Here is a 144179-nt window from a genome sequence, read left to right as displayed (position 1 = left end):
GCAAAAATTTTTTTCTCTTACCGTTTAGATATTTGCTAGCCCTGTTGAGAACCTGTTAGATGAAAAACAACATATTAAGTGTAAGTCCAGATCAGGGAGGACTGTAGAAGATATGAAATGCATGCGAGATTTCTGACTTTCAGTTTATTCACAAAATCAGGGCCATGGAAATGGTCAAAAATTTCATGAAAACATTTACAAGGCTTGTAATAATAAGTTCTTTATTAAGATATTTAACAAATCCTGGTAAATTATTTTTTCACATTGTGCTTTACTTAGTATTTTTATGTACATACTCTCATTTGAACCTCAAGAAAGCGTGTGTGTGTGTCATTACTTCCATTCACGGCCGGCTTCCTGGGCACGTTACCTATGCAGTGGCTCAGCGCTACCTATGCAGTGGCTCAGAGTCCAAGCTCAGAAGGGCCCCAGGCTTGCATTAATGCTCTGATGTTGATGTCTTAGACTTTGTAATACTGTTTGAATAAAGGGCCCCACATTTTCATTTTGCACTGAACCTTATAAATTAGGTACCTGCTGTCAATTGCAAGCAGAATCACCTACCTACTTTTCAGGGTTTAGTGCAAAATGAAACTATAGGGCCCTTTATTCAAAGGACCAGAAGGAGAGGATCATATTCAAACTCATGGAATCAATTAACTGAACTGTCTAGAGAAGAAAAAAAAGATAGGTATTACTGGGTCTTGAATAACACTGTGGAAATAGATGTAATTTGGGTGACAAAGGGGAGGGGAACAGACTAATTCCAGGTAAAGCCTATGCTTTGTATCTGTAAGGGTACTAACTTTATAGAAGGGAACTAGAATCCATCCACAGTCAGGTCTATCTGTACCTGACAAAATCCTGACAAAAATCTCTCACAGAAATTTTAAAAGAAAAAGCATGAATTGGAACTAAGTCGGTCGCACCACAATAAGAGACCTATAGCCAATCAGATGCCATATCCTATTGTTAACAGCCAACCCTCGTTTGATTCACAGGCTCAGGGGCTGTGTCCTCAGTTTAGGGAAACTGTCTCTGTTGTTTCTGACACTGTTGAAACCAAGATACTCTGTGTATTTGCAAGGACCATGCACAACACATGGTCCTTGAAATCTGGCCTTCCAGAGTATTCCAGGCTCTCTCCCAACTATCATTCCTTATTGCATTCTTCCATTCATCTGTTTCTTTGGGTCACATATAGTTTGGAATTGAAATGTTCTAGATTAGGGGCTAGCAAACTATGGTTCAAGGGTGAGATCCAGTCCAGGACCGTTCTTGTATAGTCCTCAAGGTAAGAATAGTGTTGATATCTTTAAAGTGTTGCAAACAAAACAATATAAACAGTAAAAAAAGAATATGCAACAGAGAGAATGCTGCCAATATGTGTGGCCTGCAAATACTAAAATAGTAACTATCTTGACTTTTATAAAAAATGTTTGACCATGGTCTAAGTAAACTCAATCATTTTCAGACATGTCATATTTCTTCAGAGTCTTTTTCTGACCAAGAATAGTTATTAGGGGGACCTTAAAGGTAGCATTATTAAAATTTTAAGAGCTAGACTCACCATTAACAGGGCATGGTAGGCCTTAAAAACTCTGACAGGTTGGTTGCTTTGGTTTTGGATGGCACAGACTACATTAACCTCACCACAGAGCAAGATTCAATTCAAACTTGCACTCCTCTGTGACCTTGATTCAACCTTGGCAGACTCTGTCGAGTGTTAGTCTCAAGTGGAGGCAACTGTAAACAAAAGACTTGGTGGAACCCTCTGACTTAGTCCTATCTTCTCCCTTCCTCCTCTTTCTCTCTACAGGCAGTCTATTGTTGATGACCAAAAATAAGCACATTTTCTCATCACCCACCTCTGTTTTTTTTTTTCGTTTTCGTTTTCTTTTTTTTTTTTTGAGATGGAGTCTCGTTCTGTCAACCAGGCTGCAGTGCAGTGGCACAATCTTGGCTCACTGCAATCTCCGCCTTCTAGGTTCAAGTGATCCTCCTACCTCAGCCTTCCATGTAGCTGAGATTACAGGTGCGCACTACCACGCCTGGCTAATTTTTGTATTTTTAGTAGAGATGGGGTTTCACCATGTTGGTGAGGCTGATCTCCAACTCCTGACCTCAGGTGATCCACCCACCTCGGCCTCTCAAAGTGATGGGATTACAGGCGGTGAGCCAACGCACCTGGCCCACTCACCACTTCTATAGAGCTTTTGCTATAGGGTGTAAGTCTTCACCACACTGTGAGCCTTCGAGAAATGCAATCAGTGGAATTCCATGGCCCACACCCTAGATTCTGAGTCAGCGTAGGTGAATACAGTACAAACTTCCATGCTGGCAGCTGCAGTTCCTTTTTGCGCTTACCTGCTTAGTGACAATTTTTTTCCCAGGTGCAGAAGAAACTCATCAAACTCCTTATCCTGGCCATCAGCAAACCTTCTGCAGCTGCTTTTGTCGCTAACGGATGGGTTCTCAGCTATGGGTTGTTCTGTGTCCGCAGCCAAACCATCTTGGCCTGCCCCAACATTTTGGTGTAGAATATTAGAAAAATTGGCCCACAACATTGCAGCTAAAAAACACTAGCTGGAAACATGCCTATTTTCATCAGAGAATAGACTTTCACTCCAGTGCAAATAGATTTTTAAAATGATTTACTTCAATAAAAACCTGCATTCATTTTTTTCTGTCCTATTGCTTTTTAAGGTATAGATAGAAAAGCAAAGTAGAGATGTGGGCAATTTAGATTTGGATAGATAATGTAATTGAAAAGAGTCACGAAGGGAAATATGAACTATTAAGTAAAATGCTCTTAATATATTTTCTTTGTCCTTTTAAACTTGACTGAACCAAATGTTCCTTCTTTCTCTTTCTTTTTTCTGGACACTTAGGATGTTTTGTGCAAGAAATTTACTGAGAGATAAACTTGTATTAGTTCTTCCACTTTTCCTTTCCCTCACTGCAAAGTAGAAGACATGTCTTAATCACAGATGTTTATACAGTAGAAAACAGAAGCCACTTACAGCTAACATCTTTTTCCAGTCTTTTATAAAAACTTTATAAAAGTTCTGTCAACCAGGCTGCAGTGCAGTGGCACAATCTTGGCTCACTGCAATCTCCGCTTTCTAGGTTCAAGTGATCCTCCTACCTCAGCCTTCCATGTAGCTGAGATTACAGGTGCGCACTACCACGCCTGGCTAACAATTATGTTAGTGAGTGCCTTCAAGGGCAAGAAGAGAAAAGAAGTTTTCCAAAGGCTAAAGACATTAAAGGTTGTGGAAGTAAGAAAATAAGCCAGAGAGAATGGGATCCTTTAGACCTTGGTATCAATATTTCAGGGAGTAGGTAAGAGCTGACTGAAAGGAGATGGTTTTCTGGTGTTTCTAAGGATGTGGGAGTCTAGGTACACAGATTTTTATTTTCCTAGTAATTGTCTTTTCTCCAAACAGAGCATCAAAGCAGCAAAGGTATGTCCAAAGGTATCATGGAGACTGGTACAAAGGGCATCTCTATCAATGCTGTGGACGGATCATCAATGACCAGTGATCTTATGGATGGGCTGATTTCCATAAGCCTGAAGAATCTCTAGGAATGTTGTACAACTGTGGACAAAACAACCCCAATAATGGTTTGTATCACTTTTTCTGCCAGCTGATAGTATGGAACCCTCGAGGCAGAATGATTTTGAATTAAAAACAATGAATAAATAGAATTTCTTGAACATCTGACTTTGTAGACTATGTTCTGAGCTGGTCATGACTTTCCATTTATAGATGATCAGAATGAATAATTAAGGCTCTTGGAAGGATAAGGTTAATAACCCTTGTACACAGAAACCTCCTTCATGTTTCCATTGACTTTGGACTTTATTGTCAGTGATGGTTCATCTAGAAAGCTGCACTTTGGAGCCTTGTTCTTCCATGACCCTTTACTGTCAACCTCACAGCATTACTACTCCAGGCTGCAAAATCTTCTACATGAGGGATATATTGGAGAGAAGAGGGAAACAGCCTCCATCTGAATTGATGTTGTAGGTTGTGTAAAGGGAATGGGTTTCCCTTTTTCACACACCAGAATCAAAGAACTTCAGCCTACCTGGTTATAAAGTCTTTGCACTTTTGGTTAGCTGATGCTTCCACCAGCCCATCTAAGGTTTCACTTCGTCTAAATGCTGAATACAGAAACAAGCCTTGGCTGGAGAAATCCATCTGAGGTCACCCTGCCTGTCTCCCTGCCTCCAGGCAGATTAGCACCTAGACCTTGCAACTCACAAAAGTACTTTCTATTTTTAAACAGCTCCAAGAAACAGCATTATGTAACTTTACTTTGGTAACCCAGTTTAGTGTTTACCAAGTTGTCCTTATATCTAGAGTTAACAAAATCTAAAATAATAAGAATAATAATTAGAATAATAAAATTAAGTAAACAAAACAAATTGTTCTAACTCAAGCTCTGTTTTCTTTGTTGTTTTGTACTCTCACTCAAGTAGACAGCATATATTAAAAGTGTCCATTAGTCAACTTTAGACAGCTCATTCATGCATATATTCATTAATTTATTCACATTAACTCTATGTGTTCTAACATAACTTTCTGAAATTTTCTTTTGTATTCATTTTGTTTATTGTTCATTCTGTGTTTTCCTACTCCCATCCCTACTTCCACTGAATGGAAAGTCCCAGAAGACAGGGACATTATCAGCTTAGTTCATGGCTCTGTATCATATTGCCAGTTATCAATAGGGTTATGGCAGGTCTAAGGACCAAATATTTTTAAATGAGAGAAGAAATTGAATGGCAAGTCGATAAATGTTGCAAGCTTGATTAAGCATCTACTTCATACAAAGCATTTCTGGAGTACAAAGATGGGCTGCTGCAGCATCCCTAGGGAGAGGACATGTGCCAAAAGTTAAAGCATAATTTGGTATGTTCTAATAGAGACATATGTAAGGAGTTCATAAAAGATAAAATTGCAATAAATCTGTCTTGTTTAATTAATACTACTTTTCTCATAACATTGCTTTGAAACTCAGTCTCAACTTTTGCTTTGACACTCTGTCCCAATGTTTGTCAGTGAACCTGCCAATATAAGCCCCCAATCTATTAAGGAGCGACATGTTTCGACTTTGGGTACATAGTTTCTGGCAAGATTTCTGTGAAGGTTGTTCAGAAAGAAGAGGTTTCAACTGGGGCAGTGTGTACTAAGTCATCATCCCCTTTGAAAAGAGAAATGTATAGCTTGTCTACCAAACTACCAGGAAACCCACACCCCAGGAATGCCCCATGGGGTTTTTACTTCAAAATGATTCATAACACCTGAAGTGTATTTCATAAATCAGCCAATCCACAACTTAATCAAATGTTTATAAGCTCTATCCAGATCCTATTTAACTTGAAAAAGCTATATACTCCAAAATAATTTAGAACTTAAGTTCCAGGGTGGACTGCTAGTATTTTCTAGAATTGATAATACATGATTTTATAGCAGCTTGTACACTGGATAATATTAGGACACTGATGGGTTAAAAGAGGTTAGCATGTTATGCACACTGGAGCGATCTATGATAGTTGTTGCTTGGTTGGTATGACAGTAGCCCTAGTGAAAACTCACACCAACTTAAGGAAATGTTAAACATTCTCCCCAGGGGTGTATGAATGAGACATTCTAAAACATGGAAACTGTCAAGTTGCTTGTTGAGCATTCTGGTCACAGAGAGGCCTGGGCTATAGTCAGCATCCTGTTTCCACTAGAAGGATAAATCAATGATAGAATGTGAGTGCATATGCATCCCCCTAGAAAAGCAGAGGAATGGTGAAGGAAGCTAATCGCTTTTAATCTCTCTCTTACAGGAGGTTTTGTTTTAAGTCCCATTCCTTTAAATTATTTTCCTAAAGTAAAACCTTACAGTAGGCTTCTGATTCTTGCATTTTGAGTGGACCATTTCATTCACCACTTGTTTGAACATGTGCAAATAACAAAATAAGGAGGTATTTGCATTCTGACTCTGGATGTTTTCAAGTGGCCAGGAAAATAAATATCTTGCATGGCACTATGAAAAGTACAGAAAATATCCTTCTGTTTCTTTTGCACTTTATCAATGGCTACTCTTTAGCTGTTATGCTGTATGGTTATATGGACTTTCTGATAGTTTCTCTTTTTTGATATATGAATTCATGATTCAGATGCATTTAGGGTCACTGCATATCCCATCTCCTTTATCAAATGGTTTTCATGGACCAAGGCTATAAAGAGGAGATTTTTTAAAAGCATTTTTTTTTTTTTGTCAAAAACATTTTCTTCTATTGATTTTTTTATTCTTGCCCTGGCAAAAGAAATTTATTCACATATTTGGCTTATTTATAGCTTATTAACATGGTGTGCCACATAAAAATGATTTAAGGTTTCTACTTTATTTCAAACATTCTTTAACCCTGTTTCTAAAATATATCTATATGTAGTCCATTTCTTTATTCTAACTTTCCTCTTTCTTGGCCTCACTCCACAAATATCTGGACTCTTCAGGCCTCTTGGGCATTTCTCTTAGGAATCCTTCTGCCCTCTAAATTAAGTCATTATCCAAATTCTTGTCCCTTAATGCCCAAATGCACAACTGACTTCATAAGCATCATCTGTGGTTCTCACCTGGAATTTGTAAATCAGTGGGTTTGAGTAAGAACTTTGGAAACTTAATTGATATAGGTTCTACATGAGACAGAGACAAACACAGCCAAATTGGGAACCACTGCTTTTTTTTTTTTCTTGCAATCTTACTTGTTATCACAGTTTTCTTACAAATGACTTTCTTATTTTAGATTCCCAAAAGCATGCCTTCAAGCCTGGTTGCTCATCTGAGTTGCAACCTTCATTTCCAAGAGTGTGCTGGACCCATTCATATGACTATGCTACAATCCGTCAAAATAGTATATTATGTATATGTCATATATCAGATACTGTTCTACCCACTTTACACACATCATCTCATTTAATCACTATAATGACTCCATGAGGTAGATGTCATTAGTTAATCAGGAAACACTAACTCGGAGAGGCTGCATGATTCATCCTGCATTATACAATACATGAAGCCGGCTGACATCATGAATTTTTATTTTTCCATTAAGCAACACCATTATCGGATACAGATATGAAACTTATTCTGGGTTTTCCTCTTCTTCAAATTTTCCTCTTTTTCTAAATTCCATTTTTCTGTGCATATTCTTACAAGTTTTACAAGGTACGCTAGAAACACTATTATGGGCTAATAATCATGGTGTTAGCTCATGTAATCCTTCCAATAATATTATGAGTTAATAATATCACAGATGAGAAAATTAGACTCAAAGAGGTTATGTATCATTTCTGATACAATGAGGTAGGCTCTGGCTGGCAGAGCTGGGCTTTGCCTGAACTCTCAGCTAGTTTTATTCAATGATAATGTACACATAATAGAAACTAAGGGTTCTTCTAGTTATCCAATACAATAATGAGCAGGACCACAGAATGCAGTGCCGAGGGTACTACTATGGTCTAAATGTTTGTGTCTCTTCAAAATGTATACGTTGAAAACCTAGCCTCCAAGATAATGGTATTGAGATGTGGTAACTTTGGGTGGGTATGGATCATGAGGATAGAGCCCTCATAAATGGGTTAGCCCTAAAAGAGAGGCCTGAGAGGGGTCTTTCCATTCACCAGGCACTGAATCTGCTGGTGCCTTGTCTTGGATTTCTAGCCTCCAAAACTGTGAGAAATAACAGTGCTGTTGCAGCAAATACCTTAGAATGTAAATGTGGTTTTGGAACTGTGTAATGAGTAGATGGTGAAAGAGTTTTGAGGTGCATGCTAGGAAAACCCTGCATTACCAAGAACAGGCTATTAAGGGCTATTCTGGTGAAAGCTCAGAAGGAGAGGAGGACAGTTGTACAGAAAACTTCTTTTTAGAGATTACCTAGGTAAACAAACAGAATGTTGGTAGAAACACAGACAGTAAAACCATTCTGATGAGGTCTCAGGTAGAAATCAAGAACATGTTATTATGCAATGGAGGAAACGCCATCCCTGTTATAAAGTGGCAAAAAACATGGCTTGATTGTGCTTATGTTCTAGCATTTTGGGAAAGGTAGAGCTTTTCAGAGGTGAAACAATATTTAACTGGGAAATATCTAAGAAAAGCTTTGAAAGTTTGGCTTGGCTCCTTTGGACTGCTCATAGTAAAATGTGAGAAGAGAGAAATGACTTAAAGATGGAATTGTTAATCAGAAGGGAAGTAGAACTTAAAGACTCGGAACATTCTCATTTTATCCATATTGAAAAGAATGACAGCACGTGTTCAAGAAAGGACATAAAGGTTGTGGCCAAACAACCATCTGAGAAGGAGATAATAGGCCATCTAAACAGAAGTAAGTACCTATGGTCCAAGACAATAGAAGATTGACCCATTAAGGAATTCAAAATTCATTAGAGCTGCCCCTCCCATCACAGGTCCAAAGTGCAAGAGTCCCAGTGGGTGAAGGGCCACTGCAGAGAACCCCCATCAGGAAAATACCCAGCAAGAACATGTGGGTGTGGCCACCCCCAAAACCCCAGACCAGCAACACATGTGGTTGTGACCACCACCCAAAACCCCAGACCCCCACTCCAGGCACTAATTGTACGTACGATACTATGCTACAAAGTAGGAAATGGAGGAAAGGTCACCCTTGTTATAATGTGGGTAGCACAGTATCTGGCCTGCAATTAGAGCCTGGAGTGATCTTGGGGAATGGCCAGTGCACAGAGTCTTGGGGAGGCGGGGCCATCACAGAGAACCACTTTAAGGGGAGGGCCCAGGCAGAGTTGCCACAGGGGTGGGTCATTCAAAGCCATGGGAGCAGGACCAATGGGACCCCTGGAGGGTCTTGGCTAATCTGTGGGGCCACATTCCCAGTGTGCCCTTCCACATCACTGTATCCAGAAAGTGGCACTGCATGACAAGTGGGCCTAGAGAGTGGAGCATCAAGCCAAAGAAAATTATTCTCTAGCCTTGAAGTTTAATATATTTTATCCCGTTAGGTTTTGGACTTGTTTGGGATCTGCCACTCCTTTCTTCTTTCCCATGGAAAGTCCCATGGACTCTTTTGGAATGGAAATGTCTGTCCTATGCCTGTTCCATCATTGTATGTTGAAAGCACATAACTTGTCTTGGTTTTATAGGCTCACAGTTGGACAGCAATTTGCCTTAGAATGTATAGTAACTTGGGTCTCATCCATATCTGACTTAGGTGATATTTATATGAAACATTTATGCTTTAGACCTTTGAGTTGATGTTGGAATGAATTAATGCTTTGGGGGTTATTGGGCTGAATTAAAATAAAATGGAAATATTTTTCATATGAGAATAACATAAATTTAGAAGGAGCAGGCCCAAATGCTATAGTCTGAACGATTATGTCTTCCCAAAATTCCTATGTTGAAATTTTAGCCCCCAAGATGACGGTCGTAGCAGGTGAGAGCTTCGGGAGGGTATTAAGTCATGAGGGCAGAGCCACTATGAACAAGATTAATGTCCTTTAAAGAAGACACAGAGTGGCCTTGTCCCTTCTACCATATGAAGACACAGCATAAAGACAGCTGTATATGAATCAGGAAGCAGACCCTCACCAGATACCAAATCTACCAGTTGCTTGACCTTGGACTTCACAGCCTCCAGACCTGTGTGCAATAAAATGTTTGTTGTTTATAAGAATGTATATGGGTACGTTCTATGGTATTTTGTTATAACAGCCCAGACAGACTAAAACAGGAACCCTACCTAACTGTGAAGGAAAAGTGTTCAAAATAGCCTAATGCTTTTAAAAAATGAGTCGTCCACTTTTTAGGAGATCATGTCACACTGGGGAATTAAAATATAGCATAAAGATCATATATGTTGCAAGTAAAGCTTGGAGTCACAGAGAAAACGAGCACTTAAAGAGTTTCTCAGCAAACCAAATTTACTTTGCAGAAGGGTGCTTCTCACAGGTCTGGCTGCCACAAGAGCACACTGAACAAAGAAGGGAAGGGATTTTTATCCTTAATGCAGGAATGCATTTTTTAAGTTACTGGCAGGAAGAACAATTTTGGCGGGAAGGGCCATTGTGACGGGAGGGGTAATTTACAGAGTGGGTAGCAGATGTGGGCTCTGTAGATAAGAACTGGAGGGAGAGTTGTTTATTGAAACCAAGACATGGAGGCACAGAGAGCAAGGAAGTTTGGCCTTGAAAGTAGAGAACAAAGAACAAGGAAAGTAAACAAGCTAAACTTTTGAAGAGGAACTTCTTGTATCTGACACATAGCTTATTAGAACCCAAGAATATGTGATGACTGGGGAGTAGAAAATGAGCTGGAGAAATTATTCATGATTAACATTTCCTATTGTAATTATATAAGTAGTGACATAATCATTGCAATATTTTCCAAATAGAATTATCAAGAATGATATAAAATAAATAGTATTATCATAGCAGCCACTAATAATGACAGTTGGAATATTTTAATGAAGTTCCTGATTCTGTTTGTGTTTGACTAGAAGAAAAAAAATTGATGGAGATTAAGAGGTGATTATAGGTTAGTTAGAAGGTGAATAAATTAGTAATATAAATAATTTGTTTATAATGGTAGACTAAGGCTCATCCACATGTTCACTATGGAAAGAAATCAGGCTATTTTAAAAAGTGTTTTCAAGTACTAATTTTTCAAATGACTTTAAATTCTAAGCCATTGGTCAAATTGTCCAATACTTGGAATCTGACATTCCAAGACAAACATTTCTTTATTTTTTACTTTAAAAATCCCATGTTTACTTTTGTATAAATCTGGAATTATTCCAAAATGTTTTTTTTTAAATAGAAAGTCTCGTGTTTGGGACTTTTGGTTGATTATCTTCATCTGTAAAAAGACAAGGTGAAATAAGAAGAACCTTTTCTTCATTCTTCCTGTTTTTACATAAATCTGGAAATGGTATATTCCTGGGGAAATAGAATTTTTAAATCTCTGTAAACATAATCATTTAGTTTCATCCTTGATAATATTCTGGAATCTACTGATATTTTAAGCTGGTCAAGGGTTTTGTTGGTCAAGGTCGGAAGGAACTGACTTTGTTTAAAGAATAGGTAGGAGTAAAAGACACATGAAATTCTTCCAAAACAAGGAAAAGAATGTGTATCTGCCATATATATAGGTGCAGAATGTTCACTACCATATTAAAACAACCTATGAGAAAAGGAAAAAAAAGAAAATAAACACTAATAGTATTTGTTAATAGGTTGTGCCTTTCGTAAGGATAGAGGCCATGACTTATTTTTCTTTGCATTCTCAGCAGACAGCTCTACTTGGCAAATAAATACTAGATGGCCAAATATAGGTAAAATATTATTTTAAATACTAAGTGTTTTTATATTTTTTACTCAAAATTTATATAGGATATTTTAATATTTAACAAAGAATATTTAAAACACATATTTCCTACGGGTTTAATGTTACTAACATCAATCACCCAGTGAGGGGGCTTTTATTAGACACTTTGTCAGATGAAGGAGGAACAGAGAGATGTGGTAATTTAGTAAAACCCCACATGTAGTAACCGGAAAACCATGGGATGTCTCCTTTTAAAACTGCACTCTTTGCAAATTTGATTTTCAAGCAATTTTATTAGTTTTTTTTTTTTTGAAAAGACCCTTTCTCTGTTATCCCTGGCATCCTGGGGTCATATTGCTCAGTCTGAAGATTCCTCTAGTGACATGAAAGGGGAAAGAAATCCAAGCAAACTGTCATTGCTGGAGCCTTGTTACTGAAATTTCCAGTTGCACACTTCTTTGTCTGTCTCTCAGCACAACTTGCATCCTCCAACAACACTTTCTTCTTTACCACTCACGTTTTAATGGGCCTACCAACCCCCATCCTTAAACCCAAAAATGGCCTGAACTCATCATTTCCATTCACTAAACAAATACATACCAAAAATGTACTGAGCTCCCCAAATGAATCTTCTTTGGCTAGGACAGAATCAGGATAGGAGCATCATATTTTTCTCTACAGCCAAGGAGAAAGAGTTACTGCATCATCCCAGGCCAGAAGAGAGACAGATAACCTCTACCCAACAGTACCAAAACCATCCTGCCTGTTCCAAGATTAGACACAAAGGAATATGATAATACAGTTTTTAGTCAGTGTGATTCAACCAACCACATTCTGAAACCAAGTCCTGCTCACTTTTCTAATGTTCAAGAACAAAGCCTGCTGAGGTGTATGAAGTAAATATGAGAGCTCCTAAAGGCAGCATCTATCACTTTTTCTTACAAATGAGTTTGCCTGCTCTGGCATCAGTTCAGAATAATGTGCAGTTTGACCCTTAGAAATATTCCACAACAGATGCCAGCATGCCTCTCTTTGAAATAAATGAATCAGGGTCATGGAAGTTCCCCTAACTTGTAGTATAAAAGATCTATGAGAAAGCTAGAAATTGGAACTTCCTATAACATATATAGATATCTGCATGCTTTATATGCCAGTGTATCTGTAGAAATTACCTCCCACTCCCAGCATCATAGAGACCTTGTCACAAATGGTATTACTTGACTTTCTCAAGGCAAAATATATCCCTGTTTCCATCTGTTCTGTTACTCTTCCCTCTGACTTGTCCTAAGTTTCTTAAGCTACAATTATCTTCCCTAATTGCCTTGAAAGTAACAGGAGAAAGGTCAATTAGCACTATCTGTACAAGATAGGAAGGTGTTGTTTGGTTTCTATTCTCTGCATCCTCTTTTGATTTTCTAAATTTGTTTTGAGACTTAGCAGAGAACTAACTGATCACCTGGGCATAATTAGAACAATCTAATCAAATAATGAAGTGATCAGTTTTGTCTTATTTCACAAGGGCCACTTATTACCCGGGCAAAATATAATTGAGCATATTGCTAAATTTATCTAGCCCCCCCCCCCATTTTCTAAGTGTTTCCATTATTGTCATGGCTTGATTGTACTAATCTGAACAATACAAAATATTATCTTCCTATTGAGAACTGGCTTAGCAAGAATTCAAAGCAGGAATTCATAGGGACTCTGCCCACCTGATGCTTGGTACAATAGTTAACCTCCTATGTCTATTAAGGCCATGAATATACGGGAAAGGTGAGTGGGGCTAAAAAAATACACTGGGAGCTGCCAAGTGCTCCTGCATAACAAGAGGAAGTGATGCAGACAGACGTTAATACAAAGTAACATAATCAAATCCAATTTGATGCCAGATACTTCATAGAAAGTATAACAGATGGACCCAGGCCCACAAAGGGGGCCTCAGAAGTATTAAGACTTGGGTGGGATTCTCATATTGAGGTGTGCCACCTTCCAGAATGCAATGAATGTCTGTTGGACTGAATCAAAATTCCTGCACTCAATTATCTTCGGTTTCTATACATCCGGCTTCAAGCATATATCTCTCTACCTTTTATTTGCTTGAGTTTAGTTTTGTTTTTGCGAGTAGAGTTATTAAACCATAGATCAGAAGAATGCCTCTGCCTCAGTGCATGTATATTTGATAGTGTTTTCATGATTTCTTATTGATGTGGTGAGATCTTACAGCATGGAGAAGAATGCAGATGGGTAGATGAATTAATGTCACGTTGAATGAATTTATTGAAGTGTAGGAGAAGCAAAATTTTACTTCTACCCTCTTAGGGTTTTTGGGTGGGCCTAAGAATGAAACTGACATAATACAGATTAACAGGAAAAAAGCATGCAAATTATATAACATAAGCTTTATGTGACACAGGAGCCCTCATAAGGAAATGAAGACTCAAGGAAGTTGTACAATCTGAATTCTTTTGTATTAGGTTGAACAAAGAGGTAATTGTGGAAAAGTAACTAAATTATGTGAATAGGCTAAAGAAAGATAAGAATTACTTGGGCAAGGTCTGTTTGTACAGAATTCTCTCATCTACGACTCTTTTTTGAAGAATATTTCTTTTCTCCCAGTAGAGGGAGGGCATCTTTCACATGAAAGTTTTTATCTCTTGTTTTCAGATGGAAATAAGAGGGTAGATGAGAATGATTTTATTGCATCTGCTGTTTTTCAAGTGCCTTTAACTCAAATTAATTCTTATGTCAAAGGGGCATAGTGTGTAGGGTGGCATCTTCAGCCATCCTTCAAAATTAATGTTGATTACTCAGGTAGGGATAAAGGAGGCTTCTAGGTAACTTCCAGAGCTCTATCATAAGGCCTGTCTTGTTCAATATCACCTTTATGCAAAGCTCATCAAATGGGAATATAGCATGGATTGGGAGAGATACAAAGAGATTGGATGCAATAATTCAAAATACATCGTGTAAGCTGGGATGAATAAAACAAATACAATAACATGACATTTAATTAAGAAAGGATAAAAAGGGCAATACATGAAAATTTTGGAAAAGAGTAATAATAATCATAGTAGCTAGTACCAGCTAAGCAATGCAAAGGCAAATGTAAGACAAAGGTATTTGTTCCTGTAACACCATGAGGTCGGTATAGGGTTTATATTTCTACATTTTATGTGTCCTGTGCTAGCTGCAATTCTGTAGAAAATGACATGAAGAAAAATATTTTATTGACAGATGTAGAGTTTATGTGATTGTGTTTCAAATTAAAAACATACTTATCCAGAGCATCTTTATAAAACATTGTAATTGCCTAATCAAATCATTACTTAACCAAAAAAAAAAAGGCAGTTGTGTTTATTTTCCACTTACTTTAAAAAACTTGTTTGGGGCCAGGTGTGGTTGTGGCTCATGCCTGTAACGCCAGGCCTTTGGGAGCTGAGATAGGTAGATCATGTGAGCTTAGAAGTTAGAGACCAGCCTGGGCAACATGGCAAAACCCTATCTCTACAAAAAATAGAAAAATTAACCAGGCCTGCTTGTAGGCCCAGCTACTCAGGAGTCTGAGGTGGGAGATTACCTGAGCCCACGGAGATGGGGGTTGCAGTGAGCCATGACTGCACCACTTAACTCCAGCCTGGGTGAAAGAGTAAGACCCTGACTCAAAAAATATAATAGGCTGGGTGTGGTGGCTCACATCTATAATCCCGGCAGTTTGGGAGGCTGAGGTGACTGGATCACGAGGTCAAGATATTGAGACCGTCCTGGCCAACATGGTGAAACCCTGTCTCTACTAAAAATACAAAACTTAGCTGGGTGTGGTGCGCACCTGTAGTCCCAGCTGCTCGGGAGGCTGAGGAAGGAGAATCCTTTGAACCTGGGAGGCGGAGGCTGCAGTGAACTAAGATCATGCCACTGCACTCCAGCCTGGCAACAGAGTGAGACTCCATCTCAAAAAAAAATAATAATAATAAATAATAATAAAATAAATAAATAAACCTGTTTAGTTCAAAAACATCTGGTGTACTAAAAGATGTGCCTCATAAAATAAGTTTTTTGATGTTCTAAAGTAAAATAAAAAGTAGTTGACTTGAGGTCAACTTATTTAACAAATATAATTTTATGTAAGATGTGTGTGTGTGTGTGTGTGTGTGTGTGTGTGTTTACCTGAAACTCACTGGTCATTAAGAAATGTGAAATAAAATGTGTTCTCTAGAAACCAAGTAATGCTCACTCTTTTGGGGAGAGAAGCATCATTAGTGGATTTTGTTTGGGGAGACATTAATCTCTCTGCTTCTCAGTCACTAGTATAGAAATCACCAGTTGTTTTGAATTCAGTTCACTTTTTTTTATTACAGATGAAGTGGCCGGGGAGGTTTTCAGATCATCAACAAAACTAGCAAATTTCTTGCTTAAATATCTTTCCCTTTTTTTATTCATAAATGAAATAAATTCCCTAGGGGAAAATACTGGCTCTTCAGTCATAAATCATGTCTTTCTCTTCTAGGAGAAACTCTGTGTGAAGACGTAGCCAAATTTCACTCTGCATCCCCTGTGCTTACCAATGGTGGTGGTGACATTTTCTCCTGGAAAAAATTAAATTGACCTTCACCTAGCCCTTCAAAATGATGAGCTTGGCCTCTCAGCAACTGGTTGTTCTGGCAGAGCTCCATCCCTGAGATAAGGCGATGCATCACTGTGACATCCACAATGGGTTTTCAAAGAGCTGTCTTCCAAACTGTACAGCGTAGCTTTCCCTGCTGGCTGGAGCCTCTGAGTGTTTGTGGAGACATTCCAGACAGCAGCCTTTTGAGCAGGGGGCTGTTTACACAGGTGCCTTGTTGACTGAGACATGCTCTAAATTAAAGCTTTATTCCTCATTACAATAGAAGGTGCCAAAGAGCTGGATTTGTGAAGACAGACACATCCAGATGGCATGGGAAGCTCCAGTCCTCCCCATTTTGTTGGGCAAGCAGTGGGTGGACTCTGCATGTCTGAGCCACATCAGCAGATCAGACTAGGACTTGTCACAGAGATCCAGAGACTGTTTACTAAGGAAGCCACTTCCTTAGCTATGAATTACCATTGTTACAGCATCAAAGAGATGTGTCCTACCGCCCTGTTTCCCTTTAAATCTGTGGGGCTTGAAGGAATAGGAGCCCTGTGTTGGAGCCTTCTGTGCTATATCCAGCTCAACCACGCCCAGCCTAAGCACATTTTTGTGTGGAATAATGAGACCTCGGGGGAACCTGTGTAGTGCTTTTCTGCTTCTAGGTTTTTCCTCACAATAAATTCTGTTTTATATTTATACTCCATGGCGGTAGACTGTGTGTGCCTGTACCCACTGCACATTGTACAACAGCTTGTCTTCCAGATTTGTGGGCATTTTAAATTCATTTCACTGGTTGGCTTTGCTGGCCACCTGAAGATAAGCAATGGACACAAAAATCTCCCCAAATCCGTGGGATGCTGAGCAAGTAAAATCTACTTTAGTGTTTTCAACTTGAACACTCCTTCTTTTGATACTTCTTGAGTTCTTCCTCTTTTAAATAGACGATTGGCAGAAACGCGGTCAAATTAGACTTAGGATTGGTAGAGGACAAAGAAGGGAAGTTGGATGAAAAGAAATTGGTTCATCGGTATAAAATACAATTAGATAGAAAAAAATAAGTTCTAGTATTCAATAGTCTATTAGTGGAGTTATAGTTAACAATAGCTTATTTTATATTTCAAAACTGTCAGAGAATAATAATGTTCCCAACACAAAGAAAAGACAAATGTTTGAGGTGATAGATATCCAGATCACCTTAATTTGATCATTACACGATGTATATAGGTATCAAAATGTCACATGTACCCTCAAAATATGTACAACTGTTATATATCAATACAACTTAAAAAATAAATAAAAAGAAATAGGGAATTACCCTACTTCCTTTTCTTTACTCTCTAGCCTGGCCAAAGAATACAACATACACCTAGAAATCTGGTCCTATATTAATAAAATCAAAATCTTGACCAACAGCATTACTAATTGGGCACCATTCACTTCGTTTGTAACTATAACAAAAAATATTTATTTGTCTCTGCCCCTGTATTTTTTCTGCTATTCACAGTCGAGCCTCTCACATGTAATCATGCCTCCATTGGTACATGTCTGTTTCTGAAGCAGGTTTCAAACTAGTGATAGAAATTGATGACAAGCTAGGCAAGTTTGGAAAGACTACAGATAGTATCAACAGTGGAATGATAGCCAAAAATATGGATATTGTGGCTGGGAATTTAGGTTCTCTCTGCAGACATTTCATTTTTATTTATTCTGCAAATATGTAGGGAGTCTTATTATTTAAGATAAGATTTTTTTTTTTCCTTTTCACTTCTAACCCTCTGGTTGCAAAGATAGCTGTTGCTCTGTAAATCAACCCAGGATTATCTGCTTTCTTTGTCAGTTCATGAGTCTGAGACAAAATACTATCGTGTTAACTGAAGACAATACCAACAATTCATCTTAATTTTGTGTACTTAAAGTCAGCTTTCCAAAGGAAATTCACAGGAAAAGATACGTAGACAAACTATTATAGTTAAATATATGGAAAAAATTTATATATTTATCCAATTTCATTTCTTAAACATTTATTTTCTTTCCTAAGTAAGTTTTCTTTTGAAAAGTTTAGTGTTTGCACAATTAGCTGACCATTGGTTTCTGAATGGTTCTCCATATTTCTCCAACCTGAAAATAAGTGGACTATAAATATAGAAAGCCTTATTTTTCTTTACATCAAGTTTAGATGATAGAATCTAGCAAAAGTTAACTTTGTAGCTGATCCATGTTAGTTAATAAGTAATAAGACTGATATGGTCTCCTACAGATAAGACTTGTAAGTTTCAAGAAACTTAATGGAAGATGTTAAAAAAGAGGGAGAGAACAAAAACTGAGATAAACTTGGCAGCTAAATTTGAGTTTGGCTAAAGGTCACTGAAATGGAGAATATGTAAATTCTTGAATATTTTCCTGCTTATTCACATAATTTTTTGAATTAATTACAATTTAAATAATTAAGTATACTTGGATTAGATAAAGCACCTAATGCTTAAACATATATGCTGGGTCTGGTTTACAGTGTCAAATGTAACATGTTAGTAAGTAAAAGTGTGCATTTGAGAATCTTTGTATTAGCTTTGGAAACAATGGTAAACAGATGCACACAGAAAAGTTTCTCTCATTGTCTGTTTTTGCTGGGGTATTAAGTAGTCACTGGCTCTTTTTAAGCGATTTGTGTCTCATCCAGAGGGAATTACATTTGAAAGTGTTAATAGTCTCCATACATTTAAAATGACTACAGATGTTGGCTTGGGACTTCCCACAATATCTGGATTATATACTTGTATGATACATGCAATGATAAGTGACAATGTCTAAATGTTTACAACACTGCATTTTTTTTTTTTTTTTTTTGAGACCGAGTCTCGCTCTGTCGCCCCGGCTGGAGTGAGTGCAGTGGCGTAATCTCGGCTCACTGCAAACTCCGCCTCCCGGGTTCACGCCATTCTCCTGCCTCAGCCTACAGAGTAGTTGGGACGACAGACGCCCGCCACTATGCCCGGCTAATTTTCTTTTTTTTTTTTTTTTTTGTATTTTTAGTAGAGACGGTGTTTCACCGTGTTAGCCAGGATGGCCTCGATCTCCTGACCTCATGATCCGCCCACCTTGGCCTCCCAAAGTGCTGGGATTACAGGCGTGAGCCATCGCGCCCGGCCTACAGCACTGCATTTTATAAAGTATAGACAAACGCATTATATCATTGCAGCCGGATGAATCCTGCAATTTCAGGTATTGCCATTCCCCAATCTACAGAAGAATCACAAAACAATAAACAATGGAAACATAAACCCAGATCAAAAGTTCAGAGAAAATGGAATGACTAACATTTCACTTGTGACTTAATTAAAACTGGCAATACAATTATTATCACTTTTGGTGTGGCCACAGAATGCTAAATGTCACAGAGCTGGGTGTATAGTTAGCAGTTCCTTGCCCTGAGGAACTGCATCCTGCTCTAATTTCCCTCTGGGCATGAACTTTTTACATAATAATGCCTACACAGCCTTTGGTTTGCACTTATTATGTATGTCAAAAACTTTTCCATTATTTCATTCTTTTTCTGCAAAAATGAGATGTGACAACCTTTTGAATGCTTGGTACCCAGTTCAATGTGGTCAAACTGAAAATGAAATCTTTATCAGGCAAAATTGAGATCTGAGCCAATATCCATGGAATGTGAACTATACAGATAAATACTCTGAATAATTCAGACCTCAAATCCCTGACTATATGCATAAATGTTTTATTCCTTGTGAAAATTTTAAAATAATGATTTCTAATTTTTCATTTTCATAGTAAAAAGCATGGCTCAAGTAATAAGCTTATTTAACATTTTTTAGATTTAAAGTTAGCCTATAATTGCAATGCCCCTGTCCTTCAAACTATATGTACTGAGAAACTTTTTCAAACTCTTGGGGAAGACAGGTAAGAAAAATTCCCTAGTAAAAGTAGTAAGATTGCACATAGCATTATGAATAGTCACACCTATCCATTCATTCCTTGGGAAGTATGACTGCATGGTTTTATGTTTCTTTTTCCCTAACCTTTATTTTAAGTTCAGGAGTACACGTGCAGGTTTGTTAAATAGGTAAACTTGTGTCATGGGGGTTTGTTGTACAGATTATTTCATCACCCATGTATTAAGCCCAGTACTCACTGGTTATTTTTCCTGATCCTCTCTCTCCTCCCACCCTCCACCCTCTGATAGGCCCCAGTGTGTGCTGTTCCCCTCTATGTGTCCATGTGTTCTCATCTTTTAGCTCCCACTTATAAATGAGAATATGAGGTATTTGCATTTCTCCTCATGCATTAGTTTGCTAAGGATAACGGCCTCCAGCTCCTTCCATGTCCCTGCAGAGGAGGTGATCTTGTTCTTTTTATGGCTACATAGTATTCCATGGTATAATGTACCACATTTTCTTTATCTAGCCTATCACTGACAGGCATTTAGGCTGATTCCATGTCTTTGCTGTTGTGAATAGTGCTGCAGTGAACATACATGTGTGTGTGTCTTTATAACAGAATGATTTATATTTTGGGGGTATATACCCAGTAATGGGATTACTGGGTCGAATGGTATTTCTGTTTTTACATCTTTAAGGAATCTCCATCCTGTCTTACACAATGGTTGAACGAATTTACCCTCCCAACAGTGTATAAGCATTCTTTTTCCTTTGCAACCTGGCCAGCATCTGTTATTATCTGACTTTGTGACAACAGCCATTCTGACTGGTGTGAGAATGACTGCATCTTACGTATAAATCTCATTGCCTCTTTTATAGCCCACGACACATGGAGGGCATTCAATTGATGATATGTCTGGAGCTTAATTAATATTTATCAGTAAAGCCTCAGAATTCCTGGGAATCTGTACCCCATTCTCACCACTGGAATGATCACAGTAAGGATTTTCCCTACATAAAGAAGATTCATTTTATTTCTTCATTTAATAAAGTAAACACACACGTATGTACAACTGTGAAACCTAGACTAGAACCGGCCGCAACTGCAGGTGAGGCAGCTTCTCAAACCATATGCAGCAGGATTTTAAGGCACCTTCCCCCAGGCTATTAAAAAAAATATCTAACACCTTGGGGAAAACGTACTCATATTTAGACAAAAATAAAAACAATGCAGGAGATGGGTAGATGGGACTTGAACTTTTCTCATTTTTCATGGGAAGAGAAACATTCATGCTTTATAAGACTATATAAATCTCTAAAAGTCAGAAATGTCCTTAAAGTATTCCAAACTGCTCATCAAATCTCTGTAGAGAAAACCCCTGACACTTTTGATGGATATATTCTGAGACCTCTGCAATCATCACATTCAATAATGCCCCAAAGCACCTCATTTTACTCACCAAATACAATAAATTATGGCAGGAGAGAGCTATAAACAGTGGGAGGTCAACTACATTCAATGACTAGCCATGCATAAAATTCAAACCTAAGCCTCAGCCAGGCTGTAAAGGCCTTGCTTGACATGAACTTCCCAGTAGAGTACCTCCTGTGTATGTAAAACTGTGAATGTTAAACCCAGGATGGGGACAAGTCTACTAAGTTCACTTCTTCCCTTCCCCCAAGCAACTGTTATTTCTCCAGTTCCAGGGGCTGTTTATATTGTAATTCTTCAGCATTTAACACAGTTATTGGTATAGAGGAGACAAACAATACTTGCGTGTTGAACTGACTAGAGATAGCAATGGTTTTAAACAATAAATTCGAGCTTCTAATTCCATAAATATCGGCATACTTTTGAAATGTCCTAGGAAAATAAATCATTTTAGAATACTTTTTCTCATTAGTTTCACCAAAAGAAGCCTAACAGATAGAGAGAAGAGAATATGCATGCTTAGTAACTTCTTTTAGTTTGATTGGATGTTTTGTTTTATTGGGAGGAAAGAGGTACAGACTTTTTTTTAATGAGGAATTAGGTTTAAGAGTCTGCTTAAATTTGTTCATGTAAATTCCTATAAAAATTATAATCTACTTTATAATATATCCATGCTTGTTTTAATATAACAATTCTATTTTAAATTGTTTGCAAGTTAAATTATTTAGTAATCCCTCACACAAAAACATTTTTAATTATGATTGACCCTTTAGATGTATAGAAGATGTAAACTATTTCTACAGTGGGATGGACTCTCATGATATGATATCACTAATTATCTGGGGTAGAAGGTGCATGTCTACAAAATATTTTTTTTCAACTTTACTGAGGCATAATTGACAAATACAAATTTGACATGTTGAAAATATACAGTGTAATGATTTGACATAAGAATACAATGTGAAATGATTACCACAATCAAATAAATTAACATATCAATTCCTTCACATAGTGACCATTTGTGTGTGTGTGTGTGTGTGTGTGTGTGTGTGTGTGTGTGTGTGTAGGGGGTGTAAGGACACAAGCAACATTAAAAGTGCAGCATTCACAACTGAAATCTAGAGGAGTAATGGATGCCTTCAACCAAGATGTTGGCCATCAGCCCAGTCACTACATTAGGTAAGCACTGTGTTTGATTTGGCCATTGTGGTTGGCTGGCACACAGCTTTCCTATTTTAAGGGGCAATTGGTTTGAAAGGTCAATGTGACTAAGCCACTGTTGAGGCTAGACATAGTACAAGAGCTTAGCATCTACAGTCTGATGTTAACTTTTTACTTTTATGTTGCCTACCTGGTCCCTGTGAGTATTTAAGTTTGATATTTCTGGTTTAGAATCTCCCACCAATGAACACATTTCATACATATACTTTTATAGGCTGAAGTACGTTCACTGAGCTTTTCTAGGTAAGGCATTCCTCCTCATAACAGAGGATAGAACAAAATAAAAGATACAGTAGTGAGTATTTAAGTTTGAAATTTCTGGTTTAGAATCTCCCACCAATGAACACATTTCATACATATACTTTTATAGGCTGAAGTACGTTCACTGAGCTTTTCTAGGTAAGGCATTCCTCCTCATAACAGAGGATAGAACAAAATAAAAGATATAGGAGTTAAACAGCATATATGGTAGTGTTGGAACCAGCACAAGTTATAAATGCTGTCCAATAGCGCAGTATATAAGTGATAGCTAATAACAATGTTAGAAGGATCTTACAAGACTATACAACATAAATAACTTTTGTAATGTAAATTTATTTGCAACTTAAATTTAGGTAGCAGGAATTCAGGAAGAATATAAATAATCCAAAAGCAAAATAAATAATCCAAAATGAAAGGAAAATCTCATAATGGTGGAATGTTTGAGTTAGAGAAGTCAATGATGTGTTTAAAAATATTTTAAACATTTCAAAAACAAGTATTTCATGGAGTAGAATTTTGAGATATGAATGTTTGGATATGTGCTGGGTTAATACTTTTAGGAGCAATTAGCAGAAATTTAGTAAAAACTGAAATAAAAAAGATATACAGAGAGAATGTATTACCTCATGTAAATAAAAAAAATTCAGAGTTTTGCACTTTCAGGCATGGCTTGATCAAGAAACTAAGTCAATGTCATCAAAACCAGGCCTTGTTTCTACCAATCTCTTATCTGCTTTTCTCTCTATTGGTCTCATTCTTAAACATAATTTTTCCCCTCATGATGGTAAGATGGCTAGCAAAAGCTTCAAGGTTTACATTTCAAAACTCCAAGTTCAGGGATGAAGAAAGTAATCTCTCCTCCAAAAGTCTCACAATTGGTTTTGATAAGTTCTGATTGAATCTTTCACCCATTCCTAGAATAAACATTGAGACCCAAGGATGTGATGTTTTGATGGGCCAAGCCTGAGTCACATATGCACCCAGAAGCTGGTAGCAAAGTCAGCTGAGTTTGGTTACTACATTGGCTGAAAGATGAAGAAAATTAGTATCCCAAAGGGAATACTTCACACTATTAGTAGTAAAAGAAAAGAAGGAGGCTGGGCAGAAAAATAAAACAATATTCACTATCAGTATTAAATTTAAAAATTCTTCAATGTTAAGACAAGAAGTTATTATTTTGTTCCACCTTTAATAGTAATCAGGGAGAGGATAGGTACTATAATAAAATGTGAATTAAAGAGAATAAATCAAATAGCAACTGGAAGATTGAATCATAGTGGGATTCACTGGACATTTTCTTTGGCACTTTTTGTCACTTTCCACAAATAAAAGAAGATGGGAAATTACAGGGAATAAATACTGTATGAAAGGATATCATTGACATACCACTCCTGACAGGGCTAAGCTAAAGGTTATGGAGATAAGTAAGTCTGGGATAAAATATTATTAAACTACTTTGTCTTATTTGGTTTTGATTTAAAAGTATGCAGGAGAAATGATTTATCTTTTGTCCAGAAGTAATAAATCAAATAATTTTAATGGGATAAAAGAGGAAAAAAATGGGAGACTCAGAGGAATGAGACAGTTATTTGTCAAAATGTGAACTTAAGCAATAATTCTGAAAATTCTCTTTCCCCAGTCAACTGTTTTCATTATATACTGTTGGGTTGAAAAACAAGCAAATTTGTGTTGTTAAAAGTGGGCATGGCCAGGCACGGTGGCTCAAGCCTGTAATCCCAGCACTTTGGGAGGCCGAGACGGGCGGATCACGAGGTCAGGAGATCGAGACCATCCTGGCTAACACGGTGAAACCCCGTCTCTACTAAAAAATACAAAAAACTAGTCGGGCGCCGTGGCGGGCACCTGTAGTCCCAGCTACTCGGGAGGCTGAGGCAGGAGAATGGCGTAAACCCAGGAGGCGGAGCTTGCAGTGAGCTGAGATCTGGCCACTGCACTCCAGCCTGGGCGGCAGAGCGAGACTCCATCTCAAAAAAAAAAAAAAAGTGGGCATTATGAGAGCAGAAATTAATGGAGAGATAGAACAATAGTAGCAAGTAGAAAAGAAACTTAGCTTTGTACTCAAACAACTTCTTAAATGGAAAAGCTTAGAGGGAAATGGAAAAATAACTCTTGCCAACTTTATCTCTAACAGAGATTGACTATTTTTTCTTTGAGGTTCTTATCATGTAAGGAGCTCAGAAATACTTTCAATGCATGCGTTAATAAAAAAGGATGAGAAGCCACCCTAAGGAAAAAATAGGTACAAAAATACTGCTGAATGCTAAATTTCAGCACACTGTCTAGAGGACTTTAAGAATTTCTTATTACTCATAACTTCTAACTTACATTTTGAAGGCATGAATGACTTTTCCATGCACTGCATCTGCCTTAAACAAGTCTTTGATTCTATCACAGGTTTATGAATGCCCTGACGCTCCTGAGTTCTTTCATTATCTGCCGCAACTGAATATCAGCACAGAGAAGACTTAATATTCAAACATGACCCACTACTGGGAGAAAATATATTGTAGACTCAGAAATGTTGTGTTAATCTTTTATGGAAATATTGAGGTTTTTTTTTTTTTTTTTTTTTTTTGCTGCATTATCAAGTGTTAAACTTCTAGATGATGAAAAACATATTGACAATACTAATGGCTGAATCCTAATGCGTGTCAGCTGAAGTGATAACAGGAAAACCAAGAACCCAAAGTAGTGTCCCAGAGGCAAAAGGAAGCGATTGTTACCAAAGGAAAACACAGTCAAACAAGGTAAGTGTCCCAAGAAAACAACAAGAGTAGGGTGAGGGCAATAACCAACCACATGAAGGTCATTGGGTTTTGACAAAAGCAGTTTCAGTGGAGTTTAGGACAAAAGCTAGACTCTAACAAGATGAGGGTGAATGAAAGTGAAGAACTGGAGACATGTTTGTAGAGAGAACTAGTTCTAGAAGTTACACTTTAAATAAAATCTGGAGAAATAGGACAGATGCAGAAAAGACAGATGTGATCAAGGGAAGGATATATTTTGTTTTTGTTGATGTTTTGTCATTTATTATTGCCTTTTCTTGATGGAGGAGGTAAAAGCCTTTTGGATTTGGATGGAAATGATCCAGGAGATAGAGGGAAGGTTCAGAAGAGAGAAAAGATAACCAATGTAGGAAAGTGCTTGAAGTTGTAACAGGTGGAAGAAAAAAGGATGAACACAATGCAGGGAAAGTTTGAAGACTTTGTGGTGGAAAAATACAGGAGGAAATGGAAGATGCTTTGCTTTTCTCATTTAAAGAAAGGTGATAAGCTGTGTGTGAGGAATATAGAAGAGGGAAAAGAAAAAAGTTAATGATAGCTATATATCTTCAGATGGTAACATCCCTATAAATAAAAATAAGAAACCAAGATGGATTCTTGTAGAAAATATAATGATCTACCTCTTCATATATTTACTTGGCAGTGCCTGAGTGACTTCCAGGTAGAGCTAGCCAGTCAGCTTTAGAAATGAAATATGACATTGAAAGAGAATTATCAAGACTAGAAATCCAGGTTTGTGACTATCCAGGCAAAGATAATAGTTGAAGCCATAGCATTTGATGATACAGACAAAGAAGAACATAAGGAAAGAGTGGAAAAGGTGAGCAAGAACACAGCCTTGGGAAATGTCTATACTTAGGGAACAGAAGTAAAAATTTGACTCAAAGGAGACAGAACAGCAGGACCTTGAAAGCTAAGGGAAAGTTTCATCTAGAATAGTGACACAACAGGGGAACCACACAGCAAACCGCAAATTCTAAAGAAATGTAGAACAAGTAAAGTCCACTGGAGTTAGCAAGTGAAGGGTCAGTTCAAGAAAGATTTTTCAGTACACAGACAAAGCTAATATGCCCAGACTCTATGGATTAGGCAATAAATGAGAAGAATAACAACTGTAAACTTCTTTTGAAAAGTTTGGCCCTCAATGGAATGGAACAGTTAGCATAGCAGTTCGAGAAAAAAAGCAGAATCAAATAATTGTTAACTAATTGGAATGAAAAACTTTAGCATGTGTATAGGGTGAAGTGTCCAGTGGACAAAGATAACTTAAAAACACTAGTAACCTTAAAAACAAGATCATGCCATTTGCAACAATATGGGTGAACGTGGAGAACATCATGCTAAGTGAAACAAGCCAGGCCGAGAAAGGAAAATACTACATAGTCTCACTTATATATAGAATCTTAAAAAAATGAAAAGCTAATTACATAGAAAAGAGAATGAAATAGTCGTTATCAGGGCTGACAGGTGTCTACAGGGTAGGGGAGAAAAGAGAGATGTAGGTCAAAGGGTACAAAGCTGTGGAAATATAGGATAAATACATCTAAAGATCTAACGTACAACATAAGGATTATAATTATAATATTGTACACTGAAAATTTGCTAAGAGAGTAGCTTTTAGGGGCTCTTACCCCCCCCCACACACACACACAAACACAAGGGTAACTATGCAAGATGATAGATATGTTAGTGTATTTGACCATAGTCACAATTTTACTACATGTAATTATATCAAAACATCATGTTGGTTACCTGAATACTGACAATTTTTAAAAGGAGAAAACCCTAGGAAGAATGAGATCTTTGACAGACTGAAGCCTTCCTACCATTCCTACAAGACACGAGTTGGCTCCATCTTCACCTGCAATCTCATCTCATGGCCCTGCCCCCTCATTAGATGCCCCATTGATGCCCCTGAGCTCAAGTCAGTGTCAGATTCAGGATACAGTCCATGTTGTCCTTGGCCTGGATGGTCCTTACACCTTGAGTCTCATTTCAAATGTGCTCTTCTTCAAAAGATCTTTTCTGATCACACTCTCTGAAGCAGCCTGCCCAGAAATCATACTCCATCACAGTACCATGTATTTCCTTGATATAACTTATCAAAATAGGAAATATCCTGCTTTCTTCTTTGTTATCTCTAAGCTCCACATTGGGGAGGAAGCATCTACTTCATTGAGCAATATAATGTCCCTACTTGACATTCTAATATGCGATAAATCAATATTTATAAGATAAATAAAGGTAGAGAAATAAGAATTACGCAACACAGGAAGAAGTTCCCTTTAGAAACAAAGAGCAACATGTTCTATCCACGAGATGGCTGGTAATGAGTAAAGACAAAGTTTGCAATACAGAGGAACAATTTTGAAGTAACTCAATTTATTAAGGTATGAGGGAAGGTTATCTGCCAAAATAATACCCCCAGTATCACCACTGCACTAACATTTTGGGAGCACATATGATTTACTAGATATAATATTCAGGACTTTACGGCAGTATCCCACTTAATCCTCACAACAGAAGCCATAGTTAACCATATTTTACAAATAAGCAACTAAGACTCAGGGAGGAAAAGAAATATAGCTATGGTCACATAGTGGCGAAGAGGTCAAGTCAGGACTAAAATCCAGGCTTGCCCTAAATCTCACAATCTCTTTGTTGTTGGATTATCAGGTGTAAGGGACACCAGTTTGGACTCTGAGATGTAAGACAGTAGAAAACTTGGGCATAGCTGCACACGAGTGTGTATCTGGAGCCCAGTTAAGGTGAATGAGAGCTTTTGAGTGGCTCTTAGAGATTAGTACTATGTCACGTTAGTGAATCGGGGTTATGTTTCCCTGAATTCCCTTCTCTGCATAGTTCTGGCCACAAACAATTTGTTTAAGTTGGGAAGGGAAAGAAGAGCATCATCCTTATTCTTTGTCATCTGAAAGTCAGAGCAGGGTACCAGTTGTCCCAAGTTGTCCCTGACCTATGGCTCCTGTTGGTTTGGGAAGCTGCTGAGCCCTCATGCCCCTGCGCATGCTGAATTTCCTCCTCCACATTCTCCAAATCCTAAGTCACCAAATACTACCCCTGGGGCATCTACTCAGCATGGGACTTCTCCAGCCTTTCTGTCTCCTTCTCTAGCATCTCCAGCTCCTAGGCCAGTGCATATTTAGTTCTATGACACAGAAAACCAGCATTGCTTACAGGTGGCCTGGATCATCAAAGTTGGAGGGTTGGTGGTGCTTTGGGATGGCCATGGATTCCAGCCTCTCTCACTGGTTGGTTCCAGTTTGTTCATGCTCACTCCTGTTGTTTTTTTATTATCCCTTCCTCACCGACTGTCTACCATGCTGACTTCAGCATCAGCACAAGCACAGAAGTAACAGGCATAGCCGATCTCTTTAGCTAGCATCAAAGCCTCGTGAGAAATTTCTTATTATATATCACTCAGTGTTTTTTTTTCTAAAATTGAGCCCTCGGGGCAAAAGAGGCCTAATTCATGTAAGACAGTTGTGACTATGAAATGGGGCCCACTGACACTTGTGCTACTATCCAACAATTATTTAAAAACACAAAGCCAGACACAGTGGCTCAGGCCTGTAATCCCAGCACTTTGGCAGGCCAAGGCAGGTAGATCACCTGAGGTCAGGAGTTCGAGAACTGCCTGACCAACATGGTGAAACCCCATCTCTACTAAAAATACAAAATTAGCCAGGTGTGGTGGTGCACGCCTGTAATCCCAGCTACTTGGGAGGCTGAGGCAGGAGAATTGATGAACCTGGGAGGCGGAGGTTGCAGTGAGCCAAGATTGTGCCACTGCACTCCAACCTGGGCAAAAAAGAGCAAAACTCCATCTCAAAATAATAATAATAATAATAATAATAATAATAATACAAATAATAAATAAGTACACAGAAAAGTTCAGTGAGGGGATTGGAAATACAAATGTAGTTAAGGACAAGTGAGTTAAAGAATTCTGTATACATCTCTTTGTAGCCCTTTGGATGTGAGCTCCCTTGGGTATATGTATCACCTCTGAGAAGCCCACCCTGACTCTCTGAGCTATGTTAGGTGTTTCTGCTGCGGTCCATGTTAGGACCCTGTGCTCATCTTTATAGAAATCCTTATATGCTAAATTCAGGTTGCATACTTATTTTTCTGTTTCTGTATCTTACACATCATTCTTCTCTAGCACCTAGCTCAGTATGTCTGAAGGGAGTGAAGAAGTGATTTTTGTTTTATCCATTTCACAGTCCTTCCATATTACCTTGTAGAGTACTATGCACCTAGTAGGTACTCATACAGCTTTATAATAAATTAGACATATCCTGAAATTAAATCAACAATGAGATTTTGTTACATGTATTACAGCTGTTTGCTTTATATGTTATTACTTTCCACATGATACTCTGCTCACAGTACCCTTTTTAAAAGTCCTTGGTTATTTTATAAACTTTCTTCTTAAATATTTTCTGATTCTCATTGAACACCAAAATCAATTATGTGTAACTCATTTAATTAAGTTGGCAATGAAAATGAAGTGAATAAACAGCAGAAAAAAATAAATATGCTATCAAAACAGGTTTTACATTTATATTTTTACAAAGTAAATATAATAAACGTTGTATAGATAAAATGGAATGCATGGCAGGCAAGACATCTGCAAATTTCACTAGTGCATTAAGTAAAAATAGGATATCATTCATTATAGCAAACTAACTGTACTTATGTATATGCTATGTATATAATCACAGGAGTCCAAAGTGTGAAAATATTATAATTCTAGTTTAATTATATGAATTTACAACCACCTTATATGTGATTTTTCTAGTAGAATTAAACATAAACTAGTAGTCTAGGTGAGACTTCAATGCTATTCAGTTATCTTTCTACATAAATGTATAAAGTACATATCATCATGAATTTAACTACTTATTGTTAAATATGTAATATTTTATTTTGCATCCACATATTGAAAATTCATTGTTCACTCTTTTCCCCAATTTAAATCTAGATATCGCAAGTGATAAATTCTTAATATTGTGAGTAATCATATAACAAAAGGTGCAACTTGCGAGACTAGATTGAATTGACCTACTGAGGTAACTTGGAAGAAAAAACACCCGAAAATATGTAGATGGAAAAATACAAACACACACAGGAGAATATGGAGAATATATGCATGAATACATATATGATTTGCAGGATGGGGCCCAAAAAAAGCATCCAAATAAAACCTGACATCTATGTAGAGGGGACTGATAGAAACTTCTCGGGTTGGTTCCCTAGAGAATTACCTGCAGGTTTTCTGTGGCCTGCCTTTATGTAATTGGGGAAATAATTCCTTGCTCTGCCTGTAGAATTTGTTCCTAGTTGGTGACCTAAACATAGTGCTCTCCAAGTGGAGTACATTATTTTTCTGGAAAAGATCCACTGAGTCAGTAACGGATCTGTGGAGAGTCAAGTGAGCCAAAGTAATTCCAAACCTACAAAAGAGATTCAGAGAAAAAATAAAGGGAGCTCCAACCAGGAGCAAAGAAGTCTTTTTCCTATGAAAAAGACTTTCCATAGGAAAAAGACTTCTTAGTTGGGCAATTACAAGAATCTTCAATAGACCTGCCTACTGCAGAGTCAACGCCCATGAAGACAACCCTGCCAATGATTAGACTTTCTACTTACACAGAGAACACAGCAGCCTTTCCTTTTAGTAATGTAGTCTTTTAGCTAAATAGACCTCCATACCTGGAAAGAAAACTTCTACTAGTTATCCACAAAAATAGACATAAATAATAAGCCAAAAATTACAAACTATTTGAAGCATGAAATTGAAAGATGGTAATGAACACAGAGGACAACTACTGTAAGAAGAAATAGGTGCAATGAAAGAGACAGAAGACAATTTAAGATTGTAACTAGTGTCTTTAGTAGTATCAACATCATGTTGTCCACCTAAAAAACATAGACTAACATGAAATTAAAGAATTCAGAGACATAGAAATAGTTCTTGAAAATTAAATATATTGTTTGTAGGACATTTCTGCTTCCAATTATAATAACGTAGCTTGTAGCATTTTGATTTTCCCAATGAAAACTATGAAGGAAGTGATAAAGTATAGAAATGACTCTGAAAGCTCTGAAGAGCTGGTAAGGCAGCCAGCACATGGGGGTCAAACCCTGGAGAGAAGGGGCTGTCACTGAGTTGAGCCCAACTTTCTACACACTGCTTTTCTCTTTGGGGAATTTATGTTCTATGGCTGAAAAACAGAACAATGCACGTCTTTTAGGAGGCAAGAAATGATTTAATATTCTGCCAGGAACTCTTGGGCAAGGAGACAAAAAAGTAGCGTTTAGAGATATGAGGGTAACCAAGGACTTATTAAAGAGAGAAGAGGGCACAAAGAAGTTAGTCAAATACTGAACACATATTTTTATACTTGAGGCATTTGCTAATTTTTAAGCTGCACAGAGAAAGAAATTAAGAAATCATGTAGAGGCCAGGCGCAGTGGCTCACACCTGTAATCCCAGCACTTTGGGAGGACGAGATGGGTGGATCACGAGGTCGGGAGATTGAGACCACCCTGGCTAACACGGTGAAACCCTGTCTCTACTAAAAATACAAAAATTAGCCGGGTGTGGTGGCAGGCGCCTGTAGTCCCTGCTACTCGGGAGGCTGAGGCAGGAAAATGGCGTGAACCCGGGAGGCGGAGCTTGCAGTGAGTGGAGATCGCGCCACTGCACTCCAGCCTGGGCAACAGAGCGAGACTCTGTTTCAAAAAAAAAAAAGAAAGAAATCATGTAGAAAGTGGCCATGGTAGACTTTTTGGCAGTACCATAATATTGTTCAAAAAAAATTGTAATTCATTATCCACCAAAGAGGAGAATTCTAGTAAATATTCCAGACTCACATTTGTATTTTTAGTAGAGACGGGGTTTCACCGTGTTAGCCAGGATGGTCTCGATCTCCTGACCTCGTGATCCGCCCGTCTCGGCCTCCCAAAGTGCTGGGATTACAGGCTTGAGCCACCGCGCCCGGCCCAGACTCACATTTGTAACATCTAGAGGATTACATGCTCAGATTAAAAATAAGACTTACAAACACCGCCATACAGTTTAAAAATTTCCCAAGTCTTACTGGACTCAGGCAATCCATTCTCTTGCTGCCTTCTGGAGAATAAAGTGAATTCTCTCTCTTCAGGAAGAAAAACATTCATTCATATTCTTGATAATTTTAATACCCAATTCTGGCATTTAAGAAACACCAGGCATACTAACTGAATGAGTAAAAACATGCTTATGCTTATATTCACAAACGAATGAATGAATGGATAACATATATATGTATATATGCAGAAAGAGACAGCAAGAGTGAACACAAATAGAAATACAGATGATACAGATATTGTAGTGATCAGACTTTAATTAAAACTCACTGTCATTATTTCAAGAAAATGGATGAGGAAAATATAGGAATTCACTGAGAATTAAAAATCTGTATTAAAAAATCCAAGTGGAAACTAGAGAAATAAATCTCAAAATATCTGAAATTAATAGATCAATAAATTAGTTTAACAGCAGGTAGCTGAAAAAATAAGAACTAAAAATAAGTCATCAGAAAATATTCAGAACATGGAGAGCAGAAAAGACAGAAGATACATACATACAAGAATGTAAGAGATTTGATGAAGATATGATGAGATATGATGAAGATATTTAACATATTCATAATTTGAGTCTCAGAAATAGCAAAGGAAAAAGAATGGTAAAAGCAGTGCTTCATATAATGATGCCTATGATTTTCCAAAATAATGAAAGATATCAATCTGCGGATTCGAGAAGTGCTAGGATCCTAAACAAAATTTGCTTTCTAGGAATAGAAAGTAAGTGACAAATAGGTATGTCTAATATATTAGTACTGTTTAAAATTAAGGATAAAGATAAATTCTTCAGTAGAGGTAAAGAAAAACACACCTATTATCTTTTAAGAAGGAACATTAAGACTGAGTGTTGACATCTCAACATAAAAAAATAGAAGCCAGAGGATAATGAAACATAACCTTTAATTGAAAGCAAATACTTGCCATCCCAAGCACTCACATTCAGTGAAATAACATTTCCTAGGAAACAAAAACTTTGAAAACTCTTCTTTATTAATCATATTCCAAAGGGAAAAAAAAAAAGTATTTCAGGGAAAAGAAAACTGTTTTATAGAGAAAACTAGAAATAGAGGAAAGACTAAAAAAAAAATTGAAAAGATAATTATGTGAGTAAACCTAATTGCAAATTTACTCTACAAAATACTAATAATATCTACTGGAGTTTAAAATATATGTAGAATTACAATACATGAAGACAATAACAGAAACAGCAGAAGGATGATAAATGATAAATGGAATTATCTTTAAAATGAGCATTAGTTTATAGTAAAATACATTAATTCAAGAATGAATTTTTTAATATCTAGAAAGCCAATGAAAGAAGAGTAAGCAAATGTATAAGTATTAATAGAAGACAATGAAAAAAATAAAAACACTTCATACAAAAGAAGGCCAAAAAAAGAAAATAAATATTAAGGGACTGAAACTGAATATTATGTGTATATAATAGCCTAAATACTGCAAATAAAACACAGATTTTCTTACTAGAACAATAAAATCACAAAAACAAACTTTGTGCCTAAGAAAATATACATCTCAAGTATGAGGGCACAAGAGGCTAAGTAATAGAATCAGCAAGCTGATTTAGTTATATTAATATAAATCCAGTTAACCTTAAGGTCCAAAGCATTAGTAGAGATGAAAAAGCACATTTTATTCATTGTGTAATAGTGTATTTGTTTTCTATTATTGTATAACAAATTACCACAAATACAGCAGCTTAAAAGAATACACATATATTTTCTCACAGTTTCCATAGAGCAAGAGTCTGGAAATGGCTTAGCTGGGTTCTTTGCTCTGAGGTCCCACCACATTGCAATTAAGGTCTTGACTAAACTACATTCTCATTTCATCCATGAGACTGATGAAGGAAAATGATAGTTTTTGACTGTCTGGAAATGTTATTTTACTGAATATGGGTTTATGGGTTGATAGATATTGTATTCCATTGAAAGTGCCATTTTGTTGTCCTCTGGCTAGGTAAGAATCTACTCATCTAGATTGTTGACAGAATTTATTTCCTTGTGGCTGTATGACAGAAGGCTTGGCTTCCTACATGGTATTGGCTGGAGGTTGCCCTCAGGTCTTGCCTTCTTCATGAACAGTTGACAGCATGGTTGTTTGCTTCTTTAAGGCCAGCAAGAGAATTTTCCTGTTCAGCTAAAACAGATTCTTATAAAACAATGTAATCATGGGGTGTTATGGTGAATACTGAGTGTCAACCTGATTGGATTGAAGGATGCAATATTGATCCTGGGTGTGTCTGTGAGGGTGTTGCCAAAGGAGATTAACATTTGAGTCAATAAACTGGGAAAGGCAGACCCACCCTTAATTTAGGTGGGCACAATCTAATCAGCTGCCAGTGTGGCTAGAATATAAGCAGGAAGAAAAATGTGAAAAACAGAGACTGGTCTAACCTCCCAGCCTACATCTTTCTCCCGTGTTGGATGTTTCCTGCCCTCAAACACCAGACTCCCAGTTCTTCACTTTTGAGACTCGGACTGGCTCTCCTTGCTCCTCAAGCTTGCTGTCCCTATTGTGGGACCTTGTGATTGTGTAAGTTAACACTTAATAAACTCTCCTTTATACATATATAAATACGTGTATATGTGTGTATACATATGTGTGTGCGTGTGTGTGTGTGTGTGTATTAGTTCTGTCCCTCTAGGGAACGCTAATACAGGGTGACCATCTTCGCTGTATTTTTGGGCTAGAAGCAAGTCATGGGTTCCTCTTTGTCTTAGTTTGTTTTCTGATGTTCCAACAGAATACCCAAAACTGGGTCATTGATTAAAAAAAAAAGAAATGTATTCCTTACAATTCTGGAGGCTGGGAAGCCACCTCACCAAATCTGGTGAGGGGCTTCTTGCTGAACCCTCTACAGAGTTTCAAGGAGGTACAGGGCATCACATGGAAAGGGGGCTGAGTGTAGTAGCTCAGGTCTCTCTCCTCCTATAAAACCACTAATACCCCACCCTCATGAACTCACCGAATCCTAATTACCTCCCAAAGTTCCCACCTCTTAATACCGTTACAATGGGGATTAAGTTTCGACATGAGTTTCCGAGGGGACAAACATTCAAACATAGTACACCTCAAGAAGGGTGGATTATACAGGGTATCATGCTAAGGGGTGGATAAGGATATTTTTTCAAATGGATATGAATTGTTAAAATTAGACTTGCTGGCTTGTAAAATAATCCTCAAAGAATATAAAAGCATTGAAAATAAATAATGTCTCTGAATATTAAGTTAAATAATAATAACGTGCGATATTATTATAATGTGGAGAAGGTGATAAAAAGCGTAAGAGGGTAACGAGGACAAAGAGGCAGAGGGGAAAAGAAGTTCCCTAAATTCCTGAAAAAAGCACATGTCTAAAGAACAAGTGGATCACAGGAAAACAAAGTGTAAGTTAGAAAATATTTTGCACTGAATTATATTGAAAATGCAACATATCCAAGTTGTAAAATACAGGGAAAATCTTTCTTAAAGGGATATTTACCACTCTAAATTCATACATTATGGAGAAAAGGATGAATATTTATCATCTTAGTTTCCATCTTGAGAAAGTATAAAAAGAATAGTAAACAAACACATAGAAGGTGTAACAAAGGAAATAATAATGGTAAGGGTTGAAATTCATAAAATAGAAAACCATAATACAATAAAAAAACAGACAAAATTTTTTCGTGAAAAATAAAGTTCATTAACTACTAGTCAAAATTACCAAAAAAAGAGAAAAGACATGTGTATAAAAATGTATTGGTGTCATTTTCATTGAAATGGTTTCTAATTTTCTTTCCAAGTGCTGTTCAGTATTTTTCTTTTTAAGGAAAATGTGATCACTTTTATGTTATAAACTTGAATTTATAAAGTGCTGGTACATTATTTTTAATGATTTGAGTGCATGTTTAAAACCTCTAAGACTAGAGCATAGTCATAGCATTTCTTTTAAATTATGCACTAACATTATGCTCTATAACTTGTCTTCTGTCCAAGATCTCCTGGACATTGTAAGGGATTTAACCAAAATCTTTCTCTTCCATAATCTTATTCTGTGAAATAGAAGAATTTGTGTGCCTTAGATTTAGAAGTGTGTTATTTAATAGAGTGTACAGGGCTAAAAGAGTATTTAATATGTAGCTTTCCCCTATCTGTATTGAAATTGTAGAGTTGAGTTTCATTAAGAGTGTAATTGCAAATCTTGTCTATATAGGAAAATAGCTAAATGTCATTCTCCATCTCTTTGTTTTAGTTTACTGCTTCCATGTGCAATCCTAAGCATTCTTTGCTGGGGCAACTAAATATATATTTATTAGTGTCCTCCAGTCCAAATATAAGAAACTGTCATGTTTCATGGGAAAATAATTTTATAATCCATGTGAAGTGAAACTTTATCACACAAATAGTACACTTATTTTCTAAGCAAATACTTGATAGGTTATGCTACTCCAGTGTAGGTGGCCATTCCTAACTTCTTTGTGCCTGAAGATGGCCTTGATTCAAATGGTTTACATATTTAGCAGGTAAGAAATATGTTACAGTACCCCACCTTTAAGTTATTTATTAGCCCTAATTGTGCTTGGTTTCAGACAAAATTAACCCTTTTCTCCTAGGTATCTTTGAAGTGGCAGATAAGGGGAAACATCAGACTGGTATCAATGTTAGAGGATATTCTTATGTGTTCCTATTTTGTAGTTATCTATTCCATTTGACATAGTAGGAGGTACATTCTCTTTCTACTCTGATGCATGGAAAAGGATGTTTTCAGGCATTATCAACTGAGATAGGTGGGAAACCTCTCATTTGTGGCTTAGAGAACTATCATCATTTCAGAACTATGATGCTTTTCTTCTCAAAGCTCCTGTTAAGTATAGTAAACAGATTCATTCATGATAATTGTCGTTGACTATTGACCTGAAAAGACTAATGGGATGCCTTTTACTTCCCTAATTTTAAAAACTGGCGAGTGATGTCAAATCCATTAATTTATTTAAACATTTCTTAACCTTTGTTTTATAATCTGTTCTCAGGTTTATAACTGCATGTTTACCATCATTTGCAAAAAGTTACCAAAAATCCATAAATAAATATGGAACATATTCATAAGTACATACATTCTTTTGGTAAAATGATATTTTGACAGTTTAGGCTTCATTAATAGAACTGTTATCATTCTTTGTACTGCATTAATTGGTCACTGACTGGTCATCCAATTACTATTTTTGCTTTCAGTCCAAAATAGTTAGACCCTTGTATAGAGAAGTGGTATTTTGGTTTTTAATCGGATTTGGTTTCATCAGAAGCAGCAAGAATGGGCCTGATGTCTTTAAAAGCATAGCTGACAATGGTAGCTTCTCAAGTTGTGAAACAAAAATAAGACATAATGGAAAAATAAAAGAATATAGAGTCCTACGACAGGAATAAGTTTGTGGCAACTAAAAGATGCCCCAAGAATGACTTGGGGTTCTAATAATATTCTCTTTCCTGATCTGGGTGGTGGCTATATAAGTGTATGACTTTAACTTGATAAAAATATTTTGAGCTAGACACTAATTTTTTTTTACTTTATATATATATATATGTTATGCTTCAATAAAATTACTTAAAACTGTAATAAAATAAACAATGAATAAAGTAATAAAAATCATTATAATTGAAAAAAGTGACATATCAATCATTATTATATTGTTTTCAAATGTCCCAGTTGATTACTCTAAACTAACATAAACCTTTAAATTTAAAAAGTTAAATAAAATGAAAATGCCTAGAAAAATAGCAAATTTCCCCCCGTCCCACAATAAGAAATTGAAATCCTTTCAAGAAATTTAACTGACAATAAAATCACAAAAGTCATCACATCTGTAATCCCAGAACTTTGGGAGGCTGAGGTAGGCGGATCACGAGGTCAAGAGATATCGAGACCATCCTGGCCAACATGGTGAAACCCTGTCTCTACTAAAATTACAAAAACTAGCTGGATGTGGTGGTGCATGCCTGTAATCCCAGCTACTCGTGAGGCTGAGGCAGGAGACTCACTCAAACCTGGGAGGCAGAGGCTGCAGTGAGCCAAGATTGTGCCACCACACTCTAGCCTGGCAACAGAGTGAGACTTCATCTCAAAAAAAAAAAAAAAAAAAAAAAGTCATCAGGTCCAGGTTTATAGTGAAATTTTATGAAATCTCCAAAATTTGGTACATGCTTCAAAAAATAAGGAGGAAAAGCCAGCCCCTCTCTGATTTATTTTATTTGTCCAGGAACACTTTGAAAGCAAAATTAAACAATGAAAATAAACATATATATAGACAAAACTCACTTGTAAAGATTCAAGTAATTTTCTTTCTTTTTTTTTTTTTTTTTTTTTTTGAGACAAGGTCTCACTCTGTTGCCCAGGTTGAAGTGCAGTAGTGAGATTCAACCTCCTGGACTCAAGTGATCCTCCCACCTCAGCCTCCTGAGTAACTGGGACTACAAACAGGCCTGGCTAAATTTTCTATTTCTTGTAGTGACAGAGTTTTGCCATATTTTCCAGGCTGGTCTTGAACTCCTGGGATCAAGTGATCCTCCTGCCTTGGCATCCCAAAATGCTGGGATTAAAGGTGTGAGCCACTGTGCCCGGCCCTCAAGTAAATTTTAAAAATGTATTTGTGCTAAAGGAAGTCTAAAACCCTCATAACTGAAAAAAGTCAACTGGATATAAGACAAGATAAGTCAGTAAAAACGCCTAAACTAAAAATTTATCTAGAACCAATTCTAAGAATACTGAGAAATATTTTATCAATATTGAATATTGAACAATTTATTAATTCTAAGAATACTGAGAAAATTGTAGAATTTTTGGGAAGATAAAATGCAAGTTAACCTACAAAAGTAAATATATATCTTCAGGATTGAATGCCTATAAGAACATTAAGAAATATTATTATTCATCTAGAATTCAGTTCTTAGGTATACTGACAATCAAGTGTGAGGCTAAAATAAATGTATTTTTAGAAATTCAATCATTCAGGAAGTTTATCTTTTTAAAAATAATATTTGAGCCTCTAGTGAGAGGAATCCTGGAAAGAGTAGATAAATAAATATTCATACAATACCAAATATATATTTTTATATTCCAGGTTGTCAGCTTTACAGCAGATGTAGGGGGAAAAAAACAGTCTAAATTAGAAGGGGAAATCAGAAAGATTTCATCAGACAAATGAAAATATTAATATTCTAGCAGATCATATGTATGACTAGGTAGGCGTTTCTTCAACAAGATTAAATAAAATTGGAAGCCATTGTTAAAAACAACACGCATCACCAAACAAAAAAACAAAAATGAAACAGAAAACGCCAAGCAGTCATGGTCCTAAGATGAAACAAACCAAACTATTACATGACAGATTAAGAAGAGTCATTTCATACGTATTTTGTGTCTTAGGATCACTTTTCAATTTCTGCAGGTACTATTGTACTTCCTGTTAGGAGTAACATTCAAAAAACATTAATACTCTTGGCATTGCTAATGTACTTGAGTTTTTAGAATCAGCTTAGAGCAAAGTGTCAAATGATTATCTATAATTACAGAAGAGAGATAAGGACAAGTTTATCATTTCCTTGTTTCGGATGTCAGGAAGTTGACAGAAAGTGTTTAAATTTGAATCTTCAAGATAATTCGGCCAGGCACGGTGGCTCACGCCTGTAATCCCAACACTTCGGGAGGCTGAGGTCGGTGGATCACGAGGTCAGGAGATCCAGACCATCCTGGCTAACACTGTGAAACCCCCTCTCTACTAAAAGATACAAAAATTAGCCTGGCGTGGTGGCGGGCGCCTGTAGTCCCAGCTACTCCGGAGGCTGAGGCAGGAGAATGGCGGGAACCCGGGAGGCAGAGCTTGCAGTGAGCAGAGATGGTGCCACTGCACTCCAGCCTGGGTGACAGAGCGAGACTCCATCTCAAAAAACAAAAAAAGAAAAAAGAAAGAAAGAAAGAAAAAGAAATAATTCTAACTGTTGAAGTATAGTACTTATGCTTAGAAATAGAATAAACTACTAATAGCAATAACAAGAATAATAAAATAATAAATAATAGCAGTATGGATGAGAGAAGGGAGATGGGAAATAAGCTAAGTTTATTAAATCTCTTATCTTTTCCAGCAGAGCAATAGCATATGTTGAAAACTGAATACATCAAATGACCAGAAGTTTCTGTGTATTCTTTATTATCATAATAACCAGCATTGGAAATAAATGATCCTTTCTGGGGAATAGGAATGAAATGAGCTTGGGGGGAATATGTTACTTCTACTTTTGTAACCTTCAATATTGCTCACATCTCCTATTTTACACATCTCCAAATGAAGTTAATAAAAACAAATAAATAATTATAACCTGAATTTATCTACTTACTATTTTCCGCCTGATGTTTAAATACTCTCTATTTGAAGCACTAGCATACCTCTATTTAAATGAGTGACAGGTAACTATACACTTTCTGAGACAGACACAGAATTATATTTTTCTGTATGTCTGATAAAGGGTCTTCTTTTCCTTCTTTTCTTTTTTGCACAGTCATATCTTACTCTTCACATCTTCCACTTACAGTAAACTCCATGTTGTTAGCATCTTTCACATTTTCTGTTAGGCTCTGCCTCCCTGAATCTTTCCTTTTAGAATATTCATATTTTATTTCCAAGTGTGGGCATCTCTTATCATATTTTTTCCCTTTTTAGCTGAGGAAATTAAATACCAAATGGCTGAGACAGCAAAGCTTCAGTTTATTGGTTAATAGCTGTGACTCTCAAGTTAGACTGGTCTTGTTAAAATGCCAGCTCCGTTTACCTTGCTGAGCCCATTTCTTTACCAGCCTAAGTTCTAATTGATCCTAAATTGGTCCTAATTTTGCATGAGAGCTATCTCATAACTCTTGCTATGATGTTGTAAGGTAAATAGCTAATAGGTAAAGTATGTGTCTGAAATTGCAGAACTAATTAATCTTTTCCTTTGAATATTATATCCAATAAGATATAGAATATCATATATATTGGATATAAGATATAAATCAGATATATATATAATCCAATATGTATACTCAATATACTGGATAATATATTCAATAGGCATTTTTCATTATTTTTCCTAGAGGACATGGGTTCAACATTTGAAAACAATAATCATGACATATTGACTAACTACACAAGATGCTCAATGAATATGTCCCAAAAGAGAAAAACTCAATATTTCTTTGATCTACTTTCTACTTTCTTTTCCTGTGTTTCCTCTTTTCACCCCAGGCTTAGGGAAATGGAGGAAAGAACTGCTTTTTGTGCTTAGTCTGGTTTTCTTTTGAACAGACTCTATGGATCCAGGGGACTCTCTTTGCACTGGAAGGAACCTCAGAGGGTTCTCTAGGAAACTTCCTAGTTGATGGATGAGAAAGCTGAGGCTTTTCTCATCACAGGCCATCCACAAGACACCACTCAAAGCTGCCTTATCTACTCCCCATTTTCCATACTTACTTCAGCTTCTAATATAGCCACGGCCTAAAATATTAATTCAAATTATTAAAAAATAAAACAAAATGAGGACTTTTTGTAGCAAAAATTAACACAATTTGAATATGAATTTGTGGTTTTAATTTTTTACTCGCCCTTTTGAAAAACTGATGAAAGATCAAGATACCCTTCCTGCAGAAGAAACTCAAACACATATACATACAATTTTGCTTACAGTTTCAGGGAGTTTATGAAATCCTTTTAGCTCATCTCTAGACCTCAGCTTAAAAACCCATGACCTACAAATCTTCTAAAAGCAAGTCTTTGTGTGTATTCACGTTTAACACCTATTAGATAAAAACATCTAGTGCGGATGTTTTTATTTGTATTAAAATGAAGATAAATACTTTATTTATCTTGAATGGCACAAAGGGTTTTATAATATCTAGTTAATGGACAGAAACCTGAAGCTGGCTTGATCTAAGGGGAGAAGCACATTAGAAATGCATTGGTTGATGTGAATGGCCTTGTGGATCTCAACAGAAAAAACAGAATGGTGAATGCAAACTGTTTCGGCTTAATACTATCATGTACATTTTGGTCCCATGTATATCTCGGCCTTTTGGTCTCATTTATCTCAGTAGACTTAAAACATCCTTTTGCTCTCACGTGATAGCTTGTCAATAAATATTAAATAACTTGCAGACAGTTTTAGAAAAATGCCAATGAGATTCAGAAATGATAGTGAACTTTGTTCCCTACCTTAGAAATTTTGGAAAATTAAAGTAAAGCCAACTTGTTAGTGCTTCTTTTTTCTTTATCATTATTTTTAGTTTGATTGGTTTTAAAAGAGTCAGGGAAAACATAAATGTGTTCACAACATTTGGACAAAGTGTAACTTGTAGGTAGATTGTTAGAACTGTTGATTGGGGTTGTTGTGAGCCTGACTGATGGGAAGGGGGAGATGGGATGAATATTCCTTGATAGATGATAACTGAAGGATAAATGGTGTGTTTTAAGTATGATAAATTATTTTCAAAACTTTCCTTGGTTTCCTATAAAGATAGAATAGCTGAAAGTAGACAGATGAATTAAATGACTCTCTAACATTTTCATATTAGAGACCAAACCCGCTAACGGACTTATCATAGAGACAGGTCAAAAGAAAGCCATGTGTAATGCAATTTCACATTTTTGCAATGTGTAAATTTATATGCATATCAAAACATGGGCCTCATATGAAAATCTAGCAAGGTATGTCTGAAATTTATTGGTTTACCAACTATCCAAACAATAATCCTTTAGTAACTGTTCTTCAAGCATTTATTCATCTCATCTCAGTGAATGATGGTCAAGTAAATAACAAAATACTTTGTATTGATTACTTTTCCAAAGTACTTTTATTCCCATGATCCCATTTGATCTTCACAGCAATCCTACAGAGTTAGTAGTATAAGTTATATTATTCTTTCTAGAAATAGACTAGAAACGCTACCCTAGTTCATGCTGAAACATTCTAAAGATTCATTTCTTTGTGGTTTTAAGTTATATTAAATAGAATTATAAATTATTTCATAACACATTTATGTTTAAGGACAAAAGATGATTTTTAATATTTAAAATAGAACTAAATAAGATGTTTTAGTGAATATATTTATTTCAGGGAGAATGAAAAACAATTTTTGCTAGTTTTATTTCCAGGAAATGGAAACCTAAACACTACTTAGTAAATAGATTGCTTTACAGACTGAAATAGTACTAAGCATTAGAACAGGCATGCCAAATACTAGGCAGGCATGCTGACACTATATGTCCCTCATTCATGGCAGACATTCCTAATCAATCAAGGCACTCTTTTTCGCAGAGCTCAGATTTAGCCCTGGTCCTTTGCAATATAGGCAACCACCATGAGTGGATGAGTTTTTAAGTGAGATTAAACTAACTGGTCATTCCTTAACTAAAAGAAAGTTCAGTTCAGTTCTTATTTAGTATAAGCCACCTCCACCCTGGAGAGAAGAAAGTTTTCTTTTAGAAATTGACATAAGTAAGGATTTTGTAAATGCTGACATTATAATGAACGATGAAATTGACTAATTGACTAAAACAAAATAACCTACAGGGATTTTTTTCTTTGAGCGTGTGTTTTGTAACTGAAGTGCAGTGAGACAATGGAGCATAAACGTGGACAGAGAAGATAGGTTTGTGTTTGTCTGCATGTCTCGCCACCCTATTTGCATAAGGCATTTGTAATTACTATGAGGTTTCCATAACACACTAAGCAACTAACATTGGCTTAACAAGATATCTTTTCTTTGCTAGATTCAGTTGGAGGGCTATCACAAATACGTATTATGAAGGTGCTCAATTTTTGCCATAACAGAGAGATAAGGATAGAACAGCTGAAGGTAGACATATGAATTAAATGACTCTCTGATATATTCATATTAGGGACCAAACCTACCAAATGCAAACTGAATGCTGACACCTATTGTCACAAAACAAAGCAAAACAAAAAAGAACAGAAAAAAAAAGAAGAAAAGAAGAAAGGTAGCATCAGATCACATACTGAGATCTGTGAGTAGCAGATCACATACTTTTTCTTTTTCTCCAACAGCTTTAGTGATAATATTAGTGATAAGCTAGACAAAGGCTGTATTTTTATTGTACCCTTAAAAATGTCAAAGAAAAGTTTCTTGCTAACAAGTGCTTTTAAGCACATGTGAGAACCTTTCATAAAGTGGCTAATCTGATACACTAATTGGAAAAGACAACATGAAGTTTCAACACTTCAATTAATTTTGACATACAGTTAAATTGCTAAAATGTTAGTTATATGAAAAATAAAATATTTAGGCTGGGCATGAAGGCTCACGCCTGTAATCCCAGCACTTTGGGAGGCTGAGGCAGGTGGATCACCTGAGGTCAAGAGTTAAGAGATGAGCCTGGCCAAAATGGTGAAACTCAGTCTCTACTAAAAATACAAATATTAGCGGGGCGTTGTGGTGCGCACCTGTAATCTCAGCTACTCAGGAGGCTGAGACAGAAGAATCACTTGAACCCAGGAGGCGGAGGTTGTATCGAGCCAAGATAGAGCCACTGCACTCCAGCCTGTGTGACAAGAGTGAAACTCCGTCTCAAAAAAAAAAAAAAAAAAAAAAAAAGTCTTTAATGACAACTTTCTAGCAGGCAGATACATTTGTTGTATTTGTTTTCTCCTCCATCAGAGAATGCTCCATTACTCAAGGAGAGTGTTGAGCCTAGAAAGAACTCTAGATATTTTTGATTGATTAAAGTAATAATTAAAAAATTAATGATGAAATAATCTGTTATTTATTGGAAGTTGAAATGTGCAATGTAAATTAGTGCTCTGGGTTAATGGGAAGGGATTTTTTACTTTCTCTTCCACTGGGCTGTAGAGCTGTATTTTCTTGGGATATTATTAAAATATAAAACGCTGCATCTCCTGTCACAACAAGATGGATTATTGTAGGATTTACTTGTCGGGCTGTGAAATGACCCTCAGCATTAAGGCAGCCCAAGCGCTGATTTTCGAAGCGGCCTCATTGCCTTCAATGCAGGATGTGATGAATCGCTGCTTGATATGTCAGTGTTTTTTTTTTTTTTTTTTTTTTTTTTTGCCTAAAATGCTATTCTGTCTTTCAAAATGCACACATATACACACATGCTCAGAGAGTAATGTGTACAAGAAGGAATCTGATAAACATGGAGAGAACAAATGTGGGAAAATGACTACAATCAGATGACTATAGAAAAATTGCAAGTAAACTGGCAGGTTAGTGAAAGCAAAATCAAACTAAATGAAAACACACACAAGGAATCAGATGACCCACATTAAAAATTAAGTGTCACTCTTCCTAAATGTCTTCAATTCTAATCTTAGCTGTAGTTTCAGCTTGGCTTTTCTTGAAGGCACCTATATGAAAGTTAATTGTTAAACTTCTTCACAGCGACAACCAGATTTGTGCAGAAACACAAAAACTGTAACAACCTTCATTTTTGTTATTAGCAGCCTATAGCAAAATAAACAAAGAAACATCAGCTTTAAAAAAAAATTTTCAACCATGATACTGACTTCAAATGCATAAAGTAGGGATGGAGATGCTAATTTGTATGTGTGCCAGAATGTTATTTTCATTTACTATGGACACGTTAATTTATGAATGCCACATACAAATGTAGGTGTTTATTAGAGTCAGTTAGCAATGCATCCAAATATTTGTCATGATAGTTTTAACAAACATATGTTGGAACTGGACAGGAACTGTGAACAAAGACAGAAAGAAATAAGTGGGAGGAAAAGTGATAAGAATAATGGCCTCATTTGGGCGTGGTGGCTCACACCTGCAATCCCAGCAATGTGGGAGGTTGGGGTGGGCACATCACCTGAGGTCAGGAGTTCGAGACCAGCCTGGCCAACATGGCGGAACCCCGTCTCTACTAAAAGTACAAAAATTTGCTGGGTGTGGTGGTGTGCCTGTAATCCCAGCTACTTGGGAGACTGAGGTAGAGGAATCGCTTGAACCTGGGAGGCAGAGGTTGTAGTGAGCTGAGATTGCACCACTGCACTCCAGCCTGGGAGACAGAGCAAGACACCATCTCAAAAGAAAAAAAAAAAAAAAAAGGATAATGGCCTCAACAAATTAAAGAACTTTAAAGAATAACTCATAAGACTCCCTTACCTGGATCCAACCAGAAAGCTTGTTGAAAGGAATGGTGTGGTGTGGTGGAAAATGTCCTGGACCTTGGGCAAGTTGGTTTGGTTGCTAACTATTTAGAAATTATGTGACCATTCACAATTGCTTCTCTCATCCATTTTATAGGAATAGTTTAGGTTCAAGCAAAATAATATATAAGTAAGATACTTACAAGTGATAGGGCATATGACAAAAGTAAGAGATAAGAATACTGTGTAGTAGTAGGCCGGACACGGTGGCTCACGCCTGTAATCCCAGCACTTTGGGAGGCCGAGGCGGGTGGATCACCTGAGGTCAGGCGTTCAAGACCAGCCTGGCCGACATAGTGAAACCCTGTCTCTACTGAAATTACAAAAATTAGCTGGACGTGGTGGCATGCGGCTGTAGTACCAGCTACTTGGGAGGCTGAGGCAGGAGAATCACTTAAACCCGGGAGGCGGTGGTTGCAGTGAGCTAATAAGGTAGTGCCATTCCACTCCAGCCTGGGTGACAGAGAGAGAATGTCTCAAAAAAAAAAAAGAATAGTTTGTAACAGTTAAGAACATGAAGTCTGGGACCATTCTTTCTCATCCATTCTAAGCTCACACCATGTAAAAGTGATAAAGCTAGTTATTTAATCTCTCAATGCCTTAACTTTCTCATTTGTCATCTTTTTATGCAGATTATAATCAGTGCAAATAATGATTATATGAAATAATTCATGTAAAATGCAAAGAATCATATTTAGTAAAATAAGCATTCAATAAATCTTAGTTATTACTCATTTTGCTATATACTGCTAATAACTAGAGGTGATTACTTTTCTTTTTGTTTCTACACCAATCCAATCTTCTCTATGATAAACAGTGAAGGGGTTTGACAATTAACTTTCAAATGTGTGCTCTTTATAAAAGTCAACCAGATAATATAGCTAAGATTAGAATTAAGGACATTTAGAAAGAGTAGCACGAGATTTTTAACATGAATTATTTGACTCATTGTTCTCTTTCTTTTTTTGTAATATCTGTTTTGTTTGATTCTGATTTAACTAACATTCCAATTCACTTATTATCTTTTTGTCCTAGTTGAAGAAATATCTTACTGGGAAACACCATAACTGAGCTGCAATTATCTCAAATAGTGCAAAGAGAGTTATGATTGCGTCCTCGTCCTTTGTTTGGGCTTAGCAGGGAGACAGAGAAAAAGAAGATGAATGTACATGATGGAGAGCTTCAGATATGAGCCTATAATTGTGTTGTTTATCTGTATGTCCATGTCTTAGTCCATTTTGTGCTGCCATAGAAAAATATCTGAAACTAGGTAATTTATAAAGAACAGAAATGCATTAATATTATTCACAGTCTGAAGGCTAGGAAGTCCAAAATCAAGGTGCTAGCATCTAGTGTCTGGTGAAGGACTTGTTGCTGTGTCCTCACATAGCACAAGAGGGAGGGCAAGATAGTAAACTAGCAGAACATTACCTGAAGCTTTTTTAATAAGGGTCTTAATTTTGTTAACAAGGAAGAAGCTTTCATGACCGGATCACCTTTTAAAGGTCTCACCTCTTAATACTATCATACTGGCAACACCTGTATTTTGGAGGGGCCATATTCCAACCATAGCAGTTGCCTTCTTGGGAATTGCTCTCTCAGATCTGCCTTTAACAAGATTGACTTTACACTCTGGGTGTCTGCTATTGAAGCTTTAGGGAAGGACGGCAGATTGTGCCGGGGGGGGGGGTGGGGGGGGGGGCGGCGATGCGGGCGGGCGGGCAAGGAAGGTTGCCAGTCTTGGATAACAAGAACCCACATGCAGCCATAAATCTGATTTTGGCCTGCCACTTTGTGATCCAGTGATCCTGGAGTCACTTATGTAGAGTCAGCATTGTGCTCTATGGTGACAAGCACACATACTCGCAAACATACACACATGTGCACTCATACACAGCTGCGTGCACTCACACACTCACATACATGAGCACACATAGTCATATGGGCCTGGAGCTGATTCAGCAATAACTCCTTTCCATTCCATAAGATGGATTTGAATATTATGAAACAAATAAAATTAGTTTATCCCTGTTCTATTCTGATATTTTGATATTTATTTAGCTGTAAACGAGATAACCTCTGTATTCTAAAAAATCACTAGTATGTTGGGAAATTTTATATAAATATTGTCATTACATTTAAAGTTAATACTCTTTGATTTCCATTTTCTTTTTTTTTTTCACACGCAGTCCTATTCACCAGTGCCATACATCAGAGGTGCAGCACACTAAGCAGAAGAAATTAAGACACCTTCCTAAGGGAACAGTTTATAATAATGAGAGTCAGTGGGAATCTCAGTCAAGCCACTGTGGTTCAGAGAATAGCAGTGAAGGTATTCAGTGAATTTTTAAAAATCAAAGTGCTAAATAATTGTTTAAAGTTTCCATTTTCTCATGCAGTATAATCAGTGGACTGTGAATGATTGATTTATCAGTCTATCAGCAAGCCTCAGTTGTATCACAAATAGAGAAAGCCAAGCAGGAATAGAACTTTCTTACTCAAGCGTTCATGTATTTATACTTAAAAACAAGTGTTTTTTTCTTCTTCACATTTTACAGTTAGGTATTTTGAAAGGAGAATTGAAATAAAACATTCTTAAAATGTAAGGCGTATTAGACTTTGAGCTTACCCAGCCTGGTTCCAAAAGTTTTCCATTGGTTATAAAAAGCAGCAGATAAAATCGTGTTAGTTGATCAGTCCAAGTGCAGATATTTCTACTCTAGCTCTGAATTTAAAAGCATTCATTAAAGGCAAATATAGATTTAAAAAAAATTCAAGGATGTTATTCTTCTGTTTATAAGAGGTCATTTTCTCTTTATAAACTTACACTGAATAGTAAGAGTTAACATTTATTCAACACTTAGTAAATGCTGAGCGCTTTACATGCATTATCTCACTGAAATCCCTGTGAGAGAGAAACTGTTATCATCCTCATTTTACAGATCAGGAAAATAAAGCATATGGGTTTAAGTAACTAGCCAAACAGCTTATAAACCTTATAAAGCAGGATTTGAACACAGGTTCTCAGATGTCAGAACTCAAGCCCCTAACTATTATCCTATACTATCTCCTATCCCATAAATGAGTTTGCTTTTATTTATTTTAAAAAAATAAAATAAACTGGATTCTAAATTGTTGTGTCATGACACTGTTTCCTTCCTTTCTTCCTCTGTCCCTTCTTACCATCCCTTTTCCTCCCTTTCTTTCCATCTCCCATTCTAAAATCTTCCTTTCCTTCATTCCTTTTTCCTTTTCCCATTTCTTGTCTTCCTTCCTCCTTCCCTTTTCCTTTCCTTCCTTCATTCTCTGTTCTGCCTTCCTTCATCCTTCTCCTCCTCTCTCCCTCCCCTCCTTCATTTTATTCTTCTATCTTTTCCTTCCTTCCATTTTTCACTCTTCCTCTCTCTTCATTCTGCCTTCTCTCCTTTCCTAAACTTTTCCTCCCTTCTTTTACTGTTTTATTTCTTCTTTCCTTCCTTTGATTCATCCTTCTGTCTTTTCTTCTTTCTTGTCTTCCTTTCTTTTTTCCTACTTCCTTTACTTTTTCCCTCTCTCCTTTTCTTCTTTTTTCTTTTCTTTCCTCTTTCCTCTTTTTCTTGCTAGCAAAAGCAAGAGACTGTAGCAGAGAGAGCACAAGGGTATAATCTCTGAAATCAGATGGTCTAGTATTAAAATCAAGTCCAACCCTGAATAGTTGTGTGGTCTTGAACAAGCTCCTTAAACTCCGTAAGCAAGGTTTCTCCATTTAGAAAATGACATTATCACCTTACGTTGTAATGAAAATTGGCTAAGTCCATGCATATGAGCCCTTTATCACACTGCCTGGCACATGGGAAGTCCTCAGAATATTTCAGTGCTTATAGCACTCTCTGGATTTAGAACCTCGCTCAAAGATCAGAACAGACATGATGAGAATGGCGCAAACAACACACTCCTGTGGGAAAAGACAGAGATCTCAAAGGAAAGAAACATTTTTGAGAAAGTCTACACCTGAAATTTTGTTTCATGTTTAGATAAAATCTGATAAGAACAAAAAGAAACTTTACAAGTTACAAAGAAAAATAAGTTAAAATTTGGTAGACATTCAAGAAATTTCTGGTACCCAAAGTAAAACATCTTCCATATAGACTGTGATTTTTCATTATCCAAGCTCAACATCTTCCGAATTGGAAATGTTGTGAGGATGATATTACATAAAACAATAATCAAGAGAGTTCAAGTGACACATGCAAAAGTAATAGGCAGAGATATTACTTGAGCTGTGTAAAATTTGGCTGGATGCTTAAATAGGAAGACGAGGAGTTTCCAGGGAGCTAGGCTTTGACTGCTGATTGACTAATGTCTGCAATCTGTCTGCATCTTTCCGGAAACTCTACACCTATTTGTATTCCCTGAGAAAGGCATGTGAGTTTATTTCTATATCGTTTTGCTCATTCTGTTCTTTTCACTTTGAGAGATGTTCTCATTCCACAATATATAACTTCTTCATTTCTCAAATGACAGTTAAGATGTCCCCTTTCGCCGTATTACACTCCGTTCATACTTTCCCACTGCAGGAAGTTAGTCATTCTTTCATCTGTGTCCCCAGAAAATCCTATACCAATCCCTGTTGACTGTCTCCATGAATGAGAAAAGGATAAAAACTATTTTTCCCCATTTTTACTTCCCTAGTGCTTGACTGTCTGCTGAATAAATGAATCACAGGATGAATGAATGGAGAAATGAATGAAAGTAAGAGGATACAGAACACTAATTATGCCCAAAATTAAGTCCTAGATTCTCTATTCCATTTAGGACTCAAAATACCTAGTCTTATAGTTCTTTTTCCTATAGATGGGGATAAGGAGAATGGCAAGATCTCTAACGATTTTCAAGTCATTTCATTATCATTTTTCTTATATTCTCCTTAGAAGCTGACACTGCATGAGATTTAGGTACAGTCTACAAATAGAACATCTCCTTACAAAATAAAACTTGGCCCCTTCTAAGGACTTGATTCTTTAAAGCTATTGAAGACTTTTAAGAAAGATCAAGAATGTAGTACTATCTTACAAACATCCACGTATGGTCCTTAATGAAAACCTCTAAACTAATTCCATTTAAACTGTACAAATTCTATGTTGCCATACTCCCATAATGTGTTCTAAAATACAGCATTGTTAATGAGCATAAAGTATTTATCAGTCCACATAATTGTTTCACACAAGTATTATATTCCTCAGAAAATTCATATGTAGAAAACTAAATGAACTGAAACTTCATTGTCTTCACACCTGACATCAAAGTAATAAAATTCCCTGAGGTGGAGCAAAAAATCCCTGAATTGATCATAAGAGTTTGATTCTTCACTTTCATTGCTCAATTGTTTTCTCTAGGTCACCAAATACTATGGGTTATTAATATAAATTTGATTGGTAACAACAAAAAATCAGAAAATACTAGAGATTTATGTTTTTTCAAACATAGAGTCTCTCACACCTCTTAGTTTTCTAACATTTATTCTGTATTTATAGGTCTTTACATGTAAACCTGCTCTTGAACTCAAAATATATCATCCTTGGTTTACTTTTAGAAGATCATTGGAATCTGTGTCTGGCTGAGTAGCCATTTCTATATCAGTTAACAATTTAGCTATCGGTGTCTTTTTATTTGAAAACATTACCTTTTTCTTCAGTCAATTAAGTGTGGTCTAACACTTCTAACCCTAGTAATAAAGTTCACTCTGAACGCTGTGTAGGATATAAATAATATAAATGGCAAGTCTTCTTTCTGCCAGATTTTTTTTTTTTGATTAGTTGGAATCTAAGCTTATCATGCTTTCTTCTCTCTTACTGGATCTTTTTCCAGAGCCATCAGAATTGTCTTAGCTCTATGGTCTCCTGAGTTGCTAATTTCTCATCTCTGAAGTTTCTGCAGATCCAAAGTGTTTAGCCATTAAGTAATATATACTAGCTTCAGGAGCTTTTCTCCTTGGTTAGACTCATATTCTGCATGCAAACTGATGCTAAGGGCATTTGCTTGATTCATCAAACATAAATTCAGCATCCAAATGTCTTTTGGCCCTAGTTTCTCTACATAAGTAATTCTGCTTATGTCTTAATTGAAAATTAAAGTGGGTTTTCATGATTGGGTCTCATTTTTGAATGTAAAGGTTATTAAACAAGCTATTGAGTTCAAATCTATTTTTTTCCTCATAAGTGTGCCAATGAGAGGCCGATTTAGTGATTCCTTAAACAATCTATTTATTGATTTTGAAATAACATTGTAATATTCTGGAAATTTTAAGCCAGATTTTGAAAACTTAATTATAGAAATACATCCAAAATGTGCACGTGTGTGCGTGCTGTGTGTATGATAGTTCATTTTTAAAGAATTTTATATTTTGTTATTCTTGAACTTTTTTGCATATAGATTGATTTCCCATGAGCTCTTGTTAAAATGGCCTCAGTTTAATTTTTTGTGCTCTGCTCAAAATGGTATTAATGAAATGAATCAATGTCCAAAGTATGCTACACGGGAAGTTGGTGAGGTGATCCCAGAAATGAAATTAAGAGACCTAAATTTCAGTCTTAGTCAATATTTTGTGTTGTTTCTCATTAAAAGGAACGTATTTCAAAGATGAAAACTCTAGACCAGTTGTTCTTAAAGTGTAATCCAGCTCCCTGCGAGAGTCTCCAAGACACTTGCAGAAGGTCCAGGAGCTTGAGATTATTTTTATGATTGTACTAAGATGTTCTTTGCCTTCTTCACTCTCACCATCTCGTGAGTGTATAGTGGAAGGTGTATGTATAGAAAGAGAACATACGGAAGCTGCATAACTTGTGATGACATCATCACTGATACCTAAAGGAATATGTTTGTGTATTCTTGCATTTATTCTATTTAATTTCTAATGCAGAAGAGTTCCACTTCTGGCGTAGCAGTGTCAGTATTTCCTTCTACCTATTCTTCAGAGAAACTGGTGAAAATTATGAAACAACAACAATAAAACACCAGTTGAAGGCTTTGGGACTAGTTCTAAAGAAAAACAGCAAATGAAGAAATATCTGTTCAAGAAAATCTATGAAAATTCAATAAGAAAAGTATGAATCTGTGGTATCTGAACCAAGACTACTTCCCCCCTCCACCTTTCTACCCCCTCTATTCAGAGAAATGCAAACTTCACTCCTGACTGCTGCGACCAAAAACATAGGGCTCCCTTTCTTCACAGTCCTCATCCAGAGGGTTTTCTTCCTGAAAGGAGCAAGACTTCAGCATTTCTCATCCTACCTTCATGTGCCTGCTGCTGAGGCTAGGTCCCAGATTATTTTGAACAATTAGGGAATCCCTTTTTCTACCCTGTCTCCACCAATGGAATGGAGGCTCTATCTTGGACGCAGCAGTACTGAGAATATGGAAGCCCTGCTACCCCTTTTCCTTGGCTCCTGAGGCAATGATTCCATGTCAGGAGAGGCAAGTCAAGAAGACCTCAGGCTTTTGCATCCCCCGATCCCATCCTTACCGCCATCATTCACATTACTCAGTTCCGAAGTGCAAGTATTACTCAGAGAGAAACTTGTCATTGTCCTCACTCTTATATCCAGAGCCCTGACTCAGAGATTTTTGCCGGGAATGAGGAACAAGCCTTAAAACAGGTAGTTCCCAATCTCTTCCCGGAGGAACTGACTTTGAAACAGATTGTGGAGAAGTTTAAAAGTAGGGACACTCTCAAGAATGGTAGAGTTAAGTTAAAAGGCAAGTAAGAAGACATATGTGGACATAATATATGTACAGCCAACACAGTAGACCAGTTAGTTTGCAAGAGAGAACTGTGGAAGGAGACAGCTTGGAGAAACCCTCCTGGGAACAGAAAACAAAAATAAAAAACATTGAACGTAGAAACTACTTGAAGAAGCCGCAATTTGACTGGATTGGTTTGTAGAGGAATTTCTGCCCAGGACATTGTTGATAATAATAGAGCAATCCCAGACTGGTAATGGAGTTTAATAACTGTGTGTGTATAGGGAACACGGGAAGAGAGCCCTAGAAGTCCCAGTGTGGCCATGGCATACCCTAAGCTGCTCCCTGCTAGATTTTACTAAATTAATCTAGCCAGTCACTAAAGAAATAAACAAGCAAATAACAATAACTAGCTCTAGTTTGGGAAGAAGTGATATCCAGACTTGGTTGCTATAATATATTATCTAGAATGTTCAGCTTTCCACAAAAACTTACAAGGCATATGAAAAAATAGGAAAGTATGACTTATACCCGGGAAAAGAAGCGGGAAACAAACTGCCTGTGAGAATAACCAGATGTTAAGCTTAATAGAAACTATTTCAAAGTAGCCACTGTAAACATGTTCCTACAGATAAAGGAAAGCATGATCAAAGAAATAAAGGTATGAAAATGCTGTACCAAATAGAGAATGTTGTAACAGACACATATAAATTATTACTTTTTTTACAGGACCAAATGGAAATTCTGGAATTAAAAAGTGAAATAACTGAAATAAGAAATTCAATAGGGGGCTCAACAGTAGATATACAGGAGCAGAAGAAAGTATTAGTGAACCTGAAATCAGAGCAATTGAGATTATGCAAACCATAGTACAGAGAGGGGGGAAAAAAAATGAAGAAATAATGAAGGCCAGAAAGCAGTGGGAAAACATATTGAAAGTGATTAAAGAAAAACAGACAACCATGAATCCTACATCCAGTAAAACTATCTTTTAAAATTGAAGGGCAATACAAAAAGAGAGAGAGAGAGAAAGAATTTGCTCCCAGCACACCAGCCTTACAAAAATTATTTAAGAAATTTCTTCATCCTTAAACCAAGTGACCTCAGATAGTAATTTGAGTCTACATAAACAAAGAAAGAGCATTAAGTAAAGGTAATTATGTAATTATAAAATATACTATAAATGCATACTTTTATTTTTTCCTTAATTGACTTAAAAAGCAATTCTACAAATTATATATATATATATATATATATAAATATATAGAATGTAGTATATTGTTGGGCCTGTAACATATAGAAACGTAAAATGGGAAATACATTTGCTAATAATAGCACCAAGTAGGTGGGCAGAGTCAAAACTATAACAGGCTAATGAAATAATAACAGATTTACGGTAAAGTGATAATTATAAAAATGTATTGCTGGATTTGTAACATTAATGGGTGTAATATGTAAAATAATAATACCACAGAAAAGGAGAAAGCGCAATTGAGCTGTATAGAAATACTATTTCTGTAAATCACTGGAATTTAGCTAGTATAATTCGAAGTTTATTCTGATAAGTTGAGATGTATAGGGTAAACCTTAATCATTTAAAAATATATCCAAAAATACAGTAAAATATCATTATGAAAATTAATACCAAATATTAAAGATATTTAATATAAAACAGTAAAGGACGAATGCAGAAACAAAAAGGATATGACACACATAGAAAATAAAAAATAGGCCGGGCGCGGTGGCTCAGGCCTGTAATCCCATCACTTTGGGAGGCCGATGGGGGCGGACCACGAGGTCAGGAGATCGATACCATCCTGGCTAACACGGTGAAACCCGGTCTCTACTAAAAATACAAAAAAATTAGCTCGGCGTAGTGGCAGGCGCCTGTAGTCCCAGCTACTCAGGGGGCTGAGGCAGGAGAATGGCATCAACCCAGGAGGCGGAGCTTGCAGTGAGCCAAGATCTCCCCACTGTGTTTACTCCAGCCTGGGCGACAGACCGAGACTCGGTCTCAAAAAAACAAAAGAAAAGAAAAAATAAGATTATAGACATAAACCCAAACATATCAGTAATAACTTAAATGTGAGTGGATTACTGATCAAATAAAAATGCAGAGATTGTCAGATTGGACAAAAAAAAATATGATCCAACTACATGTTGTCTACAGGAGACAAACCTTAGCTTAAAATCCACAAATATATTGAAAGAGAAAGGAGGGGAAAAAAAATATGTAATACAAACAGAAAACACAAAAACACCAAAGTAGCTATGCTAGTATAAGTCAAAATAGTTTTTAAGACCAAAAAACAACTCACTAGAGATAAAGAGGGATGAAATCATGACAATTATAAACATACATGTACCTAATTACAGAGTATCAAAATACATGAAGCAAAACTGACAGATAGAAGAAATAGATAATTCAACAATAATATTTGGAGACTTCAAAACCCGTTGTCAATAGTGGATAAAGTAAATAGACAATTAAGACATAAAATACTGGAACAACACTATAATCCAACTAGACCTAATTGGCATCTATATGTTACAGTGGGTAGCCAGTCAGCTATGAGCAGGGCAGGGCAGGGCTCCCCGCCGCAATACACACACATCAGGAATGTCAGGCAAACATTAGGTGAGGATCAGGCAGTTGTTAACTGTCTCTCTAAAATAATTGGTCACAGCCAGTACCAGGGAAAGGCAGTCTCCTAATACATAGAAAACACCTGAAACTGGTGATCAGCAGCTTCCCAATAAAATCTCAGGAGTTGGGTGAGCAGTTTTCCAAAAAGATCTCAGGAGTTGATCTCAAGCATGCACATGCGGACAGCCCACCCCAAGGGAAGAATGCAGGGAGAAGGAACACAAGACCCCAGAAGTATGCCAACACATAAAACCCCAAGTCAAAAAAGGTCAAACCACACACTTGATCTCTCAAGTCATGCTCTTGGCCCTATTTCAAGTGTACTTTCCTTCTTTTCATTCCTGTTCTAAAGCTTTTTAATAAACTTTTGCTCCTGCTCTAAAACTTGCCTCCGTCTCTTCTTCTGCCTTATGCCCCCCAGTCAAATTCTTTCTTCTAAGGAGGTAAGACTTGAGGTTGCTGCAGACTCATATGGATTTGCTGCCATAACATATTGGACACTTCAATCCCAAAGAATAAAATATACAGTCAACCCTCCATATCTGTGGGTTCTGCATTAGCAGATTCAACTAATCACTGATCAAAAATGTTTTTTAAAAAGTATGGTTATATCTGTACTGAATATTTACAGACTTTTTCTTCCTGTCGTTACTTCCTAAACAATACAATATAGCAATTTATATAGCATTTATGTTGTATTCGCTATTATATGTAATCTAGAAATGATTTGAGGTATATATGAAGATGTGCATAGGTTATATGCAAATATAATATCATTTTATATAAGGGACTTGAGCATCAGCAGACATGGATATCTGCAGGGAGTCCTGAACCAATTTCCCCCAGATACTGAGGGATGATTGAACGTTATTTCCCAGTGCATATGGCATATCCAAGACAAACCATATGCTAGACCACAAAACAAACCTCAAAATATTTAAAATAATAGAAACAATACAAAGTATGTTCCCTGGCAGTAGAATAAAATTAGAAATCAACAATAGGAAAAAAATATGAAAATTCATAAATATGAGAAAATTAAACCACACACTCTTAAATAACAAATGGATGAAAGAATAAATCAAAAGGAAAATAAGAAAATACTTTGAGATGAATGAAAATGATGGTATAACATGGCAAAATATGATATGTAGCTAAAGCAGTGTTCATTGGAGGAATTTATAGCTATAAATGTCTTTTATAAGAAAAAGGAAAGATTTCAAATCAATAACCTAAGCTGCCACTTTACAGTACCGTAAAAAAAAGAGCCAACTAAACCTAAACAAGAGAAATAAAGGAAATAATAAAACAAAGTGGATGTTGATGAGATAGATAATAGAAAAACAATAAAGAAGATGAGTAAAACCAAAATCTGGTTATTTGAAAAACCAATAAAATTGACAAAGCTTTAGCTAGAATTATCAAGAAAAAAAGAGCAAGACTCAAATTGCTAGAATCTGAAATGAAAGGGGGGAACATTACTGCTATTTTTACAGAAATAAAATAGGATTATAAAGGAACACTGAACAACTGTACTTCAGTAAGATAACTTAGATGAAATAGACAAATTCCTAGTATGATAGATTACTGACACTGACTCAGAAGCCATAGACAATATGAATAAAATTAGCATTAGTGAGGAGATTGAATCAGCAGTCAAAAAACTACCCACAAAGAATAGCCCAAGCCCAGATGTCTTCATCACTGAACTCTATCAAAAATTTAAAGATAAATCAATACTGATTACCACAAATTTGTCTGAACAACAGAAGAGGAGGGGACATACTTGCTGACGATCATGAGCAGCTTTGGAAGAGTCTGACAGTCCCTGAAATAATTAATGACAGAGTTTTCATATGGCCCAACAATTACAATCCTAGGTACACAGCCAAGGTAATTCAAACATATCTACACAAAAGCTTATATACAAATGTTTACAGCAGTATTTAAAAACAACTCAAATGCCCATCAACAAGCAAATGGATAAACAAAAGGTGGTATATACATATAGTGGAATATTATTTAGCCATAAAATGACTGAAGTGCTGATACATGTTACAGGGTGAATAAACCTTGAAAACATAATGCTAAGTGAAAGAAGCCAGTCACCAAAAGACACATATTATACAATTCCCATCATGCGAAAACCCAGATTAGGGAAATCTACAGAGGCATAAATTAGATTAGTGGTTGCTTAGGGCTAGGAGTGAGGCGAAGGTGGTGGTGGTGATAAAGGGATACAGGGGTCATAGCTAAAGGATATGGGGTTTCTTTTTGAGATAATACAAATGTTCTAAAATTGACTAGGCTGTTGGTTTTCCATGTTGGTGAGGAAAAAAAAATGAATTTTACATCTTGTATTGGTGTATTGTTTGGTATGTGAATTACGTATCAATAAAGCTGCCAAAATTGCCTAATGCAGTCAATATTTACAGACATTATCTGTATAAGCAAAGGCCCTTCAGGGTCTTCAATAATTTTTAAGAATGGAAAGGGGTTCTGCAGGCAAAAAGTTTGAGAACTGCTGACCTAGTGAATCCCATAAGACTTGGCCTGAGTTCTGTGTAAAACTTGATCATCTCAAGTATTTAAGCTGGTATTGTTAGAAACATGAAGCAATGGCAATTAATACAAATAATTAGCAAAAGTAGAGGTTAAGTATATTACTTCTGCATATTTCAGGGAATATTGACAATACTGTAGTTCAATAGAGTTGAAAGTCACAGGTTCTGGAGCTGAATCTGCCATTAACAAACCCTCTGATTAAACAGAATGACTTTTCTTCCCTGAATTTCATTTTCCTCTTAAACAATAAGAAAACTGCACTTAAAGCCCTCTAATATCTTTTTCAGTTGTCAAGTACTAAAGAAATTATTGTTTTAAATTGACATGGACTTGGAAAATTAATATCTCCAGATTTTCCCTTAATCTCCATGTAACACACAAAGATCCAATATTAACTTTTTTGTTCTATGATTTATGTTTTAATTACTCATAATTGATCAATTTATTTTACATAATGAAGATAAAATTTCTAGCACTATATCCCACAAACTATTTTTGAATATAATTAAGTAAAAAGTTCATGGTAATTACAACTAAAATCTAATTTCAGTCACCAAAGAAGGAAAAATTCATATTCATTCAGAAAATAGTGACTCATCTCATGTTTTCTAAGCTGTTCATGTCAGATTAGGCCCTTCAAAATCAAGTGAAGGAACTTGCCTTTTATGCATGTAAAATGAAACTCTGGGTAGTTAAAAGAAAGCAGAACATGGCATATAATTATAGGGCTAATTCTAGAAAGGTTATGATAGAAATGTTTTCTGTTTATTTTGTGCTGATTTAAATGTGTTCATAATTTGAACTGTATTCATGAAATCATATCATTTATTCACCCCAACAACTTTTTAAAGCAGGCATAAAAAATGCTCTTTATCCATTATCAATAGCTGAAGATACACAGATTAAAGAAATAGCCTATGATGGATAAATAGTAGGTGAACACAAACTAGACTTGAGTTTCCTGAAATTAAGTTTTATTCTTTCTCTACCACCTCCGATACAGTCATCTTTGCTGCTAAAAATTAAATTTGTATACATTGTGTATATCTGAAATCATAGCTACTAGAGACTCTGCCATCAAGGACTTACATGCTTAATTAATGCACCCAAGATAAAGATGGTAGACTGAAGGTTTTGGGTTAAATGTATAATTTAGCAAACTGACTTGATTTATATTTACTCTTATGTTATAGGTTGAACTGTGTCTCCCAAAAGATGTTGAGGTCCTAACTCCCAGGACCTGGGAATGTGACCTTATTTGGAAATGAAGTCTTTGCAAATGATCAAATTTGGTTGAGGCCACTAGGGTGGGCCCTAATTCAATATGACTGGTCTTATACAAAGGGGAAATTTGGACACAGAGACAGAGTGACAGAGAGGCGGCAATGTAAACACACAGGGAGTACACAATCTACAAATGAAAGAATGCCGAAGGCCCCAAGGAGAGAGCAACGTGGAACAGATTCACCCTTAGAGCTCTCAGAAGGAACCAGCCTTGCACCTTGAGTTAAGACCTCTAGCCTCTAGAACTGTGAGACAATACATTTTTGTTGTTTAAGTCACTCTACAGTATCTTATTACTGCAGTTTCAGGAAACCAATGCCTCTTACTACTAATTTTTTCTTTAAAAAAAAACTTTGAGTCATTTTATCTTGTTTATAATGTCAAGAAAAGATAAATAATCTAGGTGACTTATACATACATTTATTTTTCTAGGTGCTTTCTCGATTCAACTTAAAGAACTATTGCAATATTAGTCATAAAAGCATAGTATAGGCCACTTAAGGATCACTAGTTTTTCTTTTAAAATAAATTTTGTGGTCAAAAGTATTTCGCAGAAGCTGAATTTCAGTGTAGACACTGATGTGTATTTGCATTTTTAAAGACTTCCATACGTCCGAACGTCAAATTATTTTGTTTATAATCTATACATCATGGAGGCTGGACGTAGTGGCTCATGCCTATAATCCCAGCACTTTGGGAGGCCGAGGCGAGTGGATCATAGGGTCAGGAGTTCAAGACAAGCCTGGGTTAAACCCCATCTCTACTAAAAATACAAAAATTAGCCGGGCTTGGTGGTGGGTGCCTGTAATCCCAACTACTTGGGAGGCTGAGGCAGAGAATTACTTGAACACAAGAGGCAGAGGTTGCAGTGAGCCGAGATCGTGCCACTGCACTCCAGCCTGGGTGACAGTGAGAAAAATAAAATAAAAATCTCAAAAAATAAAATAAAAATAAAAATAAAATAAAGTAAAATAAAATAAAATGTAAATCTATATATCATGGTTATTGCCCACTATTCTTACCACTCTTCCCCTTGCTAAAGTAGCAAGGCATTTTATTAATGGAACTTTGGCTGTCTTAGTTTTGGCCAAAATACCCAAGGGCAAGTACATCCACATCCTGAAGTGAGTTGCAAAACAAAACATGTGAGACCTGCCAGAGTCCAGTTTTGTCAACCTGCCTCTCAGCATTAGTGATCGTAGTCAAGACCCATGCAGGAGTGTGGGGTTAAGGACTTGAGACTTAAGTTTTCTTTGGAGTGGTTTACGGGAATGTTGAGAGCTTTCCCCCCTTTTGTGAAATAAGGCAGGGGAGATAAGTGCTTCCACAGCAATCAAAGGCTGATTAAAACTGCAACAGCCACTAGATCTCCTAATCGGATGTCGAACTATTAGAACTGACAAATGCTGAGAAGATAACCATGCCACTCTGAGATGTCCAAGCCTGAGTCAGTTCACAACTAGGAAAGGGAGGGAAGGCTAACTTTAAAATGCTAACTTGACTTTACTTAGAAGTTCCAATTATTGCACCAGGCTGGATCTTTTCGTGACTGAAATGAGACTGTTCTTGTGACTCAGAGAAACAGAAAAAGCTTTGGGTCCTGTCTAAGAGTTAAAATCAGGGACAATGAAAAGAATCACACAGAAATAACAGTTTGAAGAACTTGGGGAAAGACACGGTTTATGCCTGAAAACTAGAGAGTCCAGTTTGTTCCATAGATGATTGCCTTTGTGGAGGAAGTGTTGTTTTCTTAAACGGTATTTCATCATGGAAGGTACAGACTCCACCAGGCTGGATTTCTTTCAGTTTCTAAAATGCACCAAACTGCTTTAGGTCTCAGGGACGCTGCACATGTTCAGACTCTGCCTGGAGTGCTCCACCTTTTTCTCCTCTGCTCAGTTGTCTGGTCAGCCTCTACTTGGCCTTCCCTTCTCAACCTCACTCTCAGTCTCTCGGGGAAGACTTCAGAGATCCTGCCGTTTTCCCAATATATCTCAGATTATCATGTTATTCATGCTCATAGTGCTCCATGTATTTCCTTCCTAATATTTATCAGGTATTTATAGTTCTGTCCAAAAGTTTTTGAGGATATTTTATTCTAGGTACAATACACCAAGAGTAACTTGTTAAATAAGAAACATGCCAGGGTGGGGAACAGTGGCTCACGCCTGTAATCACAGCATTTTGGGAGGCCGAGGTGGGTAGATCACTTGAGGCCAGGAGTTGGAGACCAGCCTGGTCAACACAGTGAAATTCTGTCTCTACTAAAAATATAAAACTTAGCCTGGCTACTCAGGAGGCTGGGGCAGGAGAATCGCTTGAACCCAGAGGGCAGAAGTTGCAGTGAGCTGAGATTGTGCCACTGCACTCCAGCCTGGGTGACAGAATGAGACTCTGTCTCAAAAGAAACAAACAAACAAACATGCTAGTAGTTAATTGCTATTAATGCATATTAGCCCAGTCACTCTGTAATAAAGTTGTCATTGTCAATAAATGGGCTCTCATACACACTACTTGTTTATTAATGATGAGAAATTACATTTTGCAGTTGATTCTAGAACTGACCAAAATGTATTGATGTCACTACATATACATGAGAGGAGTCATAAGCATTTTTGTAAGAACCAGTCCAGGCTGAGATATCTGGCTTTCATAAGAACTGAGGCCAAGTGGCCAAATGAATGTTGCATGTTTGGTTGGGCTCTTCTCCACTAAAACCAGGATAGGGTAGTGATTCTCCATTGAATAGATCAGCTCAGATCATCTTTAATGCTATAGTATTTAGGAAGCAGAAGGAACTAAGCAAATGAGGAGGCCTCTGACTAAGCAGATTCACTGAGAGATATATGTTTTTCTGGCATGCAAGATTGTGTCCCTGAAATCACGTCTATCAAATGTCTCTCTTGATTCATTTCTATTGCAGACAAAAGATGGTGGGATAGAACAGGGATAGTGGTACACATGCAGTTTTGTTTTATTTGTTTGGGTTTACTATATTTTTTTTTTAGTAACTCTTTTTTCTCTCAAAAATACTCCATCAAATTTTTATAATAATTGTCTATCTTTTATTTGTCTTCTCCAACAGGATAAATTTCTGTCCTGGCTGGATTCTCATGTTTGTCTCATTCATTTCTATGTCACTGTGATGATTAATTTTATGTGTCAACTCAGGTAGGCTATGGTACCCAGTTCCTTTGTCAAACACAAGTCTAGATGTTGCTGTGAAAGCATTTTTTAGTTATGGTTAATATTTAACTCAGACTTTGAGTAAAGTAGATTACCCTCCATAATGTGGGCTGGCCTCATCCAATTAGTTGAAGGTCTTAAGAGAGAAGACTGAGATTCCCTGAAATGAAAGAAATTCTGTCTCCGGACTATCTTTAGACTTGACCTGTAACATCAACTCTTCTTTTGATCTATAGGCTACAACTTGCCCTACAGATTCAAACTTTCCAGCCCTCATAATCATAAGAGACAAAACCTTAAAACAACTTTCTTTCCCCCTTCATACATCTACTGTTGGTTCTGTTTCTCTGGAGAGCTCTGACTAATGCAGTTACCATATACAAGCCTAGCATAGAATTGGTAGCCTTGGAATGAGTAAATTACCCAAATGAATGGAACAGAGGGCCCACTTGGTTTTGATCATCCAGATTACTAAAGGAAAGCATTTTTAGATGACAAATTTGCTCTTCATCAATAATCCATAATCCATAAATAAGTCTACAACAAATTTGGATAACTAATGGTATTGTTTAGAATAGTTATGGTAGGATCTCACTTAGAAAAAGAAGAGTCTGGGCCGGGCGCAGTGGCTCATGCCTGTAATCCCAGCACTTTGGGAGGTTGATACAGATGGATCGCCTGAGCTCGGGAGTTCCAGAGCAGCCTGACCAACATGGAGAAACCCCGTCTCTACTAAAAATACAAAATTAGACAGATATGGTGCCTGTAATCCCAGCTACTCAGGAGGCTGAGGCAGAAGAATTGCTTGAACCTGGGAGGCGGAGGTTGTGGTGAGCTGAGATGGGGCCATTGCACTCCAGCCTGGGCAACGAGAGTGAAACTCCATCCACCCCCCGCTCCACAAAAAAAAATCTGTCTAAGGGACACTTTATCTACTCCTAGTATTCTACCAGAGACTGTGAATATCAAGATAGTACTTTAATGCTTCAAATTTGGCTGCTGTTAACATCTACTATAAGGATTTCTTCCTCTTCTTCATTGTTTTTCCTCTTTTATTGTTGAATACATATCTGCCTACCCCCCGACTCTAATATATAGCATACATTTATACTTTTTGCCCACAAGATAAAGGGTACAAAAGATGCACAGATTTGGGAATAGCAAATTTATCATGAAATGTCCTAAATCCTTAGGATACTTTTAGTTTGGCTTAGTTTCAAAGGGTAAATATGACTAAAAGTTGTTGTGTCAGAAGTTTGACACAGTTTAAAAACATCAACTTCAATACTTCTGAATACAAATATTGGTACGTTCCTATTTCATCTGCTGTCTGGATGGTTCTAAACTATATAACTTCCATGATTCTGTAAGTATAAAGTATAAACCATTTTAGGGTATAATTCCAGACACAGAAGGAGACTAAAAGAAAAAATACCATGATACCAGATATTCTCTAAATGGTGTGGCTAGCTACAGAAAAATGTACTAAAGTCAAGCATAGCCAAATAATATTTATTAGTACTGAATGAAAAGAAAATATCATATTCTAGTTTGTGACCTTTGAAACATAACAAAATAATAAAATAACAAAATAATAAAAATAAAAAGCACCTACCAATGAATATTTCCTCATTTACACATACTGTCTTATATAGGTAAGTGTTTTCTAAAATTAAGTTTTTTTAATTTCAAAGGTTGGAATTCCACTTGAGAAACCAGTGAAATAGGCTGACATGTCTTCTTTAGACTCTTCACAAATTGGATACAGTCTTTCCTTTATAATGGTATATTCGGTTTTTGGAAAAAGAAAAATGCTACCTAGCTTTAATCATACTGAATGAGAGCCATCTAGTAATTTTTTTAAGAAGTGATTTTTGTTTATAAAATAATGAGACTAGTTTTCTAAGATAGTGTCTGACCCACATGCATGGAATTCCTCATTAGAAATACTCAGTATCCCAAAGAATGAAATAATTATAATATTGATTTATAAGTTTGCTATATTTAGTGTACATAAAAATTATGAAGGGATGACCTTTAAACAATAACACTTTTCTCATTCTACATTTCTAAATATTTTCATAGTTAGTTCCTCTATTGTATTCTGACTTCAGTTCAGGGGAATACTGCTTTGTAAAACTTTTTTTGAGCCTAGAAGGTCTAATTTAACTTTTAGATACTGAAAACAGATGCTGAGAGTCGAGGAAGACACTTATCAGAAAGAGATGTAGACCTCTTCCCTTCCCATGTAGTTATAACTGCAGTGAAGTGTCCTAAACACTCAATTTATTTAATGAATAACTCTTATCTCAGCAATATTTCTTGCCCTAGAACTATGAATATGTCCAAAAGGCTTTATAATGTAACATCTTTTGGAGAGGTGAGAAATGATTCCTTTAACATGATTGGTAAAGATGAATTTTAGGACTCTATCCCCAGCATCATAAACCTTTCAGGAAATCTGATTGGAACTTTGATATAAGAGTATAATCTGATTCTAATAAATCCAGTCCTCAAAAGAGGGAACATATATAATCTCTGAAAGGAGATACTGCCCTTTCTGGGACTATTTGGCTTTTCAATCAAAGACAAAGCTCAAACAGACTTTTACTGGAAAACCTTTTTTTTTTTTTTTTTTTTTTAAATCCTGTCCACTATTTTGATTTTAAAACATTAACTGGTTTGCCATAGAGTAAACTGGAACAGCACATTGCCTTATAAGCTGGTGGTACAGTACTGAGTAATTAACTAGGAAGCATCCTACATACTTTTCTAAATTATCACTGACAATCCAAGCACAAATTTACATATAATTATGCAAAGTGATATTTAATTCTGCATCAAAAAATCAAAAAACTTGGTTAAAATTTATGCTTTGTAATTTATAACCAATGTGAGTTTAGGAGAATTTACATTTTTCTTCTGAGCATTAGTCTCCTTATCTGTATATAGGGATAATATGGTTATTCCAAAACAAGGTTTCTCATTCTTGGTGCTATTGACATTTTTGGCTTGATAGTTTCTTGGTTGTAGGGAGCTGTCCTGAACATTGTAGGATGATGAGTAACATCCCCGGCCTCTACCCACCAGATGCCAGTAGATTTCTTCCACAGTCGTGATGATAAAAAAAAAAAAAGTCTCTAGATTTTACTAACTATCCCTTGGGGAAACAATTGCCCCTGGTTAAGAACCACTGTTTTTTTTTGAGACGGAGTTTCAGCTTGGTGCCTAGGCTGAAGTGCAGTGGCACAATCTCGGCTCACTGCAACCTCCACCTCCCAGGTCCAAGCAATTCTCCTGCCTCAGCCTCCCAAATAGCTGGGATCATAGACACGTGTCACCACACTCATATATATATACACACACATATATACACACACACACACACACACACACACACACACACACACATATATATATATATATATATATTTTTTTTTTTTTTCAAGTAGAGATGGGGTTTCACCACATTGACCAGGTTGGTCTTGAACTGACCTCAAGTGATCTACCCACCTCACCCTCCCAAAGTGCTGGGATTATAGGCATGAGCCACCATGCCTGGCTGAGAACCACTACTCTAAAGAATTGTTGTGAAGGCTTATTTAAATGCCTACTCACCAGTCACAGTCACTGTGTACTAGGCCCTGAGAAAGCATGGTGAGCATATACAGACAGGCCTCTGCCATGGTGGGGGAAAAAAAAAAAAAACCTAGAGCCCAGGAAATTAAAGTTGGTAACAAAAACACAAACATCCTGTCCATGCTTGGCATACAATGCACACTCAGTAACAATTTGCTAAAACATTTGTGACTTCTGATAATAAAGCAGTGCACCTGGAATTTGCATAGTGATTTATTGTGTTAAACAGGTATTACTGGAGGCCATTGTTTTGGACTGAGTTTCTGCACTAGGTGCCAACAGATCAGACCAAACAAAAAGGAAGTCACGTATGCTAAATGACATACCATCAAACTGAAAATGTAAGGAAACTGATACATCCCCAAACAAACCAGTTTTTCCTGAAAACAGATTCCAGTCTGCTGGAGTCAGCATATTAAGGAATTCCCACTGCTTTAACCCTTATCAAAAAAGTTACCTAAAGTAACCTGATGTTAACCAAACAGCTATTCCCCTATTGTTCTGTTTCCTTGTTTCTACCCTTCAAAATTCCATGTTCTGTCATTGTCCAGTGGGAACTCTCATTCTATTTTGTAGGATGGAGGCTACTCCAATTCATAAATCATGAATAAAAGTCAATTAAATACATAGCTAAATTTGCTGTAATTTTGTCTTTTCACAATAGGGAAGGAAAAAATGAACTATGTTTAACAGGCTATTTGATGCCTACTGTTACATGAGGCCCAGTAACAAACACTAAATGAGGATGTACAGAATAGATGAAGAAATTTTTCCCTCATTCTGTAAGTAGCATATCATCTCCTAGGGCACTAAGGTAAGTACACAACTATTTATAATTCAAGGTAGCATGTGGTGAGTCCCACATGAGATCTTCAATCAAAGTGCCAAGATAGTTCAAAGGTAGAAGAACTGACATCTAGTTAGGGCAAAACAGGAAATGATAGCTACAAATTCAGAGACTCTTTACAGAATTATTTTTCCCTGAGTTGCAAGTGATAGTGCTCAGTTTTTCTTGTTTGGGTTTCAGGCCTTTCCCATTACACGAATTGCAGGCAAACTGCCTTTGAATCTTCCATAATTTCTAATCTAAAGTAATGAATGAAAGGCTATTTCAAAACATGAAATCAGGTTAACTTAAAATAGTTCATGTGATTTAAATATGTTCTGCTTTTCTCATATGGGAGAATAATTTACAAAATGAACTAGCTATAGATCATATTCCTGGAATAGATAAAAAATACATATTTTTTCATTTTACATACCTTTCCTTCATGGAACCACTTCTCCTTCCCCACATGTGGTTTATATGGAACTAATATTATGCCTGGGTTCACCAGTTAGATGTATCATCCCAGCCTGGTCCCTCAGAATATTCTACTTTCCTGACCTTGGTAGTGATAGAGGCAGGAGGCAGAGAAACACTAGACAGACAGGGGTACGTCCCTGGTGGGAACACTATCTTCAAGTCAAAGGTAGCCTGAAACCTGTAGCTCAAAGTGAGAACTTCTATTTCTGTTGGCCTGCTGTCTCCAAACTGGTCCTTTCTGAGTAATGCCATTTTACCAATCAAATGTTGACTTTTCCAAAACTACCTATGGCCCACCCTGACCCGCACCCTGAGTCTGCCTATGAAGACCCCAGACTCAGCTGGCAGAGGAGAGAAGTGGATATATATCAGGCCGAGGCAACTTGACTTTGGAGGAGACAAGCAGAGAGGTGACCTGACTTCAGGGTAGAGCGACCTGCCTTTCCCATCCCCATTCCAGCTCCCGTCTCTGCTGAGACCCCACTCTCATTGCTCAATAAAATTCTCTACATTCACCATCTTTCAATTCATTCATGTGACTTCTTTCTTGGGCACCAGACAAGAATTTGGGACTCACCAAGTGCAGGTGCCCAAAAAGGCTGTCATACTGGCCCTTTGCCCTTGCTGGCAGAGGGCAGCCACATCACAGGATGAAGCAAAGGGCCCACTGAGCTGATAACACACCACTATCTGTGGATCACAGCAGTAAGAGAGCACTGTAACACACCCTCTGGAGCCTTGGGGTCACAGGTACCCCCACCTGGATGCTGCTGTAGGGCCTGCATGGAGTTTACTCCTGCCACTCTAAAGCAGCACACTGGTTTCTGCACTGGCTCGCCTACACACTCCCTCCACAAGGGGTGGCGAGTGGCAGAGTCAAATAAATAGTTTGCTCCTACCAGCTCAGAAGTGCTCAGCCAGTTCCTGCACTTGTTTACCCACATGCTCCCTCCTGCGAGGGGTTGAGCATGGCATGCTAAGTAAACACGGCACCCCTGTCACGAGTACTGTGAAGGAGTCAAGAAAATATCCTGCATCAGTAGTGAGTTTAGAAGAGCATATAATCCCCAGGAAGGATACAGTGTAAGAGTTGACCCTGTGACATTTGCTAGAAGTTTCAGGGGAATTTTCCCCTTTTTCCTGGAGTCGGAATATGTGTCTGGAGAGGTCAGCTGGAAATAAAACCAACAGAGTAGAAAGCAGGGGAAAGAACCACAGAAAAATTAGCCTCCTAAAAATACACAGATGGTACACATCTTGGATCCAGCATTGCTTGAATGGAAATTACTCCTTTAACTGTCTAGTCATAGGAAGTAATACATTCCCATTTTGGTGTCACTTGAGTTTCTATATTTTGTAAGTGAAAGAGTTTCAATTAATAAATGTCCTAATTATACTAGACATTTGTGTAAGTAGGCCACTTTTCAACATAGTACAATGTCATGATTTTGATGAAATGCTAAATAAAAAAAATTAGAATGAATATCTAAGACACAATCTTTGTTGAATGAAAGAACAAGTGTCAATTGTAAATGAAAGGGTAAAAAGTAAATAAAATAAGCAACAAGCTTTTCAAGAATTTTAGATCGCAATGAACAGAAATCTTTGAAAGTCCATGCCCAGGAATACCACAAACAATGTAAGAATCACAGACATTTGTTTCCTCTGGTCTGTTCCTTTTAGACTGCACAGTTTAGTTAATAAATTTGCGTAACATTTTCTACATCCTGCATGATAATGATAATAACCCTTGAACTGAAATGACCACGTTAGCTCTTCCTTAGCTTTTCTCATTTAAGATTCTTCACAGGGAAAACAATCCTAGGACTTTTAGGAACCGATTTATCATTCTCTCTTACATGTCAATAGGTTATCCGTGCTGAAAAAGGTCTTTCGATTGTTCTTTTCATTTGAATTCAAATTAAGTCCAATAGCTTTTCCTGGTGATAGGCTACTTACAATTTCACTACAAATCTGCAAAATACAAACCATATATTTTGGAAATGTCTCTATTTTTACCTGCTGGCTTTACATGGTGAAAGGCCAAGAAATAGTCAAAAAATGCTGTCAAATCTCACCCTACCCTACATCCGTGGAATAGATTCAATTCTGATGACAACCAATCAATCATTTATGGAACTCTTACTGTTTTATGCTGGAGGATATGGCAAAATAGGGGGTTAAAAAAGACAGCATAATGCCTTGCTCCTGTCCTCAAAGGTATTGAAAGTAACTGAAAGAGCAGAATTTTAGATATGATTTGGTATTAGAATTGTCTGATTAATTGCATTTTGTTACAGCTGTATCTCAAAGCTAGTAACTGATGAGCATATTAAACATCAGAGAAACTGCCTTTCTCAAGTCTTGGAAGGAATAGTGAGTAATTTCTGCATTTGGCATTCAAAATGTTGCAATATAGTACAGCTAATTGAATAATGTAGAATGTTGCTTTTGTTTTTTTCCTCCATTCCCCTTTTACTGACATCCATTCATTTCTTTTATTTATTTAATGCATCCATTAAGCAGATAAGCATGTGAAATGTTCCAGACACTGTGATAGGTTCTGAAGATATAATCAAGAATAAGCCCAGAAAGTTGCATTCAGAGAGATACAATTTGACTGGGACAAAACCATAGACACAACTAATTATATTACAAAGTGTTATAGGCAACCACAGGGGGTGTATGACAGATGCACCTAACACTAATAACTTAGGTGTAACTGTCTAAGAAGAATGTTTATTCAGAGTCCAGAGCCAGGGAATCTAAGAATTGCCAACCCAAAGATTCACTCTTTATTTATGAAGAACATGTGAATCCCTGTCTCATTTCTTGGAGCACAGGACTTTCAAGGAACCAAGACCCTTTGTTCTGGGTTAAATGGAGATTGTTAAGTGGAGTGTGCTGAGTGAAAATGCTATAGAAACTGCATGCTTTTTGTGAATAGCAGCAATTCTCCTGTCCAGCCTGCTGCCACTGGACTACCACTGTATATAAGTCCTCACTAAACCCTATTTCTCATTGGCTGGCTCCAGGTCTCTTCTTCAGCTTCCTGAACATAGTGCCATCCCTATTGGAGTCAATAGGGGTCCGGCACAACAGAGGGGTATGCAAAAATGCCAAAGATGGAGCCACCAGTTCCACTGAAGATGGGGTGGTGGGGCAGAGGAAGAAGTGCCCCAAGTAAGGCATTAAAGAAGAATTTATATCTGTTAGGCTCTGAAATTTTAACAGATGTGTAGTGTGAATCATAACAGAAGTTCAGAAAAAAGAGAGGTCACAGCCTGCTGGATGGGTGAGACAGCATTTGAGCCAGCCTTCAAAGAGGAGTATAACGTAGGTCTGTAGAGACAGGATAAGGGGAATTTCGGGCAAGGAGATCAGAAGAGTCAGGAAAGAACAGGGCTTTTTAGAGGACTTCTGTTGGCCTGGCACATAGAGTTCATCAAGTAAAGCAGCAGAAGCTGAGAAGAAAGGGTGCAGCTAGTCTGTGAAGGGCATTCAATGTCTCTTGAAGGAGTCCTCAAGGGCCGTGGGGAGCTTTGAAAAGTTTTCAAGAAGTAGAGGGACGTGGGCAGATCTGTGTTTTACATTGATCACTTTAGCAACCTATGGAAAAATGTAGAAGTGAAATTTCAGTGGGAAGACAAGCCTGTTGAAATGTTCCACAAAAAAAAAGGCTGATGAGCACTTGGACTAGAGAGAAGGGGTTGAAAGGAAGAGATCCATTCAGGGGACATGATGATAGGAGGCTGGGACTTGGGGACTGACCAACTACAGCAAGGATGGAAAGTGCTCCAAGATTTCTAACTTTGGCAAATGCATGGACAATTCTGCATTCAGGAGAGATGGCGTACCATGCAGGAATTATCTTTGGGGGAGGTAAAAAGGAGCAGAAGAAGGCTGGTGCTCTGCCAATAGGACAAGCACAAAGGGACTCTATAGTGTACCTAGTTTAATTTTGCATCTCAGATAATTTGGACTGAAAATTCATGTTAATTTCATGTTTGGAAGAAAATTCATCTTCTCTCCTCTATTTTGCTATAGCATCTGCTCACACTACCTTAGTTATTGGGCTTTGTTTCAGACAACACCCCTCACTCATACCAAATTTGCACTCACTTAGGTTGCTTTAGAATGGATTTCAGAGTCCACAGAACACCCCCTGCATCTGACTCTATCCCCTTGCCCTCCCTTTCTCATACTTCCTTCCTCCCTTCTGGTAGTAAAACCAAAATGGATCCCTTCGTCGAGCACAGAAAAGTGTTAATACCTTCTGGTTCCCTGAGTATCTTAGCTTCTTGCCCAGCAAGTTTATTAATAATTTCTTCCTTTGCACAAATGTAGTTCTCTTCCAGAAAAAAGACTGTGGCATATAATTTTTTTTTTTCATCTGGTAGCTCATGAGGGTGATACAGGAAGGAACGGCGCCACTCAAAGTCATAATCTACAGACAGTTACACCTCTGAGAATCCCAAGCTCCATTTCTTAAAAAGCCTCATAAAGCTTTATGAGGCATTAAGTAGACTGATAGGTCAGAGGCATAAGTCTAGTTTTAACCATTTCAGGCTGTAGATGAAATGTGAAAAATTTTATGTTTTCAAAGGACTCCACTTTATTTTTTTTCTATTCTGTGATCAAATATATATTTTTTTACTACATCTGTATGCCTGTCTATTGATGTACTCAGGGGCTGAAAAGTGGTGTTAAGTTCCCATAACCAGCCTTTTTTTTTTTTTTTTTTTTTTTTTTTTTTTTTTTTTTTTTTGAGGCGGAGTCTTGCTCTGTCGCCCAGGCTGGAGTGCAGTGGCGCGATCTCCGCTCACTGCAAGCTCCGCCTCCTGGGTTCACGCCATTCTCCTGCCTCAGCCTCCCAAGTAGCTGGGACTACAGGCGCCCGCCACCTCGCCCGGCTAATTTTTTGTATTTTTAGTAGAGACGGGGTTTCACTGTGTTCGCCAGGATGGTCTCGATCTCCTGACCTTGTGATCCGCCCGTCTCGGCCTCCCAAAGTGCTGGGATTACAGGCTTGAGCCACCGCGCCCGGCCATAACCAGCCTTTAAACATCTATTGAAGGATAATACCCCAACCTATCTAGGGCTGTATGGTTTAACATGGTGGCCAATGGTCACATACGTGTTTTAAATTTAAATTAATGAAAGTGAAATGAAGTTTAAAGTTGAGTTCCTCAGTCACACTGGCGACATTTCAAATGCTCAGTTTCACACGTGGTGGGTGGCTACCATACTGGACATGCAGATAGGTAACATTTCCAAAGGCTCAAAAAGTTCTGGTCTAGGGCCTTGAACCCTTTTTGATTAGGTCATTTGGGTGTTATAAGGCATTTTATCCTTCAATGATATTAAAGCTAGAATAAACTGAATATTTATTATGTGTCAAGCAGGATTCTAAGCATTTTATACATATTAACTCCTTTAATTGTGGTAAGACGTGTTATAGATGGGGGTCATGGAAGCCATTTAACCATTTATACCACATGTTATCGCATTTTATAGATGGGGTCACAGAAGCCTAGAAAGATGAGATAACTTGAAATAGTGTTATTGAAGCCACAAAACATATAGATGTAAACAGGATGGGGGGTGCAGAATGATACAGCCTTGCAGAGTATAAGACAAGTCTGCTGTAGTTACAGAAATAGTCAGTGAAATTAGGCTGGCATCCAAATTGGTCTGTCTGAGGTAACCGATTTCCTTGATTCCATATTGTCCTCAAACTATTACTTAAGTCACGATGTTCTTACAGTCCCTTATGATATTAATAAGTGTTTCTCAGCAAAAGGGTTCCCTAGTTATGTTTGGGAAACACCAGATTAAACAAAGCACCTTAAAAATCTGCAGGACTCCACAGAGGCTTTGACATACTCATGATTATTGGGAATCTCCAAGACTAGAACAGATAACAATGACCCCGAAGTTTATTTGATCACAGCCTCCCTTTAAAATAGAACCTCTCTCACAAACTAGTGTTTTGGACGTATTCTCTATGAACACAAACATTCTGTGATAAGAAAAATGACAGTTGTTTTCATTCTCATTCCAATTACTGGGATGATTAAAAGTCAATCTTTATAAAGCAGTCTTTTTAGAATGAAAAAGAGGATGTCTTTGCCGCTTGGAGCAGTGCTTCTCAAACTTTAGCATACATATACATCCCCTGGTGAAATGCAGATTCTAATTCAGTAGGCTGGTGAATGTGCATTTCTAACAAACTGGACAGCGATGCCAACACCGTTTCATCCATGAACCACATGGGCGGTTTGGAGTGGAAGAGTTTAGAGCAGTGGTGAACAAAGTATAAAGGGCACACAGGCCCATCACCAGTTTTGATATGGGCCTCAAGCTACAAAGGGTTTTTACATTTTTAAGTGATTGGAAAAAAATCTAAAGAAAAATCATATCTTGTACCACAGGAAATTCATATTTCGGGGATCATAAATAGAATTTTATTGGAGCACAGGCATGCCCATTGATTTATCTATCATCTGTGGATGCTTTTGAGCAGAGTTGACTAGGTGAGACAAAGACCCTGCAGTGCAGCCTACAAAGCCTAAGATATTTCCTATCTGGCCCATGACAGAAAATGGTCTGCTGACCCCTGGGGAAGAATATAAACTCTGGAGCCATACTGCCTAGTTTCAAATCCTACTCTGCCTCTTACCAGTTAAGAGATGTTGAGCATGTGTATAACCTTTCTATGCCTCAGGGCTCCCTTCTCTGAAAGAGCAATAACAATAGTACCTACCTCATAAAGTTATTCTGTACATAAATATATAGATATATATATTAATATATATAATCACATAAGCTTATGTATGTTAGTCTGTATATATACATAAATCCTACATATAAATCCTATAGAGAGAGAAAGAATAGCACCTAAAACATCATTAAAAACTATAAATATTAGCTAAGAAACTCAGTACTTGATAAGATCAGTTCACTGATAACACGATGAAACTATTCTAATATTTATGGTAATACTTTGTTAGGATTATAGAGCTAGACACATTTTTCTCTGTCTCACTATACATGTTTAGGCATCATTTCATTCAAGTAAATATAATGAACAGAAGCTAAGAGTCCTATTTCACAATTTTGAGATGGTCCTTTAGTTCTGTAGTTTGGATAGTCTGATATCTCTCATTCGCTGAACTCTCAAAATTCAAAGTAGACTGTCAAATTCCTGAAAACTGGTTGGCCTGAAAGTACATGACCACTTATTTTATAATGTGATGCTCTTTACTAACCAAACTTGAAAAAGTCAACTGAGTCAAGAAAATTATACCTTCCAAAAAATATGACATAGCCCACAGCCTACCTGAGTACATTTTTCATCACTCACCTAAAATTTATACAGTTCCTTGCCCCCAACATCCTCAATAAGAAGATTTAAGATTATCTGATAACCAGCAAGTATTTATGGCCACCTGGAGGAGAACATAGAATTCCTCCTCCATTCCAGGACTGCCTGTGTGAAGCTACTTTAGGTCAAAGAGGTCATTAATCTATCTAGGGCTTAAATAAATGAGGATCATGCCTGAGGCCAAATATACCTGCAATATTTTACCATTTAATCACAAAAAGACTTTCACAGACAAGAAAATTATTCTAGAGTATGAGGTTTTATGGTCTACTCATCTAATCCCAAAGTGAGAAGCAGAGTGTTGACATATTCATTATGATATAGAAAAGACCTATTTTTATAAACTGGACACACAATTTGCACCTTTGTAACACATTTGTGTTTGTATTTTAAGTGTCAGAATGTTATTTAACTATCCTAGCTGATTAAACTATTCTATATTTTATGACTTTTTATAATTTTTTTATTATAAGATATTTGATACTGAGTCTTTGAGCAGACACACAACTCCCAATATTAATACTGTGTATTAGTCAGGGTTCTCCAGACAGAGAAAACCAGCAGGATATATGAAAGCAGATTTATTAGGGGGAACATGCTCACAGGAGGATTGCAGAGGAAGAGAATTTCCACAATAGGCCAACTGCAAGCTGAGAAACCAGAAAAGTTAGCAGCATGGCTCAAAGCCAGCAGCATGACTCATTCCAAGCCTGAAGACTCGGGGAAGTCAACAGTGCAGCTCCCATTTACGCCCCAGAGTCCTGGAGGCTGCTAGTGCCAATCCCAAGGTCAAAAAGCTGAAGAGCTTGGAGCCTGATGTCCAGGGGCAACAGGAGAAAAAGTGTCCTGCTTTGGAAGGAAGACAGCACAGAGTGCCAAATCCTCCTTCTTCTACCCGCTTGTTCCATCTGTCCCCAGCTAATTGGATGGTGACTGCCTACACTGAGGGCAGGTCATCCTCTCTCAATTCACTGACTCACAAGTCAATCTCCTCTGGAAACACCCCCACAGACACATCCAGGAACAATGCATCAAGAGCCATGTAGGCATCCCTCAATCCAGTCAAGTTGACACCTAAAGTTAACCATCACTTATTTTCTTTATAAAATAAAATTATTTTATGATGTGCTGCCTAATAATTGATTACATGAAAATAAGGCAATTCCTACCTTGAACAAAAATTAAGTTTTTAAGTGAACTGTAAGATTCTCCATAGACAAATATAAGAATATAGTTGACTGGTCACAGAGCACATTGGAGAAATATGAAGAAAATATGCTGAATATGAAAAATATCTTCTCCCCTCTAATTTTTTATTCATTTGAATCAACATGGCATACCAAGCTCATAAAAAGTCCATGATGTGGGGGTACCTACTTGAAATATACAAATAACATAAAATAGGAAAAAGCAAAAGAGATGTTTTTGAGGCATGTACTTAGCTGCAGGTGATTTAAACAAATTATCAGTATCCTGAACAACAAGCCAATATATTTATATGGTAAAATCATTTAGATGTGACAGAAATTACTCTCAATTATCTAGTCTATATGAAAGCACAGTACTACGAAACATCTCAGACCTTTAATTATGCTTGTTGACACTAAAACTGCAACTGCTTGTTCTGTCATGGAGACTGCAGGGAGAAGCAAACGAACAGATGGACAGAAATTTCTATTCTGTGCTCTACTGGCTGCTGTTCAGTGAATGGTAGTACGCTAATAAAGTGCTCAGAGGACTTCTGCCTCCATCTGCTCTTAATAAAAATAAATGAGGCTCTGAAGAAAGCAGAAGCTTTTGGAGTTCTTTGTGGAACCCTTTGATAGTGCAAAAGCAAGTGGATGGGTTGCTCTAAGATGGCCCCTTGCAGGTTGTGACAGCACCACTATCTTGGTGGTCCTTGTCTCCTATTCCCAGGTCTCTGAGTAGCACTCTTCTTTTTCCTGGCTATTTATCACGAGAAATTATCATGCTTGGACAACCTTAATTGCCTCTCAGGCCCATTGTTCCATGACAAGTCATGAAATTAGATTAGTGCTGCTCAGTTTAGTGAGCAGGGACTTTATGATTCTCTTATGTTTGGTGAAATAAATGTTTATGAAGCTCCTCTTATAGTCCATGAATGTGAAGCACATGTCATTAATAGTGATCGTCTTGTGCCTCTGGTACAAGATTCTGATTGCAGAACCCACTCCCCCCCACTTCCATCCCAGGTAGAAACCAGACAGAGAGAGAAAGGTAAGAAATGGAAATTTCCCCATGGCACCAGGTCAGAAATGTAGGGCAGCAGATACAAACTTCCTTCTTCAGAAGAAAGTCTGGAATTGCCATTATATACAGTGTATGAGTCTCCTTAAGTTTTAACAAACAAGTGGGAAAATACAATTGGAGTAAAAAGCATTTCTCCAAATTAAAATGGTGAAAGTCCTCATGCCAGAGTATTTTGGGAAATTTCTGTTTTAGAGCTGCTGCTTTCAAATGTTCTATGTCCCAGGAGCCATCCTTGGAGGTTAATGAATAGTTTCAAAGATGCTTTAATGGGGATACAAACATAGCAACTTCTGCTATTCATCAGGGATAATAATCCCTCGATTAGCATTTGCATCTTTCCATTCTGGAAGAAAAAGTACAAAATTAGTATAAAAGCAGAATAAATGGATAGAAGTTACAGGAAGATAGTTTTCAACTCAATATGTGGAAGAACTTTTCAGATTTTCTCAAAAATGCATGAGGTGGTAAGTTCCCTTCATTAGTGGTAATCAAATATACAGTCAACATTCACTTGTAGGGAAGTTATAAAGGAGTCCATGTCTTTTGTGGCCTTTCCAACACAAGATTGTTTGAATTCCATATTAAAATACATATCTCTCTCTTTGCCCCTAACACATGCACACATACAGAAGTGGATTGATAAGCTCTTCAAAATTGGAATGTGGTAAAAACAAAGCCTGAATTAACTGTGCTAGTTGGTGTCTCAGTAAATTGGGACAATATCAACTCTGAGTTTGGGCTCCAATTACATTCAGAGGACAAGAAATAACAAGCAGTCCTTCGTGGCTAGGAAGCTATGTGGTCCTCCTTGTCCATTCATGCAGTAAGCATGCATTCAGGCCCACAATGTGTGATGCACTAGGAAAGGTACTGGGTATACAGATGTGAATAAATACTCAATTTCTTATTCTGTCAATCAATCAATCAATCTATCTGTCTATCTACTTATGTTTCTATGCAGTCAATTCTCTGTGGTCTCTCAGTGGTCTTATTACATCTGCCTCTGCAGCATCTGTTCATATCTACATCTATGTACCAATAGCTGGAGCTGTGGAATCTGAAATAGGATAGTCAACACACAGAGGAATCCCTATCTTACTACCTGACATAAGTCATCCTAAAGCCAAAGCTGACTTGCGGGGGAAAAAAAACAACTTGAGATAGTCCAAGAGAAATACAGTGTTCCCTGAGGGTAACAGATGTGGAGTTCACGCCTCCTCTGCACATGTGGAGTGACACATTAATGTTTACACCATTGTAAGTAGTGTTCTTGGTCATAGCTAACAATTCTGACAGAATTGATGGAGTACAAATAAATTTTTGTAGCTGGCTTTCATTTTTTATCATGCAGAGAAGAAACAACTGAGGACTGAAAAGCAGTGGGAAATAGTACCCTCATATTTTGATGTGTTCCAGTATGACCTTTACCGTGTGCAGAAGAGAGGGAATTGAGAAAAACGAGGAACTGTAGGCAAGCAAGTGGAAAATTGCAGAGTTCCAGTACAAAGTGGTAATTGGAAAGAATTCTAGCAAAAGAGAAAATGCAGCATTCCCCCACCCCCCAGTTACCAAAGGAGATTTTCACACTTTCTCCCTTTTTTGTTGTCCTTTGTAGGAAGGCAAACAGAAAGAAGATGAGATAGAGAAAAAGGGAGTAGGGAGTGAGAAGGAAGATGGAAGACAGAGGGAAGCAGTGAAGATACTTAAAAGTAGACAGAGCCTCCCTAAACCCCTGTCTTTTAAATTTTCCATTCAGCCTAAAATCCCTTAGTCACCTGGCAGTTATGTAACCCCCAATCCCCAAATCCCAGGAACCTCCAAATTACCATTGGGGGAGGCTTGGGATTAGATGCTGAGGACAGAGGATTAGTGTCACACTCAGGGGTAGGTTTGTATACCAACTTGTTCCCAGCAGGAACCCAGATTCATAGGACCTATGCCTCCTTGTAAGGAGCAAAGAAACCTTACCTGACTTTCGAAATAAACCAGTTGCAGGGCTTACTGGATTCATAACACAAAGAAACAAAATTTGTTTTATATTCAATGATTCTGGGCCACTCTATTACTATGTAGATGTGTTAGTTTCAAACACAGAAGCCAGTATATAAAAACTTATATTTTATATGATTACAACCCAGGTGTGTGTTTTATCTTATGATGCTTTCAAAATATAGACTAATTTCTCTTGCAAGGAATATAATAATTAAAAAGCTTCTGCATCATATACTAATCATTTAAAAAGTAAAAAGGAATTAAGCTCCAACTCTTTCATGTCTCAAATATGTTATCTTGAGTAGGTCATCTAGTTTTCCAATATCTGAGATTTTTCATACACAAAATGAGGATAATGCTAACTCCCTCTGGAAATGAAAGAGATTATGATGACCCATTAACAGGAATCTAAAATATATTTTGCCAAATCATACTAAAGTAGTTAAAAGCTTGGGTTTAGAAGCCAAGTCATAATGTGGAATAACTAGTAATGTATTTAATCTCCCTAGGTTAGTTTCTTTATCTCTAAAAAGGAGATCAATAGCACCTAAGTTACAGAGTTATTGTGAAGATTAGATGAGGCAAATCCCAGAAATGCCCAGCGCAATCCTACCTTGACATAAAAAACTTAATGAATGGACATAATCACTGATGAGATTCTCTGAGTTAAGCTCTCCTGTTAATTTCAGTTAACTTTTATTATGCTTAAACAAAAGTTAGAAATACTTGGAAAAAAATCAATCCCCAGAAACATTTATGATAACATGTTTCCTACATCATGGATATATGTAATTGAAATAGCTGAGATAGCAAAGCACAAAAATTGAAAATACATTCTTGGCAGGCTTTGAGTTAGGGCCTAATTATAAGTTCTCAATATGGCACCAAGGCCTGGAAGGAAGATGAAGAAAAAGAAGCTCTGCATTTGCTTGATAGTAGACTTCTCTTTCAAAATCCCTCAGCCATCCCAAAGCTTGTATTCATTTGTAAATAGTTAAATATTAGTATATAGGAAAGGCTTAATCCCGGTAAAGTTTGGCGTTTCAGAAATCATCCAGCTGTAAAGAATCCAACAAAGGTGACATGTTGATTACTTTCCCATTATGCTACAAAACAAAAAATAAAGTATGTTATTTAACGAATATTCTTTGAACTAAATACAGATTCATTCTCATTTGCTGATGCATAATGATTGGGTGATGCACTAGATTTTCTACCTTAAGTCCACAGGGATTATCTGCATCATTAGATCATCAGAATCTAGACACACACAAACGTATTTCCTACATATATGTTTCTTAAGGAAATACTTGGCTATGAACTCAGAATTAATTAGAGAAGACTGTTTATTAATGATAGCTAAGAAAATGCAATTTTCATTCAGTCATTTGACATCATCAGTAGATATCACACATTAATATTTAAGAATATTAGCGGCCGGGCGCGGTGGCTCAAGCCTGTAATCCCAGCACTTTGGGAGGCCGAGACGGGCGGATCACAAGGTCAGGAGATTGAGACCACCCTGGCTAATACGGTGAAACCCCGTCTCTACTAAAGAATACAAAAAAAAAAAAAAAACTAGCCGGGCGACGAGGCGGGCGCCTGTAGTCCCAGCGACTTGGGAGGCTGAGGCAGGAGAACGGCATGAACCTGGGAGGCGGAGCTTGCAGTGAGCTGAGATCTGGCCACCGCACTCCAGCCTGGGCGACAGAGCCATACTCCGTCTCAAAAAAAAAAAAAAAAAAAAAAAAAAAAAAAAAAAAAAAAAAAGAATATTAGCTTGGGCCGGGCGCGGTGGCTCAAGCCTGTAATCCCAGCACTTTGGGAAGCCGAGACGGGCGGAGCACGAGGTCAGGAGATTGAGACCATCCTGGCTAATACGGTGAAACCCCGTCTGTACTAAAAATTACAAAAAACTAGCCGGGCGAGGTGGCGGGCGCCTGTAGTCCCAGCTACTCGGGAGGCTGAGGCAGGAGAATGGCCTAAACCTGGGGGACAGAGCTTGCAGTGAGCTGAGATCTGGCCACTGCACTCCAGCCTGGGTGACAGAGCGAGACTCTGTCTCAAAAAAAAAAAAAAAAAAAAAAGAATATTAGCTTGAAACTTTAAAAGACATGAGCCGAGACCCAGGTTTTTGAACTAGCTGCATAAACCTAGTCAAGTCATGTAAAATCTAAATCTCATGTATCTTCTAACATGAGAATGATAAAACTCACATCATAGGGTTGTTGTGAATATCAGAGTAAATTATATAAGCCATATGCCCAGTACAGCCCTGGCACAGAGAAACCAATTAGTGAACAATCACTACAATTCTTAATATCTCTTGCCAATGAAAACATTATTTCTCCAGCTTGGCTTTTAAAAAAAATGTGTAATATAAACAAATACATAAGAACTGTAAGACCACTTTTCCCTTTATGATTTCATATCACATTGTATACATTCTGACTACCTAAAAGAATTGTGAAGGTGACTATCTGCCTTAGGTCAGAGCAAAATAAATGGATGAAGATTACATGTTAAGCATGTGAATGGATGTTAAGAGGTCTACAAGACAACATGAGAGAGGAATACAGAGAGAAGGACAAACTCTTCCACTTTTACATAAATGGGATTGAGAGATCACATCTCAGAACGTGTAGGACGAGAAACCACTGATGTGAGATGACATGGCTATTGCTTTTCGTTGAGAATTTTCTCAGGGTAGAGGTTGGGCTTCACGTAGGCATTTCCCCTTTTTATAGTTGAAGAAAACCCTGTCTCCTTTCAACAACTAATCACCATTCATCGATTCTGGGATCTACCAAAGGCACAGAGGGCATCAATTTCTAAAGATCTTTCTTGGTTAGAAGAAGAAGCTCTAACAATATTGGCTAAAAAAAAAAAAAATAATTTATGATGAACAAAGCAATGTTTGAATAGCACATGAGTCCTAATCAAATATACATTACAAGAAATCCACTGAAATGAACAGGCCCTTTTGTAAGAAGCTTAAATAATGTAATTTGGAATGTATGGGACTAAGAGCTGACCCATGTAAATGTGGAACTACAGGTTATACAGTTTAGCTCTGTGTCCCCGCCCAAATATCATCCTGAATTGTAATCCCCACATGTCAGTGGAGGGGCCTGATGGGAAGTGATTGGATCACGGGGGCTGACTTCTCCTTTCCTGTTCTCATGACAGTGAATGAGTTCTCAAGAGATCTAGTTGTTTGAAAGGGTGTGGCACTTCCTGCTTCACCCTCTCTCTCTCTCCTGCCACTATGTAAGATATGCCTTGCTTCCCCTTCGCCTTCCTCCATGATTGCAAGTTTCCTGAGGCCTCCCCAGCCATGTGGAACTGTGAATCAATTAAACCTCAGGTAGTTCTTTACAGCCATGTGAAAATGGACTAATACGACAAGCAATAAAATTATGAAAAAAAAAATACATAAGACAACAAAATAAAATGATGACAAAAATGACAGGATTCTCTATCATTTTGACCTGCAACATGGAGAGGACAATTTAACACCCACACCCACAACCAGTTCTAACCATGAAACAAGAGCTTTGCAAGACAGGGATTTCTGTGTGTTAGTCTCAAGTCCTCTGGCTATTCCTAGCTGTTCCTGATTACAGCTTGATGTTGTTTTACAGGTCACTGCTACTTTAAGTACAGATCCATCAATCAGTTGTTACTGGTCTTTGTCAAGAAGAAGCACCAATGAGAAGACACACTAGCTATATTACTAAGGATGCTACTCAGTTCAACTGACATTTTTTTCTGATGAAGGAAGGAATGCACTGATTTATATTTTGTCCTAATTTCTTATTTGGTGTGGAGCAGTAATGATTAAGGGAACCACATTTTGAGTCGCAATGCACTAGGTTATTTTGGCAGAAGTCAGAGAAGAAAGTAATGTAGATTTTGAGTAAATGTTCCAGAAAATAATGAAGATTTCAGGAATGGTAGAAACCAGACAGTAAGGAATAGAACAAGTTTAACTTTTAGCCTCTTTTTACCCTCAAAAAATGCAATTCAAAAAGAATCTGCCACTAAAAGCACAAACACAGAAATTATATACTGATTATTTACTACTACATGCCAGGTACTATGGTAGGCAACATATATGTAGAATTTGTTTGGGAAACATACCCATTTGTCCCCAGATAAAATAGAGATCCAGGGAATGTGCTTTGGAAAACGCTGGCTAACATCTTATGTTTTGGATAATCTTGATTTCTTTAAATAAAATGAATCACACCATCTTCCACCCTCTTCACTGTTCCATGTCTTTCCTATTCCAACATTCAAATTCCTACAATTCATTTGTTCACCAAAAGACTTATGGACGAATGAGTGTGTGCCAGGTTCATTGCGTGCTAAGCACTGCATATATAAAAAATGGATGAGTTATCACTACTCTCAATGAATGCAAAATTTAGTAGGAAATGTCCATTCATGAAAGACAAGTTCATTTAAAAACCAGTCCCTTTGAAGATGTGATTGATCTGAATATACTTTTATATATTAGAATCCTTTAATTAGCAATGACAGAAACATACAAGTTAAGCAAAAAGGACATCCATTGGTTTATAAAATTCATTGGCCACTGGTGGTCTAGCCTTAGTTAGGGCAGAACTCAATGATACAAACAATGTCCTCAAAGCAATTTTTCTCTTCACATTTCTTATTTTTCTTTTCTTTTTTTTTGAGACAAAGTTTCACTCTTGTCACTCAGGCTAGAGTGCAATGACACGATCTTAGCTCACTGCAACCTCTGCCTCCCAGGTTCAAGCGATTCTCCTGGCTCAGCCTCCTGAGTAGCTGAGATTACAGGTGCCTGCCACCACATCTGACTAATTTTTGTATTTTTAGTAGAGACAGGGTTTCACCTTGTTGACCAGGCTGGTCTCAAATTCCTGACCTCAAGTGATCCGCCCACTTTGGCCTCCCAAAGTGCTGGGATTACAGGCATAAGCCACCATGCCCAGCATACATTCCTTATTTCTAATTGGCTTATTTCTCCAACAGTTTTTTTTTTTTTTTTTTTAAACAGTTCTATAAAATGAATGCTAGATACCTATGCTCCCGACATGCAACTCCAACCATAAAGGGACTTTCTTTGTCCTAGAGTTCATATGCAATCTCAGGAAAGGATCTAATTAGACTTGTTTGGTTCATAAGCCCATCTCTGTTTCGTCACTGTGGATGGGGATGTAGGGACTCTCACGGGTCAACCTAAGTTGTATGTACACTCATTTGGTAGCAGAGTGTGAAGAGGGGAGAGTGAGAATTAGGAATAGAGATGAAAATTAGCAGTAACACCAGAAACATGAAATTGTTTACTCCTTGAAGTCACCAGAGAAGGGGAAACTATACTTCATGGATTTAATTTATTTATTTAAGTTTATTAAAATAAGTGGGATTTTATTTACCATTTATTATTTTGGGAAAATAATAAATTATTATTATTGTATATAAAATACACAGGCATGTATTCTTGGATATCTTATTTGTTGCAAAATTATATTTAACATTATACATATTAGCATTCCAAGGAGTTTATGTTAAATGGTTACCAATCTAACCCAGTCTTCTCCATTCATAGATAAATAAGTGAACTAAGGCCCTTCAGAATATATATTTTTCAATACCTTTTAGCATCTCAGAAATTGCATTTTACAATTGATACTGTGCCACGGTTTCTTGGTATTTTTCTTTTCTAGCGGCAAATAAAATAATGACACATCTACATGCAATGATATCTTTGGCAAGATAAAAGTCACTAAATATCTTGCCCAAGTTCCCACTAAGAGCACAGCTAAGTGACGGAGCCTGTGGTTTGTGACATGGGATTTGTGACCTCCATCCAGTGCTTCTTCCATCTTAACACTGTGGCAAACAACGCCATTCCATTGGATATATACTTATTGACAGAAGCTAGGTTCTTCCTAAAAGCAAATGCTAAGAGTATTGTAAGGCCTGCAATCCCATGCCTTAGACCTGACAGCTATAGGTATGTTTTTGTTCTTAGAGGTTGTAAGTGACGTGAATTTTTTAAAAAAACAAAAAAACAAAAAACCCACTATTCACTGACTACCATTGTACCTACTTGAATTCTCAAGAATACATCCTAATGCCTTCCACTGGCAACTTCCTTGTACTCTTTTAGCCAATTTATTTTGGAAACTACTGCATTTTCTTCTCCAGAAATGATTAACTGCTTAAATATAATGCTGTTGTGTTCTGTACTGTTGACTGTCAGTATAATCTTTTGTACCTTTTGACAAGTTTTGAAGGGAGCCTCAATTTGGGTATTATAAATCCAAATGGATCCAATCAATATCTAAATTGCTGAAGTGACAAATGAACATAGAAACTTGTTTGTGAATCAACATGATAATTAATGACAATCAATGGGACACTTCAGTCAAGTAAATCTCAAGAGTATAGCTTTTACTAATAAGCATTTGTCAAATTGTATTGCTTAGTAAACTAACTTGCTTTAGGGAGTTATTAGCAACCCAGTTTTAACAAAAACCATTGTCAAAAGAAAGCAAACATAAAATATAGCTTCCCAGGAATTCAAGGAAATGGTGCCTATGCTTCGAAGGCATAACTACAGAATTACTGACAGAACCATTAATTCATGTCCATTCTTCATACATAACATTTATCAGCTCAGGGGAAAAAATAATCCCTTTGCCTTGCTCTTTTTTGTTACCAAAAACACTCTAAATACCAGCATTACAGGTTTTGCAATATGCATCTTTATAGCCTACAGAGTTTAGAATTAGGAACATAAAAATAGTTTGAAACTAAGATGGTACAGAAACAAACTGCATGTGATAAAATGAATTGACTCTAATTGGATTTAATTAAAAATCAGCAACACACTGAAGAGAAATTATCCATGAATTATTTACGATTTTTTTTATCATGAAAGATACTCATGTTTTTTTAAGTCATCTATTTTGTTTCTAATGGATATTCATCATAAGAATGAATTCTAGCTATTTGATCAAAGTCTCTTTTTGAATTTTTTTTCACATTTATGATAGATTTTCCAGTTAGTACTTTAAGGAATAATTTGTTTTTCATACCCCAATCCTGTTAGCACAGGATTTTAAATTTGAATAATTTGATTTAATAAAATGTATCTTGACTAATATTAGACATCAGGAAAAAACTCTCTGAGTCCAAATGTACTTTCAAACTTTTTACAAAGCAAAGCAGTGACTGGCAGTTACTATCCTAATTATCAAAAGCAATAAAAGTTTCCTTTTGGTTCCACCTGTTATCTATCCAAGAGTTTGTATTTTTCATGCAAAATACCAATTTAGTTATTATGCTTAAGTCGCCCTATATATAAAATAAACATACTCTCAAGAGCGAAATATTTGACAGGAATTCTGGTCACAAGATGGAATGTTGGCTACAGGTCAGAGAGTTCACATACAGAATAGTTTTCCAAGTTTACAATAACCCATAGAACTTAATAATTTTATCCTATTTAGAAATAAAGCTCAATAAAGTAAGTAACCAATTTAAAAACAAACACAAACTAAAAAGCAGTAAAGTAACCATTTAAAAACATATACAGCTAAAAAGAGCTTTCATCAAATTTTCTGTAAGCCATCATGAGGTTCAAGGGAGTAACACTGTTCCTTGCCCAGGTTCTAAACCCTTTGAGAAATAAGAAAAAAGCATCAAAATAATCTATATGGATTAAACTATTGCTAGAGAAGCCGGTCTGTATGTGCAGGCAAATGACATCCTGCTCAATGATAAAAACATGTGATACTTACAAGCAGCATACCCACAAGAAAAAAGAAAGAAGGGACCAGGATATGCATGCCTGCTTTCTCCATTCAAGGTCACCATTCAGATAGGTATCATTGCTCCATCTCTAGGGCACAATATGCGAGAGTGCAAAGCAAGGCCAGGAGTTTTATGTTAATGGAACACTTAACAGGAAGAAACTAGGAGAACTGGGGAGAAAGCATGTTAGATACTGTGTTAAGCTTTTACAGGCATTCTCTAACGCAATCCTCACCAAAGCTCCATGAGGTGCTATTAATATTATCTCCATGTATACATCAGAAAAAGAAGGTTTAGAGAGGTTAAATAATTTTCCCCAGATCATTCTGCTAGAAAACAATTAAGTTAGAATTTCAGTTAAGTATCCAAAGTAGTATCCAAAGCCTGAGCCTTTAAGTAGTATACACAAGTGGTATCCATCCTTCCACATATCATTATGTATGTAATCAATACTCTAGAATATAGACGAATGTGAAAATAAATTCTCTCATATTTGAATATTCATAGCATGATGACTAATGGCAGGGTGCTGAACACAACATCCCAAAGTCTCCTAACTTGGCACACTGAGTATTTTTGAGCTGAAGAAGATGAGAGGGCCACAGAAGCAAGGTCCCTATGACCTTCTCCCACCTCCTGTCACCCACCCTTATCAGTCTCCTAAATCAAGTCCACAGAAACTAGAATTCCTGTCCCCCCAAAGCAAGCAATAAAACCTAGAATTGTCACTTTCTGACTTTTCTTTGTGAAGTGTAAGAGTGGAAAAGTATGGTACATGTCCTTAGCCATCATAGGGGGCACAGCAGACACTTGTAGCAAGACAGGTTAACAGAAAAAAAATTAACAAATGTATGCAATCGAAATTTTACATGACTCAGGAGATCAGAACTAAAGACTCAAAACTGCAGGAAAACTGTCTATTTATATGCTTGGGTTACATGAAGAATGGACGGCTCTGTAGAACTGTGATTGGACAAAAGTATGATTTACTGGTGATAAAAAGACTGAGGGAAAACCCAGCAGGGCCTGTCTGCTTGGATTATTCTTGGCCTCTCTGTGCAGCCTTATTTCCTCCTATGTACAAGGCAGGACCCCTTTGGAATGAGGATCTTAAAAAAAAAAAAAAAGGGAGAATATTAGAGAATGACTTTTCTGGGTTTTATGGCTTGCTTTGGGGAAGAAGAGTTCTAGTTTCTATGAACTACCTTGGGGGAGAATTCTGTTTTCTACTAATCACTTTAGGAAGAGAAAGATGAGCAGGAGGACAGAAGAAATTCACAAAGGCTTTGCTTTTGATGTCCTTCCCATCTCCTTCAGTTCAAAGCACTCAGCATGCAAGGTGCCAAACTTCGGGATATCATGTTTTGAGCCAGAAAGAAGCATGGTCATAATGGAATTTGGTGATCTATCTAGCCCTGAAAGTAGACTTGCCTAAGAGTTCTTTCTTCTTTTGGCTTCACATTTATTATTAATCTTGGCTCATACTCTGAAAAGTAGATTTAAACTTGTAGAAAATGAACACATTGAAAATAATTTTTATCTAAGAGAAAATAAAATTATTTTTTCTAGCAGAAAGGCAAATAAAATATTTGAATGGTTAAATTGGAGAAGTGGCCTTAAAATACCAAGTTAGAGATTGGTTAGTAGCTTCTGACTGGTGAAATTTAAGTTTTGTTTCTCTAGGATCTGACTGCTAACACCGAGTTGGGTTTGGTTGGTTTATGTAAGAACGCACAGTGTCAGAGCCACCTGAGTCTAATTAGGAGGCCATTAGCCTCCCAATTCTCTTAAAAGCACCTATTTTTACAGTCATAGTTTAGCATTCTGTCTTTCATTAATTCTTAATGCTTTGGTTCTCTTTGTCAGATGTGTTTGAACCAGAGTGACTCCATCTTGAATAGGGCTGGGTAAAGTAAGGCAGAGACCTACTGGGCTGCATTCCAAGGAGGTTAGGCATTCTTAGTCACAGGATGAGATAGGAGGTCAGCAAAACGTACAGATCACAAAGACATTGCTGATAAAAGTACATGGTAAACAAACCGGATAAAACCCACCAAAACCAAGATGGTGATGGAAGTGACCTCTGGTTATCCTCACTACTCATTATATGCTAATTATAATACATTAGCATGCTAAAAGACACTCCCACAAAAATGCCAGGACAGTTTACAAATGCCATGGCAATGTCAGCAAATTATCCTATATGGTCTAAAATGAGGAGGGACCTTCAGTTCCAGGAATTGCCCACTCCTTTCCTGGAAAATTCATGAATAATCCACCCATTTTTTAGCATATAATCAAGAAATAACCATAAAAATAGCCAACCAGCAAAACATGGGGCTGCTCTGCCTATGGAGTAGTTATTCTTTATTCCTTTACTTTCTTAATAAACTTGCTGACACTTTATGGACTTGCCCTGAATTCCTTCTTGTGTGAGGTCCAAGAACTCTCTCTTGGATCTGGAACGGGACCCCTTTCCAGTAACATCTTGAATCCCCATTGGAGCTAGCTTTATCATTCTACTGGTTCCTCTTTTAATGAGTTTTAAAATCTTTAACAAGTACATTATATCTGTATAAGAACTATGTGTTTCAATTTCTTGAAAATTATACATTGCCATTATTTAACTTTCTGAGTATCGGTTTCCTTATTTATAAAGTAGGAATGGTAATAACTTCTTTAGATTATCTGAGATTATCCAATGAGATAAGTCACTGATCCAGTTGTAGGTGTTACACAACAAAATGTTCCCAGAACAAACTGAGGGTCAGGCTGCTTATTCTTGTGGCCCAATAACAAGATGCAGATGAATGGGGAGGAAGAGAGTTTTTATTTCTCTAACCAGTTACAGGGAGAAGGCCTGGAAAATATTGCCAGACCAACTAAAAATTATAAAGTCTTCCAGAGCTTATATACCTTCTGATATGGTTTGGCTGTTTCCCCACTCAAATCTCATCTTGAGTTGTAACTCCCACAATTCCCAGTGTTGTGGGAGAAACCTGGTGGGAGGTGATTGAATTATGGGGGCGGGTCATTCCTGGGCTGTTCTCTCATAGTGAATGACTCTCACGAGATGTGATGGTTTTAAGAATGGGAGTTTCCCTACACAAGCTCTCTCTTTGCCTGCTGCCACCCATGTAAGACATGACTTGCTTTTCCTTGCCTTCCACCTTGTGAGCTCCCCCACCAGACACATGTAACCATAAGTCCATTTAACCTCTTTCTTTTGTAAACTGCCCAGTCTTACGTATGTCTCTATCAGCAGCATGAAAATGGACTAATAGAGTAAATTGGTACCAGGAGTAAGGTGCTGCTGAAAAGATACCCAATAATGCAGAAGTGACTTTGTAACTGGGTAAGAGGCAGAGATTGGAATAGTTTGGGGGGCTCAGAAGAGGATAGGAAAATGTGGGAAAGTTTAGAACTTTCTAGAGACTTGTTGAATGGCTTTGCCCAAAATGCTGATAGCAACATGGAAAATAAAGTCCAGGCTGAAGTGGTCTCAGATGGAAATGAGGAACTTGTTGGGAACTAGAGCAAAGGTGACTCTTGTTATGTGTTAGCAAAGATAATGGTGGCATTTTGCTCCTGCCTTAGAGATTTATGTAACTTTGAACTTGAGAAGGGAAGATTTAGGGTCTGGCAGAAGAAATTTCTAAGCAGTAAAGCATTCAAGAGGTGACTTGGGTGCTGTTAAAGGCATTCAGTTTTATAACGGAAGCAGTACATAAAAGGATGGAAAATTTGCAGCTTGACAATGCAATAGAAAAGAAAATCCCATTTTCTAAGGAAAAATTCAAACCAACTGTAGAAATTTGCATAAATAGTGAGGAACTGAATGTTAATCCCCAAGGCAATAGGAAAAACGTCTCCCAGGCATGTCAGAGGCCTTCCCAGCAGGCCCTCCCATCACAGGCTCAGATACATAGAAAGAAAAAATGGATTCATGGGCTGGGCCCAGGATTCTCATGCTGTGTGCAGTCTAGGGACTTGGTGCCTTGCATCTAAGCCACTTCAGCCATGACTAAAAGGAGCCAAGGTACAGCTCACGCCATGGCTTCAGAGGGTGCAAGCCCCAACCCTTGGCAGCTTCCACATAGTGTTGAGCCTGTGGGTACACAGTAGTCAAGAACTGAGGTTTGGGAACCTCCTTCTAGGTTTCAAATGATGAATGGAAATGCCTGGATGTCCAGGAAGAAGTTTGCTGCAGGGGCAGGGCTCTCATGGAGAATTTGTCAGGGCAATGCAGAAGGGAAATATGTGGTCTGAGCCCTCACACAGTCCCTACTGGGGCACTGCCTAGTGGAGTTGTCAGAAAAGGGCCACTGTTCTCCAGACAGCAGAATGGGAGATCCACCAACAACTTGAACTGTGTGCCTGGAAAAAACAGACACTCAGCACCAGCCTGTGAAAGCAGCCAGGAGGGAGGCTGTACTCTGCAAAGTCACAGGGGTGGAGCTGCCCAAGATGATAGGAACCCACCTCTTGCATCAGTGTGACCCGGATGTGAGACACGGAGTGAAAGGAGATCATTTTGGAGCTTTAGGATTTGACAGCCCTGCTAGATTTCAGACTTGCATGGGGCCTGTAGCCACTGCTTTGGTGAATTTATTCCATTTGGAATGGCTGTATTTACCCATTTCGTACACCTCCATTGTACCTAGGAAGTAACTGATTTGCTTTTGATTTTACAGGCTCATAGGCAGAAGGTCCTTGCCTAGTCTCAGATGAGACTTTGACTGTGTACTTTTAAGTTAATGCTGAAATGAGTTAAGAGTTTCGAGAACTGTTGGGAAGGCATGATTGGTTTTGAAATGTGTTAAGAGGTTTGGGAGGGGTCAAGGGTGGAATGATATAGTTTGGCTATGTCCCCGCCTAAATCTCATCTGGAATTGTAACTCCCACAATTCTGACATGTTGTAGGAGGAACCCAGTGGGAGGTGATTGAATTATGGGGGTGGGTCTTTCCCATGCTGTTCTCCTGATAGTGAATGAGTCTCATGAGATCTGATAGTTTTAAAAATGGGAGTTTTGGCCAGATGTGGTGGCTCATGTTTGTAATCCCAGCACTTTGGGAGGCTGAGGCAGGTGGATCACTTGAGGTCAGGAGTTTGAGACCACCCTGGCTAACATGGTGAAACCCTGTCTCCACTAAAAACACAAAAATTAGCCACACATGGTGGTGGGTGCCTGTAATCCCAGCTACTCAGGAGACCGAGGCAGGAGAATTGCTTGAACCTGGGAGGCAGAGGTTGCAGTGAGCTGAGATCATACCATTGCACTCCAGCCTGGGTAACAGAGACTCAGTCTCAAAAAAAAAAAAAAAAAAAAAAGAGGCAGGGAGGGAGTTTCCCTGCACAAACTGGCTGCTGCCATCCATGTAAGACAAAACTTGCTCCTCTTTGCCTTCCACCATGTTTGTGAGCCCCCCTGCCCCGCAGCCATGTGGAACCATTAAACCTTTTTCTTTTGTAAATTGCCCAGTTTTGGGTATGTTTTTATCAGCAGTGTTAAAAACAGACTAATACACCTTCTAAATTATTTGTCTATGTGTAAGTATGTATTGATCAAAAGACATACGTGATTAACTTCTTTTAATCTGTAACTAAGATCTGAGTCCTGAAGACCTTTCTCTGGAATCTCTGTAAATTTATTTAATCTGAATGGGTCCAGGTCCTAGGATCACTACTTTTATCTTGTCTCCTCCTAAGTCATAGAGGTTTGCGGAGTTCCTTCAGACCTCCAATAAACTTGTTTGTAGAGGCCTGGGGAGTTTCTTCAGACCCCCAATAATCCTAAATGGGTCTTCTTAAGAATTCCTTCATAATCTAGTCATACTTCAAGGCCCAGGAAATGCCTACGCCACACTCTTGGTGTGCTTTTGTTATATTCCAGCCTTTGTATAAAGTCACTGGCTCTTTCAGCTTTGCATATTTAACTCAAACATTCAGTGCTGAAATAGTTGTTATGAAGTCCTGTGTTAGTGAGAACTGGCCTGCCACAACAACATAAATTATAATATTATAGGCAAAAATAATGATTATTGTTGTAGTTGTTGCTGTTGATTTTGTTATCTTTCCAGTGGGAATTTGCAATATACCAAAAATGTGTTCAGACAGATTTCAAATGCTCTGTAGTAAAAGATCGTTTAAAAATAAAATCTACCACATCTTTGAAAGGCGATTTTGTACAACATAATACAAAGGAATTAATAAGAAAATGCAATAAGAACCAAGACAAACAGGTTATTTTTTATTAAAATTATTAGTTATAAAATTACTGTTAATTTGCTTAATGTCTCTAAACCTTTAGTGTCAAATTTGTAACTTCTCTTGGCATAGACCACTAACAAATAACATGGGACTGGCACTGGTTCACAGACTTCACCAAATAACAAAGACGCAGTGTTCCTAAAGAAAAAATAATTAGCTTTATAGCGTTAACCTCTATCTGCTGCAAACACTGACTCAGTGTGATGGCATCATTATATTTTCTCTGAATTTCAGTACTGGCGGGGACAGGGACTTTGGAAGCCTATGATGAGTGAAGTTAGCTCACATATCAGCAGCAACATACTCTTTAGTTTGAAACTACAAAGAAAGAGTAAAAAGGAAGATGGCTTACATATGTGAAAGCAAAGATAAACAGTTTTGCTCTTTTAAAGTCATACAGGTCTGAATGACAAGCACACCTCTTTCCCCTGGAGGATAAAGCCCTTGAAAGCCACAAAAGCTTGCAAGAGCAAATGTAAAATTTTTCCTGTTTTATATTCTCCTTTCAACTTTGAATCTTAAGGGGACATTTATCTTGAGCCACTTTCTGCTTGCACTGCTTTCTTTGTCATGCAAATGCTACACTGGCCGGCTTTACCTTTTCTTAATTAGTGGTAGGAGAGCAAAGTTTTCATCCATTCTAATGCTACTAGCTTGTCATTCATTTTTTGTTCATTTCTTTCTAAGGAGAAAATTTTCCTCCTTTAGGCAAAGTTTTTAGTTAATATGTTAATAGTCACCAGTCTTTAAACTTGCTGTGATGGTATACTGGGTTTGTGAAAAAAGAAGTTTTGCTCCTCAGAAAAGACCTGAATTTTGGTTAGAATAATTCATAGGCTTCTTCCTAGTTTTCCTTAGTCCTTCTAGCATGCAAGTTAGTAAATGTCTGCGGCACCAATCTCCATGTTCTGATTCTGTGTCCCAGTGAGGGTCTACACTGGGAACTGCCTGCTGGCCTGTGGGGAATCGTTCTCTTTCCTCTGTTTTCATCCTATCATTGACCTGACTGAGATACCAGAGATCGTCAAACTCTCAGGCTGCAGTTATGGAAACACTTCTCTCATTTGGGGTTAGTGTCTGATTTAGCACTAACATTGTATCTCTCCATGTCAGATCAAACGATTGTCCTAATCCTTGTAAAACATCAATATAGCCATCAGGGTTATCTGAGAATTTACCTAGGTCTATTTTAAGTTGCTTTAAGTCTGAGAGAGAAAAAGGTACACGCACTCTGGCTGGGCCGAATTCTCCTCCTCCTACTGCTTGGAGGGGGCATAATTGGGGAATATTGGCACTCTTTAGTTTATTGTTTACCCCTTTATCTATCTCCTTTTGGACCATTTGGGTTGAAGGGGGGTCCTTATTAGTTGGGGAAGGAGTCGGGGGACGCTGACGTAGGGAGATAGACTCTGAGGGCTTCCCGTAGGGCATAAATCACACTTTTTACATAATTGCGAGTTGTCTCTTAATGAAAATAAAGTTTGAATACATGGCACTTCACTCCATTTGCCTTTTCTACAAAAAAGGTCTAGCTGTAAGATGGTGTTAAAATTTATACTTCCCTCAGGAGGCCAGGTTTCTCTCCTTTGAAGAGGATATCATGGCCAGGTGGTACTGCAGAAGAATATAAGTCTTTTCTTTCTTAAGTGTCTGAGGGCCAAATTGGTCCCAATTCTCCAGAATACATCTTAGGGGTGTTTTTGCCTTGTGGGGAACATTTCCCATCTGAAGAAAGAACATAGGGATGCCAGCACCCCTAGTCATTTTCCGATGAGCATTAGTCCTAGAGCATCCTCTATGGTCCTAATGCTTATTCCTTTCCAGAGTGTGCAACTACCCATGGACCTCTGCTTATTGGATTAGTTCCACTCACCGATGTAGCAGTCCTGCACCTGTTTTCCCGCCTCTCTTGACCACAAAGAAAGGAGTCCGGGCTGCTGGATTTTAGTGGTCCTTTATCAGCATGCCCAACATTGCCTTTGTGCTCAGGGGTGAGTTCCTTTCCAGGGTGCGTAACCACCCATGGACCTCTGCTTATCGGATTAGTTACACTCACGGATGTAGCAGTCCTGCACCTGTTTTCCCGCCTTGACCACAAAGAAAGGAGTCTGGGCTGCTGGATTCTAGTGATCCTTTACCAGAGTGCCAACGTTGCCTTTGTGCTCAGGGGCGAGTCCTAGAGCTGGGCTGGGTTCCTGAGTATTTCATAACAACCCAGCTGCCCCATCAAGATGCATTCCCATAAACAACGGTTCTTATGCAAATTCATTTCAGAGAGGGTGTAGCGAAACTTTTGAGTCAGGATTGAGATAGTCTTTTGATTCTGTAAGTACTTTAAGGCTTGCCTGAGTGCAAACAGCTTGCACGTTTGAGGAGACCAAATTATTAGGCAATTTTTCTAAGTCTGCTTCCACAAGAGTCTCCCTATCAATTACTGAATACCCATTGTAGTTTTTTCCTGAATCACCTGGGAAGAGCCATTTATCGTCCTGCCTGTCCTGAAGGGAGATCCTCCTAGGTGTGGTTGGACCTTTGTATGGTAATTAAGATTTAAATCCCCTGTTAGGAAATTTGCTGGGTTAAGGGGATTATCAGTGGTTGGAGTTACATTACCCTTTTCTAACAGAATAGCCCCATATTTTAAGATTTTTGAGTTAGTAAGCTACCTTTTTGCTTTTTTTGACTTAGAATAATTCTGAATTGGTGAGGTGTGCTCACAATGAGGTTTCCTCTAAAAGTTACTTTTCTACTTTTAGCAAAGCAGTTGCCACTACGAACTGAATGCATTTGGGCCATCCGCTGGTTACTGGGTTAAGGATTTTTGATAGCAAAGCTATGGGTTGTCAGTGGCCTCAGTGCTTTCAGGCTACGCCCTTATCTACACTGACAACAAAGTAGCAATGGACTGTTACAGGGTCATGGACAAGACCTTCAATTATCAATTACAGGTTTTAAATTTACCCTGGCTTTTAAAGGAATAGGGCACTTTTTTTTTTTTTTTTTTTTTTTTTTTTTTTACTATTTCTTTCTTTTTCTCTTTGACTCCGACTCTCTCTCTCTCTCTCCGTGTCTCTCTCTTAGCCATTACAAACTTGAGGCCTTGGCAATTGGGGCCCTGACAAGGGTGGTGGGGAATGGGTCTCACATGTCAAGAGCTGTATTCCTAAATCAGGAGTGACACCGGGGATAAGCCTCCCTGGGTTACAGCCCAGGTGCCTAAGGACACAGCATAGAGCTTCCTCAGATCCCTTTGGAGATACAACTTGCTAGAGGAAATGAAAGTCTGAACAATTAGTACCTAGGAGGCAGGGATCAGAGAGAGTAGATTCAGAGGTAAGGAGAATTTGGGGGGCTACACTTTCAAGAAAGTCGTGGTCGGGATGCAGGAGGTATGGGTCAGAAGAAAAGGTAGGGGCGCACGCATGGGCCACTGTTGAGTAGAGGCTTCTAGCTGCGCCATGATCTCAACCGCTACTGCCTGGAGTTCGGAATGACAGCTTTCTGCCTCTAGTGGGCCCTCAGCTTCCCCAAGAAAACTGAAAGTGGAAGTTGGCTCCAGGCAGACCAATGTCCCCACCCCAGAAGGGTTGGGGGTTGTTAGAAAGCCCTTCCTCAGATAGACTCACACCTGAGTCTTAAGTCCTGCAGCCATGCTAATCGTTTTTAACTGGCCGACAGGTGCCGGGTATTTTCCTCCAATTCTAAGGAACGATAGGACAGAATAGCAAATGAAAGTGGTCCAATATTACTCACCGCTTTGGAGATTCCCCTCACGGTTGCCAAATGTTACCAGGGGGTCCTTGCTCACAGAGCTCCCAAGATGGCAGCGGGACACTTCCAAGATGGTGGTGGGCTGCTTCCAAGATGGTGGCAAGCCTCGTGTTCTCTGACCTGGAGTTCTTGGCCTCACGGATTCCAAGGAATGGAATCTTGGGCCATGCGGTGAGTGTTATAGCTCTATTAGAAGCCATGAGCCATGGAAGAAAACCGTGGAACCCAGTGACTAGTGTTCAGCTAGATTAGGACGAATCCAGGCACTCAGCCTCGCAGGAACAACGGCAAGCCTTTAGCCCAATTGGGAGCGGCAATGGGCGCCTCGATGGATCAGAAGCACAGCAGACACCCTGCCGGATCCGGAGGGATGGAAGTCAGCAGCGGGTCTGCCACGGTGGAAAACAGCAGTTGTGGAGGGGGAGCGAAAGCTCAGCTCCAGCAGTAACAAACGTGGACCCGAATAGTGAAGTTGCAAGATTTAATAGAGTGAAAACAGAGCTCCCATACAGAGACGGGACCCAAAGCGGGTTGCTTTTGCCGGCTGGAATGCCTGGGTTTATATCCCGATCCTTGTCCCTCCCGCTGTGCTCTCAGGCAATAGATGATTAGCTATTTCTTTACCTCCTGTTTTTGCCTAATTAGCATTTTAGTGAGCTCTCTTTACTATCTGATTAGTCAGATGTGAGCTAAGTTGCAAGCCCCGTGTTTAAAGGTGGAAGTGGTCACCTTCCCAGCTAGGCTTAGGGATTCTTAGTCGGCCTAGGAAATCCAGCTAGTCCTGTCTCTCGTAACCATGCCGTAAAGACTTCTATGATAAAACATCTGACCAATCTGAGCCAAATAGCAGAGTTTGGGGTCACCCTGCTGAACAGTCCTTATCTAAGCTTGCTGTATTCAGTTGAATTATTGTACTTTGTGTTGCACGGACAAAAGTCCTCTACTTTCCAATCAGATGAGCTCATTTGCATACATACATAACAACAAAAAATATATATATAAAATAAACTGAACAGTACCGTGCCAAAGAAGTTGAGATGACTTGCAGAGCACGGAACACAGGTGTCTGAACTTTTTAGCAGCTTAGGCTAGTTTCCCCAGTGAAAAAGAAATGTCAGCTGAAATTGATACAATGAACAGTTCATTAGGTGAAGCTGGTTCTGCCATACAAATGACTTCCAAACCTAACTAAGAAATGTTGTCTTTGCTCCTGGATTTCAGCTCTACTTGGTGAATTCCCTGCAAGACTTTCCTTTCAGTACGTTAAACTCCTAAGTCCAAAATGAGCCATCAGAAACGAAATGTAACTCCCACCTTGCTCTCCCCTTATCATCATACCTCTTTAGATCACTTACAGAGCCAGGTCCCAAAGTTGGCTTCACACTGCAGTCACCTGAGAAGCTTTTAATATTTTTAATATCCTGGTTACTCTCCATACTGATTAAATCAGAATATCTGAGGGTGACCAAACATCTGTAGTGTTCAAAGAGCATCAAGTGATTACAACATGCAGCAACATTTAGGAACCATTGACTATGTCTATGATGTAAGTAAAAATACTCATATGGGCATTAAAGTACTACACCTGGCAACTCTTAGTTATCTTTGAAGACCTATCCCCTAAACAACCTATATACCAGATAAATTGTGCTTTTCACGTTTTTTGAAGATGCCTGATGACATTGTGATGGTTAAGCTGATTTATCCATGTAAGGTAGGCTCTCCTATCATTTGCAACTATTGGCATTCTGTCTCTAAGGATTACTTTCTCCAGAAAGATTCCTCAAGGTCTAAATGAGACTCTTCCCTCTAGAAACCTCACAGAGTGGTTTGCATTTCCTTTAGAGATGTATATTGTCTTTAATTCAGTGTAACAGTTTTCCATTCAACACACACCTGTTGAGTACTTCTTGCCTGTCACTAAGCTAACCATTACAGGAAATCACAATTACTATGACTTCAAGAAGCATATGGTCATCCCAGGTTACAAACTCAGGCCTTGGATCCTTCTTGTCTTTATTTACTCTGCAATACTGAGTCCAATGCCTCTTTGAAGTAGACATTAAATAAATATTTCTTGACATTAAGAAAAATGCTAAAACTCTAAATTTAAAGAAGGTAATGTTTCACAGTGAGAGCATGGATATTGTTCTTCAAGAGGAAAATAATAATTTTCATCAGCAAAGTAAAATGTGATATGTAAGCCTGAAGACTGGTAACCTCCGTTTTGGGATTCTACGAAAATATTTCAGGATCTCTTAGTAAATAAATACTTTGCCTTCGGAGCCAATACACCCATTACCCTCCTAATATCTGATATAAAACATAAGATATGTTCAGTTATTCATTAACTTATTCAGCTAACAATTATTAAGGATGTGCTCTCTTTCAGATAGTAACTAAGCTAGAAACAGTGGTGAGATATAGTAGTCATTAGGAAGTTACTCTTGCATTTATTTGTTTCAACCAGTATTTATTGAGTACTTACTATGTGCCAGGTGCTATTCTAGGCACTGAGGATACTGCAATAAACGAATGCTGAACTGATATTGCAATGAGTGAAACAGACCAAAATACTAATTTTGAGATAGGATTACAAGTTACTTTTGAACCGTACCAGAAGTATTTTTTTCTAATTTAATCGCAACCAATTGGAAAGTGTAATGATATTAATTAAATTTAAATTTACTAACTCCTCCTGATGCTATTAATAATTCTAGATTTGAATTCTACATAAGGGAGGGTAAGCAAAGGAAAACTCAAGAATAGCTTCATGAACCACTCATTGTTCTTCCATTTTCAAATGAGCAATGCGCACGCATGCCTTGTACATAAGAATATGATTCCCCAGGCAGTGCATTCTGTGCCCCTTCAGGCAGAAACAATCTATTTCTTTGGATGTTCCTCATCTGTCAAGTCAAAGGCAGAAAATGAGAAGACGACTTGCAAAAATACCAAGTCAGCAAGTTTTCTAAATTTTCTGTTATTCTTCTGCTGGAAGCAAAACATATTTCAGCACTGTCCAGAGACTATCTGAACAGTTGGATTCCATGATGTTTGAGGTCCTTTCTGTATTAAAAGTCCAGGACTTATATTTGTTATTACAGAGTATTTTATATCATGCATTATTATTGTTATTATTCATCTATGGGATAAATATTAGCTACTAGGAGGCTTTCAGCAAAAAGCAAAAGAAAATCCAGCTAAAAATATCTTAATAAATAAGAAAAATCAGTATTTCAGAAAGGAGATCACAGACAGTTGTGAAGGCTGGACAATTCAGCAGGTCAGCCATAACACAACTTCTGACCTACCTTCTGACCTCTTTGCCCAAATGTGCACTCAGTAACTATGGTCATCAGTCATCTGCAGTGGCTCCAGGTATCACACAATGACATTCAACTGCAGGAAGAACAAAGAATGTACCACCTCTTAAAGTTCCTCTTTAAGAGTGAAGACCACTTTCCTGGACATCCTGAACCCATATTCCCTCTTTTGTTTTGGCCAGAAGGGAACCATGAGTCCATGTTTAAGTCAGTCACTGGCAGAGGAATGAAATTACCAGGATTGGTTTAGAGTGTGAATTAAGAGACAGCCCTAAGACTTATAATTCCTGGAAAGCTGACTTCAGTATACCTTTTAGGTATTAGCAAAAATATGGGAAAATCTCTTCCTAGGTAGGCAACATTACCTTCAATTGAATAACATGTTAGAAGATAGGTATAGATACAACATTGGCCATTCCTCTCAAGAGAACTGGCTTTCAGGGTTGGCAGCAACCCCTTGGATGGGGTTGGGGCGGGCAGTAAAAAAATACTGAAACCTGGCCCCTCAGGGATTCTGATTTAAGAAAGCTGGACCACAGACCAGACATCAGAATTTCCTTTTTTTTTTTTTTTTGAGATGGAGTCTTGCTCTGTTGCCCAGGCTGGAGTGCAGTGGTGCCATCTTGGCTCACTGCAATCTCTGCCTCCCAGGTTAAAGCAATTTTCCTATCTCAGCCTCCCGAGTAGTTGGGATTACAGGCACCTGCCACCATGCCTGGCTAATTTTTGTATTTTTAGGAGAGACGGGATTTCACCACATTGGTCAGGCTGGTCTCAAACTCCTGACCTCAGGTGATCCACACACCTCGACCTCTCAAAATGCTGGGATTACAGGCATGAGCCACCTTGCCCAGCTGGACTCAGGATTTCTAAAAGCTTCCAGGTGATTCCAACATAAGCAGCATTGGCGAAGCACTGCCCCATAGCATTTCTAACATTTTATTGATAATGCAATACTGAAGGTCTGGGGACCACTCTTGTAACTGTAAGGCCCTAATACTGTGGGCTTCCAACTCCATGGTTCCATCATAGCAATTACTATAGTATATATAATTAGGCTGGTACATGGCTGACTTCTCATCTGAATATGAGCATTTTACAAAGAACTGGAAAACTGCCCACCCCACAGTAGGTATTTCATATTCATTGAATTCACATTGTTGAATATTACAGAGAGCTTGTTTCTGAGTGGTCATGTGTGGCAGATGGACTACATTAGAAAATGTAACTTTGAGGCTCACAGATGAGAAACTCTAGAATAGCTAATTTAATTTGACTGCCTGAAGGTATTTGGTGGGGGACAATTGGCTAAGTTTAGAGACTGTGGTATTATTTGCAAGGCCAATGTTAGTGTTCACATGCAGGTCTTACCTTGGCTTTGAAGACAGGCTGCCAAAAGTGATTAGGTGAGAGCTAACAGAGTCAAATCTGGACACTGACAGCTGCCTCTTCTCCCTCTGGCACTTTTGCAGAAGATAACTTTTTTATCTTAATTTTTATGTTTGAAGGCATAGTGCTAGTCTGTGTGAAACCCAGGAGGGCCAATGAAAAGCTATCTTACATTAGGATGGCCATGATAGTCCTTGTCTAGCTAAAAAGAGCAAGTCTCGGCTTTTAAGCATAAGGAATCAGCTCCTTTTTGCACAAAAGCATAAAATTGTAGTCCAAAGCACAGAGAAGCCAAGGAGAATGCAGCCATTAGAGACACCTGTGAGTGGCAGTGAATTATTCTCCTACACTACAAATGCTAATCATCCAAAAAAGCTGGATCCTCGCTGCTTGCCTTTTTCTTGCTCATAGCAATGTCATAAAGAATGGGATATCCATATAATTCATTCTCACAGGAGTGTCAAGGGATGAGATACTGTCCTAATATATAATATTGCCACCTGTACAATAGGCTGGTCCTGAACAGCACTCAGCCGACATAAACAAATCTTGAAGCAGGCTGTGTGCAGAAATGCATAAACACTTGAATGTACAAATGTCTCCAGTTCTATGGTTCTCATTTCAAGCTGTGTTTGTCTTGGTCACTGGAGACTTTTTTTTAAGTTTCACTTTCAAATCCTTCTGGGCCAAAACTGAGCAAAAGTGAAATGACAATTAAACCACAAAATAATATTCATTAAAAACATTTTTTTTTTAGATACAGAGATCTCACCATGTTGCCCAGGCTGGACTTGAACTTTTAGGCTCAAGTGATAATCCAGCCTCAGCCTCCCAAGGAGCTGGGACTGCAGGTGTGCACTGCTGAACCATCCTCAAAAATGTTTATTTTTAATGGTGAGATATTTTCCAAGGGTAACTGATATAATTTATCAGCCCTGACTCCTGTGAAACCAGCAAGCCTGCTCTTCTTTGAAGACCTGGAGTGATTCTCCATCCATGGCTCTACTTTAGTCCATTGCTCACTCTATTGTCTTTCCTGGACTGTAGCTGCCCCTTCATCTACCTGCATTTTGTATGGTGCGTTGATGAGTAGAGGTCAAAGTGCAGCAGTACAGACTAGAGAGAAATATGGCCAGAGAGGCTGTAGAACAGAGCATTTAAAGACATTATTGTTGGAGTCATTCTTTCTGGATTCAATATGAAGTTTTAATCCCCATTAGCTGTGTTACTTAAACTTTCTATGGCCCAGTTTTCCTATGTTTAAAATGTGCCTAATACTGGTGCCTATTGCAGAGGGCTTTGCATATTAAAATACCTATGAAGCTTTTTTTAAAGACCAAATGTTTTTAGTCAAAAAATGTCAAGTATTTTTAAAAATCTCGTTTATTCCCCTGTGCAATATTTCACTCAGATCAAATCAGCAGGAGACATACATGCTGCTCAAAACACAGCTCCAAAGAGGATCCGGAAGGCATACTGTACAGAACCACTTTCATGTCTATTCTATACATGCAGTCAGCAATATCTCTCAACCATGGAGCCCAGTACATGCAAAGTTTTTAAAAGATGCCTGGTACATAGGAAATGGTACAAAGCATTAAAATTTTTTATACCATGTTTACTTCTGGGTGGTAGGATTTGGTGATTAACTTTTTTATCTTCTTTTTACTCTTTTTTTGCTCTTTCCAGTGAAAAAATGAATTGATATTATTTTTACAATATGAAAAAAATTACATATAAAAAAATTATCCGGCCGGGCGCGGTGGCTCAAGCCTGTAATCCCAGCACTTTGGGAGGCCGAGACGGGCGGATCACGAGGTCAGGAGATCGAGACCATCCTGGCTAACATGGTGAAACCCCGTCTCTACTAAAAAATACAAAAAACTAGCCGGGTGACGTGGCGGGCGCCTGTAGTCCCAGCTGCTTGGGAGGCTGAGGCAGGAGAATGGTGTAAACCCAGGAGGCGGAGCTTGCAGTGAGCTGAGACCTGGCCACTGCACTCCAGCCTGGGCGGCAGAGCGAGACTCTGTCTCAAAAAATAAATAAATAAATAAAAATTATCCATATCAGTTAGCTATTGTTACCTAACAAACTGCCCCACAATTCAGTGACTTTTAAAAATCAGGTATTATCATAGCTTATGGATGTGTGGATCAACTAATCAGCAAAACACACTCATGCATCTGTTTTGAGCAGCATGTGGGTTGGCTGAGGGTTCTGCTTGAGCCTTGGCTGAGTTGTGGGACAGCTCTGCTCCACATGTTTCTAATTCTTCTCTGGACCAGTGGAACAGCCCGGGCATGTTCTCCTTATAGCAATGGCAGAACCACAAGAGAACAAATACATGCAAAAACCCTGGAAGCCTAGGCTCAGATGTGGTACAAAGTTCCCCTCATACTATTGTTCCAATCAAGTCAAACAGTTGAAATCAGAGTCAGAAGCTGGGGATACATATCTTGCCTTTTATGTGGCAGAAACTACAAAGAAATATAGCAAAGGTCATAGAGATTATGTATATGGGAGAGAGGAAAATTGGAATGGGGACCATTAATAATATCTATACCACTTTCTTTCTGTGCTCTAAGAACTGTTCCAGTTTAATACTCACATATCACAGTGACAAGAATAATGATTTCTGAAGACAAACACACCTGGCTTCCAATCCTAACTCAAATATTTACTAACTATGTGACCTCAGCAAGTTGCTTCTCCTTTCAGAATCTGTTTCCTATTTGTAAAGGGGAGATAAAAGTAGTCCTAGAATAATTAAATGTTTAATAATTAAATTAGACAATCAATATAAATCTCTTAGCATACCCCACGCATCATAGCACTGAAATATTGGTTGATGATCTTAGTGTTGTTTAACATCGTCATCTTCCATAAATGCTGTCATAAGCTTGTCATACAGAAGTGATCTCTCTCTGCTGAAGTCCTTTACTCCCATAATCACCTCTACTGGTCATTTGATGTACATCACATACAACTTGGTACTGTGGGTACTGTGGTCATGTATGGGCCTTTCTTACTGTACTGTAAACTAGATGGGGATGGACACATTTTCTGTATCTTTGCATTCTAAAATACTCTGCTAGTCTTCACCGCCGTTGGAATACCAAGAATAGCTTATATTTTTACAGTTCTTTGTAGTTGATACAGTGTTTTCTAATTTGATTTTCTTGTTGTAAGGTAGCAGGGACAGAGTTCATAGATAAGAAAACTGAGGCTTAGAGACTTTGAAACTTGCCTGAGATCACATGATATGTGACATAAACTTCACTCAATTTCTTATCTTTGACTTTTATCTAGTTAACTTTTATTATAGTTACCTAATATATATTTAGTGCAGAGAAAAAATGAGGTAAAGTCAACAACTATGCCAAAAGAAATTTTCAATAGTCAACACAAAAGAGTGTCATAAAATCCAACCTGGGGTGAATTATCCTGATTATTTTTTTCTGAGAGTATGTTAAAAAGAAAATAAGAAAAACAACTATCTTATTTGTTTTTTTTCCTGCTTTTCCTTTTTTTTAACCTTATGCATAAATCACATAATGTACACATGTTTTTATAAAAAGTGAAGTGATGGTGTTGTGCCTAAAGGCTACAGTTGTCAACTCAGAATAGAAATGCAGGATGTATTTTATAAATGCTGTTTAAATTAAAGGTGTTGTATATTTAAAGCACACAATCGTACAACCTAAGGTAGGGAGAGGAGAGAGGAAAGCAAAAGCTTAAGCTCCAAATCTGAAAGGTTAGCACCTCATTCAGAGTCATTTTTTTTTATCATCAAGGGGTTGAAATGTTCTCTCTCCAGAGAGTGAATAATGTTCCTGGTGGGGAGTTTCCTTATTTCCTTCCAGTGACTTCATGTTTACAACAGCATTCACTGTTAGCTACACATATGTAGCTAAACACATATGTGTCCAACTGCTTGTTCCTGGCTACAGAACTATTCTGAACTATACACATTCCCTCAAAAATATTTGTATTTATGCTTGGGGTATGTGATTGACATCTGCAGAAGCCTAAACGTTAAGAGTTTAAACTCAGTAAAAGTGTTTCTATGTTTATAAATATTAGCATAAACAAGAATCACTCTGATAATTAATTTAAAAAATAATGAAAATATTTGAATAGATGTATTTCTGTGTTTAAGGACCTGTTCAGTGGGGCAATGTCTACATGAATAAAATGAATTAACAAGTTAAATATGTATCCTCTTTTATACACACATGCCAAAAAGCTGATAAAACTTCCATTTAGTTCCAGAATTCCAGAAAGAAAGAGAAATAGAAAGTGTAGAGGACTACGTGCTTGCAAACGAGACATTCCCGATAAGTCCTCCTCTTGCAAACGAAGCAGGGCGTTCCCGATAAGTCCTGCTCTTGCAAACGAAGCAGGGCGTTCCTTCCTTGCAAACAGGGAGGACAAAAGAGCCAGCTGCAAACAGCAGACCCTGGGGGCTTGTTTATGTGTAAACATCTTGAAAATCCAGAAAGTCAGGGAAAGGTCAGAAAAACAACAATGTGTCTTGTGACTTGGTAACATTCCACAAACGACTGTATAAAATAAAGCGGAGCGTGTCATTCGGCGCAGCCGCCATGTTTGTCTTGTCTTGTGTGTTCATTCCTTTGTTTAGGAAACACGCGGACCCCAACAGAAAGGGGTAAAATTCTGTTACCAAAACATCAGGGGTTTGACGTAGGTTCTGCTGCTCACGGCACAGAATGCCAATGACTGAGACACCAAGTATTGCCAAGGGAGAAGGATTTAATCAGGTGCTGCAGCTGAGGAATTGGAAGTTCAGTCTCAAATCTATCTCCTGCCACTACTAAAGCTAGGGCCTTATATAGCAGGGGAGAACTGTAACAATGGGTAAGAAAGCAGGAACTAGGGAGGGACAAGGAAGCAATCATGAGAATGAGGGGTCCTGTCTGGTGCAGTGATCTGGTGAGTTTCCCTTCTTTGATACATTTTTGAGAGGCTTGAAGGTTCTTTCCTGAGGAAGGAGTTCGGATAAAACAAATATAAGTTTCAACCTTTAAGACCAGAAAGGTTCATTTCTATGTTTATCAAAATGACACTCTATGGGACTTTTGGGTAGGTTTCAATTCTTTATAGCTAATAATCTAACTTATGAAATAGCATCCCCTTTTAGATTATGAATCACTCTTACACCAAACGAAGAGCCATCTTCCTTTTTTTCCAAGGGAGCTTTACTATGCTTGATTAGGGGAGCACCGCAGAAAATTACTGAAGAAACCTAAGCATGGTACAGACTAAACTCTACAATCTTAATCTAGGTCCTTGCTCAGTATCATGGATGATCCTGGCTGACAATTACCCAATTTTCTTTCTGTGAAGTTACCTGGTCTTTCCCCTGTAGGAGAGACTGCCAACCTATAGGCCACAAATTCCTGGTGGCTTATGGAGTTATGGCATGTAGCTGGTGAATCCATTTGCATACCAAGTAAGATCTGTCAGAAAAATAAGGTGTATATTCTGCTTACACAAATCTATTTTAATGATAATTAAAATTTTCTTTTATGATAAATAATTATTTTCAAAGGTTATCTATGAAACTATTTGATATTATAAAGTGATCTGGATGTTGTAGTCCAAAAGTTTGAAAGAAAATTGCCCCAGGACTCACTACCTCTTGCTTTAACCAACTTATAATCTATGCAGAACTGAGTTAGAGTAATGGTCCTGCATTGCCAAGTGAGTTGGGTTCTATGTTTCTTAATCAAATGATTGTATCCTACAATCATATTTTTCCTCGGCTTTTTTCAGCAAAGAATTCCTTTTTTCCCCAGCAAAGGAGTAGTAGGAGCTTGCTACTTACCACATTATCCCAGTGGTATCTTGAAATTTTAATAATGTGGCCTCAGGGGTGAAGAAATTTCATAATACACTTCATTCATCTTCAAAAGCACTTTTCACTTATATAATTTTCAATACTCAAAACTTGACAATTTTCATACGATATTACATTAGTTGAAGAACAGAGATATCTATTTCACCCTTTAAAATTTTATTGGGCATTTATTGTTATATAGAATTGCTCATAAGTTTTTTCAGACTTCCCAAATTTATTATGCTCTAGACACATGTAAAGCAGTATTTTCTTGGCATGTTTGTCAAGAGATTTTGTAAAGCTATGTAACAGATAGTACTTTTATCAAAGCAAAAAATTAACATTTATCCAAAACCCCACCATGAATTAATAATTTTCCTTGAAACTTGTAGGTGATGATGGCTATAAACTCGGGGATTATATAGAAATACCTAATAATGGTAACGACAACAATAATAGTAACTACCATTTATTGAGAAACTATTATGTTCCCAACAGTATATTAATAACATAACCATCATTATCTAACCTAATCCTTATGAGTATAATGAGATTTATGTTGTTAATATTATCATTCCTCTGATGGTTAATCTTATGTGCCAACTTGGCTAGGCGGTGATGCTCAAATGTTTGGTCAACTAATCTAAATGTTACTGTGAGAGGATTGTTTTGATGTGATTAACATTTAAATAAGTACACTTTGAGTAAGCAAATTACCCTTCATTATGTGAATGCATATCATCCAATCAGTTGAGAAGCCCCCTCCCCCAAGAAAGAGGTAATTCTGCTTCTGACTGTCTTTGGACTGAAGCTGAGGCATTAACTCTTCCTGAGTCTCCAGTCTGCTGGCCAGCTCTGCAAATTTTGAACTTGTCACCTTTGACAATTGCCAACCACATGAGACAATTTCTTAAAATAAATATCCCTCTCTCTACAAATGTACATCTTATTGGTTCTGCTTCTCTGGAGAACTCAGATATAATCTCCATTTTGTACATGTTTTACTAAGACGCTAAAGCTAAAAATGTCAGCAAGGACATCCAACCAGTGAGTGGCAGACCCAAGATTTGCACAGATCTCTTAGACTCCACAGGCTGGTGTCTCTATGCTGCCTCCCAGCACGAATCTAATTGCAAGTGACTACAAAGTCCTTGGAACTCTTCTTCTTCCACTTAAAGCTAAGGAGACTGAGGAGAGTTGGGGTTACCCAGAACAAGAATGACTTTAGGAACAGTAATGATTTTAGGTTTTTATGATTGCTAAGTTTTGAGATCATCTTTGGATGTTCACTTTACTAACATCTCCAGGATTTTATATAGGACAGGTCAGCTATTCAAAGGGGAAGTCACACAGATCACTATCCCATAAGAATAACTCTTGACCTTTCAAAAAAAGTTTTACTCCTCCAAAAGTTCTAAGAGGATTAAGTCTATTTGCCAAAATTATGCATAGACAATATTTTTAACGCTTTAAGCTTGGACATAATTGAGTTGTCTAAGATTGCACTGCATTTCCTTCTACTGCCTGGATACCTCTGGTGATTTTTGCTAATCAGTCTATGACTTTTGGATTAACTAAATGGTTTAGACAAAAAGTTGTATAAAATAAGAGGAAGAAACTATAATTACAACTTAAATAAGCAATTTCCAAAACTTACATGCCACTTATGCCACTTCCTCCCTATGGACACAGCTGGATGATTTCAGCATATGAAATAGAAGCCATCTTTGTAACAATTTGTATATACTACAGGTGTTATTCAAAGAGGACTTCCTAGATATGTTAAAAAATGGTATATTTCTGACTGCTCACTATAAAAAAGACTGTAGGCTATTCTTTCTCATTGTAGTAAAAAAGTTTTAAAATAATAATTTTATCTGTCAAAGAAGAACTGCTTATGTGGCATGAACAAGAACGAAAAGTTCAATGACCCAGTGAAGCATTTGGTCTACTTGCCTTCAAGTAATTAATCAGATTGATGTATTCCCCTTGAAATAATTAGTTAATAAGTTGCTCAAATTAAACTCTTGTACTGATGTTGCAAATGAACCTTTCTGGCATAGAAGTGAAGACTGTCCAAATGATGGATTCTTCACTTTCAAGCAAGTACTTTCTGAAATTTTAAAGCAGAAAAAGGAAAGTGACAACTTCAGAAACATTTAAAAGTAGCTACATCTGATCATTTTGAAAGTTCTGTAGTCACATAACAAATTATACATCTTTCACGTCTCCCAAAGCACTACTGGAGATAAAGATATTCTATATCTATTTTAGATTCAGAAAAATAAATCAAAAAGATGATTTCTAAATAACAGATAGTTGTTTCCCCACTGTTTAAATTAAAAGTGAAGAAAACATAATCTTTCATCTTCTAGATTTTTATAGAATACAAATACATACAGATAAAAATGTTTTAGTATAAAATACCTTTTACAAAGTTATTTATTCTAAAACATGGCAATGTTTTTGTCGTGCTGACTTTTTTTACATAGCAAATGTAAAAATGTAATATATAAAACAGTGTAATTTTTGAATAAATATTTCTTTGTAGTTGTAGGACAAAGTAATTGCTACAATGAAGCTTTTTATAAATTGTCAGTTTATGTAATAAACATGAAAGATATTTTCTCATTTTATTTAATTGTACAGGAAAACATTTTTCCTTAGGGCAAACAATGACATTTTCTATAGTTTTCAAGTTCTAAATTTACACGTGCATTAAAGGAGAATAAAAACAACAACCATGTTTTTCAGAGGACACAGCTCTGTTAATATATCTATTATATAATAATAGTAATTATAACAATATCATGAAGTTAACTTTTATTAAGTGGTAAGTAGGCAGTGTTCTAAATGCTACATATACATTAATACAAGAGTTCTATGAAGTAGCTTCTTTTTAAAAAATTAATAGCATTTAATAAAATTCTGTTAAAAACTTTGTTTCACAGAACAGTTTGTAAACAGAAAAATTGAGATCGTAGAACGAGTTCCCATATACCAACCCCCACATTCACTTTACTATTAACATCTTGCATTAATGCGGTGTGTTTGTTAAAACTAATGGGTTAATAATGATCCATCATTATACACTAAAACTTGTGGTTTACACTAAGGCTCACTTTTTGTGTTGTGTAGTTTTATGGGTTTTGACAAAGGCATAATGCTATGTTTGCACATTGCAGAGCCACATAGAATCATGTAATTGTTCTAAAAATTCCCTATGCTTCACCCACTAATTCCCCCTCCCATAAACTCCTAGCACCAATGATCTTGTAAATATCTCTGCAGTACTGCCTTTTCTATAGTCATATTGTTGGAATAATATGGCATGTAGTCTTCTCAGACTGGCTTCTTTTACTTAAAAATATACATTTACGGTTTCTCCATATCTTTTTGTCACTTAATATCTCATTTCCTTTTTATCTGAATATTCATTTTATGACTATAACACAATTTCTTTATATATTAACTATTAAAGCACATCTTTGGTTGCAAAGAGGTCTGGGTGATTGTGAATGGAACTTCTATAAATACTTACGTTCAAGTTCATGTATAGACATAAAATTTCACCTCAACTGAGTAAATACTGGGATTATAATTACTGAATTGTGTGGTAATACTCTATCTTTGTAAGAAACTAACAAACTGTCTTTGAAAGTGCTTGTACTGGCCGGGCGCGGTGGCTCAAGCCTGTAATCCCAGCACTTTGGGAGGCCCAGACGGGCGGATCACGAGGTCAGGAGATCAAAACCATCCTGGCTAACACGGTGAAACCCCGTCTCTACTAAAAAATACAAAAAACTAGCCGGGCGAGGTGGTGGGCACCTGTAGTCCCGGCTACTCGGGAGGCTGAGGCAGGAGAATGGCGGGAACCCGGGAGGCGGAGCTTGCAGTGAGCTGAGACCCGGCCACTGCACTCCAGCCTGGGCGGCAGAGCCAGACTCCGTCTCAAAAAAAAAAAAAAAAAAAAGAAAGTGCTTGTACTAGTTTGCCTTCAGCCTGGCAATGAATGAAGGTTCTGGTTTCTCTATATTTTTACCAGAATTTGGTAACGTCATTAAAAAATTAGTCATTCTATCGGGTGTGCGGTGATGATGTTAGCTCATCGTTTGAATTTTAAATTCCCTAATAATATCTGATTTTAATATATTTCCACATGCTTATTTGGTTTCTGTATATCTTCAGTGAGATCTGATCTTCTAAAATAGGGTTTCTTTCTTGTCAAGTTTTAAGGGTTCTTTATATATTTTGGATATAAGTCTTTTATTGGATACATGTTTTGCAAATTTTTTTTCAGTCTGTGTCCAGTCCTTTTGTGTTTTTAGTGTGTCATTTGCAAAGCAGTTTTTAATATTAATGAAGTTCAATTTATCAATTTTTCATTCATGGATAATGCTTTTCTGTTGTATCAAAAAACTCATCACCAAACCTAAAGTCACCTAGATTTTCTACGTTATCCTCTTAACAGTTTAATAATTTTACATTTTACATTTAGGTCTAGGATCCATTTTCAGTTAGGTCTCAGATCTCTCACACGCATCTGTGTGAAGAGACCACCAAACAAGCTTTGTGTGAGCAATAAAGCTTTTTAATCATCTGAGTGCAGGCGGGCTGAGTCCGAAGAAGAGAGTCAGAGAAGGGAGATAGGGGTGGGGCCATTTTATAGGATTTGGGTGAGTAGTGGAAAATTACAGTCAAAGGGAGTTTTTCTCTTACAGGCAGGGGCAGGGGGGTCACAAGGTGCTCAGTGGGGGAGGTTTTGAGCCAGGAGAAGAAATTTCACAAGGTTAATCGCTCAGTTAAGGTGGGACAGGAACAAGTCACAATGGTGGAATGTCATTCTTTAGTTACTTCAGGCCATCTGGATGTACACATGTAGGCTTGGGTCCAGAGGCCTGACAAGATCCATTTACATTAGATCTTGGATCCATTTTTGCGAAAGATATAAGGATCACGTCTGGATTCATATTGTTTTAGCATATGGTTGCGCAATTATTCTAGCGCTGTTTATTAAAAAACTGTCTTTTCTGGCCTGGTGCAGTGGCTCACACCTGTAATCCCAGCACTTTGGGAGGCTAAGGCAGGTGGATCACCTGAGGTCGGCAGTTCGAGACCAGCCTGACCAGAAACCTTGTCTCTACTAAAAATACAAAAATTGGCTGTGCATGGCAGTGAGTGCTTGTAATCCCAGCTACATGGGAGACTGAGGCAGGAGAATCGCTTGAACCCAGGAGGCAGAGGATGCAGTGAACAAAGATCACGCCATTGTACTCCAGCCTGGGCAACAAGAGCAAAACTCTGTCTAAAAAAAAAAAACAGAAAAAAAACCCTGTCTTTTCTTTATTGATTTATCGCTCCTTTGTGAAAGATAAGATGAATCTCTCTACATATATATATATGTGTGTGTGTGTGTGTGTATATATATATGTTCTCTATCCTGTTCCATTGGTTTGTCCCTCACCAGTGTGGTGCAGTTTGATTATTGTAGTTTTACAGAAAAATGAGTCAAGTAGTGTCAGTCTTCTGATTTTTTTTCTTCTTCTGTATTGTGTATTTTTTTTCCTTCCGTATTGTGTTGGCTATTCTGAATCCTTTGCCTTTCATTTACACTTTGGAATCAGTGTTTCTACAAAATAATCTGCTAGAATTTTGTTGGCAATTGGTATTGAGTGGAAATTATAGATCAAATTGAGAAGGAGTGCCATCTCAAAAATATTGAGTCTTCCTATCCATGAACAGGCCATATTTATTTAGATCTTTGACCTTTTTTAAAAACGAGGGTTTTATAGTGTTCCTCATAGATCTTGCACATATTTTATTATATTACACCTAAGTATTTAATTTTTTAGTGCTAATGCAAATGATACTGTTTTAATTTTGAGTTTCAATTATTCATTGCTGGTGTGTAGGAATGCAATTGATTTTTAAATACGAACACAAATCTTGAAACCTTTTTATAATCACTTATTAGTTCCAGGAGGTTTTTGTTCGTTTGTTTGTTTGGTTTTTCAATGTTTGAAGCTTTCTGAAGAGACAAACGTGTCATCTGTGAAAAAAGACAGTTTCGTTTCTTCTTTCTTGATCTGTATGTCATTAATTCCTTTTGTCTTGTTGTACTAACTAGGACTTATGGTATGATGTAGAATTGGGAGTGGTGAGAGAGGACATACTTGCCTTCTTCCTTATACTAAAGAAAAGCATCCAATTCTCACTATTAAGTATGTTAGCTGTAAGTTTTTTCTAGATTTTCTTTATCAAGTTGTGATAATTCCCTACTGTTGTTAATTTTCTAAAAATTTTTTTATCATGAATAGGTGTTAGATTTGTCAAATTTTTTGACAATTAATATAATTTTTCTTCTTTACTATTGTGTCCAGAATTTATTCCTTCCAGTGGGTTCTTGGACTCGCTGACTTCAAGAATGAAGCCGCAGACCCTCACGGTGAGTGTTACAGCTCCTAAAGATGGTGTGTCTGGAGTTTGTTACTTCAGATGTTCAGATGTATCCAGAGTTTCTTCCTTCCAGTGGGTTTGTGGTCTCGCTGAATTTCAGGAGTGAAGCCACAGACTTTTGCAGTGAGTGTTACAGTTCTTAAAGGTGGTGTATCTGGAGTTGTTTGTTCCTCCCAGTGGGTTAGTGGTCTCACTGACTTCAGGAATGAAACTGCAGACCCTCACAGTGAGTGTAACAGCTCATTAAGGTAGTGCAGACCCGAGGAGTGAGCAGTAGCAAGATTTATTGTGAAGAGCAAAAGAACAAATCTTCCACAGCATGGAAGAGGACCCTAGCGGGTTGCTGCTGCTGGCTGGGGTGGCCAGCTTTTATTCCCTTATTTTAGTCCCCACCCACATCCTGCTGATTGGTCCATTTTACAGAGTGCTGATTGGTGCATTTACAAAACTTTAGCTAGACACAGAGTGCTGATTGGTGCATTTTTACAAAGTGCTGTTTGGTGAGTTTACAATACTTTAGCTAGACAGAGTGCTGATTGCTGCATTTTTACAGAGTGCTGAGTGCTGCATTTACAATTCTTTAGTTAGACACAGAGTGCTGATTGGTCATTTACAATTCTTTAGCTAGACACAGAGTGCTGATTGGTGCATTTTTACAGAGTGCTGATTGGTGCATTTACAATCCTTTAGTTAGACACAGAGTGTGGATTGCTGCAGTTTTACAGAGTGCTGAGTGGTGCATTTACAATCCTTTAGCTAGACACAGAGTGTTGATTGGTGCATTTACAATCCTTTAGCTAGACACAGAGTGCCGATCAGTGCATTTACAATACTTTACCTAGACAAAGAGTGCTGATTGGTGCGTTTACAATCTTCTAGCTAGACAGGAAAGTTCTTCAAGTCCCCACTCGACCCATGAAGTCCAGCTGGCTTCACCTCTCAGTATGTTGATGCGATGAATTACATTAATTGACTTGCAAATGTTGAACCATTTTTGCATGCCTGAAATAAATTTCTCTTGGTCATGGTGTAGAATTATTTTTATACACCATTGAATATAACTGCTAACAAATTTTGAAGATTTTTTGCATCTCTGTTCATGAAGGATATTGGTATGCAATTTTCTTTTCTTGTAAGGTCTTTACGTAGTTTAGGCATTAGAGGAATGTACCTTCATAGAATGATTTAGGAAGTATTCCCTCTGATCCTATCTTCTAAAAAACGTGGAGAGAGTTGGTATCATTATTTTTTCTGACATGTTTGATAGAATTTACCAGTGAAACCATCTAGACCAGATGCTCTTTTGGGGGAAAGGTTGTTTTCTGCTGATGCAATTTCTTTAATAAATATAGGCCTCTTCAGGAAATCTATTTTTTGTGTGTATCATAGTTTTTGTCTTTCAGGAAACTGGCCTATTTAATGTAAGTTATATTTGCAGGCATACAGTAGCTTATAATATTTCTTTTTTAATCAATTTAATCATTTAATGTTTATTAGATCAGTAGTGATGACCTCCCATTCATTTTTAAGACTATTAATGTTCTGTCTCTCTCTCTCTCCTTCCTTTTCTTCCTCTTCCTTCCTGCCCACCCCTACTCTGGATTAGGGTTTTTAAATTTTATTGATCTTTGCAAAAAACAAAATTTTCAAAAAATTTTATTAATTTTTCTATTGATTCCTTGTTTTCAATTTAATTGATTTCTACTCTAATTTTAGTAGGTATTTTCTTCTGCTTGCTTTGGTCCTAGTTTCCTAACATGAAAGTTTAGGTTATTGATTTTAGTATTTCTTCTTTGCTAATATATGTATTGAATGCTATAAATTTGCCTCTAAGTGCTGCTTTTTCTGTACCTCACAGATTTTGATAAATAGTATTTTTATTTTTATTTAATTAACAATATCTCTTTTTAATTTGTCTTGCAAATTATTTGTTCCATGTGTTATTTTAAAGTGTATTGTTGAACCAAAAATTATATTGGATTTTTCAACTAGTTTAATTTTACTGTGGTCTTTCTAAAAACATACTTGTAAAATTTCTATCCTTTTAAATTTGTTAAGATGTATTTTATGATGCAGAATGTTGTCTATTTTGGTGAATATGTGAACTTCAGAAGAATATGTATTCTGCTCTTATTGGGTAAAATACTCTATAAACATCAATTAGATACACTTTATTTATATTTATTGTTCAGTTCGACTATGTTCTTACTGATTTTCCACCTTTTGGAATTCTCAGTTACTGACAGATATGTATTGAACTCTTCAGCAATAATACTGAATTTGTCTATTTCTTTTTGTAGTCCCAGCAGCTTTTTTTTTTTTTTTTTTTTTTTTTGAGACGGAGTCTCGCTCTGTCACCCAGGCTGGTGTGCAGTGGCCAGATCTCAGCTCACTGCAAGCTCCGCCTCCCGGGTTCACGCCATTCTCCTGCCTCAGCCTCCCGAGTAGCTGGGACTATAGGCGCCCGCCACCTCGCCTGGCTAGTTTTTTGTATTTTTTAGTAGAGACGGGGTTTCACCGGGTTAGCCAGGATGGTCTGGATCTCCTGACCTCATGATCCGCCCGCCTCGGCCTCCCAAAGTGCTGGGATTACAGGCTTGAGCCACCACGCCCGGCCCCCAGCAGCTTTTTGCTTTACATATTTTGACACTCTGTTGTTAGGTGCATATACATTAGGGATTGTTTTGTCTTATTAGAGAATAAACTTCTTTATTATTATGCAATGCCTCTCATTATCCTTGATGGTTTTCCTTGCTCTGAAGCCTGTAATGCCTGAAATTAATATAGCTACTCCAGTTTTCCTTTGATTAGTGTTAACATGACTTATCTTGTCATCCCTTTACTTTTAATGTATCTGTGTTTTATGCTAAACTAGATTTCTTCTAGATAATATATCATTGGTCTTATGTTTTTACTTTTTTTTAATCTACTTTGACTTTCTCTGTCTTTCATTTGGTGTTTTTAGCCCATTCACATTTAAAGTGATTATTGATATAGTTACATAAATATCTACCATGCTTGTATCTGTTTTTTATCTATTACACTTATTTCATGTTGTTGCTATTTTATAACTATTCCTCTTTTTTCTGCCTTCTCGCTTCATAAACTTTTGTGAAATTATCTTAGCAACATCTGCAGACTTTTTCGTTGTTTTTAGTGGATGCCCTAGATTTTTACAGATACATTTAAAACCAATCTAAGTCCACTTTCAAATAATACTATACCACTTCATAGGTAGTACATGTACTTTATAACATAGTATTCTCAAATTTCCTCTCCCATTTCTCATACTATCACTGTAATGCATTCTTCTTATATATATGGTATAATCCCCCAAAACATTCTTGCTATTTTTACCTAGAATAAGCAGTCATGTATTAGCTCAATTAAGAAAAACAACATAAAAGATATCATTCTACCTTCACTTATTCCTTCTCCACTGTTCTTCCTTTTTAAAATGCAGATCCTATTTTATGACAACACTATATTTTTCTCTGAACTACTTTTTTTGAAAAACATTTTTTTGCAATGCAGGTCTACTGGCAGCACATTTTCTTAATTTTTGTGAGTCTGAAGCAGTCTCTATTTCTCATTTACTTTTGAAGCATAATTTCACTATATGTAGAATTCTAGTTTGTTGATTTTCTTTCTTTCAACTCTGTAGATATTTCACTTCATTTTCTTCTTGCCTGCATTATTACTGGTGAGAAGGCCAGTGTAATTTTTATCCACTTCTTCTATAGGTAAAGCTTTTTGTTTTGTTTCTCAATTATTATTTCTTAATTCTTTTAAGACTTTTGTATCATTTTGTGCAATTTGAATATAATATGCCTACATATAGATGTTTTGGTATTTATTCTGATTGGTGTTCTCTGAGCTTCCTGGATGTAATTGTGGGTTGTTATCTGTAATTATTTTTGAATAATACTCAACCACTATTACTGCTCGTACTCCTGTTCCTTTCTGTTTTTTCTTTCTGGTATTATCATTATGTGTATATTACAACTTTTTATTTTTTCATAGGTCTCAGATACTATCTTTTATTCTTTTCATTTTTTCTTATTTCATTTTGATTTGTAGAGTTTATATTGACATATCTTCAAGTTCACTGATTCTGTTTTGGCCATGCCCACTCTATTGACCAGCCATCAAAGGCATTCTTTATTCCTGTTACAGGGTTTTGGGTTTCTAGCATTTCTTTTTGATACTTTCTTAGAGTTTTCATCTTTCTGCCTACATTAGTTACCTGTCCTAGTGTGCTGTCTACTTTCTATTAGAACCCTTAACATATTAACCATAGTTATTTTAAAATCTCTGTCTAATTTCAAAATCATTACCATGTTTGAGTCTGGTTCTGATGTTTGCTTTGTCTATTCAGACTGTGTTTTTTGTTATTGTTGTTTGTTTATTTATTTTTTGAGACAGAGTCTTACACTGTCACCCAGGCTGGAGTACAAGTGGCATGATCCCGGCTCACTGCAAGCTCTGCCTCCCGGGTTCACACCATTCTCCTGCCTCAGTCTCCCAACTAGCTGGGACTAAAGGCACCCACCACCACACCCAGCTAATTTTTTGTATTTTTAGTTGAGATGGGGTTTCACTGTGTTAGCCAGGATGGTCTCGATCTCCTGACCTCGTAATCCACCTGCCTTGGCCTCCCAAAGTGCTGGTATTACAGGCGTGAGCCACCATGCCCTGCCCAGAGTGTTTTTTTTTTTTTTTTTTTTTTGAGACGGAGTCTCGCTCTGTCGCCCAGGCTGGAGTGCAGTGGCCGGGTCTCAGCTCACTGCAAGCTCCGCCTCCCGGGTTCACGCCATTCTCCTGCCTCAGCCTCCCGAGTAGCTGGGACTACAGGCGCCCACCACCTCGCCCGGCTAGTTTTTTTTTTTTTTGTATTTTTAGTAGAGACGGGGTTTCACCATGTTAGCCAGGATGGTCTCGATCTCCTGACCTCGTGATCCGCCCGTCTCGGCCTCCCAAAGTGCTGGGATTACAGGCTTGAGCCACCGCGCCCGGCCCAGAGTGTTTTTTTAAATTATTTTTTGCCTTTTATCATTACTTGTAATTCTTTATTTAAGACTATATATGATGTATCAAGTAATAGGAACTGAAGCAATTGGGCATTTTGTTTGAAGTTTTATTTTAATCTGGTTAACAGGAGTTAGGGCATATTTAATATTTCCTATAGCTGTAGGTGCCAGCGGCTTCAGGTTCCTTATTGTTTTCACCCCTGTTCTTTTTATTATCCTTAATAATTTCTTCTTTTTTGTGTTTTTGGGGTTAAATTTTTAATGTATACATAATATTTGTACATATTTGGGGGCATGTGTGACATTTTGATATGTGCATACAATGTGAAATTATTAAATGAGAGTATTTAGGAAATTCATCCCCTCAAACATTTACCATTTATCTGTGTTAAGAACATTTCAAAACTTTTCTAGCTCTTTTGAAAAACACAATATATAGCCATTAGCGCTGGTCACCCCATTCCACTATCCAACACTAGAACCTATTCCTTCTAACTGTATATGTGTACCCAATAACCAATCTCTCTTTACTCCTTACCACACTCCCTGCATCCTTTCCAACCTTTAATAACTATGATACTACTCTTTACCTCCATGAGATAAATATTTTTAGCTCCTACATTTAAGTAAGAACATAGATTTTTGTCTTTTTGTGCCTGGCTTATTTTGCTTAATATAATAACCTCCAATTTCATCCACATTGCTGCAAATGACAAGATTTCATTATTTAGGACTGAATAGAATTCCATTGTGTTTGTATATGTGTGTGTGTGTGTATATATATATATATAAATAAAACATTTTCTTTATTCTTTAATCCATTGATGGACACTTAGATTAATTCCTTATTTTGGCTACTTTGAATAGTGCTTCAATAGATGGGGTGCAGGCATTTCTCTGATATATAGATTTTTTTTTTCCCTTGGCATAAATACCAAGTAGTGAGATTGCTGGATCATATGGTAATTCTATTTTTAGTTTTTTGAGAAACCTCTTTATATATATATATATATATGTATATATATATATATACACACATATATATATATACATATATATATATACACACATATATATATATACATATATATATATACACACACATATATATATATATATATATATAAAATAGCTGTTTAGTTTATGTTCACATGGGCAGTGTGAAAGAGTTGCCCTTTCTCCATATCTTTGCCAGTATTTGTTATTTTTCGTCATTTTATTTGATATATTTTGTGATTCTATCTAGGGTAAGATGATAGCTCATTGTGGTTTTGATTTGCATTCCTTAAAGATTACTGATGTTGAGGATTTTTTCATATATCTGTTTGTCATTTTTATGCCTTCTTTTGAGAAATGTCTGTTAAAATCCTTTGCCCACTTTTTAACAGGATTATTTATTTTATTGCTGTTGAGTTGTTTTGAGTTCCTTGTATAGTCTGGTTGTTTGTCCCTGGTCAGATGAAGAGTTGGCAAACATTTTCTCACATTCAATAGGTTGTCTTCTCACTCTGTTGATTGTTTCCATTGCCGTGCAAAAGCTTTTTAGTTTAATATGGTTCCCTTTTTTTGGACTATTCTTTCAAGGTTTGGGTTGTAAAATGTTTGCCTAGATCAATGTCCTGGAACATTTCTTTGGTGTTTTCTTCTAGTAGTTTTATAGCTTCAGGTCTTACATTTAAATCTTTCATTTTGAGTTTATTTTTTATGGTGAGCAATAGGTATCCAGTTTCATTCTTCTACATGTGGATATCCAATTTTCCCAACACCGTTTATTGAAGAGAATGTCCTCAAAAACCAATTGGCTGTAAGTACATGAAATTTTTCTGGTTCTCTATTTTATTTCATTGATCTATGTGCTTGTTTTTATACCATTACCATGCGGTTTTGGTTATGATAGCCTTGTAGTATATTTTTAAAGTAAGGTAACATGATGCCTTCAGTTTTATTTGTTGTTGTTCAGTAACGCTTTAGTTATTCAGGCTCTTTTGGTGGTTCTATATAACCTGTATTATTATTTTTTTCTATTTTTTGGAGAATGTCATTGGTATTTTGATAGTAATGGTATTGAATCTGTACAGTGTTTTGGCAGATTTTTTTTGTCAAGGTCTCACCTCTTTGGTTAAATGTGTTCGTAGGTTTTTTGTTTTCTAAGGTTTTTTTTGTGGTTTTTGTATTTATTGTAAATGTGATTGCTCTTTTGTTTGTTTTTTTTCAACTAGTTTTTATATTGGTGTTTAGAAATGTTACTGGCTTTAGTATGCTGATTTTGTACTCTGCAATTTTATTGATTTTGTTCATCAGTTCTAAGAGGTTTTTGTTGGAGTCTAGGTTTTTCTATATATAACATTACCTCTTCTGCAAAGAGGGACAATGTGACTTCCTCTTTTCTAATTTGCATTCCTTTTATGTTTTCTCTAGTCTGATTCCTCTGACTAGGTCTTCTTATATTATGTTGAATAGGAATGGTGAAAGTGAGAATCCTTGTCTTGTTTCAGTTAGAGAAAAGGCTTTTAGATTTTCTCCATTCAGTATGCTCTTAGCTGTGGGCCTGTCATATAAAAGTCCTTACTAAAGAGAGTCTTAGGGAGTCTTATCACTCTTTCGGTTGTGACCCAGATTTTTGTTGTTGTTGTTGTTGTTTTTTTATGAGATGGAATCTTGCTATGTTACCCAGACTGGAGTACAGTGGTACGACCTTGGCTCGGTGCAACCTCCACCTCCCAGGCTCAAGCAATACTCCTGCCATGCCTATAATCACAACCAGTAGCTGCGATTATAGGCATGAACCACCATGCCTGGCTAATTTTAGTATTTATAATAGAGAAAAGATTTCACCATGTTGGCCATGCTGGTTTCAAACTCATGACCTGAGGTGATCCGCCTGCCTCAGCCTCCTGAAGTGCTAGGATTACAGGTGTGAACCAACATCCCTCGCCACTGCTATAATCCTAGTAATAACATAAAATATCACAGTTGTCACTGGTATGTTATTACTAGAAGTAGATTGTTATTAACTGCTAATAACAAATGACTTGTTGCTGTGTTGATAGCAAGGTGCTTGGGAGGGGGATCATTGTTTAATCTATAATGTTTCCTCAGATATCAGAGTGAGAGTTTGCCCTAATATCTCAATTCTCTGATGGATCTAAGAAAAGTAGTTGATTTTCAGTTCGTTCAGTTTCTCACTTGTGTGGATGGTACTGATTACTTTGAAGCAGTTTATATGAGAGAACTGAAAATACAAGCCTTAGCAGATTTTATCTTCATCCCTGCTTTTCAGATAAGGAAACTGAGCAACAGAGGTCTTCAGGCATGTCCACAATTACATGCTTACTAAGTAAAAGAGTGATATTCAACCCTGTGTAGTCTTATACAGGAGATCACTTTTTAAACCATTGTATAGACTTCCTTTCTTATAAAAGGGATGCATTGTGTTGTATGCTGGATTGTGGTATTTTTATCACGATTATATTGGAAACTACATTTCCTGGAATCAACTTTGCTAGGTATGATCCAAGTTAGAAATAGCCAAAAGTGAAGTTACATAAGATTATGTTACACTCTGAAGGTTGTCATTGGTTAGAGGCTATAGGAGACAAATGCAGAATTACAGGCAGTTTCCAGCATGTCTTCCCTCTTCCTCACTCTGCATGTAGCTCCACTTCCTGCTGCTGGTCCTACTCATCAACAGCAACTGACTTGCTCCCCACTGGAGAGACTATAGTCACAGAGTCAGCAGCCTTTCATAGAATTAACCATCCTCTTTCATGGAACTCTTCCAAAAGCTAGACACACACAGCTTTCAGATTTTCCTGCAAGCTCTGATTTGTTCAGATGCTCTAAGGCTGGATGGCAATTTATCTCCGATCCTTCAACTACTGCATTTGGACTTTTGATTGTCTAATTTCTTCCACAATAATGCAAAATTGAATTCTATAATTAATTCCTTATTCCATTGCACTCATGGTAGTTTTGTTTTTCTGATTGAAATGTGACCACTTCATGTATTGGTACAAAAAAGCAGTTAAGTTTCGCAAACAAATCTGAAAGCTGGGAACCTGGAATTATCTATTTAATTTGACTAAACATTTAAAAGCTTCGAAGCACCTCATTGTCAGTGGAAAAGGAGACACTGGTAGCCCATAGTATAAACTGAGAAAATAATTTCTTATGTCGTCATCTATAATCAAATTATTTAAAAAGGCAAAGTACTTATTGTCATAGACTATTTTAGTAAAGATTAGAATTATAATGGGATTGGCTTTATGTGCCTAAGTGTTTCACAGAACCTAGGACAATGAAATGATGTGCTTAGAAATTTAAATATCCAGTTTAGGGATCAGATAAGGGAACAAAAAACATCTGTGCTTTCTGTCTTTCAAGAGCCAAACTCAAATCTGATTCTGTAGACGGCTAAGTTATAGTGCACCTTGAATCCATAACTTCACAGGCTCTCTAATGTCAGGAAAATCAACAGAAAGGAGTGGGGTCCTGGAAAATGGAATGAAGATATTGAGTAGATTCTGATGAAACTGAGGAACTTAGACTCCTAAATCCAACTAACCTTCTTTGCCAGGAGAAGTAGACCTTTTACCCCTGTCTGAGGAGGTAGATCTCACTTTACCTGAAGAATGCTTTTCCATGAGTTTGTTGCACTGTGGCGGATCGCTGAACTTGTTTAAATTTTACTCCCACTTTCCACACACTACCTCTCATTGAATGTACACCTATAATCATATCCAACTCCTAGAAATTCCTAGGGGATCAGTTATACTTTGTGACCCTTAAGAAAATGCTATATGTTATGTGTACAAAGGAATTGCAAGATGTTACCAATTTGTAGCAACATAAACCTGGAGAGTATTAATTGGAATGATATCTGAGGATGTGGGATCAAGGTGAAAGGAATAAGAAGTTTCTTTGGACAAGTGTTTTAACATCCTTACACTAAAATGAGATTTTGTGTTCCTATGATGTGTCACCTTAAGTGGCTGGGAGTGGGCTCTGTCTGTAGTGAGGTCCCAGGTGCTTCACTGAAATAAACTGAAATGCCAGAACTTCTTTACTATACAAAGATTTACACTACATGAAATGTTCAAGTGGATTTATTGGGCAAGACTTTCTCACCCATCCTCTACTCATGTCTCTCGAGAGGGTCTGCAGCAGCTTCCTTCAACCAGGAGTTGAGATTTACATAGATGAGGGGAGTACAGCATCCTGTAGAGGTTATTCCTTATGGTCCAGAAATGGCAGTGGGAACTGCTGCCATGATTTCTACAGAAATAGAAGGTTTCTGGGTCCAAGTGGTAACACAACTGCCAAGATTAAGTGGTCATGGTTACCATAATGGACAATGGAGTCCATACTTCATCAGAGTGGTTTGACCCACAGAGACCTCTGGTATTGGCTAAGTGAACAATCATGGCCCTAGGACTGAGACAGGTGAGTCAGTGCTCAGCCTATGCTGACTCAGCAAAATTCCCAGATAAACCACTTACTTGGCAGTGAGGATTATCTTTGCATTTGGGCTCCTTCATGTTCAAATCAACATACCAGCCCACAGGTTCATCAAATGCTTTACGGTTTTATCTGTATCCAGCAAAGATGTTCCTTCTCTGACAGGTTTCCTCTTCTCTCACTTGTGTAACCGTCATCTATAGGTACTAAACCTTCTTTCTCCCCTTACTCACTTAGCAATACCTTGTTCCTAAATTAACACATAATTTTAAAATTTATATAAAAATAAAAAGTATCAAAAGTAGCCAAAAGAATCTTAAGAAGGACAAAGCTAACACAATCTGGGATGATATTCAGGATTTCCGACTATGCTGCTATTTCTGAAGGCCAGCAGATACTTTTCTGCCATGATCTGAAACTTGTCTTGCCATGATCTGAAACTTGTCTTGCCATGATGTGAAACTTGTCTTGCCATGATGTGAAATGTGTCTTGCCATCAGGGACACTGGGGTTTCTAATCTCCAGGAAGGCTAATATCAGTGTAAAGTCAAACCTTAAAGTTTTTCAGAGTTCACCTGCCCCACTCCCCTCACTTCAGTAAGGTCATTTTTTATTTTACTTAATCATGTTTTCTCAGGCCATCCTAGTTTAAGGCATAGCTAAGTACATCCCCATTTGGTTTTAGATTTCAGTGTCATAAAATTTCTCTAGTTTTAGTGGTGAATGTATTGGATCAGAGATTTATACAAACCTATCAGAATCACATTAAACCATTTCCATTACTGGTCACGACAATCATTTCCCATAAACATGTAGACTGTGTTCTACATTTCTGTCATCCTTAGCAACACAGAGTAACCAAAACTCTAACTTTATAACCATCAACTTCAGTGACAACATAGGTTATTTTCTTATACATCTTCACATAGAAGTACAAAAGATGCTGTTAAAAACTACCCTAATTTAAAATTATTTGGTTTGACAATAAAAGAAAAAGCTAGATTGCCGACATATGGAATGAATGCTGATGAATTTACATTCACATCCATATAAACATATTGATGCTATTATATTCTAATTATAAGTGTGCTGTACATTTGTCATAACAAAAATGATGCAAATGTCTAATAAACTCTATGATTTATAGTGCTTATGGAAAAATAGAAATGAAAAAACAATTACCTAAAAAATAAAAATTTGTTTTGTGCTCGAATCACAATAAAAATTATGACTGTGGATCTATCCTCTAACAAACCTTTTAGGACTCCAATAGGTATTTAAATAGCTCGATAAATAGGATAATCAGCATCGGATTTAAGATCATGAATAAATAAGAAGCACTGGGATTAATAATTTATACTTTAGTTATACTACCCTTATTTTGCATATTTATGTCTCAAAATAACAATTTAAATCTGAACGAAGTGATAGATTTATGCAAGCCAGAGTTTTGAGAGAGTCTCTATGTCTAATACATTTAGGTAATTAGTAAATGAAAAATAATTAACACTAGTTGTTGGGTGTTATGCAAAACAAATAATAAACCAGTTCAATTTACAGCAGGGCATCAAGGAAAAAATCCAAATTAGAATACAGATTCAGCATAAATTATAGAAGATTGTGATTAGAGAAGCATGATTCTGGGCAAATCACTCATTAAGACTCAGTTCCATAACTGTAAGAGAGGATGGTGAGCGTGAGACTAGATGTATCCTTATTAGTGAGGACCCTGATGTTGCAAGCAAAATAATAAATCAGACTTTTATTGCTTGAGTAACAAGAGGGAGTTAATTACTTCTTGAACAGAAACATTCAAGAGTTCAGCTACTTTCAAACCCATCTGGCTCCAGAATTTTGAATAATTTCGTGCAGAATCTGCTCCATCCCTCTGTCTTTGTTTCTAGACCCTCCAAATATTATCCTATTGTGTTCCTAATTCTAGTAAAAATTCTGCTTCCAATTGGCCCCCAAAAAGACATGAAATTGTTTGCCATTGAATATCCTTTGAGTCATGAGCTTATATCTGCACCAGTTTCAGTAGCCAGGGAGGCCAAATATTCTAATGACCTTTATTATTTAAATCCCTGGAGATGGATAGGGCAATGATTTGCTCACATATTGACTGGGAGTAATGAGCAGATGAATTACAGAGAAAAAGTGGTGTTCTTCATGTATGCAAGGCAATGTCCTAAAGGATTAAACAGCTACAGTCCACTGCTATCTTGAATAAACCTTCCAGGTTTTACATTTGACACTTAAAACATTCTCTTTATTCTGAAGCCCCTGCCTCCCTTCCCAGAAGTTGCAGACTAAGGAAAACAGAGAATGGGGATGACACTACCAGAATGACTTTTACATAATATTGGCCTTCCTTGGATCACCATGGACATATGGATAATGCTCCATATTTAGTCTGTCAGGTATCTTCCAAGGAATAAACCAGGGAGCATTAATAGGCCATCCAAGTCCTTATGTAATGACTCCCATTTTTTAGTGAAGTACCAAGAATTTCAGAATCTCAACCCATAAACTTAACACCAGTTCCATTCTACAACACAGGTTAACAAAATATATTTCTTCTATGCATGCTAAACAATACATAATACACCTAAAAAAAGTAGAGAAGCATCTAGGAGAGCAGTGGCTGGGAAGATATATTAGGCTTCAATCTACTAGATTTATAATAAACAGGCGGTCTACTCCCATTATTTGAAGACTGGCATTCTTGAGGGTGCAATTTTTATTATTTCTGTTAGTTCTTATTTTACCCAAGTGGGTTTTAATGAAGAGAGGGGAAGGAGGCAATTGTGTCCTTTGAGAAGATGTTTAGCTCTGTCTGGAGATATTTTTGGCTGTCATAACTAGAGGAGAAACTGCTACTGGCATCTAGTGGGCAGAAGCCATGGATGCTGCTAAACAATCTGCAGTGCACAGGATAGCCCCACACAACAAAGAATTATCCCACCTCAAATGTCAAAAGTGCCAAAATTGAAAGATCATGCTTATCTTTTTCTTTTAACTTTGGAGATACTTGTCTCATCATTCCTATCTATTTTTTCTTTTAATCAGCAATAATGACCAATCCCATCAATGGGAAATGTTCCACGGTACTGATCACTTCTCAAAAGAGAATGTGTGAGCCCTTAACAAAATGACAGTCTTTTTTATTTTAAAACCCGGGCAAGTGGAAAGAAATAGTCCCAATGTCTGAAATATAAGGGAAGTTTGGATGCCCAGGAGTTAACATGGAATTAAAGGGATACTATATTAATTGGAAAAATCCATCAGCTCTTGGATAATTTATAATGGATCATTTTCTGTCTACATGGGATGGAAATTACTTATGGGGTGGTGCTTACACAGAGGGCTTGGATGGGGCAATTAAATGCTTTTTTATTGTTAATCCCAAAATTTGTGATCTCCCCGTATTTCAGACAGATTACGGTCAGCATATACAGGTTATTCCTCTGAGAGTAAATTTTTTAAGAGCTGCAAAATCTGCCACTTCAGATTAACTCTACCGTTGACTTTCCCCTTTTGAAGAAAGATAAGGAAAACTTATTCATCAAAAAAGAAAAAATGCTTTTATAATTTACCTTTCAATACCTAAAAATGAAAAGGGATAATTCCAAGGAAATTTTAACTAACTTCATAGGTCCCAGTGTCCACATGACTCACCATATAGTTTTGGTAATGGTTCTCCAAACCTTTGCATCAGCATTCCTTCCACCTAGCTCCTCAAGCAAAACCTTTGCGTTCATTGAGAACATTTTTGTAATAAGTAAAGTTGCATTAAAAAACCTAAAATTTTGATTTTTTGCATATTTTTTAAGTAACGGGACTAGGGATTAAGGAAATACTTTTACCACTATTGTGTAGCTGTGAAGAGCTGAATAGACTTCTGATGGTTGAAAGAGTCTATTAACTCAACTTATTTCCAGGAACCTATCTAGCTGGGAAGTGTCTAACAATTCTCTCTGTTTCCCTTCAGTGGTTTTTGTTCTTTTGCAAATACTTTAAATGCATTAGTTTTCCTAGGTATTTTGTGGGTAATTAATGTTTAATTCTGAACATAAATTTAATATCCAGCTATACTGTACAGTGAATAAAATATTACCTTTAGAAGGCAGTGAGTACAAAATTTAAGTTGATAATGTGTCACTTACAAAAATGTTTCTCCAGATACAAAAAATAATTACAGCACAAGTTTGTTTTGACCAACTTCACTTAACCAGAATGCCTACAAAGCCAAGGTTTATTCTCCTTAGGAATTTTAGCAATGAGGGAAAAGCATGCCTCCCTGTAAGACATCTATTTGATTTTTCAAAACTTGATGGGATTACTTCAAAATATGTTTATTTCAGGTATTTTAGAAGCGACCAATTACCCAAAATAGAGGAGGAAAGGCATATGAACCTTTCTACAAATAAAACCGAAAAAGTTTAAAGGATTAAAACAAATTATAAACAAGCTGGTTATTTTATTAGCATATTATTATAGTACTAGAGGCCAGAAGCTTCTCAGTACAGAGATTGGAAGTCTCAGTAATCTCAGTATCTAATGCAGAGCAAAATGAACACCATATCTGAATCCAAGTAACAGTCTGAGCAAATCCTATGGCATCAGGATCATAAGGAACTATCTTACCCTCTACAGGCTGAGGTGTCCAATGTAGCCCTTGCTCACATGGAACTTCGACAGTATTGCAGTTATACTGCTGAGAACCTTGATGTGTTTGGCTTAAGAATACTATCTGCTAGGCTGAATATTAAAATGATGATGCAGACTACAAAAATGCAATCAAATTGGGCTGAGCAAGTTCTGGCTCTTGTTGGCTGTTTCTGCAAAATAATAGTCCTGAATGGGTGAGTCTATCTATAATGAGACTGGCAACTATTTTAGACCCTAAATTTGATATAATTGTTCACATTTACATTTCTAGACCCTCTAATTGCTCTTGCTTCACATAAATCATATTCTTTATCTTTGAGTATGAAAGTATAATGAATAGTCAATCCAACTATAATTTTTGAAAATGTAAATATGGAATATAAACATTTAGCTATAATAAGATTATAAATTTTCAAGAACAAAAATGAAAACTCGGAAAATTTGAAAATCTTCAGAGAGTAATTGAATTGATGGAATTTAGTTTTCTCTTTTCCAGCTCTTCATTAAAGATTTGTTTAATAACATTTCTTAATAGATAAATTGATGTGGTGTTTATTTGTATATATTATTTTTGAAAAGTAATTGGAAGAACTTGGAATAAAGAATGCTAAAATGTCAATGCACTCTTTATTTATCAAGGAATGGAGGACCAATCAAGATAATGGAAGTTAGTTGTTGTGCATTGATTAAAACAGTATCAATTTGAAAAGAGGTTAATCAAGAATTAATTGCATTTCACTTCGAAAGATTTTGGTAAAATGTACTTATTGTAGGTATCACCAATATTGAAAAAATATATCATTTATGGTAGAGGCCATTGGCTTTACTATCAAAGATGTTAGCTTCCTTTACATAATGTAAAGGTGCCCCTGTCTGTCTAGAGAGTATATTTCTCAGTCACCTTTGTTTTCTGTTGTGACCATGTGACTTTTCCTTGCCATGGTCTATGAGGAAAATGATGTGTCTCGTTTCTTGGTCAATAGGATTAAAAAATATGGGGGATTGGTCACAGTGGTGGGACAAAATAGGGAAAGGACGCAAACCTTCTGAAAGGTGGGAAGGTTCTGCAGAGTCCCAAGGGAGAATAGCTGAAGGCAACTGTACTATCACCCTGAGGCAGAAGGCAAGGAGTACGTAGAAGGGAGTGTGGAGGAATTTATCTTACACAGGCTTGTTTACTTATGTTGACCAGGAACTCACCTTCGATCATCCCCACGTGTGATATTCCCTGAAAGGGGAAAAATAAATGTTAATTACCTACAGGTTGTGTTGGCTCCAGGTTTTTGGCATTGTACTTGCACAGAATAAAAGCGCGCAGCTCAAGCCTCTCAGGGCTGCTCTCTGGCCACTACAGACAGGCAGTAACCTAGCTGCTCTTACACTACATACCTGTGTCTGAGTACTCATTTCATCTGTCGGCCAGGATCTGCGGGACAGACCTGGTCAAAAAGAAAAAAAAGGAAAAGATGTGCCTCCTCTACTCATCTCCTTCCTTTTCTGGTTGCATATTGCCATTCAGGGAGATCTTGAAAGCAACACGAGCCAGTGAGCATGCTGTGGTGTATGAATATATCGCAACCTTCCTGCTGCTACCACCATGTCAATTAGACTTTATGTGAGTAGGAAGTAAAACTCAGATGTTTTAATCTACTGTAACCTAATATTTTTCTGTTATAACACATGGTGTAACCTCAAATGAAAGTATACTATCTTACTTTCTAATACTATCCAACATTTTCTTGCTTCCCAGATCCTTAATCCATGATGGACATGCATTAAAATACTGCCAATCCCAGCATAGAATAAAAGCAGATTCTCTCGGTAAACTTCATGGTGGACATCTTCCTCAGAATAGAGAAATAATTATTTTACTGATTTAAATATTATCTGGGGAAAAAGGCATACATTTTTGGATAATTTCCCTAGATTATTAGGTAAAAACTCAGGCAACTTCTAAGCAGAACCAACTTAGATAAGAATCAACAGCAGAGTGGAATCTAAATCATTTGTTAAAGAGTAAGTGAGGGCCTGGCACGGAGGCTCACACCTGTGATCCCAGCACTTTGGGAGGCTGAAGCAGGCAGATTACCTGAGGTGAGGAGTTCAAGACCAGCCTCACCAACATGGTGAAACCCCATCGCTACTAAAAATACAAAAATTAGTTGGGGGTTTTGGTGGGTACCTGTAATCCCAGCCACTCAGGAGGCTCACACAGGAGAATCGCTTGAACCTGGGAGGCAGAGATTGCAGTGAGCCTAGATTACACCATTGCACTCCAGCCTGGGTGACAGAGCAAGACTCCGTCTGAAAAGAAAAAAAAGAGTGAATGAGCACATAGAAAGGATAGGACCATGCTATAGATGCCTTCTTTAGATGTTGAACGGTCTTGCTTTCATGTTAGTTTATTAAATACACTTTTATTATAATCTTTAAAGCTGTAATATTACCTTATTTATTTTAAAAAAGCATTTCCAGAAAGTCCCTATTTGAGAAAGTGCTCAATGGGAGACACTACCGTCACTGCATCCTCACCTCCCTGACTCTGTAACTTTGCTTTTGCAGACGTGATAGAATGAAGCCCAAAATTTTGTTTATTCACAGTGCTTAATTGTAAAAAATTAAATCTCATATTAGATGACCTTCTTATAAATAATCAGAGATAGACAATATAAGGTATTCTGTATCAAAATGCTTACTCCTTCAAAAGGGCATGCACAGAGTAGATATCACCAAATTTCCTGATGTGTTATAATTTCATATTGTAAAGAGCATAAGAGAAATGTTATTCATTGGAATGCATCTGATAATCCAATAAAAGGAGAAGAAACAGGAGAAAAACAGTGAAAGTTAAGAAAATGTTACTTTTAATTAGGAAGCCATTAACCCCATTCGCTGATTTAAAAACTAAGTAGACAAATAGAATAAAATTGCTGGTCTATGCCCATTCCCTAGAGAGTGAAGCAATTACCAGTGGATTAATTTGATTTCTAAGGAAAACACAGAATACACATTCCAGTTATATTTAATTGATTTGGGGTAAAAACAAACACTATCCTATTAACAAAATGATAAAATTGTTTCACTGTTCAACAAGGAGCAACTCAGCATTATTGATTTTGTCACTGCATTCCTCATCCTTCCACTGCATGCATTTGACCTGCTATAAGCACACAACAATTATTGTGGCATTTGAAATGGAGGTCTCAGCAGGGTAATCCTTCTCTTCTCCTACTGTGAAAAAAGGAATAACTGTGGAAAAGAATAAAAAATAAAGCTGACGGTATCAGGTAGCCACCATTCTGTCTGTTCAAGTTTGGCATCATATCGCTTTGATTCATAGCATAGAAGGTCACTCTTTTTTTTAAAAAAAGAAAATTCTCAGAGCTTATGTATCTTATTACTGGGAAAAAGGGTGAAAGACAAAAATAAGAAATGGTAATTTAGTTTTCAGAGTATTGACATGAAGACGTAATCCTAAACATATTCATATTGCCAAACTGATGACATCTGCAGAACAACAAAAAAGAACAATTTTGCAATGGCGTCTGAGGACAATGATGATGAGCGAATATACAAGGGAGGAAGCAAAAAATAGAGACATCCACAGACTGACACCTGCAGCATTAATAGTGAGTTATACTCCTCTCACCCTGGAACTCACTGCATAGAGCTGCCCACATATGAAGTAGCTTAAAGAAAACACCTGCAATTCAAGTGTTTACCCCCGTAATTTTTATTTGAGGTGCAAATTTGAAAAGACAGCTTGATTTGTTATGCTTGTCATGTATTAACATGATGCCATTGTTCCTTATTAACAGTCACATAGACCTTAAGTTGTATTTGAGCTTCAGTTTCCATGGAAATGACTATGTATCTCTTTCAATACTTCTCTCCCCTGGACTCCACAAAGTGAATTTTATAACTTACATTAGTGCTTCTCAAACCATCTATGGTCCAGGATTTTTTAAAATCTTATTTCCAGGCTATCACACCTTCTGCATGTCACCATTACCCAGCTCATACCACATATGACTCGTCATGCAAACTGGTCTGTATACTCTGTTTAATGACTCAAATCAATTCATTATAATGTGTTTGGATGTTGCAGCAGTGTCACATGACTCTGAAAGTTTCTAAAAGCTAGTCTTTATTTTTGTGTTTACTTTATTATGGTTCAGAAACAAAGAGTTTCCTTACTACCTCCAGTCTACAAATTTTATTTGGATTAGCACTGTATTGCATGACTTACATGTTAACCCAGATCACACACAATAAATAGAAAACTAATGTAAAAACATTAAAACCACACACATTCATAATATTCAAAATTTGCTGAAAACTTATCTGGCATTTTGAAAATGATAAGATATTAGACAAAAGTTACATTTGTATAAAAAGTTAAGGTCTGGAAACTTACAGAGAATTCAGAACAAATAAGTGATGGTTGCTTAAAACATTCTTCACAAGATCAAATACTGGATTTTTTTTTATTCTTAGAAATATTTTTTTTTACCATTGTCCTGGGAAGTCTTTAAGTTGCTCAGAGAGAAGTTGATCCAGAATGACATTTTGTCTCAGGTTAATATTTTTCACTACTGAGACAAAACCTTTTGGAATAATCTGCCAATATTCCATGATTTTTGACATTCTTCACTCTTGGTGGTGGAAAAAGGAACTATTTTCAGCCTGTTTTCACTTTGAGGATTATTCCCTCCAACCTTTTCAAATAGTTCTTTTCCTGGCTTGAGGTAGTTTTCTCATGTGCATGTGCAATCAGTACTAAGTTGGAGACTAGGGTAGGACCTTCTGTCTATATCCAGAGCTCTCACTCTCTCTCGTCTCTAGTACTTTATCTTGCAAGTTCTAGACACTGTGGCCCCTGAAGAATTCCATCTCTGTGTCCTCACCTCATGGAGACTGCTAGACACTTCCTGGATTCCCGTTCCCCACACTGCATCCCGTAAACTGTAGCCAGGCAGTAAGTTAGGGCAATCATGGAGCTCAACTCTTTCATTTTTCATCACTTTGGGGTCACTGACCTTCATTGTATGATATCCAAAGTATCAAAATTGGTTAATGTATCTTGTGGATTTTTCAGTGGTTTTAGGCAGGATATATCTTTTTGCTATTATTCTATCTTGGTCAGAAAAAGACCCACCTTTCTTTATTTCTCCTGGAGCATATTTTATATTCTATCTAAAATATTATCAATTTTATCTAACTTTTCATTTTTACACCCATCAAGTTGTTAATATTTAGTAAGAATTTTTGTTAAGCTTATTCCATAACTATAGATTCATTGCCTTTTTTCTCAATGATACTAAATATGAATAATGTTTTATGAATATTCCACATATATTTGAGGAAAATATGTTATTATATACAGTGATAGATGGATCTATGATAACCATGTGAGAAATTTCTTTGTTAATCAATCTAGCCTTTGACAATAATATTCCAAATTTTATAACCAATCCTATGTAAAAACATATGTAGCTTAACAAAGAAATTTTTAAGCTGGATAGTTAGTAAAACTAGATATTTCTTGAGATATCCATTGCATAATACCTATAGCATAATATAAAATACTGAACAGTACACACACATATACATACTTTGTGTATTTTGTAGCTATGCAAACATTTAAAAATTCTTTAAGGATTTTTTCCATATATGATTATAGAGAATATACTTTTAGTTCAATTGATTCTTTAAGTTTAATCCTGAATTTTCTGAGGGGAGCTATTTTATCTCTATCCACACCAATCTGACTTCTGCCTCCACCACTGCTCCACCACTGAAACACTGTTGGAACCTCACTTCTGCCAACACTATTGAAACTACCCTTGCTATAATAAAATCACAAATAAATGTCATATTGTCCAACTCAATGCATTTTGTTTCCTTATCTCATTTAATCTTTCAGCAACATTTGGTATATTTGATTGCTAATTCCTTCATGGAATACCCCCTTGTTTTTCTTCCATGACATTTCTTATGTTTACCACAAAAGAAGAAAGCTTCTTTACTTCTTCTTCTTCCCCTTCCTCTTCTTTTCCTCCTCCTCCTTTTCTTCTGTTTAACTTCATAGACTTTATTTTTTTAGAGCAGTTTTAGATTTCCAGAAAAAAATTGGATAGCAATGAAAGTTTCCTATACCTACTCTCCTGCACACAATATTTTCTGTTACTAATATCTTGCATTGGTATGGAATATTTGCTACAATAGATGAACCAATATTGACATACTATTATTAACTAAAGTACATAGCTTACATTAGGGCTCACTCTGTCATATAGGTTTATGTACAAAGTTTTGACAAATGTATAATGTCATTTATTTACTATTATGGTATTATAAAGAATAATTTCATTATGCTGAAAATCTCCTGTGATCCACCTATTCATCTCTCCCTGCGTTTCTCTGAACCCATGACAATTAGTGATCTTTTTACTTTCTCTAGACTGTTGCCATTTTCAAAATGTCATATAGTTGGGATCATAGAGTATGTAGACTTTTCAGACTAATCTCCATCTAAGTAAATTCACTGTATTCCAAAGTGCTCTGTGGAGACACTTGGAAGTCATAATTATCTCTCTCTCACCACCTACAGAAAATGCCTTACCAGTCTTACCTAGGACATCTCCACAATATTTGTTGAATCTCTTTACTTATGCCACTGTTTAGCATAGTCCAAATGACTGGAACATCTCATTTGTACTAATAAGACATTGTTCCAATAGTCTTAAAAGTCTCCCTAACATACTTCATTAAACTCTCTCCCTAATACACTCCCTACCAAATATCCAGGACAATTTTTTAAAAGTGAAAAATAAATCTCATCATTTTCTTCTCAAAATACTTACATCCCCCACCCTGCACTTAAAATAAAATGTGAAACCCACAACATGATCTACAAGCTTCTGCATAACATAGCTTCTTTCATCCACTCATGTCTCACCCCTCACCAACTTTTACTTCTTCTTCAGCAATCTAATTCTGCTATTCTTCTTTCTCCTTTTTTTTGTTTTTTTGTTTTTTTTTTTTTTGAAGGTCAATCTTTTTCCTGACATGGGACTTTCCCTAGGCTGATTGTTCTATCTATATTCCACCCTATTCCAATAAAGATCATTTCTTCAGAGAAAAGTAAAATTAGCTCCCCAAATTAAATTAGGTTATTCTGGTATCTTCTCTAATGGTACCATGTACTATTACTTCATAGCACTTAGCACATTTTTCACATTTCTTAATTGATTCTTGAAATATATCCATCTGATACAGATTTAAATAATTCCAAAGAAAATGTTTTCTTCTGAGGAATTCTTCCCAGCTTTGTGACCCTAGTACCATTTCCTTTCTTCAGAGACTACCTTTTTCTACCTCTTCCTTGATGTCGTTCCAGAGACACTCTACATATATGTGAGCATGTGTATGTGTGTTTGGATTAACATCGGTCTTTTCATCCGTACTGGAAGTTCCATAAAGTCACAGTCAAGTTTGCTTTGCTCAACTTTCAATTCTTTATGTGCCTAGTATAATATAAAGTAAGCCCTCCATAAATAGCCATGTGTGTTCATGAAACCTTTCCGAATAAATATCTAAGCAGAGAAAAGAAGAACAAGAATTACAGTAGTTCTCCCCTTATCCATGGGGTATATGTTCCAAGATCCCCAGTGAATTCATGAAACTGAGGATAGGGATGAACTCTATGTACACTATGTAGGTTGATCTGACAGCTGTGACAGCTGCTAAGTGACTAATTGGGGAATAGCATACACAGCATGGACACACTAGATAAAAGGATGATTCAGGCTCTGGTAAGATGGATCAGGATGGCACAAGATTTCATCTCATCATGCTACTCAGAAAGGTGCATGCTTTAAAATTTATGAATTTTTTATTTCTGAAATTTTTCATTGAATATTTTCAGACCATGGTTTACCATAATTGACTGCAGGTAACTGAAACCTTCGAAAGCAAAACTCCAGATATGGGGGCACTACTGTAATGAAATGAGGGTAGGGCAGAAGTAGTACATTTTAGGACAAGGAAACATTAGGGACTCCATAAAAACTGCAAGTGAGCGAGTGTTTGGAGAATGGCAAACACCTATTGGTCTACAGTTAAGGGTGTTGAGAGGAGTGTTAAGAAAGAGGATGAGAGGCAAGCTGAAGGGAGATCTTGAATGACTTAGGATCAAATGGAAGAGAAATTATGCTACAATTGAGTTTAAATGGTCCCAATTAATCAGTTATCTATTCATTATAGTGCCTGTTGTATGGCATATTAGGTGTAATAAAATTCCAAATGGAAATGGGAAATAAAGAAAACTAGGTCAGTGAGAATTCCTCACGATATAAAAAATGATAATAAAAGAAAATTGTACCTTCCTGAGAATCAGCATGCTAACATTTACAGACCCAGTATTCCCAGTGATGGTGTAAAGCAGAGATGACACCGTACAATTACCTGTGAACCATGCCAGTAGAGTTGATGTAAAGAAACAGGATATAATTAATTTGCTTATCCATGGAAATTAACTGAAAGTAAGTGGTGAAAATTATATAGAGAACCAATTCAAAATTCATTTTTATGTGAGAACTCAAAAATGTAGAAAACGGCTGAAAAGATTAATTTCCTTTCCTTTCTACTTGTTCTGGTTGACATATCGAGGATCAAAGGCCAAATAAGCAATGTCAGCCATCCAGTGGCTGGGGTGGATTTAGCAGCATTATCAGATTATGATCTCTGTACAATGCTTTTCTCATTCATTTACTAAATTTTAGCAAGGCAACACTTTTCATCATTCTTGAGATCTAGCCACTTTTTTGTACTCACCATCAATTCTCCAGCTGAGACTACTTTTATGCCATAATTGGGACAAATGGAGTCCCTAACTGCTTTCCCTCTCTCATTTCCAGTGACCTTTCTAAAGTGAAAATCCAATCCTCTCACTCTCTGCCTTAAAACCCTTCATGTTTCCTTATATTGGCCTTGGGATATGGTTCTAATTATCTGGCTGACTTTAGAATCCTTTTTGAGATCTGGCCTCTACTTATCTCTCTAGCTTCCTCACCTGTTTCTCTCTCGTTTCCGTTTCTGCTCCAGCCAGCCTGCTGAACACCCAGCAGGTCTGCTCACATAATGTTTCCTCTGCTAGACACCATGTGTTCCCCATTTCTGCTGCTTGAGGATTCAGCTTAGACAGGCCTTCTGTGAGTCTCAGTGTCTAGCCTGGCATTCCTCCTATGTGCTTCCAAGACGCTCATCAATGTCTATTCATCTGTCTCTTCTGACTTTTGACTATTCCATTGAGAGCTCCCAAGGACAGCTATTCTCCCTTATATATCTTTTGAGTTAGAGGATTTCACCTAATTCCTGACGGCCAGTTTCTTATCAATGAAATAATAACACAGTAATTCTAGCAGCTACTATAAATTGAGTACTTATGTCAATAATTTGCCAAATATTTTATATTCTTTTCCTAATTTAATCTTCAAAGTAACTTTATAAAGTAAATATGATCTCTTTTTTTTTAGAAGAGAAAACTTGAGTTCAGATAATTTTTAACTTTTCCAGCACCAGGTGACTAATATTGGTTAAAACCGGACCCAACTTATATCTGTTGGATTCAGAATTCCATTCTTTTAGATGGTGCTATACCACCTTTCAACATGGCTATATAGATAAAATAAAAAGGTGTGCAGGCCAGGCATGGTGGCTCACTCCCGCAATCCTAGCATTTTGGGAGCCTGAAGCAGGCTGATTGCTTGAGCCCAGGAGTCTGAGACTACCCTGGGCAACATGGAGACACCCTGTGTCTACAGAAAATGCAAAAATTAGGCAGGCTTGGTGGTATGTGCCTGTAGTTCCAGCTACTTGTGGGGCTGAGGCAGGAGGATTGTTTGAGCCTGAGAGGTCGAGGCTGCCGTGAGCTGTAACAGTGCCACTGCACTCCCCTGAGCCCTACTGATACAACCAAGAGTCAAGCAAAGTTGAAGACCTGAGAAAATATGACCTGTCAGCCTAAATGTGCAATTTTGACTAAGTGTGAGGTACCAAAATCATCCCATAAAAAGTCCTATAAGGTACTTACATTATCATCTCTTTCTTGGCAATGTTCAAACAATGTGTGAGTCAACCAATTAGCAATTTTCTGAAATTTTGTTTTTTATGTTGAAGCACTTTAACACCATAGTTCTGCAAATTTTTAAAAAATACAAAAGGAAAATGTTCTTTGTGCTCTGTTTTGCTATCCCTTTTATGTTGAGAAATTAGCACCAAAATTAGTGAATTGATAATGCAGGTCCTTGACAATTGATTTGCCAAAATATGCTACACATCAGTAAACAAATTAATACATGCATGAAGACAATTTTATTTCAGAAGATGATTACATTTATCTCTATCTTGGAATTCATGTAAATTATACCTATTTAATACATTTATTTTTCATGTAGACTCATTATTTTCTATTACTCTCTACTTTGATATTGATTATCACTGTGGTTTTGTGCTATTTTAATAATTTTCTATGTTAATCATTAGGCCCTCTAACCATGTATTTCATAATATTAACTTGAGGCTTAGAGGTCATTTCTATTCTATGAATCTAGGCCGATTTATTTTTTAAATCTACCAATTAAAAGGAAAGCATCTATCATTCTGAAAATATCAACTTAGGGAAGAGAATATGTAAAGTAAATGTTTGGGGGATAACCACATCCTAAAAAACTTTTCAAAGTTTAGAGAAAACTTTCCCTAATGACAGAAGGATTTTTGAGTCCTAAAACAATGGGATTTTAAGAGGTAGAAAATAGCTTGCCAGAGTCTATTAATTATCAATAGTAAAGAATAATAACAAATAATTATTAATCACACTAAACCTTCTCTTCAAGAAGCTAAAAAAATCAAAATTGTTTTAAATTTCAGTTAGGTTTCATAGTTCTTCTGATTCTTCTGTTGTCCCTCTCTTCTCTCATATCCCCAGAACTTCCATTTGATTTCTCTTCATAAGAATCATTATAGGAGATATAGAAGAAGGAAGACAACCTTCAAATCTATTTCAGGATGGATATTTTGTTTTTGTTTTTGTTTCGTTTTGGTTTTTGTTAAAGTTTTGGTTTTTGTTAAAGAGCAGAAAGTTTAATAGGCAAGAAAGAAGAAAGAAAGAAGAAAATGGCTCCCCTATACAGAGAGAGGAGAGCTCTGAATGGAGAAAACCCTGTGTGTAGTGGAAAAGCAGTTGGCTATATTGGGAGGCTGGAGCAGGTGGTGTCTGATTTGCAAAGGGCCCAGGGGATTGGTTTGACCAGGTGTGTCATTCACATAGCCAGTGAAAAACATGGCCCTCCCACCCTGGTCTTTCAGTATGCAAATGCAGGTCGCCATGATGTCCTGAATACATGGAGTCATCTGCAGGTGGCCATGATACCTGGCACATGTGTTGACAAGGAGAAGAGGGCAGGAATCACCATGTTGGATGGACCCAGTTTCTAATCATTGGTATTTGCATATAAAAGCTTGCCGGCCTGGCTTTTCAAGCCGCTTTCCTGTTAGAAAAGAAGTTTCAGGGGTTGATTTTTATTAAAGGAAAATTCTGCCAAGAACCTTCACTCTTTCTAGCTGCCTAAAAATTATTTCTGAATAATTCCTGTATTAGTCCCCCCTCAAGAGAAATAAACCTAACTACTGTTACGGGGTGTTAGACAAGGATTCTTTCTGGCTGCTTCTGCTGAAAAGATGCATCAGGACAGATATTTTGAATCCTGTGAATGAATTTTTAGTGCCAAAGGCAAATTATTTGGCAAAGGCTTTACTCCAGGAATAATAACAAAAATAATATCAATAATAATATCTATCATTTGGTAAGTTCTTTCCGTAAGCCAGTTACTGTTAAAAGTTTTATGTACATTATTACATTTAGTTCTCTCACCTGCATGTAAAACAAAAGTGTTATAAAAATTATCCCCATTTGCCAAATGAGGAAACTAAATATTTGTGCAAGCTCACAGAGCCAACAAACGGTGGAGATGGGTTTCAAAACCCTGTTAACAGACTCCAAATCTGCTCTCAACCAAGGCCAAAAGGCTAGGATTTCTTACCTGGTGAGAGACAGGACTAGCTGGATTTCCTAGGCCGACTAAGAATCCCTAAACCTAGCTGGGAAAGTGACCACTTCCACCTTTAAACACAGGGTTTGCAACTTAGCTCATACCTGACCAATCAGGTAGTAAAAGAGAGCTCACTAAAATGCTAATTAGGCACAAACAGGAGGTAACGAAATAGCCAATCATCTATTGCCTGAGAGCACAGCCGGAGGGACAATGATAGGAATATAAATCCAGGCATTGGAGCCAGCAGTGGCTACCCTCCTTGGGTCCCCTGCCTTTGCATGGGAGCTCTGTTTTCACTATATTGCACTCTATTAAATCTTGCAACTATACTCTTCTGGTCCGTGTTTGTTATGGCTCGAGCTGAGCTTTCGCTCGCCTTCCACCACTGCTGTACTGCTGACTTCCATCCCTCTGGATCCGGCAGGGTGTCCGCTGTGCTCCTGATACAGCCAGGGCCTATTGCCACTCACTCCCCATCGGGCTAAAGGCTTGCCATTGTTCCTGAATGGCTAAGTGCCTGGGTTCATCCTAATCAAGCTGAACACTAGTCACTGGGTTCCACAGTTCTCTTCTGTGACCCATGGCTTCTAATAGAGCTATAACACTCACCGCATGGCCCAAGATTCCATTCCTTGGAATCCGTGAGGCCAAGAACCCTCAGGTCAGAGAAAAGGAGGCTCGCCACCATCTTGGAAGCAGCCTGTCGCCATCTTGGAAGCACCCGCCACCATCTGGGGAGCTCTGGGAGCAAGAACCCCTGGTAACACTGGTATGCTAAGAATTATTGTGCTAACATTATCTTTTATTTTTCAAATATTTTAGATGGCTCTATACATTTTAAAAATGTAGCATCAAGAATCCTAATGAAGCCTACATTTAAAAGTTTTTAATGCAAGTGTATTAAAAATTATTTAAATTATCTGCTCATTGATTTGAAGTCCTCTTGTACTACTCTTCTACTAGGGGAATAACGTCTAATGTTTTTACCATGCCCTATCTAGGGCGTTACTAGGGCAAGACAAACGAAGCTCCTTGGGCACAAAATTCAAGGAGACACTCAGTCA

The sequence above is a fragment of the Rhinopithecus roxellana genome, chromosome 1 (assembly GCF_007565055.1).
Source record: "Rhinopithecus roxellana isolate Shanxi Qingling chromosome 1, ASM756505v1, whole genome shotgun sequence".
Lineage (NCBI taxonomy): Eukaryota > Metazoa > Chordata > Mammalia > Primates > Cercopithecidae > Rhinopithecus > Rhinopithecus roxellana.
The sequence above is the reverse complement of the archived record's forward strand: the minus strand, read 5'-3'. Positions refer to the sequence as shown.